The sequence below is a fragment of the Pinus tabuliformis genome, chromosome X (assembly GCF_031772625.1).
Source record: "Pinus tabuliformis cultivar Carrire ecotype Pingquan chromosome X, CPIR1, whole genome shotgun sequence".
In the NCBI taxonomy this organism is placed as follows: Eukaryota; Viridiplantae; Streptophyta; class Pinopsida; order Pinales; family Pinaceae; genus Pinus; species Pinus tabuliformis.
Genome location: NC_142308.1, coordinates 1,746,980,707 through 1,747,124,885, shown reverse-complemented (window position 1 = coordinate 1,747,124,885; position 144,179 = coordinate 1,746,980,707). Strand labels below are relative to the sequence as shown.

At 37.9% G+C, this 144,179-nt stretch overlaps 1 protein-coding gene across 1 annotated transcript; it reads left to right on the top strand.

Moving 5' to 3' along the window:
• Positions 1-38,805: 38,805 nt before the first annotated feature.
• LOC149146778 (uncharacterized) lies at positions 38,806-113,378 on the top strand. Its single transcript, XM_089452861.1, has 3 exons — positions 38,806-41,745; positions 112,800-113,018; positions 113,247-113,378. Exons 1-3 carry the CDS (start codon positions 38,806-38,808, stop codon positions 113,376-113,378), a joined length of 3,291 nt encoding a protein of 1,096 aa, XP_089308987.1.
• Positions 113,379-144,179: the final 30,801 nt, after the last annotated feature.

Sequence of the window (144,179 nt, the reverse complement as noted above, 5' to 3'; positions counted from 1 at the left end):
CCCTACAGTTTTACTCAAATTTTGAGTGGGAGCACTTGTTGAATGCAAAATTTTATTTATCGTCCATGGAGTACCCATGTTTCATACTTTTGATGGATCTTGCTACATGAAAAGTGAGAAACACATGAAAAACTTAATTTCAATCAAGTTTTTTTTAAAATATTTCTCACTTTCCGCGTAGCATGGTCCATTGAAAGTATGCAACATGTGTAGTCCTTAGACGGGGAATTAAATTTTGCATCCAATGAGTGATCTTGCTTGAAATTTGAGTAAAATCGTGGTGAGATAAGTTGAAAAAATAGTTTTTTCTTTTTTCCCTCTAAAATTAGATGATGTAATATAATCTTGTTTTATTATTTCCACTATTATTTTATAATATTCCATAGGAGGCCAATTTTAGACCTCAAAATTTCTCTAGTGATATTCAAGCAGAGAGCAGCAAGAGAATTAAGGTATGTTTTGAGCAGTAGTTGCAAAGGTACATAAGGGCAGAGGTATTCAAAGAACATAAACACTCATCAATTAGAGGCATTGAATCGTCTTCAGAGTGAAGTGCAGAAGCAGTGCCCCAAGTGTTGAGTTTAAGTGCAGAAGTAATAGAAATAGTGGTAGTAGTGGACAGTACCAGCAATGACAACAGTAACAACAGAGGAAACAATGGACTAGTAACAATAGGTGTAGTAGTGGACATTGGCATCAATAGAAGTAGTAGCAGGAGAGATAGAAGTGAAGTGTAGTGTAGCGGCAGAGACATCAGAAGTGGCAGTGGTGGCAGTAACATACATTATTTGATTATAAGGGAGGACGAGGACTCCTGCAAACTTAGTTTGCAAATATCTTCAGACTTTGTGAGTATTTTACTTAATGAAGATATTTTTTTCAAACAAATCTTCTCTGTGTTATGTTATGATGTGATGTTTTGTTTTAATCTTCTGAATAAGTAAAGAATCTAACCAATTGTATAAAAATAAGGGAAATACCAATTCAACCCCTCTCAATATTTCGAACAAGGAATAGACCAATGTTAGGTTTCACTTCGAAGTTCATGAGAATTAGTTCTTATCTTTCCAATGTTCATTTTCTTCTTAACATTGGTCAAGATAGAGGACAATTCTGGTTAGCAAGAGTGGGGTTGATCACCTCCTTATAATATCTTAGCTTCATTTTTCTCTTTAGCTTCTTATCATCCCACACCTTATCTTTAAATTTGGAAGTATTAAAATTTTTAATATTATTATTATTCTCCAAGATTATCTCCTTCTTTATCTCCCAATAATCAAACCAAAACTAAACATCTTTAATTACATTTAAAAACAATTTTGAATAACCTTTTAACTTCCATATTATAAAACTTCTTCATATACATCAAAATAATTTTTTCCAAATTATATATATATATATATATATATATATATATATATATATATATATATATATATATATTTATATATTAAACTTAATATTTTTATTAAAAAATATAATCTCACTTCTCCACTTTTTTTCTTTTTAACAATGTGGATTATTTATCCGTGTATATTCAATTATTTATTGTTATATTTTTCTTTGATTTATAAATTATTGTAACTTCTAATTGGTTGAAGTTATTTTATTGGCTTTTTATAAATATTATGTTGTATAATGGTTTCTTTATATTTCGTTTTATGAATGTCATTGAATTTGTTTTGAATTGAGCATGTGAGATGAATTTTAATGAATTTATTTTATAATAATTATTATTAATTAATAAATATATTGATAAATCATATATATATATATATATCTTTATTATTATTATTTTATAATAATATCATAAGTAGTAGAAGTAATTATTTTATTTTTATTTTTTTAAGTAAATTGATTAACTAAAAAAACATGTTATATGCAAAAATGTTATCTAAAATGATTTATGCTTTTTTCGACATGTGGTATTGTTAAGACATGTATCAAATTTATTTATAGATTAAGATTCTTTATGATAAAGTGGAAGTAAATCTTCATGGTTAATAATTTATTTCATAAATTTTTAAATGTATAAGTTTAACTTATATTAATTATTTTTTATAATTAATAATTTAATAAAGTTATAATTTAGTTATTGTTATTTATTTATTTATTTATTTATTTTACAGGAAGAAAGTGTTTTGATGTTTATTATGAATTGATGCCTATCAACATTTACTAAACATTTAATTTATATGGTTGAGTTAGTTTTATTTATATTTCTTTATACTTAAAATATGAAAGATAACATTATTTGACTATTTTGTTTTCACCTTTTTTTGTTTATTATAATGGTAATCTAACTAATAGACCAAATGGTTCTATTCCCACCACTTTTATTTTTTGTCAATTTTACCCTGATAAAGTTTTTGAAGGATCATAAGTTTAAGTTGCTTAACATGGAAAATTTTAGGGGCTAATATTTCCAGATGGGCTAATTTTCCATGCTTTTTCCCAAAAAAAGATTCACTAATTCCCATTTTTTAGAAAAAAAGATTTGCCTAAATTTTATAAGAAAAAAAATTACCTTAAAAATCACCAAAATTTTATAGAGACTATATAAAATCATTAGAATTTTGAATATTTTTATTAAAATATCACCAAACATTTTATAGTTTCATATTATAAGATTCGCCAACGTTTCTAATCTTTAATATAAATTTTCATCCTTAAAATTTTATGTTGTTTAATCTACAAATTCATTTATACATTAAAAATTGTATTTAAAACCATAAATCACAATCTCTCTTAAAACTTTATTTTTCTTTGAATTATAGCAAAAAAAATCATTTTGTCTATTACTTAATTTGGTTAGAGTACCCCTTTATTATATTTTTAATTTTAAATATTAACTTCTTGTAGTTTTAATTAATTTTATTTTACATTTTTAATATTTAATTATTCAAGAACTTTTCTTAATTTCATATTCTATTTTTATAACAATATCATTACTTCTTGTTTTTTAAATATATTTTATATTTTTAATTTATTAAAAAATAATTATAATTATACTACAATATCGTTTTTTCAATTTTTAAAGTCTTTATTTATTTATTTATTTTATATCTGACTTTTATAATAACATTATATTTTACAATTTTAAGATTATTAGAAATAAATTGATTATTATAATATATGTATAGATCCATCTTAACTCCTAATCTATCAAGCATAAAGAGGTATCATATAATTATAATTGTACTGCAATATCATTTTTTTTTCAATTTTTATACTATCATTTTCTATTTCACATCGTACTCTTATAATAACATAATTTAAAAAAAATGTATTTTACATTTTTAAGATTATTAAAAACAAATCGATTGTAATAATACCAATATAGATCAATCTTAATTCTGGATGAGGTATCAAATCTCTCAAGAAGCAAATATCTTTTTAAGTGAAAATATTGAAGAAATGTTTGCACTTCGAGATATTTGATTCCTCAAGGAAATGTTATGCTCTGTCGATCACCAACATAAGGCGGATCTACATTGGTTCTTAGTAATTTTATTTATATCCCTTTCATATGCCACCATCTAATTTGATTGCATGTTAATTTAGGTCATATTTTCCCAATCCTAATGTATGTATTTAGTTTACCATTAGCCTAATATTTTATTTAACTTGGTCCTACACTCATTCTCAAACAAAGCTTTATGTGTCCTTAATGACGGATGGAGCGTCAATCGAAAACGTCGTATATTTACAATAATGTATAAAAATAAATCTTAGAAGAAAAAATCAACACATTTTTCTACACACAGATATATATCATCAATATTATGCATATCATATTATATCACTAATACTATGCTTAATACATTCTATATATATGTTGAATTTTTATACGCTGAAATTAATTAAATTTAAATATGAAGTTATGAAATATAGTGGTTATGAATATAACTCATTCTTTTAATTTCTATGGTTAAATGGACCTTAATTTAATTTATAGTTATTTGTATTTTATATGTATTTCACACTTTTGTATTTAAAAATAATTTTATTTTTAATTATATCTTTAGTAATTAAATTTATTAAATTTTTATATGTTTATTAATTACATCTAATGATTTTTTATATGTTTATTAATTATATTTTCCAAAATGTTAGGGTTAAAAAAATGAGTCATTATTTTTTAAATTTAGTGATATAATTTTAGTTTATTTTTTAAACGAAACAGGTAGAGATTTGTATTATTAAAAAATATGGATTATAAGGCCAGAACCTTTACGTATTTCAATCTTCCTTACAGGTATGAAATTGAGCATGGAGGGTCAATCCAAATCCTCAAGCAAGTTACCCATGATACACAAATTTCAGCCTCTTTCCAACTAAAAATTTTCCAAAAAATACCCAACATCCAGACACATTTACATTCCATTATTCACTATTTTTCTTTTGATTTAGTCTGACTTCTTGTTTTTCTTAGAGAAATATTTGTTCATTTCTTCCCAACTTGAGTCTAACATGTGTCTTCTGCAAACTTCAACTGTTCATTCTTTGGAAAGTGCATGTTGATGTTCATGAAGTCTTCCTCATCCGCCTGATCTGCCCAAGACGTTGTGTTTCCAATATTATTTCTTGTGGTCTCTGGAGGGGATTCATTTTCCACGAGGGTTTGCTTCTTTTCCACTTTCGTTAAGTGATCCGGATTTAAACAGGAACACAACAAATTACAGAGATAACCATATACACAAAGATGCAGCAGAAATAATACTTCATTTCATTAATGGAAAATACTGAAATATGCTTACAACCAGAAATGGAAATAAACCAGCTAGGGCGATGGTAGCTTATCTCTGAGAAGAGATGTGATGGCTACATGCCTCTGAACTATGTTACAATGAGGCTCGAAGGCCTATTTATTGTTGAGAAACAATGGAAAACCCTTAACATTCCAAAACCTAACCCTAGGAGATGAAACGCCAAACTGTGGGCCCCGTTTGGGGTAAATTGGTACATCAACTTCCCGGGGTCGTAACTTTGGCATATGATCTCCGTTTGACGCATACAATAGCTCGCTAGAAATATCTATCCGAGCACTATCATTTACGGTACGGATTCCCCAAAAAACGTCGTTTAGGGCCTCAAAACGGCTCCGGTAGTTTAGGACCCGAAAAACTGCTAAAAATAGTAAGTTGTGCTAAAATAAAGGAAACTGAAAATGCTGAGAAAGACAATGGTGGGGGTCCAGGTGGACTTGGCAGGTGGCCACCAATATCCACCTGGAACATTCCTACCCCCTTAGGAAGCAATGGTCCCCATTGCGTTGAGCGCCTCCATGAGATGAGGAAACTTTTGCTGAACTTGTTCCCTGGTGAGCCACTTGCCCTGCTGAAGGAGTTGGCTTGCTTTGACAACTTGATACAGTTGGATATTCTGTTGGCGAGTGTTCTTGATCTGTGTGTCCATGATCCGATCAGTTGCAGCTTGTTCCATGCAATCTGGATTTAATTCTGTGGGTTTGAGCTGTTCTGCAATGTCGGATGTGTCTAGCAATGGTGGAAAGTATGGCCGAAGGCGATCCACATTGAACACTGGGTGCATGCCAAGGAATGGGGGAATGCTGAGCTCAAATGCATTGTCTCCCATAGCCTTAGTAATGGTGTAAGGACCATATCGGAGTGGTCTCAATTTCCGATGGGCTCTAGTAAGGCGTTCCTTTTGCAAATGCAACCAGACTTTGTCGCCCACCTGAAACTTGTGTGGCACCCGATGTTGATCATGTCGCTGCTTGTACTTGGCATTTGATTTCTTAAGAATTTCATGGACCTGCTGGCGAATATGTTGGATGCGCTCAATGAAGCTGGTGGCCTTATCTGTTTCGGACTGGACACGAGCTGAATTCATGTGAGTAGCTGCAAGTGGCATGGCCACATCAATGGGGCATAGTGGCTGGAATTCCAAACCCACCTGAAAAGGGCTATGGCCAGTGGAGCTGTGAAGAGCTCGGTTGTAGCTGTGCTGAACATAGGGGAGGCTCTCGTCCCATGTGCGTGGATGCTTTGAGTTATACATGCGCAGAATGTGCACAATCATCCTATTGACAACCTCTGTCTGGCCATTAGTTTGAGGATGGAAGGTTGTGGACTTCGTGAGTTTGGTGTCCAGCATTGACCAGAGAATGTGCTGAGAAACCGACTGTCCCGATCTGATATGATAGACTGTGGGATCCCAAAGTGCACCCACACTCGTTCAAAGAAGAGTTTAGCAGTGGCTTCTGCTGTGATATTCTTCTTGCAGGCCACCATAATGGCCATCTTCGAGAACCTGTCGACGACCACAAAAACACAGTCATTTCCATGCTTAGTGGAAGGAAGGCCTGACATGTAATCCATGGAGATGGATTCCCAAGGTCGACTAGGGGTAGGCAACGGGGTATAGAGGTCGTGCTTCTTAATGGTTGGTTTGGCAATGACACAGGCAGTACGTGATCGGATGTACTTCCCAACATCCTGTCGAAGATTCGGCCAATAGAAATAATTTTGCAGTACTGCCACTGTTTTCTCGACCGCGAAATGCCCAGCAGCCCGACTGTAATGTGCTTCCCAAATCATCTTGGCACGCTCGCTTGAAGGAACACAAAGGTGACCGAGGTGGCATAATAGGGCATCCTGGAGGTGAAAATCTGCAACATGCTGACCCTCCAAGAGTGTCTGGTATCTGTGGCCGAATTCTGGGTCGCTTTTGTAGAGAAGTGGCCAATCAGAAGTCTCGTGCCCACAAGAGTTGAGCACGGTGGTTAACGCCATGATCGGTGGTCGACTGAGGCAATCTGCAACATTATTGGTGCTACCCTTCTTATACTTGATATTCAAGTGGAACTATTGCAGGTATGTAGACCACTTCTGATGGCGATCATTCTGTAATTTCCCTTGGGTCTGTATGAACTGCAGGGGTCAGTGGTCTGTGTGGATGATCGTTTCCTTCTCAAAAATGTAATGCTTCCATTGTCAGCAGGCCTGTACAATGGAATACATCTCTTTATCATAAGTGGGGTACTTCCTGACTGTGTCTGAAAGTGTTTCACTATGATATGCCACTGGATGTCCATGTTGAGTAAGGACTGCCCCAATAGCATAGTCAGAGGCATCTGTCTCCACCTCAAATGGTTGTTGTAAATCTAGTAACGCAAGCACTGGTGCCGTGCAGAGGCGATCCTTCAACTCCATGAATGCCTTCTGTTGAGATTCAGACCAAAAGAATTTTGCTTTCGCCCCTCCCTTGGTGACTTGACTCAAGGGCCAAGAAATATGAGAAAACCCCAACACAAACCTGCGGTAGAAGTTGGCAAGACCTAGAAAGCTGCGAAGCTCTGTTAGAGTGGTTCGAGAGGGCCAATCCCGAATGACTTGGATCTTGGCTGGATCGACATGCACCCCCTGTTCATCAATGATGTATCCCAGATACTGAACCTGGGTCATGCCAAAAGTGCATTTCTCCAAATTGGCACATAGCTTGTGTTGCCGCAGTGTTTGGAGAACCTGTCGGCTGTGGTGGAGGTGCTCTTCCCAACTCTGGCTGAAGATCAGAATGTCATCCAAGTATACTACTACAAAGGAGTTGGTGAAAGGCCGCAAGATGTCATCCATTAGCCTCATAAAGGTTGCAGGAGCATTCGTCAATCCGAAAGGCATGACCAACCATTCGAAGAGGCCCTCCTTGGATTTGAAGGGAGTCTTCCACACATCAGAGGGTTCGATTGGTACCTGGTGATATCCTGACTTCAGATCGATCTTGCTGAAATATTTCGCCCCCTTTAGTTGGTCTAGGAGGTCATCAATCTGCGGGATCGGGTACCTATTACGGACAGTGATCTTGTTTAGCGCCCGATAGTCAATACAGAGTCTCCACGTCCCATCCTTCTTCTGTACCAACACGACAGGGCGATGAACTCGGACGGATGTGACCTTTCTGCAGGAGCTCCTGAATCTACCTCTTGATTTCATTGTTCTCCAGAACGGAGCGCCGATAAATTGGTCCATTGGGTAGCGGCGCACCTGGGGTCAGATCGATGGAGTGCTTGACTTGACAGTGCAGAGGAACCCCTGCCAGGGAGGTGAAGATGTCCTCGTACTCCTCCACAATCTTGTCCATCTGTAGTTGTCATGCAGAGGGACCCCGTCTGGAGGCCGCGGCCACTGTCTTCTTCTTTCCTTGAGGGTGTATCATCAGGAAAACAAATTTCCTGGTTTTGGAAATGATCTTACTGCATTGTTTTGCAGCAATCAAAGAGATGGCGGCAGGTGGTGCTACCTCTGGTATCCTAAACAACTTATTTCCCAATGTAATAATAACAACACGGGGCCTTGATTCATACACAACATGTTGCTTCCACAAGTATGGTTGTCCTAGTAATACATCACAAACTTCAAGGGGAGCTATGTCACACAATACCTCATCCGTGAAGGTCTTGATGTTGTATGGAAGGCGACACTGCTGGCTCACGCGAAGATCTCGTCCTTGGTGAAGCCACCCAATGGTGTATGGTTGTGGATGTGCTGTGGTCGGTAAGCCCAACCGCTTCACGACCTCTGCCGAAATGAGGTTCTTTTGACTCCCGCTATCAACAATGAACTGTATCGGGGAGCATTTACCCACATCTGGGAGTGGAAGAGACGCTCCTCCTCCTCTGGATCTTCGGGTTCATTTTTCTGGATTTTTGCGGTAGCAACAGTGGCGCTGGGATCCACATCAATGATCTGCTTCCCTTTTTCATACCCCTTATCGGGTTCTGAATCAGAGTCGGAACATGCATCTGATTCTGAAACCTTTAGCTCAGCCACCAGTGACTGCTTGGCCCGACACTCACTTGTGTTGTGAGTGGAGCTCTTATGGAACTCGCACCATTTTCCAGTGTCCTTTCTTAGCTTCGCGGCGTTGTTCTTTGCTTGCAGCGTTGGCTGGTTGTCTTGGGCTGTCCCGCCTTGGCTTTGTCCTTTGTTCTGTGGTTTAGGGGCACCTTTCCCCTGCTTTGGATTCGCAGATCCAAAGTCTCGCTTCTTTTGTTTAAACTTCTGCTTGACCTTGATGGCATATCGGTATGTTGCGCCGAGCGAGGGGATGTTTAGGAATTGTATTTCTTCGTGGATGTACTTGTGCAGGCAACCACGGTATTTGAGTATCAAATGTTGCTCTGAATCCTTGATACCCAACTTTGTACGAAGGGTATGGAAAAGATTGGTGAACTCCGTCACGTCTTGGTCCCTTCCCTGTCGCAGCGTGGTCCACTTTATGTATTCATCCTCATGGCTTTCGACAGGGTAGTACTGCTCTTTGATGGCATCCCAGAACGAATCCCAGGTGGGTGCGGCTGAAAATAGTGAGCCAGTACTTTCATCCTTCTGCTCGCAGTAGGTTTCCCACCAGTCCTTGACGTGGGGGGCTGCTTTGAGAAGCGAAAAAACAATCATTTCCCGACTCGAATATTCATGAACAGAAAAATAACCCTCTAGCAGATTTAACCATTTATCTACGGCATCTGCATCTATCTGACCCTCGAATATGGGGATTTCAAAATTAACTTGTACCCTAAAGGGTGTGGCGTTTCCAGAGTAGCTGCTGGAAGCCGATGCGTCGCTTCTGGGTATCCGCTGAAGGATCTGGGCAAAGCTATCCATCATCGCGTTCCGTTGTCGCTCGAGGGCTTCTTCGAGCAAGATTTTGATGGGATCTCCTGCCCCCTCGTCTTTCTTCTCGTCCGCCATGGGAGGCCATCGGGATTTGCGAGGCTGGTCTTGCAAAGGTTCAACCAGTTCAAGCCCTAACTCCTTATATCCCGACCTTGTTGGGGACATGCAAAGAAAAACAGAGAAAAAGCAGACCGCTCTGATACCACTGATCCGGATTTAAACAGGAACGCAACAAATTACAGAGATAACCATATACACAAAGATGTAGCGGAAATAATACTTCATTTCATTCATGGAAAATACTGAAATATGCTTACAACCAGAAATGGAAATAAACCAGCTAGGGCGATGGTAGCTTATCTCTAAGAAGAGATGTGATGGCTACATGCCTCTGAACTGTGTTACAATGAGGATCGAAGGCCTATTTATTGTTGAGAAACAATGGAAAACCCTTAACATTCCAAAACCTAACCCTAGGAGATGAAACACCAAACTGTCTGCCTCGTTTGGGGTAAATTGGTACATCAACTTCCCGGGGTCGTAACTTTGGCATATGATCTCCGTTTGACGCATACAATAGTTCGTTATAAAGATCTATCCGAGCACTATCAGTGTTGGAATAGGCAACATCGGTCCATTCCATGGACCCATGTTTCCCCCGGATTCCCCAAAAAACGTCGTTTAGGGCCTCAAAACGGCTCCGGTAGTTCAGGACCCGAAAAACTGCTAAAAATAGTAAGTTGTGCTACAATTAAGGAAACTAAAAATGCTGAGAAAGACAATGGTGGGGGTCCAGGTGGACTTGGCAGGTGGCCACCAATATCCACCTGGATCATTAAGTATGGAGAATCTTCACTGACATGCAATTTTTCCTGATTGATTTTTTTTGCCTATGATGCATTTTCTTTGGTAGTGTTAGTTTCTGGTTTATCTTTTGGTTCTTTCTTATGCTAGGACTCTTCCTCTTTGTATATCATATAATGATCACCCTTAGCTCCTTCCCACCAATTAGACCTTCATTATTTTTTCTGATATTTGTTTTTTGACACTTGGAGTAGTTTTTTATGACATGCCTCATTTTCATAACATGCTCTACACCAGAATGAAACATTTTCGTAGTCGAGCTTTTGGACCCATACATAATTTAGGGTCCTCAAATCGATCTAAGCGGGAAACCCCTTATTGAATTCTATCTCCACACAAATTCGAGCATAAGTAGTTTTATAATAATTTCTTGTATCTGGGTTGTGATAACAAAACTTATCAAGAGCATTCCCCATAGAGGATAATGATTGGATATTCCAAATATGCAAGGGTTGGTTTAGAAGCGTTACCCAAACTGGAGTTGTGGAGATTGATTTCATTACTGGATCAAAGGTGGGAGACCAAGGTTGCATGAAGGGACTGAAACTACCACAAAACCATAGTCTGGATTCACAAATGGCCTTCTTATCCTCAATATTGTCGAAAACAACAATGAAAACACCTCGAGCAATGGGATAAATATTTAGATCATTCGTTAAATGATATTTCATGTCTCAGAGATCCATTTATGCATATTTTTTAGTTGTGGCCAAAATCCATTAAATTTGCAAACCAAACCTTGCTCTAAAAAATCTTCTTGTAGCTAAAAGCTTCCTCATCCAAAGGAACATTGAGGTAAGGAACTTCTTTAACTACCATGAGGCTAGATCCATATTTCAGAATGGAACTATATGAAACTGAAGAAGTGCTTGCTTGTTCAACAACCATTCCTACAAAAGAAATTGTCTTCATCATTTAATAACCAAGATTCATCATTGATCAGATTATCGCAGAGATTTACAAAGAAATCCATGTTGTATAAGCATAGATCAACCAACTAGAGAAAATCCCTTGCCGCCACAAGGGTTTTTAGAGCTTTTCCCATCTCCTCCTTCAATGATATATTTTTATTAATAAAAATACAATTACAATATAATAAATTGCATTTAATTGATTTATTATTTTTTAATTTAGTCAACATTATGTTTTATTATTATTATTTTATCTAAAGCTTCATTTTATAGACAGTACAACATTTTTCTCATACTAAGCTGACATTAAATGTTTACACTTATTTATAAACATTATTACATTTCCCCCATATTGAACTATAAAGTGCCTCTCGACTTTGTTTTTATTATTTTAATAAGTGTTTTATTAAAGCTAGTGATTATTGTGTTTGTAAAAATTTTAAAGATAGAAACTTATTTAAAGTATATGGTGATGATGATTGTTAATGTCCACTAAGACCAATATGGTCTATCGAACTTTAAGAAAGTAAAATATTAATTGAGGTTTTTTTAACAATTTATTTTTATGATTGAAAAGAAGGGAGAGAAGTGTAGTGTTCCTAATTCACCATAGTTTTGTTGACTTAAAAAATCAAGAAGGTTAGCATTGTGGCAAATATTTTGAAAATTAGAACGGGTGTGAGTAAGAGCAAGTAAATCCAAGACGAAGTGTTTTTCATCTTCAACCCTCTTAGTATTTCAAAGGTGACAGACTCTTTTGTCCCAAGGAGTTTTGGGAATTAACCAACACCTAATTTCACTTTGAAGCTCGTGAGAATTAGTTCGTATCTTGGAAATGTTAATGTTCTTCTTAGCACTAGTAAAGATCGGAAGATAAGTCTAGTTTTCAAGATTGGGGTTGATCACCTTCTTATAATACCTTAACTTCAATTTTCCCTCTATCTCCTTAGCATCCCACAACTTATCCTTAAATTTAGAAGTAATAATATTTTTAATATTATCCTTATTTTGCAAGATGATCTCCTTATTTACCCCCAAATGGTCTAGCAAATACCGGGCATCCTTGTGCCAACCTTGCTTGAGTCAAAGGTGGGGGTTTTAGAAAAATTTAGAAGGAATTTTAGGAAGTCTCTTGGCTTTCATGTTGTATAGATTATTCATATACATAAGATACCTAGTCATAGCCATTTTGTCAATGGGGGAAAGGTTAGCTTCAATCAAGAGGATAAGGTAGGGAGTATTTCCTTTAAAATTGAGAATGTAGGTTATAAATTTATTTAGGATCAACTCAATCTTCCTTCACGTTTCTTTATATATACTACAACCCCAAACCTCACATCCATACAAAATAACAGGGGTGACTAGAGTCTCATACATGAACTTCTTTTTACTCCATGCCAAAAAATTTGTCGACAAACAATTGTTTTAAAGGCCATAATAAGCTTTTTAGCCACCAATAATCTTTTTCTCGATGCTAAAATTCTAGTTGAGCTAATGATGAATGTCAATTCCTAGATATTTGTATGAAGAAATGTCCTCCAAGTATTTATTGTCATAAATGAAGTCATTGTGGTTGATCTTTTTGTATTTTATTATCATGACTTTAGTCTTGTTAGTATTAACATTTTGATGCAGGAGCATGAGGCTTGAAGACAAAAGGCTTCGAATTTATTCCAAAAATACAAAAAAAGTTTACAAGCAAAGGAGTGGGATCCTTTAGCTATCAATTTACAAAGTTTTCTAGATAGGATTTGAGCTAGGATTTAGGGATTGAGTGAATAATTAATTCAAGCTGTTTAGATTCAGTTGAGATTCTCAAGGAGAATATCAACCAGATTAGATATCGTCTAATATTAGGCAGATTCAATCCATTGATTAAGGATCTGATTGTTAGAATGGAATGGTATTTATGCAAGTTTTAAATGACTGTAAAGGGATTTTGACTGATTTGACTTGATTAGGCGGAGTAAGATTAAGTTACAGAAACTATATCTATGTGTTTTTGTGTATAATTGGTCAATCTCGAAGGCATTGTATTCCTTCGAAATATCTCTGAGTTTTGTTGATTTCCTATTTGAATTTTGAATTAGAGTTTGTAAAATCTGTATTGCATCGCTAATCTTTCATTTTTCATGTTTTGAAATAATTTGGTTATGATTAAGAACATCAGAGAATATGGGTTGAGACAAGTTAAATGTAGCGGAGGTGTTAAGTTTGGCAGAACGGAAAAAAGAAAACTTGATAAAATAGTATTTACCCAAAGGAGTCTAGAATCATCTGATCTACATATCCAATAGATCTAACATTCATTGCGCATCAATAAGTTCGTGCGTTTAGTCAAGGAAGAAAGGCGGTTTTACCAGTGAAGCTGTTTATCGGGTGAAGAAAAAGTGGTAAGCGGTCTTTTGAAATTCCAAGTGATTCCATTTATCAACCGACACATAGCACTTGGGTGGAGAGAGAAAACCAGTTTATCGGGTGGATAAACACTAGGCAAAATCTCCGTCCGATATCGTTGTTAACAGTTGGATCAAATGTGCTTTGATCAACAGTGAAGGATCGCCGGTTAGTTTTGTTGATCAGGTAAACCAGCAACCGTTGGATTAAAAGGTAAGATCAATGGTGGAGAATTAACGTGATATCACTTGTGGAAAAGTGGACGCGAGAGGAATTAACCAAAAGTTTAAAATTCCTTTTGATTCCATGGCAATTGAAAGGTTATCATATTGTGACTAAATTTTAAGTAGTTCGGCTAATTTAGTAGAATAGCTAAGTTTGGAGGTAGATGACTGATACTCCAAAGGAAATCCAAGAAGAAGTTCCACCTGAACTTGCAGAAATTGTTTCTAGATTTGAACGATTGTCCATTACACCTACACCTAGGCCACCATTTGTGGTATCAGAGCAGCCTACTAACACTGAACAGGATCTCAAGGGTCAGAAAAATAAATCCAGCGTGGCTTTCAGAGTTGGAGGAAGAGATGGTGGTCGAAGAAGAGGAAGACTAGTTGCAAATGTTGAAGTGTTGGAAGCTATGCAACATATGCAAGCTAGATTGGAAGTAATGGAAATGGGAAGAGATGGAGATGCTGGAGATGTCAGTGAACCTGAAGTTGGAGTTGTAGAAGATGAGGAACCTACAGATGTAACTCCTGAAATGAGATTCTTTAAGTCAGTATTGAGATTTACATCCAAGCCTAGACTTGAAGTTTCAATCTACATAGGAAGCTTAAGCCCTGAGGAGTTGATAGACTGGATAAATGACATGGAGAAATTCTTCGATTATGAAGAAACAAAGAAGGAAAGAAAGTGAAGTTTGCTGTCACAAAACTGAAAGGACATGCAACACTTTGATGGGATGGAATGCAGGCAGAAAGAAGAAGACTTGGCAAACAACCAATTAAGAATTGGAATAGGATGGTGGCAAAACTAAAAAGTAAGTTTTTACCAAGTGATTATTAGCAAACATTATTTAGACAGATGTAGAATCTTAGACAGAGGTCTATGACAGTAAAGGAATACACAGAAGAATTCTACAAAGTGAGTATAAGAGTAGGACAAATCCAAGATACAGATGAGAAAGTTGCAAGATATGTGAATGGTCTTAGAATGGAGATCCAAGATGAGATAAGTGTATTGTCTCCTAAAATAGTAGAAGAGACTTATCAGATGGTATAGAAGGCTGAAGAAAAACTCATGAGGAAGCAGTCTGCCATAGAGGTACTTTCCGAGGAAGGGGAAGTCAAAGTGGTAGAGGAAGATCTACAACACCTAGAGATGGAGCTAGCAGCAGCTCAAGTCAGCATGCATCCACAGGAGGTGATGCAAGTGCCAGAGGAAGTTTTTCTAGAGGAAGAGGAGGCAGAGGTAGAGGAAGAGAAATCAGATGTTACAGATGTAACAAGCTAGGACATAGATCTTATGAGTGCCCAGAAAATATAGGAATGAATCAGAGGAATTAAATTCTTGCAAAAACTGAAGAGGAAAAAAGAAATGTATTAGAAGAAGAGAATGTACCAAAGAAAGGGGAATATTTGGTAGTCAAATTTTTTTTGTTAAAGCCAGCTAAGGAAATTGTTGAACCAGCATAGAGAAAAACCTTGTTCAGGACTATCTGTAAGGTTCAAGGGAAGTGTTTTCAGATGATAGTAGACAGTGGTAGTACAGATAATTTGGTCTCCATAGAAGTGGTGGAGAAGTTGAAATTGAAAACAAAGAAACAACCAACACATTACAAGGTGTCATGGATTCAAAAGGGATATCAGTTGGTAGTGAATGAGCAATGTGAAGTGGAAGTGCAGTTGGGAAAGTACAAAGACTGAATTCTGTGTGATGTGATGCCTATGGATGTGTGTCATATATTGTTAGGTAGACCTTGGCAATATGATAGAGAAGCTATGCATGATGGAAAGAAGAACACATAAAAATTTAGCAAAGATGGTGTCAATCATACATTGCTGCCAATAGAAGAAGAGGATACATCAAAGAAACCTGATCCAAAGACCCTTTTACTGAGTGGAAAAGAGTACTTGCAGCAGATGGAAGAAGATGAGGTAAGTTTTGCGTTGGTTTGCAAAACCAAGGTAATAATTACTTTCACAAAATTTTCTAATTTACCAATTGAAATTCAAGAGATGCTAGACAGTTATTGTGATATCATTGTAGATGATTTGCCTGATGAGTTACCACCCATTAGAAATATCAGTCATCACATAAATTTGATTCTAGGAGCAAATCTACTTAATAAATTAGCTTACAAGATGACTCCCACAGAGAATGAAGAGATCAAGAAACAGGTTCAGGAACTGTTAGACAAGGGACTAATTAGAGAGAGTTTGAGTCCTTGTGCAATGCCAATAGTGTTGAGCCCAAAGAAAGATAGAGGCTGGAGAATGTGCACTGATTCAAGAGAAATCAATAAGATAACAATCAAGTACAGATTTCCTTTACCTAGAATCGAAGATTTGATGGATTGCTTGAGTGGAGCTAGATATTTTACAAAGTTAGATTTAAAAAGTGGTTATCATCAAATTAGAATTAGAGAGGGAGATGAGTGGAAAACTACTTTTAAGACCAATGAAGGATTGTATGAATGGATGGTAATGCCTTTTGGATTGTTGAATGCCCCTAGTACATTTATGAGTCTCATGAATTAAGTTTTGAGAGAACTTATTGGTAAATTCATAATAGTATATCTGGATGATATATTAGTTTACAACAGATCAAAGGAGGAACATGTGAGACATCTGAATTATGTCTTACAAAGGCTACAACAAGAGAAGTTACTATTAAATTTAAAGACATGTTCATTCATGAAGGAGGAGTTGGTGTATTTGGGCTTTGTTATTTCTACTGAGGGGTTAAAGATGGATCCAGAAAAGATCAAGGCTATCATGGAGTGGCCTTCACCAAGAAGTGTCTTTGAGGTAAGAAGTTTTCATGGTCTTGCTAGTTTTTACAGGAAATTCATAAAGAATTTTAGTAAGATCAATGCTTCAATTATTGACGCAATAAAGAAGGACAAACAACCATTTAAATGGACTGATGAAGTAAAAAAGAACTTCCAGTTGTTGAAGAGAAAGATTACTGAGAAGCCTATTTTGATTTTACCTGATTTTAATAAACCTTTTCAACTGAAGTGTGATGCCAGTGGAGAAGCCATTAGAGCTGTTTTGAGACAGGAGGACGGGCCTGTAGCTTATTTTAGTGAAAATTTGAATGAGTCAAAGAAGAAATATTCTTCTTATGACAAGGAGTTTTATGTAGTGGTGCAATCTTTGAAGAAGTGGAGACATTACTTGATGTCCAAGGAGTTCATACTGTATTCAGATAACCATGCATTACAGTACATTATGCAACAACCAAAGCTTAACTAGAAGCATGCAAAATGGGTAGAGTACCTTCAAAGTTTTAATTTTGTGTTAAAACATATAACTGGTCAATCAAACAAAGTAGCAGATGCCTTAAGTAGAAAAAGCATTTTTGTTCAAGACAGTCAAATTCAAGTGTTAGGTTTTGATTTTCTTAAAGAGTTATATGAGAAAGATCTATATTTTAAAGAGGCATTTGAAGCTTGTAAAAACCTTGTTATGCTAGACAGAAGCAAGTGGTTGGACTATTTCCTGCAAGAGGGACTGTTGTTTAAAAGAAATCAACTGTGCATACCAAATTGTTCTATGAGAGCAAATTTGATTGAGGAGAAACATAGTGGTGGACTGGGAGGACATTTTGGTGCAGACAAGACTTATGAACAATTGAACCAGTTTTATTTTTGGCCAAAGATGAGAGCTAAAGTGGAAAAGTATGTGAAAAATTGTAAAGTCTGTCAGTATGCAAAGGGAAGGAGCCAAAACACAGGTTTGTATGTTCCATTACCTATTCCAGATAGGCCTTGGGATATGGTAAGTATGGACTTTGTTTTGGGTTTACCAAAAACTCAAAGGGGAAATGATTCAATCTATGTAGTAGTTGATAGATTTTCAAAAATGACACATTTTATTCCATGTTATAAAACCAGTGATGCTACTCACATTGCTAATCTGTTTTTTAAGGAGATCGTAAGATCACATGGGTTACCTAAGAGAATTGTTTCAGACAGAGACACCAGATTTGTTGGACATTTCTGGAGGACATTGTGGAAGAAGCTTGGAACTAATCTGAGTTTCAGTTCTGCTTATCATCCTCAGACTAATGGTCAAACTGAAGTTGTAAACAAAATCTTAGATAATCTTTTGAGAAGTCTTGTAGGTTAACATCCAAAATAGTGGGATCAAGTATTGGCACATGCAGCATATTCTTATAATGATTCTCCTAATAGGAGTACAGTGCAGAGTCCATTCCATATAGTTTATGGAATGCACCCAAGGGAGTGTTTGAATTGAGAGACTTGGGAAAAGATGAAATGAGAAGTGCTAAAGGAGAATATTTTGCTATAGAAGTTCAAGCAATACGTGAACATGTAAAACAACAATTACAGGATAGTAACATCAAATACAAGAGTAGAGCAGATTTGAAGAAGAGAGAAGTTAATTTTGAAGTTGGAGATTTGGTTTTAGCACACTTGAAGAAGGAAAGATTTCCAAAAAGGGAGTATAACAAGCTAAAGTTTAAGAAAATTGGACCATGCAGAGTCTTGAGGAAATTTTCTGCAAATGCATATGAAATTGAATTACCCCTTGATATTGGAATATCTCCAATTTTCAATGTTGCTGATTTGTATAGGTATGAAAGTGGAAATGCAGATGACACAGCAGAGGATCAAGAAGAACAAGAGATTGATTGGGTAAAACAGTTACCTATAGAAAAGGAATTGAAGCCAGAGATGATTTTTGACAAGAAATTGTTGAAGAAGACAAGAGGACAGGAGTATTTTCAGTATTTGGTTAAGTGGAAGGATCAACCAATCGCTGAAGCTACTTGGATGATAGATGCCATGCTATAGAAGTTGGGCAGTTTTGTAGAAGAGTTCATGGACAGGAGCCCATGAAGAGTTTTGTCCTCAGGAGTCTGATGCAGGAGCATGAGGCTTGAAGACAAAAGGCTTCAAATTTATTCCAAAAATACAAAAAAGTTTACAAGCAAAGGAGTGGGATCCTTTAGCTGTCAATTTACAAAGTTTTCTAGATAGGATTTGAGCTAGGATTTAGGGATTGAGTGATTTTATAATTAATTCAAGTTGTTTAGATTTAGTTGATATTCTCAAGGAGAATATCAAACAGAGTAGATATTATGTAATATTAGGCAGATTTGATCCATTGATTAAGGATCTGAATGTTAGAATTGAATGGTATTTATGTAAGTTTAAATGATTGTAAAGGGATTTTGACTGATTTGGCTTGATTAGGGGGAGTAAGATTAAGTTACAGAAACTGTATCTTTGTGTATTTGTGTATAATTTGTCAATCCCGGAGGCATTGTATTCCTTCGAAATATCTCTGAGTTCTGTTGATTTCCTATTTGACTTTTGAATTAGAGTTTGTAAATCTGTATTGCATTGGCAATCTTGCATTTTTCGTGTTTTGAAATAATTTGGTTATGATTAAAAACATTGGAGAATATGGTTTGAGACAAGTTAAATGTAGCGGAGGTGTTAAGTTTGGCAGAACAGAGAAAAGAAAACCTGGTAAAATCGTGTTAACTAAAAGGAGTCTAGAATCGTCCAATCTACATATCTAATAGATCTAATGGTCATTGCACATCAATAAGCTCATGCATTTAGTCAAGGAAGAAAGGCAGTTTTATCAATGAAGTTGTTTATCGGGTGAAGAAAAAGTGGTAAGAGATCTTTTGAAATTCCAAGTGATTCCATTTATCGACCGACACGTAGCACTCGGGTGGAGAGAGAAAACCACTTTATCAGGTGGATAAACATTGCGCAAGATCTCTGTCCGATATCACTATTAACTGTTGGATCAAATGTGCTTTGATCAATGGTGGAGGATCATTGGTTAGTTTTGTTGATCGGTGAGCCAACAACCGTCAAATTAAAAGGTAAGATCAATGGTGGAGAATTAACGTGATAGTGCTTGTGGAAAAGCAGACGCGAAAGGAATTAACCAAAATTTTAAAATTCCTTTTGATTCCGTGGCAATTGAAAGGTTATCATATTGCGGCTAAATTTTAAGCAGTTCGGATAATCTAGTAGAATAGCCAAGTTTGGAGGTAGATGACTGATACTCCAAAGGAAATCCAAGAAGAATTTCCACCTGAACTTGCAGAAATCATTTCTGGATTTGAACGATTGTCCATTACACCTGCACCCAGGCCACCACATTCATACCCATCTTGGAGCAGTAATTTGGAGAACTCTAAGATGTTTTTTGAGATCTTCATGGATCCTCGCTAAAAGAACGATAATGTCAGCATAAAGGAGAAGAGTAATGACCATACCAGTGAGCATGGGACTATCACATCCTACTGCTTCCAAACACTCTTTGAGCTTATCAATGTAAATGCTAAAAAGGGTAGGGGATAATGGGCATCCTTAATTAACTCTAATATTCCATGTAATTTATTTTGACCAACCCTCAGTGGTCCTAAGCTTGGAAATAAATTTTTTTGTATAGCCCAATCACAACATCCCTCAGCTAGAGAGGAACCATTATCTCTTCTAACCTCTTCCAAAGCTTATCCTGAGGAACAGTGTCTAAAGCTTTTCTAATTAACAATAGAAGATATTAGTCTTATTATTGCGATATTTCTCCACAATGATCCTAAGAGTAACAAGATGGTCTATATTTGAGTGATGTTACCTAAATTCAGCTTTCCCTTTAGCTCTTTTACCATGGCTCTTAAGCCAAAGGCTAATATTCTTATCCAAAATGAGCCCATATAGCTTGGCTAAAATGTGGTTGATCATAATGGTCCTCTAGTTAGAGGGAATATTTTTATCCCCAGTTTTAAAGATAAGCACAGTAAGGCTTTGCATCCAAGGCTTAGGGAAGCCTTATTTCACAAACATATTGAGGATTTTGTGTATATGATGGATGGGGACAAACCTTCCCATTTTGATAATTTCAACTTAGTAGCCTTAAATATCCCTAGCTTTCCCATTAGTGAGTTTCTTAATATTAAACTCAACATATTCCAAAGAGAATATATCCTCCTCTATAGAAGTGTTCAAGATGGTGCTCATGGCATTAGGGGAATCATATATTCCTAAGATAGATATCATATTTATTTAAGTACATTGAATTATTTTCTTTCATTTTACGAACAAGAATTTTCTTGATCCTCCAAAACTTTGTGGGTTGAACTTTAGAAAGGTGAAGAATATGCTCTGACCTCATGTTCATACAATGCCTTTTCTTTCTTTTCATAAGAGCCTTGTACATATTTATTTTTTCAAGATTTATGGTTTTGTTAGGATCATCTCTAATCACTTTCTTGGAAATTTTACAATCATTATGATACCAAGGGTTGGAAGTTAGAGAACTTGTTAATGGTAGTGGAAAGGGTTGTAGTAAAACTATGGTAGTTGTGATCAATGTTATCATTATATGTTAAGAAATCTAAATTCCTGTTTAAATCCTTTAAGAAGAGATCCATTTTATTTCTGTCAAAACGAATGTGCCTTTGACTCTCACACTTCTCTTCCATGTGGTTGATGTGAATGTCAAGGTTTAGAGTTAAGGTCAGAGGTCTATGATCACAATTAGGCTCATGGTTGTTAAGGAGGTCAAAATTTACAATACGGTTGAAAACATGGATACTAGATATCAGATAATCCACAACACTACTACCAAGCCCATGAGTAAATTTCCTGTGGCTAGAAGTTGGCCACTTATTGTCAACAATGGTGATCTATAAACCAGCGAGAAGATATCTTTACCAAAACATTGGGAATAATTATATTTTAATGTCAGAGACAAAAATTAGGCATTGTTAGCATTGATGAATTCAATAGTGAATATTAAGGAGGAGTCTTAAGAATAATCTCTCCTAATAACTAGTCTAGTCGGGTAGTTACTTGTTAGTCCAAGTCATTTTTAGAAAAATATTTTAGAGATTTTTAGTGTAGATGTTTTTAGAAAAATCATTTAAATCCTATATATCTCTAGAATCAAATTAATCTTAGATGAGTATGGAAAAATTATGATCTAAGCAAAATCTATTTAATGATGCGAAGGGCATGCAATTCCCCATGTGTGTGATTTCAATCAATTTCATTTCCTCTCTACCTCTTTGTAAATATTTGATATTCAACTTATTCTGCAAGGCTATAAAACCTAGGGAAAATTAAAATTATGATTATGTTTTTAGCAAAACTTTGCACGGTCCATCATGTCAATTACCTTGAGTGATAGCCACATTGTTAGGCAGTATTTAATAATGTTGCATGTAACACATAGATTGTTACATTCTAATCAACTTGTCTAGGAGGGTGACATTTTTTCCCAGATGACGATTTTCTCATTGAAATATAGTAATTTTTTTCAAAAAATCTAAAACCGTGAGCGTTTGAATTGTTTTCTTAATGGTGGAAATGGATTCAACACCCTCAAGAACCCCTGGAGCACCTAAATTTTTGAAACTTGACAATCGTAACACATATTTTCAAAAATTTCAACTGGATTTCATTAAAATGGTACTGGAAAAACCTTTGTTTTTTAGAGTAGCCTAATGATGCCACAATTTTTCCTAGAAAATAGTGGAAATTTTAGCAAGATTTTAACCAAAATCCGACATAAATTTTGGGAAATTTGGGTTACAACTATCAAGCTTCAGGATTTTGGGTGCCCCCGAGGTTTTTGATTGTGTTGAATCGATTTCCACCTTCAAAAAAATGTTTTAAATGCACCTATGGTTATATTTTTCAAAAGAAAAAATGGCCATATTCCGACGAAAAATTTCTTTCCAGGAAAAATTGTGCCCTCAATAGACAACGCCTTAATTTTTAGGAAAAATCGTTAAAATATAAAAAACTATATATTGTATACCATATGAAAATAAAAATTGAATATTTTTGTAAAAAATGCTTGAAAGTAAAAAATGAATATTTTTGTAGTCGTAAATGTTTATGATTATTGATAAAACATTATTCATTTTACTTATTAAGATTTCTTGAACATAAAATCCTTCATTTTTAAGGGGAAGGATCCCCTTTTGGTTATTCTGGTTACAAAACTATCATGACTGGAGGTAAATGTCATGAGTAAACTACCTGAAAAAGGAAATTGTAGAAGTTAAAAGAATGGGAAAACGTATAATGATAACAAGATGAACACCAAGGATGGTGTTATATTTAAGGGGGGAGTATGTAATATCCCTATAACTACATTCCTACATTCAACGCTCAAAATAATTATTAATTTATTATATGTTTAACAACAAGAAGTAGCTATGATTCAGTATGTTGTAACTACCGAAGAGTAACAATATCCTTTCGTTTCATTGTTTTCTTGGGGATTATGGATTGGGATCCTCCTTCTAGTTATGTTTCTCAGGAATACACATTTTGTGTTTTATCTTAAGCGGTCGAAGGCCCAAGAACGAGCAAGGCGTTCACCATTGTAGTTAATCGAACGAAACTATCGAAGAGTCACTATTAAAGGAATAACAGGCTTAAAACAATATTCAGGAATGGATGGGAGGAGAGTTGGAGATTGTAAAGATGGTGTAAACAAAGAATGTAGAAAGAGATTTAATAACCTAATCAACTCGCTTTCTTTCAGATATACCACTCTAAATTTGTGATGTGCTCCATAAAATTTCAACGCATGTTAATATGGTCGAGAATTTTATTTGAAGAAAGGGCCTATGTGATGACCCTTGTGATTTCTCATAGAATGGAAGTGCAAGTGAAGGTCACAATTTTCGGAAAAGAGTCATAGTGTTATTTGAGTGTTGGTAAGTAAAGGTTGTGGCAGGGGTCGAAATGATGATGTAGCCATAGAAAAGTGCGGCATTGAATAGAGGATATATAATGTAACCCTTGTTTCCATCATCATAGTGAAGGAGCTCATGTTAAAAAATATAAGTATTTTGATAATTTTATTGTAAATATTGAAGAGTTTATATGCACAAGAAAAGATATGATAAGCAAACTTTGTTAATTTTATTGAAAAGAAAAGTTGAAAGGGTATTGTGTGGAGGGAAGATAAGTCGACTTTATTATTTCTTGAAAGGTTACATATGAATTCCATGTTTGACATTGGGTTCAGTGCTCCTCATGTGTTTTGCAACATAGACTAACCACCTCTCGTGGATCTTAACTCTGGTGATAGTAGCGTAAACTAATGCCTATGGATTTTTTTCTAATGACAATTGTGATTCCAACAAGTGGTAACAGAGTGACAGGTCTCGAGTTTGAAACTCACCCGACTTGCATTGGGCGGGAGATTGTTGGACATTGGGTTCAACACTCCCATTGTGTTTCACAACATGGACTAATCGCCTCTCATGGATCCTAACTTTGGAAATTGTAGCAGAAACTAATGCCTACGGGTTTTGGTCTAACGACAATTGTGATTCCAACATTCCCATGCATCAAATGAAAATAATCAAGGTTATTTTCTTCAAAAGTTGCATATGAATCTTTTGCATACAAAGTTAAGAATCCATGCTCATTTTATTAAAAAAGAAATATGTATTGCATACATGAAAGATTAACTATTATGTCAGTTTTCCTGGAAAAGAACATGTGTTGGATATTGTTATCTCTTTTTCTAGCACCTGTAGCATGAGTGCTTAAGGAGATATAGAAATATTCCTAGAGACATCGTATGGGTTGATTGTAGACAAATGCCTAGGACATCTTAGATAGAGGAGTGCATGGAAGATTTTCAGTGAGGGGTTTTTGCTGCACTCCAATTTTCACGTTGTTTGGAAATATAATAAAGGGGGGTTTGGTTCAATAGTCATTCATCAAGGAGAGCTCAAGTAGATACATGGATCCAAATACAGGGGGTGAAACGGGCTAATCTCAAAGAGGAATGTCTTTTTATAATGGCCGACACACAATAATGAGCAGCTTAATATTGAAGTTGTAGTAAAGGTGAAGAGGAGGAGAGAAAGGAAGGAAATAGATGCATAGGGTTGTAAACAAGACAAAATCCTAAGAAACAATGTTCTGGTAGAAGGATGGAAAGAAGAAGAGATAAAATGATAGGAATTACGGAGTGCGAATTAAGGTTTCATGTTCTATAGCTCATGGATACACTTATCACTAATCAACATATGTAAATTTGTGCTCTTAAAGGTACATAAGTAAATATTTAAATAATATTTACATAACACAAGTACCGTTACTACTTAGCAACATACATATAACCATGAGAGAATGAGACCAACAACTTTATTACATTATTTCATTAGAAGAGAAACATACATGAAATGAGATTTAAAGAGGGGAAAAAATACTTCTTACAACCATGATTAGAATCACCAAAGAGTTTCATTAATCCTCAAAATGAGTCAAATAAACCAGTCCATTACATTTACCCATACATTGCTCGAGTCCCTCATGAACAGGAAATTAGAACCAAAGTAGAATCACAAAATTTGGACCACTGCAGGTGCAGAATTCTAGAACCTGTATTAAGTGTTTCTTCCCCCTATTTATAAGGATATGGGTAGCTTTGAATTAGTTACAAAATATCTCAACCAAGGGCCATTTGTCTGATATACTAGCTGTCTCAATGTGCGATAGCTCTACTGCCTAAAATGATTACCAAGGATTTGATTCCTTTCTTGAAAATACACAAAAATTACAAAATAAACATAAATAAGAAAAACTGAAAGACAACTGGGGAAAATATCCTTTTTTCGTTCCTATGAAGACCCTTGATCAGGCCACGTCTCTACCACAATGTGTCCCTCTAGCTGCTCGGTCGGTTCCCATTACTTTCGCATTAACTTCCTGACTTTACCAATATCTGGTGTTGGTAGCGATCAACTGTGGTGGCTTGTCACAGAGAAGAAGTGGAGATTGTCCTAAAATTCCTTCATTATATGACTGAATGGAGCTCCATGCTGAGGCATTAAGTCTTCCTGAGTCCCCATATCTCTATTAAATACCTCGGTTGTTGACCCATTACGTCTTTAAAGCCCTATACCGTGCTATCAGAATGTAACATGCCTCATAAAACAACCACAATGTAATATCGAGGATTATACCTGTCACAATATTTACACGCAATAAACTTTGTGAAACAGCAAACTCTGATCCCTTTAGGCCCCTTTTTCTTTGATCCCTTTCAGTAGTTCTTCATCATATGATTGGGCGCTTAGCCCTAAGGTGCTAGGGCCTTTAGACTCCTGTCTGGGGACTATTTTACTTTGTAAATGGTTAGGTCCCCCTGGTCCTTTAAGTTGTTTTAGACCATGCACTAGCACGAAATTGGATCCCCCTTATCGGAAGATCACAATTAGAGGTTTCACTATGGAGTGATGGGTTGTTTTTCCGATCACTAATTTCTGATCACCCTCTCTGCTAAGTCCTTGGATCTTTGGATATTTATGCGACCACGGGTCAAGTCCTATGTCGAAGCCCCTTTATCAGTAGATTGCAATCAGAGGTTTCACTATGGAGTGACGCATGTTTTTCCGATTGCCGATTTCCAATCACCCTCTGTGCTAAGCCCTTGGATCGTTGTCTCTTTTTATGACCATGGGCTAGCTCCCATATCAGACCCCCCCAATCGGAAGTTTGCTATCAACAAATTCCTTTTGATGCACAATATGTTGTTACTGGTGATTGCCCATTGGGACCACTTGGAATATTACAATTGGCACTTTCTAACCTGTGCCATTGAGATGACCTTTAAAAACTTGTGATCACTGATTTCAATCACCTCTTCTGCTTAGCCCTTGCTTCCTTTCTCTTCTTGTGACCATGGGCCAGCTCCCATATCAGAGCCCCCCAATCAGAGGTTCGTTATCGACGAATTCCTTTTGATGCATAATATGCTACTACCGTCGACTGTCGATTGTCGATTGGTGATGTCATAACTACCACATGTCGCTTCCTGAGAGGTTACACATGTCACCTAGATATGCCCCCATAGGACCTTGAAAGTTCCATATCAGCATGCCATGTGTCCTTCGTACCGCTGTGTCATGTTGATGCAAGCTGCCTCGTGTCCCTTATCAGAACCAACCATATGCTGCCAAGTGTCATGTATCAGAGCCAATCATGTGTAGCCACATTTCGTTTATCGGATCCAATGATGTTCAGCCATGTGCCCCTATCGAGAAGAGAGAAAAGGTCAGCCCTCTTCTTGTTCTCCACTAATTTCCTTTGTTAAACATATCAAGTATTTGCTAGTGCTTCAACACTAGAGGCTCAAATCCCAGCAATCTTAATCACAATTGGAACTTTGAAAGTGTAGGGACCAACCCTATATATATATATATATATATATATATATAGATATATATATATATATATATATATATATATATATATATATATATATATATATATATATATATATATATATATATATATATATATATATATATATATATATAATACAACCATAAGAGAAAAACATTGGGAATTCAAATCTATTCAGCATTATCTAACACATCCCTGAATTTCATTTCATTGAACATATCATAAAATTACATATATTTAACTAAAGCCATAAAGAAATCATACAAAATAATATTGTAACACATATGTACCGTTCACCAGAAGATGAGATTCCACTTGATTTTCCATTACTTGTCTTCCCTTGTTGTCGGTCACCTTCGAGTGTGAATGACGACGTACTTGATCCAAATGCAATGACCCACCATTGACCACCCAACCTACTCCTTGGGTACTCTTCTTCCCCGTGGACCCTTGAGCTGCAATGGGGTTGTACAATGGAGGAATGTAATAGCTGGTAGAGGGGAGCACTCCTTGGCTCAAGAGTCCCCTCTCTAAAGTCCTCTACCTCACCAAACTCACTATAGTTCGCAGTCACTACTCTGACATAGTCTCATTCATCCAACAATAGGGTCCCAAAAAGTCCCTTCTCCCATGGCTTGCCCCTTCTTTTATAGGAGTCCTCATAGGTGACACTTGGCATGTCATGCATAATTAATTATTTTTGATAATTCATTATTTTGATTATTCACCCACCCATGTGTCACTCTCTCATCAAGGGTCTCCAAAATTATTTACTTAAATTTAATTTAAAACTAATATTTTCCTCACCTCAACAAGATTCCTATTTCTTCTCCTAGTTGCCTCTTGATCCCCCCTTTTTACTCCTTAATTTGTGTTCATTACTATAGTCAATTGATAAGTCAAGATTTGATCCCCTATCTACTCCCTAATTTAACTCAAGTTATCTCTTAGATGGATATTCTTTTGTTGGTTGTTGCCATATGGAAGTTCTCTAAATTTCTCTAAAATTTAATTTATTAATCCTATTTTAATTCACCATCCTCTTCTCTTAATTAGGTTTAACTAATTTAAGATTAAGGTTAGGGTAGAGTTTTTAAGGTAAAATATTTTATTTCTTCCTATGATTCCCTTAACCCAAGTTTTATTCTTGATTTAATTGACTTAGTTCTACTCATCATTTACCATTTGATGTGAGTTAACATGGTTTTCATATCTTGATTATATTTATTAATTTATTTATTTTTATTGATTCCCAGGGTGCCAAGTTTTTGGTCGTGCCCTTCGAGAACTTCCCTTGAAGTTCCAAGGGTGCCACGCCTAATAGTTTATTTGTAAAGCCAAGGGTGCCAAGTTGGTTGTGCCCTTCAAGAAATTCCTTTGAAGCTCCAAGGGTTCCGTGCCACTTGCCCTTCAAGCATTCAGTGGCTACGAGGGGAAAGTATAGGTGAAACGACAAATACCACTATTATCTCTTATGTTGCTAGCTATAGTGAGACTAATGGTGTTGGGGATCAAGGAATCCGCCTTGATGCAAGCCCCCTGGTAAAATCCTCATGAGCAACCCAAATTTGGGACCTGTCCTCATGACATCGTGATGTTCAAGGACAAGGTGTTTCAACCTTTCCAACCCAAGTCATGGCAGTAGTGTTAGTGGGTGAGATCAGGGACACTGTCCCACCCCTCCCATGCAGTTCCATCCAATTTGTACAACCCTATCACCCATATGTGAGTCATTCGGCCAAGCAACTAATCTGTGCATGCAACCACTAACATCTTATCAGAATATAGATAAACATATATAGCAGGTTTCAAAATTGACTTTGAATTTCAAAGATAAAATAATATAATTTTTTCATGCAGTTGTCGTCAACTCGTTATATGCGAGTGCCTCTGGTGGTTTCCTACCATACTCAATAATCATCAGTAACAAGGTTTCTCAATGTTCTTCATTGTCATAATAGCCTCATTAACATCACCTAGTCGTTCGCATCATTGTTCATTGTGAACCAGAACTAATGCAAGTAGATAATATAGGGGACACCTCCGTCATGGCTGTCATCATCAAAACATCAATGGAATCATACATATCCATCAAGCTATAAATATCGTAACATTAATAGAAATATGTCTATCCATCAAATTTATCATCATCATGATTTTAATAGAGAGCATACATATCCTTTACTACCATCATCATCATAAATTCAATAGAGACCAAACTTAACCATTTATGCTCCAACAATCATAATATCAATAGAGAACATGCCTAACCATTAATGTTACAATCATCATAATACCAATAGATAACATACATAACCATTAATGCTATCTTCATCATAATATCAATGGAGAACATACATAAACATCACAACCATTAATATCTCGACCACTAATAATAGAGTCATGTGCCCGGATCCTCAACCTGAGGTCCTCAAAGAATAATGTGTGGGCCTTAGGGCTAAATAAATTTTAGTGTCATATCACTGTCAGTCAACTAGAGCGGGCACTACAGAAAGGGTGTCATCTATTTTATTGTCGATTGCGTTGTGTCAATCTCCTATTGCTCTGACGCCTTGGACCTCCGATATGCAAGATTGTCGATGTGTGACCCCGACGATACTTCAGGACCCCTTGATCATAGATATATATTGTGCCTTAGACCTCTAATCTTTGATTGCTGATATCGGTGATTGTTGATCGCTGGTTTTCTCTGACCTCCCCTGCGACTGATTTAGAAAAATCCGATTTGCGGGATCCAGGATTATACTTAAGCATTTTCCTTGGTTTTCTGGGTTTCAAGAGTAACTTTCAATCTACTCTAACTTTTGGTTTCAGAGTCCATTTGAATAGTTCCATATACTGTTAGAAAGCTAATTCCAAGGATTATCCATAGGAGGGGGTCTGATTTAGCTTTGAGTGCTTCAATGGCTTGAAAGATGGCTGAAATTTTCCTTTTCTTTTGTACCTTGGTGAGATGAAAACAAATTTTGTAGTGTGTGACAGCAGATACATAGAAATATTAGCTATTATGTTAGTTTTCTTGGAAAAAAGCAAGTGTTTATATGAGAAAAATTAATATCTATTGTAATAATTTTCTTGAGAAAGAATATGTGTTTATATATATATAGAAATAATAGCTATTGTGTTAGCTTATTTTTGGATAAAGAATATGTGCATATATGCACAAAGATAATAGTTAGGTTCTTTTGGAAAAGATTATGTGTTTACATGTACAAAGATAACAGTTGTTAGTTTCTTTTGGAAAAAGATTATGTGTTTACATGTACAAAGATAATAACTATTAAACTAGTTTCTTTTGGGAAAAGAATATGTATTTTCATGCACAAGTATGGGTAGTGGCGGGGTTTTTTTTCTTTTCGAAACGAATGTGTTTTTATATGAAGAAAATAATAGTATTTGTGGTGTTAATCCTATGGAAATATTTCTCTCTTCTTGTAGGAAGAGATGGTGATAACCATGAAGGTTATTTTGATTATTATTGTGTTCTTGTGAGCAGAAGTAGAATATAATTATCTCCCTTTGATACATGTGAAGTATGGGTAAATGAGCATGCCTTGGTAATCTTTATGTATTTTTCTTTATGCATGTGAGATTTGGATGGATATACATGTGTCATAACCATACACATGTAAAGATAAATAGACATGTTTTGGTAGTTATGTGTTTTTAATTAATATATGTGTGTTGTTAATAAAAGAGGCATGTCTCAATACTTTGTATACCTTTTATTTATGCACGTGAAAAGAAGTTTGAAACATAACTAGTTAGATTTATTATTGGTTTGATAAATATTTTATATATTCATGATGTCAGAGTTTGTTGACGGTAGTAATTGCAGGAAAGGATTGTGATTTATGCGAAGGATGCATTATATTTAACATTATGGAATGCATTGAACTAATGGTACATGTAAATTGAGGGAATTTCAATTGTAGGATAATCTACTGTGGGGAACCACCAGGCCACAAGACACAGTGTTTGAGGAATTGTGGGGTAAATGATATCATGATTAATGCAATGACCTCTAGCTTGTTATGATTGAATTAATATGATATTTCTTTGTAAAATCTTTAACAATGGTGAAGAGATGTACTCCCTTATAACCATTGAGTGAGGGGCAAACACCCTCATGAAACATTTAGTAAAATAAATGTTTGTTGGTTTTTACCTTCACAGTTTTTAGGGTATATCAGTGTCTATTGATGTGTTTCCCATTGTGCCATTCTAATGATATTGTTTACTTACACGATATTGGCACTTAGATCTCAAATATGTGATTAACTAGCCTAATTAAATGAAAAATGAAAATGATGCAAGGTTACAAGAGGGAGCTTTATGTTAATATGCTACATCAATGGTTATTACATTGTGTGACTTGTTATTCCATTTCTAAAGTTACTCTATGTAATTGCGATGATTTTATCTAATGGTCAGCTAAGGAATATGGAATAAGTGATTCATAATGTTACATGTTAGAAAATTCCATAAAAAAAATATAATTCTATGTATTTGTACATGACGTTTACCGAGGGATGTTACATACACTCATTATTCTCAAACAAAGATTTATGTGTCCTTAATGATGGATGGAGTGTCGATCAGAAACATTATACGTTTACCATAATCTATAAAAAAATTCCTATAAGAAAAATTCAATACATTTTTTTTACATGTTTTATAATTTAATTATTTAATGTGACATGCATAGTATTAGTGATATAATTTGATATGCATAATATTGGTGATATGTGTGTGTGTATAACACACACATAACTTGGTCCTACACTCATTATTCTCAAACAAAGCTTTATGTCTCCTTAAAGATGGATGGAGTGTCCATCTAAAACGTCATATGTTTACCATAATCTCTACAGTTTTTCCTAGAAGAAAAATTCAACACATTTTTCTTTGACATGTTCTATAAATTTTATAACTTAATTATTTAATCTGATATGCATAGTATTAGTGATGTGTGTGTGTGTGTAACACACACACACACATGGATATATATCACCAATACTATGCACATCACATTATATCACTAATACTATGCATAATATATTCTATTTATATATTAAATGTTCATATGCTTATTAATTAAATTTAAATATGAAGTTATGCAATATAGTGATTATGAATATAACTCATTATTTTAATTGATATAGTTAAGCATATCTTCATAGCTATTATTTATATTTTATATGTATTTCACACTTTTATATTTAAAAATATTTTTATTTGTAGCTATATCCTTATTAATTAAATTTATTAAATTTGTATATGTTTATTAATTAATTTTAATAAGTTTTTATATCTTTATTAATTATATGTTCCAAAATGTTAGGGTTAAAAATATGAGTCATTGTTATTTAAATTTAGTGATATATATATATATATATATATATATATATATATATATATATATATATATATATATATATATATATATTTTTTTATTTTTATTTTTAAATGAAATAGGAAGAGATTTGTATTATTAAAAAATATGGATTATAAGGCCATAACCTTTATTTCAACATTTCTTGCAGGTCTGAAACTGAGCACGGAGGCTTAACCCAAATCCTCAAGTGAGTTCCCCATGAGACAAAAATTTCAGTTGCTTTCCAACTAAAATTTTTCCAAAAAACCCCCAATATCCAAACACATTTACATTCCACTATTCACTATTTTTCTTTTGATTTAGTCTAACGTTTTGCTTTTCTTGCAGAAATATTTTTTCCTTTCTTCCCAACTTGAGTCCAACTTGTGTTTTCTACAAAATTTGATGGGTCATTCTTTGGCAAGTGCATGTTGTTGTTCTTGAAGTCTTCCTCATCCGCCTGATCTGCCCAAGAAGTTTCCTTTCCAACATTATTCCTTGTGGTTTTTAGAGGGGATCTGTTTCCCACGAGGGATTGTTGCTTTTCCACTTTCCCTGAGTCTAGAGAATCTTCACTGGCATGTGATTTTTCCTGATTGAATTTTTTTTCCTCTGATGCATTTTCTTTGGTAGTATCACTTACCAGTTTGTCTTTTGGTTCTTTCTTATCCTCATACTCTTCCTCTTTATATAACGTATAGTGATCACCCTAAGCTCCTTCCCACCAATTTGAGCTTCGGTATTTTTTTTTCGATCTTTGTTGTTTTGACGTTTGGGTCATTTTTTATGACATGCTTTGTTTCATATCATGATCTACACTAGAATGAAACATTTTCATAGTCAAGCTTTTGAACCCACACATAATTTGGGGTCATCAAAATAATCTAAGCGAGAAAGCCCTTATTGAATTCCATGACCAAACAAATTCAAGCATAAGTAGTTTTATGATAATTTCTTATATCTAGCCTACGACAACAAAACTTACCAAGATCATTCCCCATAGAGGATAAATATTGGAGATTCCAAAGAGGCAAGGGTAGGTTCATAAGCCTTACCCAAACGACAGTCATGGAGATTGATGTCATTACTGGATTAAAGGTGGGAGACCAGGGCTGCATGAAGAGACTGACACTACCACAAAACCATGGCCCACGTTAGGAAAATTGCCTTCTTGTCCTCAATATTGTCGAAAAAAAAAAGAAAAAACCCTGAACCATGGGATAAATATTCATATAATCCATTAAACGAGGTTTCCATGTCTTAAAGATCCATTTATACAGATCTGCGGGCTGCCGCCAAAATCCATTAAACTTTCAAACCAAACCTTGCTCTAAAAAAAACTCACTATTGAAAGCTTCCTCATCCAAAGGAACATTGAGGAAAGAAACTTCTTGAACTACTAGGAGGTCAGATGCATATCTTAGAATGGAACTATATGAAATCGAAGAAGTGCTTGCTTGTCTGGAACCATTCCTGCAAAAGAAATTTTTTTACATCGTTGAATCACTAAGATTCGCCACTGATGAGATTGTCGCAGATATCCACAAAGAAATCCATGCAATCTAAGCATAAATCAACCAGTTAGGGAACAAACCTAGCCACCGCAAGAGTTTTCAAAGCTCCACCCATCTCCTCCTTTAGTGATATATTTTTATTAATAAAAATAAAATAACAATATAATAAATTGCATTGGATTGATTTATTATTTTTATTATTTTTTAATTGAGTCAGCATTATGTTTTATTATTATTATTTTATTTCAAGCTTCATTTTATAGATGCAACATATGTCTCATACTACATTGACATTTAAATGTTTACACTTATTACAAACACTATTACACATCCCCCACACTGGATTATAAAGCACCTCTTGACTTTCTTTTTATTATTTTAATAAGTGTTTTATTAAAGCTAGCGATTATGGTGTTTGTAAAACTTTTAATGATAGAAAATTATTTAAAGTATATGATGATTATGATTAACATCCACGAAGACCAATATGCCATATCAGACCTTAATAAAGTAAAAGATTAATTGAGATTCTTTAACATTTTATTTTGATGATCGAAAAGAAGGGAGAGAAATGTTCCTAGATCACCGTAGTTTTATTTACTTAATAAGTCAGAAAGGTTGGTAGTGTGGAATTTTTGTTTGAATATTAGAACAGACGTGAGTAAGAGTAGGGAAATCCAAGAGGAAGTGCTTTTCATATTCAACCCTCTTAGTATTGCAAAGGTGACATACTCTTCTGTCCCAAGGAGTTTTGGGAACTGACCAATGCCTAATTTCACTTTAAAGTTCGTGAGAATTAGTTCTTATCTTGGAAAAGTTCATTTTCTTCTTAGCAATGATCAAGATAGGACTATAAGGCTGATTTTTGAGATTGGGGTTGATCACCTCCTTATAATACCTTAGCTTTTTTTTTCCCTCTAAACCCTTATCGTCCCACAACTTATCCTTAAATTTGGAAGTAATAATATTTTTAATATTATCCTTATTGTACAAGATGATCTCCTCATTTACCCCCCAATGGTCTAGCCAACACTGGGCATCCTTATGCCAACCTCGCTTAAGCTGGAGGTGGACGTTTTGGCTAGAGTTAGAAGAAATTTTAGGAAACTTCTTGACTTCCATGTTGTATAGCTTATTCTTATACATGAGATACCTAGTCATATGCTTTCAATGGGGGGAAGGATAGCTTCAATCAAGAGGATATGGTAGGGAGTATTTCCTTTAAACTTAAGGTTGTAGGTTATAAATTGCTTTTGGATCAGCTCAATACTCCTCCATGATTATTTAGATATATTGCAACCCCAATCCTCACATCCATATAAAATAACAGGGGTGACAAGTCTCAAAGAGGAACTTCTTTTTACTCCAAGTCCAAATATCTGTCGACTTACAATTGTTTTCAAGCCCACGATAAGTTTTTTTGCCTCCGGTGGATTATGAGATAGGCTCCTTGATAAGCTCAGATTTTCTAGGGGGCAACCATGGCGGAACCCTAGGGTTTTCAGGTTTTGACAGAACTGCGACACTACAACAGCGAGCGATTATGGTGGAGGCAGCACGGGTACTCTTGCAGCTCTGACCGCGGTCTTTTTTATGCTTCATTTTTTATTGGTCCCTGCTCTCTACAGTCGAGCCGGTCGGTGGTTTCCTTTTGTTTTATTTGTGTGACAGTGCCCGTGGGTTTTGGACACACCTCCGGTTCTAAGACTGTTTATCCCCGTTAACACTGCCCGCTCCCCCTGGTCACACGGCGGACATGCTTGCAACCGGCTAAAATGGTGGAAGAGGACCTCGTGGACTACGAGGAGGACCCCATGCTGGAACAGGAAATATGGGCGCACAACTCCACATCGGTCGAGGGCCCCTTGCAGGATAAGCTGGATCGGTCGACAGCTGCCAAACAGACGAAGACACACTCGCCTATCTCTGGGAAGCGCCAGCACCCTGCGGTCAATGTAGCGGACCTTCTGGGCTTGGAATGTCCCCCCCTTTCCCCGGCTACTCTGAACCTCCTTGGCTCCTGCTTACAGGCCTCCCCTACTTTCGACTCCCCCTTGCCTTACCATCCGCAGCATCCCCCTCCTCCTCCCCCGCAGCTCCCACTGCCTATGTACCCTCCCTCCATCTCCCTGGCTCAGGCTGGCCCGTCAAACCTCTCGCGACCGGCGCATGCTTTTTCTCACCCGGGTGAGTGCAGTCTCAATCCCCTCTCCCCGATTCGATCTGGTTGTTTCAGCACACCTATCCATAACCCTAGACCCTCTATTTTGGTGCAGCACAGCTCTTCAGAACCGTGCAGGAACCTTCTGAAAGAATACCCAACGGGACGACGCTCGGAAAAAATGAAAAGGGGCCGGTGTCTCAGAGCGGTCGACACTGATATCAACCTGACCTTTGGAGAGGACGTCCAAATGGCAGACGCAATGGATACAGCGAGAAAAGTTCTGGTAGGCCGTGTTCGAGGTAGAAACTACTCGGTGGAGAGATTGCACCATTGGACTGTGGAGATATGGGGTTCCTTGCTGAAAGAACTCCCTGTAATTCGGGTGCTGGCCAGAGGATGGTTCACCCTCCGCTTTCATAGGGAGGAGTACACGGAATGGATTTTGTCACGTTACTGGCACATTGAGCTCGCACCTGTTCTGTTGAAACGTTGGGATCCTCTCTTCGATCCTGAACGCGAGCAACTCGGCATTGGACCCATCTGGGTCAGACTTCCCGGACTACCTATGCAGTTTTGGACTCCACAGGTTTTCAAACGAATCGGAGATGCCCTGGGGACTTACCTGGAACATGACAAGTCTTTTGAAAAAATGGGAATCATGACAATGGCAAGGATTTTGGTTCACCTTGACACCAGGGTTGGGCTGGAGGAAAAAATCACTCTCCACAGGAGGCACTTCTCTCGCAAACAACTTCTGGACTATGAAGGAGTCTCGTTTCGCTGTAGGAGGTGCCACAAAGTGGGTCACCTATTCAAGGATTGCCCTCTAAATTCTTCGGTGACCACGGAAAACTCAAAGGGGATGAAGCAACAGGCCTCTGTAGAGCAGAACAAGGGTGAACAGGAACATGGAGGGGCACCAGCTGAAACCGCGGCGGAGACTGCAAAGAAGACTGGGAGCCGGCGAAAAGCTCCACCATCTCCTCCCAGAACTCGCTCCAAATCTGCAGCGGAAGCTACTCCTCTGCCGGGTAATGAGTCTATCCCCATATCCGCTGCTCTTTTTTCAGATGTTATGTTAAATGTATTGCATACATCTCTGCATTCCCCCTCATCTGCATTTTGCACTATTCCTTCCATCCCCTGTTCTTTATCAGTGCCCCCACCCACTTTTTCCACCACTCCCACCTCCCACAGGGATTTCTCCACACCCCCTTCTCACAATTCCACCTCTTCTAGGCCGGATCCCCATCCCTACAACCTCCACTCCAGACTTCGATCTAAAAACACGCATCTTGGATTGGGCCGATCCCCAGGAAAGACCAAGCTCCATAAACCTGCCAGAGGGCGCCCATCAAAGATCAAATCTGCCATCAAGTCTGCGGTGGTGGATGTTGCAAGGGGCCGACAGCATACCATTGAGAGGGCGCTTAGAGCATTGGAGCCCACTGCCCATGGTCCCTCATGATTTGGCTCTCCTACAATTGCCGGGGACTAGCCAACCCCAAAAAGAAATTGGCTCTCAAAAGATTGTTAAAGGATACATTCTGTGACATACTCTTCCTTCAAGAAACTCTTGGCTCTTCTGAAGATACTATCCGAACCCTTCACACTATCCTGCCGGGCTGGACTTTTCAGGGTATGGATGCCATAGGCAGATCTGGTGGACTCGCAATTGGCATCAACCCTAAAACAGTTAAGCATATATCCACCTGGGGGGCATGGGTTTCATGGGCATGGACATTTTCGTAGGGGAGCTGGGACTTCAATTAAAAGTGATTAACATATATGCTCCTAATCGGAACAGAATGGATTTTTGGCACCATTTGTTGGATCATGATCTTGTCACAAGCTCCACCATCATAGGGGGGATCTAAATTTTTCATTGGGCATGGAAGAATCCTGGGGACACCAAGCTCAAATCGATCCTATTTCCGATCAGATGTGTACTCTACTGGATACCTGCAATTTAGTTGATGTTCCCATGAATAAGAAGCTGCCCACCTGGCACAATAGGCGGACTGGGGAGGCTGCCCTGGGCTGAAGATTGGATCGGTTCTTGATTCATGAAAACCTCATCCGTTACCTCCCCCTGTATCGACAATGGGTGGGAACTGGGGGCTCTTCTGATCATCTACCCATTTTTCTACAAATTACTGGACCATCAAGAAAGCCGCGCTCCCCCTTCAAATTCTTTGTTGGGCATCTAAAAGATCCTGACTACATCAACATGGTGACTGAGTTCTGGAGAGCTCAACCCCCCCTGAGGGAACAGAGGTCGGCTGCGGACTTCTGTTTTTGGCTAAATAAACTCAGGTCAATGACAGAGGAGTGGTCTAAGAGGAAGAAGATGAGAGATGATCAGAAACTTGCTGATATTGAATTACAGATTGCACAGTTATTGGATGATCAGGGGCTAGGTTTCTTAACAGAGGAGACTAAAATGAATCTAGTCACGTTGGAGAAAATAAAAATAAGATGCTACTGGAAAAGGAAGAACAATGGAGATTGAAAAGTAGAGCCACCTGGCTCCAAGCGGGTGATGGTAATACGAAATTCTTCCACAACTTTGCAAATGGAAGAAAGGCCACTAATACTATCTGGCAGATGCCCTGTGAGTCTGGGGGTTGGGCCTCTACTCACCCACAATTAGCCAGATTGGGGATTACACATTTCAAGAGGCAATTCACTGCACCGACAGTCATCAACCTCCCGGATATCATCAATTTAGCTGGCCACTTTCCAAGGTTTGTGGATCAGGAAGAGGCAGAAGACTTAAATCAACCGGTCACTCTGGAAGAATTGGAAGGAACTCTCAAGTGGTTCAAAAAGGATAAGAGTCCTGGCCCTGATGGCTGGCCAGTGGAGTTCTATTTGGCATTTCTGGAGCTTCTGGGAGGGGATCTTCTTGCAGTCATCGAAGAAAGCAGAACATCGGGACACATCCACCCCCTCATTAACTTCACTTACTTGGCCTTGATCCCTAAGACTGATTCGCCTTCCTCTTTTAATGACTTTAGGCCTATATCCCTTTGCAACTGTCTGTACAAAATCATCTCTAAAATCATCGCCAACCGCATCAAGCCCATACTATCCAATCATATCTCTCAGGAGCAATTTGCCTTCCTCCACCATAGACATATTCAGGATGCCATTGGTACTGCCCAGGAAGCCCTCCACTCCATCAAACTCAGAAATCTCAAGGGACTCACTCTTAAAATTGATCTGGCAAAGGCCTTTGACAAAGTAAATTGGTTATACATCAAGATGATTATTACTCATTTGGGGTTTCCCCCAGCACTCATCAGCTGGATCATGGGATGCATCTCCTCTGTCTCTTTTGCTATTCTCATAAATGGTTCGGCATCGCCCTCCTTCAATATTGATAGGGGGATCAGGCAGGGATGCCCTTTATCACCACTTCTTTTCTTACTAGTCATGGAAGGACTGAGCAGACTTATAGCTACAGAAAAAAGAAGGGGGGGCCTTCAAGGCCTAAAAATCATGGAACAATTCTACCTGACACATCTACTTTTTGTAGATGACATATTGATCTTCCTGAATGGCAGTGTCCGGGACTTGACTACTTTGAATGAGATTCTAAACCTTTTCTGCAGAGCCACGGGAATGGAGATCAACAGAGAAAAATCCACCATCTCTCTATCTGATTGCACCCTACAGGAATCTCAGTTGGCCTCTCAATATTTTCCCTTTCAGGCTATTGATTTGATGGGGGGATTAAAATATTTGGGCTTCAGACTAAAACCAGATGGTTACAAGATTGCAAACTGGACCTGGCTCATTACAAAAGTGGAGAAGAGAATTGGCTGTTGGTGTCACAAGTTCCTGTCTAGGGCAGGCAGACTTGTCCTTATCAAAACAGTCCTTGAAGCCACCCCGGTGTACTGGATGTCACTCGCCTGGATCCCTAGAGGAATACTTCACAGAATTCAACAAATCTGTTGTAGATTCCTCTGGAATGGTAGTAAGGAGGGCAGGCCGTTTGCCTGGGTAAAATGGACAAGAATTGCTACACCGAAGCAGTGGGGAGGCTGGGGACTTAAACTTCTTCCGGCTTTTGCTCAAGCCTTGGCAGCCAAACAGAGTTGGCTCCTCCTCAAACAAAACAGCCTCTGGGCTGAGGTTATTCAACATAAATACATCTGGCCATTGACTATCATAGACTGGATCAGAAGCCCATCTTGGCACAGGAAAGGCATATTGGTGATTTGGAGAGCCATTCTAAATTCAATTTCTATCATTAAGGATGGCTTAATATGGAAGATTGGCAATGGAGCTTCTATCCGTATTGGCATTGATCCTTGGATTGGATGTGGTAACTCACATTTACTACCTGATGGACTGATCCAGCTCCTAAACAACAGAGGTATCAAGTATCTGGGACAGATTGGGGATCAACATAATACCACTTTCCATACTCAAGCATGGCTGACTGATCTGCACTGGCACATTCCAGATGAATGGAGTAGAATTTGGCATCTCTACCTACAGGCTCTCACAGAAACTCATGTTAGATTACGAAATGCTGAAGATGAACTCATCTGGGCTCACTCAAAAACGGGGCAATACACACCGAAACAGGGGTATAACATAATCATAGCAGACAAGAAGCCGGAGATCATAAGAAGCTGGTGGATTAGCCTATGGAAATTACAAGCTCCTCCATGCACCAGGTTGTTGATGTGGAATATTTTAGAAGATAAGATTCCCACGGGCTCCTATCTGAAAAGGCGGGCTTTCATGGGGCCTACCCGATGTGTACTCTGCCTCCAAGAAGAAGAAACAACCCAGCATCTTTTTCTCACCTGCACTACCACCAGAAGCATATGGACTCAAGTCCTTATATCTCTTAATATGACTAGAAACTGGCAGGGGGTTGATATAATTTCGGCTTGGGAGAACTGGTGGAGTACATCAGCTATCACCAAATCAAGAAACCTGCCTCTCCTCGTATCATGGTATATTTGGCTCAAAAGAAATAAAAATATTTTTGATGATACTCTGGTAAACTGGAATCTCCTCCCCCCACAGATTTGTGCTGCATACGAAGAGCTTCCAAATGATGACAGCCAAAAGAGACCAAGGATTATACATCAGGAACAGATCAACAAAGCTATCTCGTGGGCCTACTATGACGGGGCTGCCCAACAACACGGCTGTGGGTGCGGCATCTGCCTCTACCTTTCTGAAACACATTTCTACCAGATATGCTTGGGACTGGGACCTGGCACTAACAACCATGCTGAATTGATAACACTCTGCCACCTGCTATACTTTGCTATCCTGAAACAATGCAGAAATATACAAATTTTTGGCGATTCAAAGATAGTGACTGATTGGTTTAACAATACAGCTATTTGCACTGCATACTCTCTGAGATCTATATTGGAAGAAATTGTTTTTTTCAAAACTTTCTTTGATCAGATTTCTGTTTCTCACATCTACAGGGAAAGAAATGAAACTGCTGACAGGCTATCAAAAGAAGCGACGCATCGTCCTCTAGGGGAATGGATGATCGCAGAACATTCTCCGGCAGGGATCTATCATTATTTCCACAGACCATACATAGAAGAGGGACTACTGAGGGGCAATAGCCTCTAATTTACAGCTATATGAATCTGAACCTTTTTAGTTTTTGCTTTGTACAAAAACGAACAGCTTATGATTGACAACCCCTGCGTGGGTTATTTTTTGTTTTTATACATAGCAGATATATGCATCAAAACAGTACACCCTCTAGGTTTCCTGTATTTATTTTTTGATTTTTGACAGTGGACTTCATAGCCACGTTTACAGCATATGCCTTCGGGCATCCACAACATGTAATTTCTATTTTATGAAATTATGAATTTTCTTTCCCCGGGAAAAAAAGTTTTTTTGCCTCCAATAATCATTTTCTCAATGTTAAAATTCTAGTTGAGCTCATGATGGATGCCAATTCCTAGATATTTGTATGAAGAAACTTTCTCCAAGTATTTACTATCATAAATGAAATCGTCATAGTTGATCCTTAGGATTTAATTATCATGACTTTAGTCTTGTCAGTATTAACATTCATACCCATCTTGCAGTAGTAATCTGGAGAATTCTAATTTGTTTTTCAAGATTTTCATGGATCCTAGCTAAAAGAATGATAACGGTAGCATAAGGAAAAGAGTAATGATTGTTGGCATTATGATACAAGTATGACATAGGTTTTGTCCTTGATGGCAACTCACTCAGATGACAGATCATAGTGCAACAGGTCAACAACAAAGAATTAATCATCAAACTACAAAGAATGAAGAAAGAGAGGTATACGCAGGTTCACCTTGAGGAAAGAGCGTATGCACGTGGATTAACAGACCAAAAGGAGCGTATAATGTACACATGCACTTTCATAGAAGGGAAAGTGCATACATGTTGGAAAACTAAGTTTTGGACCGTGGTATTTGGTCCATGGTATTCTGGTCCATGGTATTGGTCCATGGTATTTGGTCCGTGGTATTGACCCCCGGTATTGGGTCCAAGGTATCGGTCCTACATGGTTTTGGACCATGGTATTGAGAGAAGCCTAAACCTATATAAGGAGAAGAAGATCATTAGGCCAAAGGGCGTGTGCAAGTACTGAATATCTGATGAAGTGTGAGATCCAGTATGCAGGTTATGGGTTGGTGATGCTTTTCTTGATCTGAGCTAAAGATGCACCTATGCGGTTGATGATGGATCGAGATCTTAAGGCTTGGGATGTATTATATGTGGTTTGATCATGGATAGACTAGATCTGAATTACTGACGCATATTTTATTGTATAACTGTTATGACTTGGGTGTGACTGATGTCTAGCATAGCTGCAAAGTTATAAGTAAATATTTGCAGATATGTATGTAGGTTAGCTCTGGTAAAAGCATGTATACACGTTGTTTCGGCTCATCAGAGTCGCGTATGTAGTATGAAGTATGATATTTGAAGTTGCAGTTGGATCTGGTTATTGTTGCAGAGTTTTGAGTTCTGCTTTGTGTTCTGGTGAGTGTGTTTTGATGACTGGGCTTCAGTGATTCAGTGATTGGCTGATTGATGATTGAATGTTTGATGATTGGTCGATGCAATAGTTGTGTTGCAGTGGTGATTGATTTTGAGCTTCAATGTTGTTGATGGGTCCAGTATGAAAATTGGATGAAACGTGGCCTTCAGATTATGGTGTTGTGCTTTAGGAGTATCCAGTATGAAAATTTATGAAACGTGGTCCCTAGAGGAAGAGAGAAGGTCATAGCCTTCTGTAGGTAGGCGCCTACGTACTGGTAAACATATCGGCTAGTACAAGAGCTAGGGGGTTGGAGCTCCCTTCCAGTAGCAACTGGAAGATGAATGAAGGTTGGAGCCTTCAATAGGCCGGCACCTACGTACTAGTAAACATATCAACTAGTACAAGAGCTAGGGGGTTTTAGCTCCCTTCCAGTAGAAGTTGGAGAACGAGAGAAGGTTGTAGCCTTCTACAGGTGGGTGCCTGTGTACTGGTATGATTCTGTGCCAGTATAAGATTGTAAACAGGTTTTTCTAATATTAAAGGAAGACAGCAGCAGGTGGTTTTTGTTCCACATTGGGTTTCCACCATATATCATGGTGTTCATGTATGTTTCTTATGTGTGATGATCTATTTTGTTTTACTGCACCAGGTTACTGTTTATATGTTTAATGAAGTTCGGATGCACTGATAAAAGATCAACATATGATGAATTAACTAAATCATAAGTTTACTGGATATACGCTAATTGCATTAAACACAGTTGCGAGTACACGCGGGTCGATCCTTAACTGAAGTAATGTATATGAATCTGATTATGGAAATAAGAAAGTTATTGATTGGCTAATACTGATTCACCTCCCCCCCCCCCCCTCAATATTATTTCCAACAATTGGTATCGAAGCAGGTCCTTTGGTAGAAGCTTGATCGCTTGAAGGAGATCCGTAGAACAATGGGAAAGAAAGCGCGTCAGAAGAGGAAGATAGCTCAAAGGAACAGTGACAGCCTGTTGTTAGGTGGAAGCAAGTATTTAGATTCTGAATCACCTCAGATTGAAGATGAACCAACAAATGAAGCATCAGATAAAATCATAGATCAACAAGATCTATTTAACAAAAGGGAGAGTGCCCTCAAAGAAGAAGTTATTAGTTTAAAAGCTCAGCTGGAGTGTGCCTTCAGAGTACGTCAAATGCTGCAGGAGCAGAATGAAGAATAAGAAAATGAGATTCTCAAACTAAGGCAACAAGTGGAAGAAGGAAGAAAGTCTGAAGAAATCTTGAAGACGCAATATCTGGAAAAGGAAGAACAACATCAGGTTGAGGTAAATATCTTGAAAGGTAAATTAGAAGAAAAGTATAAACTATTATGATTTCAAGATAGTACTAAGATTTTAGATGATATTCTTAGTAGTCAAAGGTCACCTGCTATCAAAACTGGTCTTGGTTTTTATGAATCTGTTGAAGGTGAATCTAGCTCACAAGGTGAGGCAAGGAACTCTAATGCAAAATCCGAAATGTTCAACAAGGAGATGAGAGGTCAACCTCATCAACAACCAAGTAAATAAAGTCTTCAAAGAAAATCTTTTTCTCCTAACTGTGGAAGTGATAGACGGTTATTTCCTCTAATAAATAATGTTGAATGTTATGTATGTCATAATCTTGGGCATGTTGCAGCAAGATGCAGAATTACAATGGTTCAAGACCGTCACACAGAAAGAGCATCACATTCTAGGTACTTTAAGGGGTATTGTTTTTATTGCAATATGTTTGGTCACAAAGCTATTGACTACTACAGAAGGAATATGAAATATGTAAGATGTTATACATGTAACAAGCTTGGACATATAGCAAAGGAATGCATGAGAAGATTTTGGGCACCATACCAAAAGGAGAAAACATCATCACAGTTGAAGATATGGAAGAAAAAGGAAGTATGGTCAGAAAGATGTGGCATAGCAGAGTATACAGACATGACAGACTCAGAGGGAGCTAAAAGTGTGGAACCTCAGTGTTCTAAATCTCATACGCAAGTTTCATAAAGACAAGTCGTGTGTATATGCGAGTTCAAAGCTACATAGTTACGATATGTTGGTTTGAGGAAAAGAAGTGGGACAGATTCAGGAAAAAGGGTCTGATATGGTTCAGTCAATTATTTGCTCTATTTGATGATGGTTACAGTTTGCTGATGATGTGTGGAAATGTGTTGTTATTTAGAAGTGCTTGATGTATATCTGATTGATGATGATGCCTTGATACTTCTTGCTGATATATGCATGATCAGATTTGATAGTGAACAGATGGAACAGGTTCAGGGGGAGCATATGCTTCAAATAATGCATTGTTAACATTATGGTTAGAAGTCTTTGGTGACGATGCTTATGTGGCTAAATGAGACATCTTGCTACTTATTTTTGGTTGGTCAAGAGAATGGTATTGCAGGTTATGGGTCCGGATGCTGTTGACAGATGCTTATGGTGCAGATCATATATGGTGTATGATAGTCGCTGATGACTATCATGGTCTTGTTTAGCTTGTTGGTCTTTGTTATAAAAGTCATGTATATCATTTTTTGTAAAGGTCATGCAAAGACCTAATTTGTACCCCCACTATGCATAGGAAGGATGATGTAATAATTTCTATTTTCAGTCATGTATAAACATTTGGTATATGCGCACTTGGTTGGGTGGATGAGTCAAAATGGTGTATCCCCACTTGGTTGGGAGATTGATGTATGTATGAGTCATAGGAAGGTCATACTCACTTAGTTGAGTTGTAGAGTCATGTTATTCTTTTGAAAAATATTTTTGCAGACTCTACATGAGCTCAGGGGGAGCATGGATCGATTGGTACATCTTGGCATGTATAAAGGGAGAGCTTGATAAGAGATTTCAACATGTAATCAGGGGGAGAATGGACAGCAGAATGTATATCAAGGGAGAGAATATCTTGGTCCGCCCTTTGCCCTTGATGTCAAAGGGGTAGAGTGACTTGGTGTGGTTGTTGCCATCAAGTCCAAAGGGGGAGATCCGGATTCAAACAGGAACGCAACAAATTACAGAGATAACCATATACACAAAGATGCAGCGGAAATAATACTTCATTTCATTAATGGAAAATACTGAAATATGCTTACAACCAGAAATGGAAATAGACCAGCTAGGGCGATGGCAGCTTATCCCTGAGAAGAGATGTGATGGCTACATGCCTCTGAACTGTGTTACAATGAGGCTCAAAGGCCTATTTATTGTTGAGAAACAATGGAAAAACCCTTAACATTCGAAAACCTAACCCTAGGAGATGAAACGCCAAACTGTGGGCCCCGTTTGGGGTAAATTGGTAAATCAACTTCCCGGGGTCGTAAAGTTGGCATATGATCTTCGTTTGACGCATAAAATAGCTCGTTAGAAAGATCTATCCGAGTACTACCATTGTTGGAATTCTCAACATCGGTGCATTCAATGGACCCATGTTGCCCCCGGATTCCCCAAAAAACGTCGTTTAGGGCCTCAAAACGGCTCTGGAAGTTCAAGACCCGAAAAACTGCTAAAAATAGTAAATTGTGCTATAATTAAGGAAACTGAAAATGCTGAGAAAGACAATGGTGGGGGTCCAGGTGGACTTGGCAGGTGGCCACCAATATCCACCTGGATCATTCCTCCCCCCTTAGGAAGCAATGGTCCCCATTGCGTTGAGCTCCTCCATGAGATGAGGAAACTTTTGCTGAACTTGTTCCCTGGTGAGCCACTTGCCCTGCTGAAGGAGTTGGCCTGCTTTGACAACTCGATACAGTTGGATATTCTGTTGGCGAGTGTTCTTGATCTGTGTGTCCATGATCCGATCAGTTGCAGCTTGTTCCATGCAATCTGGATTTAATTCTGTGGGTTTGAGCTGTTCTGCAATGTCGGATGTGTCTAGCAATGGTGGAAAGTATGGCCGAAGGCGGTCCACATTGAACACTGGGTGCAGGCCAAGGAATGGGGGAATGCTGAGCTCAAATGCATTGTCTCCCATAGCCTTAGTAATGGTGTAAGGACCATATCGGAGTGGTCTCAATTTCCGATAGGCTCCAGTAAGGCGTTCCTTTTGCAAATGCAACCAGACTTTGTCGCCCACCTGAAACTTGTGTGGCACCCGATGTTGATCATGTCGCTGCTTGTACTTGGCATTTGATTTCTCAAGAATGTCATGGACCTGCTGGCGAATATGTTGGATGCGCTCAATGAAGCTGGTGGCCTTATCTGTTTCGGACTAGACATGAGCTGAATTCATGTGAGTGCTATGGCCAGTGGAGCTGTGAAGTGCTCGGTTGTAGCTGTGCTGAACATAGGGGAGGCTCTCGTCCCATGTGCGTGGATGCTTTGAGTTATACATGCGCAGAATGTGCACAATCATCCTATTGACAACCTCTGTCTGGCCATCAGTTTGAGGATGGAAGGCTGTGGACTTCGTGAGTTTGGTGTCCAGCATTGACCAGAGACTGGACCAAAATGTGCTGAGAAACCGACTGTCCCGATCTGAGATGATAGACTGTGGGATCCCAAAGTGCACCCACACTCGTTCAAAGAAGAGTTTAGCAGTGGCTTCTGCTGTGATATTCTTCTTGCAGGCCACCATAATGGCCATCTTTGAGAACCTGTCGACGACCACAAAAACACAGTCATTTCCATGCTTAGTGGAAGGAAGGCCTGACATGTAATCCATGGAGATGGATTCCCAAGGTCGACTAGGGGTAGGCAACGGGGTATAGAGGCCGTGCTTCTTAATGGTCGGTTTGGCAATGGCACAGGCAGTACATGATCTGATGTACTTCCCAACATCCTGTCGAAGATTCGGCCAATAGAAATAATTTTGCAGTACTGCCACTGTTTTCTCGACCCCGAAATGCCCAGCAGCCCGACTGTAGTGTGCTTCCCAAATCATCTTGGCACGCTCGCTTGAAGGAACACAAAGGTGACCGAGGTGGCATAATAGGGCATCCTGGAGGTGAAAATCTGCAACACGCCGACCCTCCAAGAGTGTCTGGTATGTGTGGCCGAATTCTGGGTCGCTTTTGTAGAGAAGTGGCCAATCAGAAGTCTCGTGCCCACAAGAGTTGAGCACGGTGGTTAGCGCCATGATCGGTGGTCGACTGAGGCAATCTGCAACATTATTGGTGCTGCCTTTTTATACTTGATATTCAAGTGAAACTGTTGCAGGTATGTAGACCACTTCTGATGGCGATCATTCTGCAATTTCCCTTGGGTCTGTATGAACTGCAGGGGTCGGTGGTCTGTGTGGATGACCGTTTCCTTCCCCAAAATGTAATGCTTCCATTGTCGGCAGGCCTGTACAATGGAATACATCTCTTTATCATAAGTGGGGTACTTCCGGACTGTGTCTGAAAGTGTTTCACTGTGATATGCCACTGGATGTCCATGTTGAGTAAGGACTGCCCCAATAGCATAGTCAGAGGCATCTGTCTCGACCTCAAATGGTTGTTGTAAATCTGGTAACGCGAGCACTGGTGCCGTGCAGAGGCGATCCTTCAACTCCATGAATGCCTTCTGTTGAGATTCAGACCAAAAGAATTTTGCTTTCGCCCCTCCCTTGGTGACTTGACTCAAGGGCCAAGAAATATGAGAAAACCCCAACACAAACCTGCGGTAGAAGTTGGCAAGACCTAGAAAGCTGCGGAGCTCTGTTAGAGTGGTTGGAGAGGGCCAATCCCGAATGACTTGGATCTTGGCTGGATCGACATGCACCCCCTGTTCATCAATGATGTATCCCAGATACTGAACCTAGGTCATGCCAAAAGTGCATTTCTCCAAATTGGCACATAGCTTGTGTTGCCGCAGTGTTTGGAGAACCTGTCGGATGTGGTGGAGGTGCTCTTCCCAACTCTGGCTGAAGATCAGAATGTCATCCAAGTATACTACTACAAAGGAGTTGGTGAATGGCCGCAAGATGTCATCCATTAGCCTCATAAAGGTTGCAGGAGCATTCGTCAATCCGAAAGGCATGACCAACCATTCGAAGAGGCCCTCCTTGGATTTGAAGGCAGTCTTCCACACATCAGAGGGTTCGATTGGTACCTGGTGATATCCTGACTTCAGATCGATCTTGCTGAAATATTTCGCCCCCTTTAGTTGGTCTAGGAGGTCATCAATCCGCGGGATCGGGTACCTATTACGGACAGTGATCTTGTTCAGCGCCCGATAGTCAATACAGAGTCTCCACGTCCCATCCTTCTTCTGTACCAACACGATCGGGCTCCCACAGGGCGATGAACTCGGACGGATGTGACCTTTCTGCAGGAGCTCCTGAATCTGCCTCTTGATTTCATTGTTCTCCAGAACGGAGCGCCGATAAATTGGTCCATTGGGTAGCGGCGCACCTGGGGTCAGATCGATGGAGTGCTTGACTTGACAGTGCAGAGGAACCCCTGCCGGGGAGGTGAAGATGTCCTCGTACTCCTCCACAATCTTGTCCATCTGTAGTTGTCGTGCAGAGGGACCCCGTTTGGAGGCCGCGGCCACTGTCTTCTTCTTTCCTTGAGGGCGTATCATCAGGAAAACAAATTTCCTGGTTTTGGAAATGATCTTACTGCATTGTTTTGCAGTAATCAAAGAGATGGCGGCAGGTGGTGCTACCTCTGGTATCCTGAACAACTTATTTCCCAATGTAATAATAACAGCACGGGGCCTTGATTCATACACAGCATGTCGCTTCCACAAGTATGGTTGTCCTAGTAATACATCACAAACTTCAAGGGGAGCAATGTCACACAATACCTCATCCGTGAAGGGCTTGATGTTGTATGGAAGGCGACACTGCTGGCTCACGCGAAGATCTCGTCCTTGGTGAAGCCACCCAATGGTGTATGGTTGTGGATGTGCTGTGGTCGGTAAGCCCAACCGCTTCACGACCTCTGCCGAAATGAGGTTCTTTTGACTCCCGCTATCAACAATGAACTGTATCGGGGAGCCCTTTACCCACATCTGGGAGTGGAAGAGACGCTCCTCCTCCTCTGGATCTTCGGGTTCATTTTTCTGGATCTTTGCGGTAGCAACAGTGGCGCTGGGATCCGCATCAATGATCTGCTTCCCTTTTTCATACCCCTTATCGGGTTCTGACTCAGAGTCGGAACATGCATCTGATTCTGAAACCTTTAGCTCAGCCACCAGTGACTGCTTGGCCCGACACTCACTTGTGTTGTGAGTGGAGCTCTTATGGAACTCGCACCATTTTCCAGTGTCCTTTCTCGGCTTCGCGGCGCTGTTCTTTGCTTGCAGCTTCGGCTGGTTGTCTTGGGCTGTCCCGCCTTGGCTTTGTCCTTTGTTCTGTGGTTTAGGGGCACCTTTCCCCTGCTTTGGATTCGCAGATCCAAAGTCTCGCTTCTTTTGTTTAAACTTCTGCTCGACCTTGACGGCATATCGGTATGCTGCGCCGAGCGAGGGGATGTTTAGGAATTGTATTTCTTCCTGGATGTACTTGTGCAGGCAGCCACGGTATTTGAGTATCAAATGTTGCTCCGAATCCTTGATACCCAACTTTGTGCGAAGGGTATGGAAAAGATTGGTGAACTCCGGCACGTCTTGGTCCCTTCCCTGCCGCAGCGTGGTCCACTTTATGTATTCATCCTCATAGCTTCCGACAGGGTAGTACTGCTCCTTGATGGCATCCCGGAACGAATCCCAGGTGGGTGCGGCTGAAAATAGTGAGCCAGTACTTTCATCCTTCTGCTCGCAGTAGGTTTCCCACCAGTCCTTGACGTGGGGGGCTGCTTTGAGAAGAGCAAAAACAATCTTTTCCCGACTCGAAAATTCATGAACAGAAAAATAACCCTCTAGCAGATTTAACCATTTATCTACGGCATCTGCGTCTATCTGACCCTCGAATATGGGGATTTCAAAATTAACTTGTACCTTAAAGGGTGTGGCGTTTCCAGAGTAGCTACTGGAAGCCGATGCTTCGCTTCTGGGTAGCCGCTGAAGGATCTGGGCAAAGCTATCCATCATCGCGTTCCGTTGTCGCTCGAGGGCTTCTTCGAGCAAGATTTCGATTGGATCTCCTGCCCCCTCGTCTTTCTTCTCGGAACGCAACAAATTACAGAGATAACCATATACACAAAGATGCAGCGGAAATAATACTTCATTTCATTAATGGAAAATACTGAAATATGCTTACAACCAGAAATGGAAATAAACCAGCTAGGGCGATGGTAGCTTATCTCTGAGAAGAGATGTGATGGCTACATGCCTCTGAACTGTGTTACAATGAGGCTCGAAGGCCTATTTATTGTTGAGAAACAATGGAAAAACCCTTAACATTCCAAAACCTAACCCTAGGAGATGAAACGCCAAACTGTGGGCCCCGTTTTGGGTAAATTGGTACATCAACTTCCCGGGGTCGTAACTTTGGCATATGATCTCCGTTTGACGCGTACAATAGCTCGTTAGAAAGATCTATCCGAGTACTACCATTGTTGGAACGGGCAACATCAGTCCATTCCATGGACCCATGTTGCCCCCGGATTCCCCAAAAAACGTCGTTTAGGGCCTCAAAACGGCTCCGGAAGTTCAGGACCCGAAAAACTGCTAAAAATAGTAAATTGTGCTACAATTAAGGAAACTGAAAATGCTGAGAAAGACAATGGTGGGGGTCCAGGTGGACTTGGCAGGTGGCCACCAATATCCACCTGGATCATTCCTCCCCCTTAGGAAGCAATGGTCCCCATTGCGTTGAGCTCCTCCATGAGATGAGGAAACTTTGCTGAACTTGTTCCCTGGTGAGCCACTTGCCCTGCTGAAGGAGTTGGCCTGCTTTGACAACTCGATACAGTTGGATATTCTGTTGGCGAGTGTTCTTGATCTGTGTGTCCATGATCCGATCAGTTGCAGCTTGTTCCATGCAATCTGGATTTAATTCTGTGGGTTTGAGCTGTTCTGCAATGTCGGATGTGTCTAGCAATGGTGGAAAGTATGGCCGAAGGCGGTCCACATTGAACACTGGGTGCAGGCCAAGGAATGGGGGAATGCTGAGCTCAAATGCATTGTCTCCCATAGCCTTAGTAATGGTGTAAGGACCATATCGGAGTGGTCTCAATTTCCGATAGGCTCCAGTAAGGCGTTCCTTTTGCAAATGCAACCAGACTTTGTCGCCCACCTGAAACTTGTGTGGCACCCGATGTTGATCATGTCGCTGCTTGTACTTGGCATTTGATTTCTCAAGAATGTCATGGACCTGCTGGCGAATATGTTGGATGCGCTCAATGAAGCTGGTGGCCTTATCTGTTTCGGACTGGACATGAGCTGAATTCATGTGAGTAGCTGCAAGTGGCATGGCCACATCAATGGGGCATAGTGGCTGGAATCCCAAACCCACCTGAAAAGGGCTATGGCCAGTGGAGCTGTGAAGAGCTCGGTTGTAGCTGTGCTGAACATAGGGGAGGCTCTCGTCCCATGTGCGTGGATGCTTTGAGTTATACATGCGCAGAATGTGCACAATCATCCTATTGACAACCTCTGTCTGGCCATCAGTTTGAGGATGGAAGGCTGTGGACTTCGTGAGTTTGGTGTCCAGCATTGACCAGAGACTGGACCAAAATGTGCTGAGAAACCGACTGTCCCGATCTGAGATGATAGACTGTGGGATCCCAAAGTGCACCCACACTCGTTCAAAGAAGAGTTTAGCAGTGGCTTCTGCTGTGATATTCTTCTTGCAGGCCATCATAATGGCCATCTTTGAGAACCTGTCGACGACCACAAAAACACAGTCATTTCCATGCTTAGTGGAAGGAAGGCCTGACATGTAATCCATGGAGATGGATTCCCAAGGTCGACTAGGGGTAGGCAACGGGGTATAGAGGCCTTGCTTCTTAATGGTCGGTTTGGCAATGGCACAGGCAGTACATGATCGGATGTACTTCCCAACATCCTGTCGAAGATTCGGCCAATAGAAATAATTTTGCAGTACTGCCACTGTTTTCTCGACCCCGAAATGCCCAGCAGCCCGACTGTAGTGTGCTTCCCAAATCATCTTGGCACGCTCGCTTGAAGGAACACAAAGGTGACCGAGGTGGCATAATAGGGCATCCTGGAGGTGAAAATCTGCAACACACCGACCCTCCAAGAGTGTCTGGTATGTGTGGCCGAATTCTGGGTCGCTTTTGTAGAGAAGTGGCCAATCAGAAGTCTCGTGCCCACAAGAGTTGAGCACGGTGGTTAGCGCCATGATCGGTGGTCGACTGAGGCAATCTGCAACATTATTGGTGCTGCCCTTTTTATACTTGATATTCAAGTGAAACTGTTGCAGGTATGTAGACCACTTCTGATGGCGATCATTCTGCAATTTCCCTTGGGTCTGTATGAACTGCAAGGGTCGGTGGTCTGTGTGGATGACCGTTTCCTTCCCCAAAATGTAATGCTTCCATTGTCGGCAGGCCTGTACAATGGAATACATCTCTTTATCATAAGTGGGGTACTTCCGGACTGTGTCTGAAAGTGTTTCACTGTGATATGCCACTGGATGTCCATGTTGAGTAAGGACTGCCCCAATAGCATAGTCAGAGGCATCTGTCTCGACCTCAAATGGTTGTTGTAAATCTGGTAACGCGAGCACTGGTGCCGTGCAGAGGCGATCCTTCAACTCCCTGAATGCCTTCTGTTGAGATTCAGACCAAAAGAATTTTGCTTTCGCCCCTCCCTTGGTGACTTGACTCAAGGGCCAAGAAATATGAGAAAACCCCAACACAAACCTGCGGTAGAAGTTGGCAAGACCTAGAAAGCTGCGGAGCTCTGTTAGAGTGGTTGGAGAGGGCCAATCCCGAATGACTTGGATCTTGGCTGGATCGACATGCACCCCCTGTTCATCAATGATGTATCCCAGATACTGAACCTGGGTCATGCCAAAAGTGCATTTCTCCAAATTGGCACATAGCTTGTGTTGCCGCAGTGTTTGGAGAACCTGTCGGATGTGGTGGAGGTGCTCTTCCCAACTCTGGCTGAAGATCAGAATGTCATCCAAGTATACTACTACAAAGGAGTTGGTGAATGGCCGCAAGATGTCATCCATTAGCCTCATAAAGGTTGCAGGAGCATTCGTCAATCCGAAAGGCATGACCAACCATTCGAAGAGGCCCTCCTTGGATTTGAAGGCAGTCTTCCACACATCAGAGGGTTCGATTGGTACCTGGTGATATCCTGACTTCAGATCGATCTTGCTGAAATATTTCGCCCCCTTTAGTTGGTCTAGGAGGTCATCAATCCGCGGGATCGGGTACCTATTACGGACAGTGATCTTGTTCAGCGCCCGATAGTCAATACAGAGTCTCCACGTCCCATCCTTCTTCTGTACCAACACGATCGGGCTCCCACAGGGCGATGAACTCGGACGGATGTGACCTTTCTGCAGGAGCTCCTGAATCTGCCTCTTGATTTCATTGTTCTCCAGAACGGAGCGCCGATAAATTGGTCCATTGGGTAGCGGCGCACCTGGGGTCAGATCGATGGAGTGCTTGACTTGACAGTGCAGAGGAACCCCTGCCGGGGAGGTGAAGATGTCCTCGTACTCCTCCACAATCTTGTCCATCTGTAGTTGTCGTGCAGAGGGACCCCGTTTGGAGGCCGCGGCCACTGTCTTCTTCTTTCCTTGAGGGCGTATCATCAGGAAAACAAATTTCCTGGTTTTGGAAATGATCTTACTGCATTGTTTTGCAGTAATCAAAGAGATGGCGGCAGGTGGTGCTACCTCTGGTATCCTGAACAACTTATTTCCCAATGTAATAATAACAGCACGGGGCCTTGATTCATACACAGCATGTCGCTTCCACAAGTATGGTTGTCCTAGTAATACATCACAAACTTCAAGGGGAGCAATGTCACACAATACCTCATCCGTGAAGGGCTTGATGTTGTATGGAAGGCGACACTGCTGGCTCACGCGAAGATCTCGTCCTTGGTGAAGCCACCCAATGGTGTATGGTTGTGGATGTGCTGTGGTCGGTAAGCCCAACCGCTTCACGACCTCTGCCGAAATGAGGTTCTTTTGACTCCCGCTATCAACAATGAACTGTATCGGGGAGCCCTTTACCCACATCTGGGAGTGGAAGAGACGCTCCTCCTCCTCTGGATCTTCGGGTTCATTTTTCTGGATCTTTGCGGTAGCAACAGTGGCGCTGGGATCCGCATCAATGATCTGCTTCCCTTTTTCATACCCCTTATCGGGTTCTGACTCAGAGTCGGAACATGCATCTGATTCTGAAACCTTTAGCTCAGCCACCAGTGACTGCTTGGCCCGACACTCACTTGTGTTGTGAGTGGAGCTCTTATGGAACTCGCACCATTTTCCAGTGTCCTTTCTCGGCTTCGCGGCGCTGTTCTTTGCTTGCAGCTTCGGCTGGTTGTCTTGGGCTGTCCCGCCTTGGCTTTGTCCTTTGTTCTGTGGTTTAGGGGCACCTTTCCCCTGCTTTGGATTCGCAGATCCAAAGTCTCGCTTCTTTTGTTTAAACTTCTGCTCGACCTTGACGGCATATCGGTATGCTGCGCCGAGCGAGGGGATGTTTAGGAATTGTATTTCTTCCTGGATGTACTTGTGCAGGCAGCCACGGTATTTGAGTATCAAATGTTGCTCCAAATCCTTGATACCCAACTTTGTGCGAAGGGTATGGAAAAGATTGGTGAACTCCGGCACGTCTTGGTCCCTTCCCTGCCGCAGCGTGGTCCACTTTATGTATTCATCCTCATAGCTTCCGACAGGGTAGTACTGCTCCTTGATGGCATCCCGGAACGAATCCCAGGTGGGTGCGGCTGAAAATAGTGAGCCAGTACTTTCATCCTTCTGCTCGCAGTAGGTTTCCCACCAGTCCTTGACGTGGGGGGCTGCTTTGAGGAGAGCAAAAACAATCTTTTCCCGACTCGAAAATTCATGAACAGAAAAATAACCCTCTAGCAGATTTAACCATTTATCTATGGCATCTGCGTCTATCTGACCCTCGAATATGGGGATTTCAAAATTAACTTGTACCTTAAAGGGTGTGGCATTTCCAGAGTAGCTGCTGGAAGCCGATGCGTCGCTTCTGGGTAGCCGCTGAAGGATCTGGGCAAAGCTGTCCATCATCGCGTTCCGTTGTCGCTCGAGGGCTTCTTCGAGCAAGATTTTGATGGGATCTCCTGCCCCCTCGTCTTTCTTCTCGTCCGCCATGGGAGGCCGTCGGGATTTGCGAGGCTGGTCTTGCAAAGGTTCAACCAGTTCAAGCCCTAACTCCTTATATCCCGACCTTGTTGGGGACATGCAAAGAAAAACAGAGAAAAAGCAGACCGCTCTGATACCACTGATCCGGATTTAAACAGGAACGCAACAAATTACAGAGATAACCATATACACAAAGATGCAGCGGAAATAATACTTCATTTCATTAATGGAAAATACTGAAATATGCTTACAACCAGAAATGGAAATAAACCAGCTAGGGCGATGGTAGCTTATCCCTGAGAAGAGATGTGATGGCTACATGCCTTTGAACTGTGTTACAATGAGGCTCGAAGGCCTATTTATTGTTGAGAAACAATGGAAAAACCCTTAACATTCCAAAACCTAACCCTAGGAGATGAAACGCCAAACTGTGGGCCCCGTTTGGGGTAAATTGGTACATCAACTTCCCGGGGTCGTAACTTTGGCATATGATCTCCGTTTGACGCATACAATAGTTCGTTAGAAAGATCTATCCAAGTACTACCATTGTTGGAACGAGCAACATCGGTCCATTCCATGGACCCATGTTGCCCCCGGATTCCCCAAAAAACGTCGTTTAGGGCCTCAAAACGGCTTCGGAAGTTCAGGACCTGAAAAACTGCTAAAAATAGTAAATTGTGCTATAATTAAGGAAACTGAAAATGCTGAGAAAGACAATGGTGGGGGTCCAGGTGGACTTGGCAGGTGGCCACCAATATCCACCTGGATCAGTTGTCCTTGATGGAAACTCACTCAAATGATAGATCACAGTGCAGCAGGTCAACATCAAAGAATTAATGATCAGACTACAAAGAATGAAGAAAGAGAGGTATACACAAGTTCACCTTGAGGAAAGAGCGTATGCACGTGGGTTAACAAAGCAAAAAGAGCGTATAATGTACACACGCACTTTCACAGAAGGGAAAGTGCATACATGTTGGAAAACTAAGTTTTTGACTGTGGTATTTGGTCCATGGTATTCTGGTCCATGTCCAAAGTATCAGGCATACGTGGTTTTGGACCATGGTATTGAAAGAAGCCTAAACCTATATAAGGATAAGAAGATCATTAGGCCAAAGGACGTGTGCAAGTATTGAATATCTGATGAAGTGTGAGATCTAGTATGCAAGTTATGGGTTGGTGATGCTTTGCTTGATCTGAGCTAAGGATGCACCTATGCGGTTGATGATGGATCGGGATCTTAAGGCTTGGGATGTATTATAATTATGTGGTTTGATCATGGATAGACTAGATCTGAATTACTGACACATATTTTATTGTATAACTGTTATGATCTGGTTATGACTGATGTTTGGCATAGCTACAAAGTTATGAGTAAATATTTGCAGATCTGTATGCGGATTAGCTCTGGTAAAAGCGTGTATACACGTTGGTTTGTCTTATCAGAGTCACGTATACAGTATGAAGTATGATATTTGAATTTGCAGTTGGATCTGGTTATTGTTGCAGAGTTTTGTGTTCTTCTCTGTGTTCTAGTGACTGTGTTTTGATGATTGGGCTTCAGTGATTCAATGATTGGGTGATTGATGATTGAATGTTTGATGATTGGTTGATGCAATAGTTGTGTTGTAGTGGTGATTGATTTTGAGCTTCAATGTTGTTGATGGGTCCAGCATGAAAATTGGATGAAACGTGGCCTTCAAATTATGGTGTTGTGCTTCAAGAGTATCTAGTATGAAAAATTATGAAATGTGGTCCTTGGAGGAAGAGAGAAGGTCGTAGCCTTCTGTAGGCTAGCGCCTACGTAGTAGTAAACATATCGGCCAGTACAAGAGCCAGGGGGTTGGAGCTTCCTTCTAGTAGCAGCAGGAAAATGAGTGAAGTTTGGAGCCTTCAGTAGGCCGACGTCTACGTACTAGTAAACATATCAGCTAGTACAAGAGCTAAGGGGTTGTAGCTCCCTTCCAGTAGAAGCTAGAGAACGAGAGAAGGTTATAGCCTTCTGCAAGTGGGTGCCGGCGTACTGGTATGAGTCTGCGCTAGTACAAGATTGTAAACAGGTTTTTCTAATATTAAAGGAAGACAGCAGCAGTGGTTTTTGTCCTGAATTGGGTTTCCACCTTATATCATGGTGTTCATGTGTGTTTCTTATGTGTGATGATCTGTTCTGTTTTAATGCACCTGGTTACTATTTATATGTTTAATGAAGTTCTGATGCACTGATAAAAGATCAACATATGATGAATTAACTGAATCATAAGTTTACTGGATATACGCTAATTGCATTAAACACAGTTGCGTGTACATGCATGTTCCCTTAACTGAAGTAGCGTATATGAATCTTATTATGGAAATTAAAAAGTTATTGATTTTCTAATACTGATTCACCCTCCCCCCCCCCTCTCAGTATTATTTCCAACAATTGGTATCAGAGTAGGTCCTTTGGTAGAAGCTTGATCGCTTGAAGGAGATCAGAACAATAGGAAAGAAAGTGTGTTAGAAGAGGAAGACAACTCAAAGGAACAGTGACAGCCTGCTGTTAGGTGGAAGCAAGTATCCAGATTCTGAATCACCTCAAATTGAAGATGAACCAACAAATGAAGCATCAGATAAAATCATAGATCAACAAGATCTATTTAACAAAAGGGAGAGTTCCCTCAAAGAAGAAGTTAACAGTTTAAAATCTTAGTTGGAGTGTGCCTTCAAAGTACGTCAAATGCTGCAGGAGTAGAATGAAGAACAAGAAAATGAGATTCTCAAACTAAGGCAACAAGTGGAAGAAGGAAGAAATTTTGAAGAAATCTTGAAGAAGAAATATCTGGAAAAGGAAGAACAACATCAAGTTGAGGTAAATATCTTGAAAGGTAAATTAGAAGAAAATTATAAACTATTACGATTTTAAGACAATACTAAGATTTTGGATGATATTCTTAGTAGTCAAAGGTCACTCGCTATCAAAAATGGTCTTGGTTTTTATGAATCTGTTGAAGATGAATCTAGCTCACAAGGTGAGGAAAGGAACTCTAATGAAAAATCAGAAATGTTCAACAAGGAGATGAGAGGTCAACCTCATCAGCAATCAAGGAAAGAAAGTCTTCAAAGAAAATCTTTTGCTCCTATATGTGGAAGTGATAGACGGTTATTTCCTCTGATAAATAATGTTGAATGTTATGTATGTCATAATCTTGGACATGTTGCAGCAAGATGTAGAAGTAGAATGGTTCAAGACCGTCACACAGAAAGAGCATCACATTCTAGGTACTTTAAGGGGTATTGTTTTTCTTGCAATATGTTTGGTCACAAAGCTGTTGACTGCTACAAAAGGAATATGAAATATGTAAGATGTTATACATGTAACAAGCTTGGACATATAGCAAAAGAATGTAGGAGAAGATTTTGGGCACCATACCAAAAGGACAAAACATCGTCACAGTTGAAGATATGGAAGAAAAAGGAAGTACAGTCAGAAAGATGTGGCATAGCAGAGTATACAGACATGACAGACTCAGAGGGAGTTGAGAGTGTGGAACCTCAGTGTTCTAATTCTCATATGCAAGTTTCATAAAGACAAGTCGCGTGTATACGTGAGTTTGAAGCTGCACAGTCGCGTATATGTTGGTTTGAGGAAAAGCAGTGGGAAAGACTCAGGAAAAAGGGTCTGATATGGTTCAGTCAATTATTTGCTCTGTTTGATGATGGTTACAATCTGCTGATGATGTGTGGAAATGTGTTGTTATTTAGAAGTGCTTGATGTATATCTGATTGATGATGATGCCTTGATACTTCCTGCTGATATATGCATGATCAGATCCGACAATGAACAGATGGAACAGGTTCAGAGGGATCATATGCTTCGAATAATGCATTGTTGGAATTATGGTTAGAAGTCTTTGGTGACGATGCTTATGTGGCTAAAGGATACATCTTGCTACTTATTATTGGTTGGTCAAGAGAATGGTATTGCAGGTTACAGTTCCAGATGCTGTTGACAAATGCTTATGGTGCAGATCACATATGGTGTATGATAGTTGTTTATGACTATGATGGTGTTGTTTAGATTGTTGATATTTATTATAAAAGTCACGTATATCATTTGGTGTAAAGGTCATGCAAAGACCTAATTTGTACCCCCACTATGCATAGGAAGGATGATGTAATAATTTCTATTTTCAGTCATGTATAAACATTTGGTATATGCCCACTTGGTTGGGTGGATGAGTCAAAATGGTGTATCCCCACTTGGTTGAGAGATTGATGTATGTATGAGTCATAGGAAGGTCATACTCACTTAGTTGAGTTGTAGAGTCATGTTATTCTTTTGAAAAATATTTTTGCAGACTCTGCATGTGCTCAGGGGGAGCATGGACGGATTGGTACATCTTGGCATGTATAAAGGGAGAGCTCGATAAGATATTTCAGCATGTACTCAAGGGGAGTATGGACAACAGAATGTATATCAAGGGAGAGAATATCTTGGTCTGCCCTTTGCCCTTGATGTCAAAGGGGGAGAGTGACTTGGTGTGGTTTTTGCCATCAAGTCCAAAGGGGGAGATTTTTGGCATTATGATACAAGTATGATACAGGTGTTGTCCTTGATGGCAACTCACTCAGATGAGAGATCATAGTGCAGTAGGTCAACAACAAAGAATTAATGATCAGACTACAAAGAATGAAGAAAGAGAGGTATACGCAGGTTCACCTTGAAGAAAGAGCGTATGCACGCTGGTTAACAGACCAAAAATAGCATATAACATACACACACACTTTCACAAAAGGGAAAGCGCATACATGTTGGAAAACTAAGTTTTGGACTGTGGTATTTGGTCCATGGTATTTGGTCCGAGGTATTGACCCCAGGTATTGGGTCCAAGGTATCGGTCCTATGTTGCTTTGGACCATGGTATTGAGAGAAGCCTAAACCTATATAAGGAGAAGAAGATCATTAGGCCAAAGGGCATGTGCAAGTATATAATATCTGATGAAGTGTGAGATCTAGTATGCAAGTTATGGGTTGGTGATGCTTTGCTTGATCTGAGCTAAGGATGCACCTATGCGGTTGATGATGGATCGGGATCTTAAGGCTTGGGATGTATTATAATTATGTGGTTTGATCATGGATAGACTAGATCTGAATTACTGACGCATATTTTATTGTATAACTGTTATGATCTGGGTATGACTGATGTCTGGCATAGCTGCAAAGTTATGAGTAAATATTTGCAGATCTGCACGCGGGTTAGCTCTGGCAAAAACCCGTATACATGCTAGTTCGGCTCATCAGAGTCGTGTATATAGTACGAAGTATGATATTTGAAGTTGCAGTTGGATCTGCTTATTGTTGCAGAATTTTGTGTTCTGCTCTGTGTTCCAGTGACTGTGTTTTGATGACTGGGCTTCAGTGATTCAGTGATTGGGTGATTGATGATTGGTTGATGCAATAGTTGTATTGCAGTGGTGATTGATTTTAAGCTTTAATGTTGTTGATAGGTACAGTATGAAAATTGGATGAAACATTGCCTTCAGATTATGGTGTTGTTCTTTAGGAGTATCTAGTATGAAAATTTATGAAACGTGGTCCCTAGAGGAAGAGAGAAGGTCGTAGCCTTCTGTAGGTTGGCGCCTACGTACTAGTAAACATATCGGCTAGTACAAGAGCCAGGGGGTTGGAGCTCCCTTCCAGTAGTAGCTAGAAAATGAGTGAAGGTTGGAGCCTTCAGTAGGCCGGTGCCTACATACTAGTAAACATATCTGCTAGTACAAGAGCTAGGGGGTTGTAGCTCCCTTCCAGTAGAAGTTGGAGAACGAGAGAAGGTTGTAGCCATATGCGGGTGGATGCCTGCGTATTTGTATGAGTCTGCACCAGTACAAGATTGTAAACAGGTTTTTCTAATAGTAAAGGAAGACAACAGCAAGTGGTTTTTGTCTCGCATTGGGTTTCCACCTTATATCATGGTGTTCATGTGTGTTTCTTATGTGTGATGACCTATTCTGTTTTACTGCACCTGGTTATTGTTTATATGTTTAATGAAGTTCTGATGCACTGATAAAAGATGATGAATTAACTGAATCATAAGTTTACTGGATATATGCTAGTTGCATTAAACACAGTTGCATGTACATGGAGGTTCCCTTAACTGAAGTAGTGTATATGAATTTGATTACGGAAATGAAAAAGTTATTGATTTGCTAATACTGATTCACCTCCCCCCGAGTATTATTTCCAACAATGACAATACCAGGACTGTCACATCATGTAGCTTTCAAACTCTCTTCGAGCTTATCAATGTAAATTCCAATAAGGGTAGGGGATAAGGGATACGGGGCATCATTTCTTAACTCTGATATTACATGTAATTTATTTTGACTAACCCTCATTGGTCCTAAGCATGGAAATAACATTTTCGTATAACTTAATCACAACAATGCATGATGAACCATTATATTTTCTAACCTCTTCCAAATCTTATCCCGAGAAATGGTGTCGAAATATTTTATGAAGTCAACAAAACAATAGAAAAGATCAATCTTATTATTGCAACATTCCTCCACAATGATCCTAAGAGTAACAAGATGTTCAATAGTTGAGGGATGTTGCTTAAATCAAGCTCGCCCTTTAGCTCTTTTACCATGGCTCTTAAGCCAAAGGTTAATCTTTTTTTCCAAAATGAGCCCATATAGCTTGACTAAAATGTGGCTAAGCATAATGGTCCTATAGTTAGAAGAAATATTTTTATCGCCAATTTTAAAGATAAGCACAGTAAAGCTTTGCATCCAAGGCTTAGGAAAGCCTTGTTTCGCTACTAGATTGAGGATTTTGTGTATATGATGGAGGAGGACAAACCTTCTCGTTTTGAAATTTTCAACTGAGTATCCCTATATTTCCCATTATCGAGTTGCTTAATCCGGAACTCAACATCTTCCAAAGAGAAGATATATGTAACGAACAAAGTTTGTTAACGCTCTGATACCAATGTAGCAAACAAAGTTCATATGCTCAAAGGAATGCTATGCTTTGATACCAAATTTTATGAACAAAGTTTATGTGCGCAGCAAAATACTTAAAAGATTTGAAATATGTAAATATCCATTATAGGACAAGCAATATATTTATATAGAAAAATGTAGAAGGTATGAGATGATTATGTCATGTCCTTAGAGACATGCCTCTTCTATACTAATCACTAATTAATTAATCATTAACACAATTATATATATATATATAGATATATAGATATAGATATATATATAGATATATATATATATATATATATATATATATATATATATATATATATATATATATATATATATATATATATATATATATATATATAACAATATCCTCCTCTATAGAAGTGTTAAAGATGGTGCCCATGGCATTAGGGGAATCTTAGATTCTTAAGATAGATATCACAGTTATTTAAGGGGATCAAATTATTTTCTTTTGTTTTACGAACAAGAATTTTCCTGATCCTCAAAAACTTTATGAGCTCAACATTAGAAAGGTGAAGAAGATGCTCTTACCTCCTGTTCATACATGATATTTTCTTTATTTTAAAGAGGCTTGTACATATTTATTTTTTCAAGTTTTACAATTTAGTTAGGAGCATCTTTAATCGCTTTCCTGGAAATTTTACAATCATTATCATATCAAGGGTTGGAAGTTTTATTATTCTTTTTAAAGGACACCTCAGTAGAGAACTTGTTAATGGTAATAGAAAGAGTTGTAGTAAAATTGTGTAGTTGTGATCAATGTTATCATTATAGGTTAAGAAAAATAAATCCTTTAAGAAGAGATCCATTTTACTTCTGTCAAAATGAATGTGCCTTTGACTCTCACACCTCTCTTGCATGTGGTTGATGTGAATGTCAAGTTTTAGAGTTAAGGTTAGAGGTTTGTGGTCAAAATCAGGCTCATGGTCATTAAGGAGGTCAAACTTTACAATATGGTTGAAAACATGGATATCATATTGGATAACCAACAACACTACTATCAAGCCCATGAATACAAGTCATTTGGGTGGAGGTTGGCCATTTATTGCCAACAATGGTGATTTATAAAACAACCGTGCAGATATCGTTACCAAACCATTGGGAAGAATTATACTTTTATGCCATAGACAACAATTAAGCATTGTTAGCGTTGATGAATGCAATAGTGTAGATTAAGGGGGGCTCTTAAAAGTTATCTCTCCTAATAACTAATCTAGTTGGGTAGTTACTTGTTAGTCAGAGTTATTTTTAGAAAAAAAAAATTGAGAGTGTTAGTGTAATATTTATTTATTTATTTATTTTTATGTAAATACTATATATCTGTAGAATCAATTAATCTTAGAAGATTATGGAAAAATTTTGATCTAAATAAAATCTTAATGATGAAAAGATAATGCAATGCCCCATGTGTGTGTTTTCAATAGATTTCATTTCTTCTTTACCTCTTTTTAAATATTTCATATTCAACTTATGTGTGTTTTCTATCGATTTCATTTCCTCTCCACCTCTTTGTAAATATTTCATATTCAACTTGTGTGTGTTTTCTATCAATTTCATTTCCTCTCTACCTCTATGTAAATATTTCATACTCAACTTAATATTTCATATAGCTTGAGGCAAATTAGAATTATGATTAATTTTTAGTAGAAATTTGTAAATATTTCATATTCAACTTATTTTGCAAGGGTGTAAAGTTTAAGGAAAATTATAATTGTGATTAAGTTTTAAGAAAATTTGCACCGTCCATCAGCTTAGTTACCTTGAGTGGCAGCAGTATCCAATAATGTTGCAGGTACATATAGACTGTTACATTCTAATGGACTTGTCTAGGCAGGTATAGACTGTTACATTCTAATGGACTTGTTCATATAGCTTAAGGAAAATTAGAATTGTGATTAATTTTTAGTAGAAATTTGTAAATATTTCATATTCAACTTATTTTGCGAGGCTGTAAAGTTTAAGGCAAATTAGAATTGTGATTAAGTTTTTAGTAAATTTACGTGGTCCATCATTTTAGTTACCTTGAGTGGCAGCCACATTACTAGGCAGTATTGAATAATGTTGCAGGTACATATAGATTGTTACATTCTAATGGACATGTCTGGGCAGGTGACAATTTTTCTTGGACGACTATTTTCTCATCGAGGTACATATAGACTATTACATTCTAATGGACTTGTCTGGGCAGGTGATAAATTTTCTTGGAAGACTATTTTCTCATCCAAATCTAGCCATTTTTTCCCAAATCACCTTAGTTATCTTGAGTGGCAGTGACATTGCTAGGTAGTATTGAATAATGTTGCAGGTGACAAATTTTCTTGGAAGACTATTTTCTCATCCAAATCTAGCCATTTTTCCCAAATCATCTTAGTTATCTTGAGTGACAGCGACATTGCTAGGCAGTATTGAATAATGTTGTAGGTAACATATAGAAAGTTACATTCTAATGGAATTGTCTGAGAGGACTATATTCTCATCAAAATCTAGTCATTTTTTTTCAAAAAAACAGCAATCATTCAGGTTTGAATAGTTTTTTAATAGTAGAAATAGATTCAATACCTCACTAACCTCAAAAACACTTAAAGTTCTAAAATTTAACAACCTTAACATGGATTTTCAAAATTACCTATCAAATTTCATAAAAATGGTGCCAAAAAAGCCCAATAACTTTCTTCGCGAAATCGTTAAAATCTAAACAACTATATACTGTGTATACCATAATAGCATTAAATGATGCGTAACCACTTAAATATGGCTAGCAGCTGTTTTAAAAGGCCCTTTCATGTAGTACCCTAGGAGTAATAAACCGTCCTTTTACTCTCTATTGACATCCATATTCATTTGATTACTTACGTCATTAATCCTCTCCCCACTTTTGCCAAAAGTAATTGAAATTATCACGGGTACTTAGATCATCAATAACCCACTCCGCTCCCTCAGAATAATAATAATAATAGGTACACCATTACTCTCCTTATTGTGGCGTCTTCATTTCCATCAGCCATGACGGTGGGGAAGAATAAAGTAACACCCAAGAGTCCCATGACCAGTAACATAGTACACGCCAAAACAATGCCGGTTTTGTGGCGTTATTCCCTCAAAGAATAGCTGTACCCAATAAGGTTATGATTTCATTAAAAAAAAAAAAACATAATGGAAACTCTGTTATCTTATTAATTTTTTGGAAAATTTAAGTCACAGTTGTCAAGCTTTAAGCTTTAATATTTCGGGTGTTATAATGTTCTCTATTCTCTATAATACTGAATTTATTTTAGGCCATTTAAAAAAACTATTGAAACTATTATTGTGAATATTATATTAATTAATATAAAATTCATAATAATATTTAATTGACTAAGTTATTTTCCAAAAAAAATATTCATTGATACATATAAATCATTAGCTTTCTTTCATTAAATCTTCTCAAAATATTAAAAAATTCCCTAATAATAAACTAATTTTGAAGTGGAAAACATTGAATTCAAAAAACTAATTAACAAGTCATTCCACACACTTTCAGTATACTCCACCCTTTAAGATTTCATTATTTAAAAACTATTCAAACAATCCCATGTTAAATTTCTTGGAAACAATTTCAATGAATTTCACTGTAGATGGGAAATTGTTACCTCAATACGCCCAAAGAATAAAGATTTTTTTTCTCCCCATCAACAGTTCTCGGCTCGCTGTATATAAATGGAGAGACCACTACCTCATCTCATTTCGTCCCATACTATTTTGTGACGATCTTTGAAGAGGAGGGGGCAGTTCAATAAATTCAATGGAAATGTGGGCTTTGGAAAACTGATGATGCAGGCTACTGTGAGAAGGAAGCCACATGCACCCACTTTTCGGACTTACTTCTCATCAGGGTAAGCACATTTGTTATTTTGAAAATAATAAATTGTTTTTTTGCATATAAATAGTTTTTAGATGCCGATCTCTTATCACACAAACAAGAAAATCTTATGCACCAATTAGTAGCGAAATGTTTAACTTAGTTGTAATGTTAAAAAAAATCTTATGCACCAATTAGTAGTGAAATGTTTAACTTGGCTATAATGTTAAAAATTAAATTAATATGGTTTTTAATATATCTTATTCTGATACAAAGCATACAATTTCAATATTTCTCATCTCATTTTTTTCAAAAGTGGGTTGCATGTATGGGCTTCAGTGGATGATAACAAAATAGTATGTACACCTGAGAAAGAGAGAGAGGAGCCATGGTGGGTTCCCCATCCAAAAAAATGGCATTTTCTATCGAGAGGGCCACCACAAATGGATTGAGGACATGAATAATTACAGGTATCTACATGAAGAAGAGCAAAGTTACTGGTTTCGATCATTGGAGGACATTCAAAAACCACCCCAAGATATTGATCCCAATACTTATATCACCTATGACTAACTTTAATTTCATTAATTGCACCAAGTGAAGATCTTATACAGTGTCTGCTATGGCCATCTGTTATGTGATATATATCTAAGGAAAATAATGCTATTAATTCGGATTCGGTGGCTTCATCTACATTTATTGTTATTGTTTGTCTTTAGGTCTTGGTCATGATCAAAGTGAGTAGCTAAGGCTGGCTCTGTATATATATATATATGGGCTATATTTAGGACATACTTAGTCTGGATGAGTTTTGTGAAAGTGAACCTTTCTGTCGTGTATCGTATCAATGAATTAATTTATAATCAATATTAAGATTTAAAATTGAACCTTTCCTGCAAGGTGTATCATATCAATGAATGTATTTATAATAAATATCAAGATTTTGAATTCATGAATTTAAAATGATCTCTTATGACCTTTGCCACTTAAAAATTAATTAAACCAAAAATTAGGATTGAAAGTATTTATCTGGATACATCACAATTTATTATCACTTATTATTTGAGCTGATACTTTGAATAAGTGAGTTTTCGAATTAATGAGTATAATTTATTATCATTGTAAAGATGAGTCACACTTATTGCTTTGAAATGCTGACTCAAATAATAAGTGGTGATGGATCCAAAAGAATTAATTCAAAGCTATCTATATCACAAAAGCTTAAACTTAGAAAGAAACTAAAATGGTCCTTCTACACAAAAAAATAGAAAGACAAATCAAAAGAAGGATGCAGCTCTCCCTCACCCACGAGACTATTCCACAACACTATTGCATTCACCAAGCCAACAAACCATTACATATATAGAATTAGATTATTGTTGGACAACTTCCTAGGATATAGGAATTGCCAACTAACAAAATCTAAATAAAGCAAACAATTCTAACAACATATAACAAGAGCTAATTATGGGACAATAGAGGTTTCTCCACTATTCCAACACTCTCCCTTAATGGAGAAATATGTTTTCTACCAAACCTAATTGATTCCTACATAATTCAATTTTTCGTTTACAAGAGGCTTTGTAAATATGTCAGCCACATTTTCATTAGTATTACAATAGACTAAATCAATTTCATTTTAATGCAATCTCTAGAGTATTGTCGAAAATTGCCACAATAATGACATTTAATATCGACCTTTGGAGATGTCATACCTGGTTGTGGTTTTGAAAACGGTGGCTTACCAAATGATGGTTTTCCTCCTTTATTACCTTCCTGAGAAATATCGAGGACAAACACAATACACTTTTATTGATCAAATGAGGTTACATATAAATACAAGATGGGTTTTCTAAATACATACAAACTAGCTTGGACTTGTTAAGAGAATATCTCAACCTCACACTAATATAGGACTACTAGTTTGAGGAAGTCCCTCAACCAACCAACTAGCCTAGACAAAATCCTAGATAACAGGAACATACTCACATTGATACAAGTGAGAATTATATGTTCTAACACTCCTCCTTAATGACTACTTGTCTCAATCTCAATAAGAACAAAGTCTACATCTAACACAACATGGTGTTTACAAATTAGATTATAGCATTGACTTCCATATAAAGAAACAACCATCCATTGAAATGCATGGGTGTCCAATCACTACAATCGTCAGTCTACTAGGATGTCTCTTCATGTACATGGTTCATTCAACAAACATGTCTTTATACATGTACTTCCCCCTTCATCATCATCATGAAACCATGCTTAAGGTTTTCTCTACTGACCCTCACTCATGCTTTAGGGTATTCTCAACTGACACTACCTCAAGTGGTCTCTGTGTGACCACAAACCTACACTACAATGGGGGTATGAATTAAGTACAATTACAATATCCATGAAATCAAACATAACTTTGTAGACTTGTTTACATACATATGATCATGAGTTTGTTATTTATTCAACACACATTTACTTGCATTTGTCCACCATTCAATATCAGGGATTGGTCCAACCTATGTCATTATAGTGCCTCCAAATGCATTGTCATGAGTTGTTCTTATCTTCCCTTAGGCTTTCTTCACAACGGGCATTCCTATTTTCTCTCTTGTACCTGATTACAATTGATTATTGATGTCTATATAAAAAGAAACCCATCTACCAAGGTACATGGGCACCAACTGTTGTATTCTCTAGTTCTCTAGGAATCCTTTTCGCCTACATGATTCATCAATCATGTTAAACTCTACGACTTAATCCCTTGCATTCTGGCTTCATCTCAAATTTCACCCCCTTTAATTTAAGACTAGCTTCCTCAATTACACATCAAAGTTAGACACAAGTACTCTACACCTGCCACTCTCTAGGTCCTACCTAGTGGTTAATTCCACAACACTACATGTCTGTCTCAACAGGGCTTACAACACACCTCGAAAATCAACTTGAACCAATACTTAGGGGTGTTGGGTACAACAGATCATGCACCCCTTACAACTCATATAAATCATTACAACAATTTCAATTTAAGTACAACACACATATAAATATTAACAATGTTCCTTTATGCCAATCATTTGCCCAAAAATATAAACCAATTTATACTTGGTCACAATGTCTAACTTTATACTACTCCTTTACCTCTTTCCTCTTTCTATAAAATTGTTCATATCCTCTTCATCTACTAATTACCTTGGATTTCCATATTCACACCTATATGATTTGTTAGAATAACCCATAACAACAAAATCACTACACCTCATATTAACTTGGCTATATGATTTGTTAGAATAACCAATTCCAACCACATCACTCCAACTCATATTAACTTGGCTTCATAATCCAATAAAATTATCTTCATAATCCAAAACACTTACCATAATTCCATAAACACACGAGCCAGTCACTTTATAAAATCACTCATAAATTATGAACTTATATTATTTTGCCATAATCATTAAAGAGGTTAACATAAGAGTGACTCGTGTACTTAATTATGGTGACACACTTGAAAAGCACCACATTGATGGCCCATATACTAAAGTATATGCACAGTATATTGTGGGACACCACATCGAATATATCATAAAGCACTCTTATGCCATTAAAACACGTACCTTCTTGTAAATTGCTCTCTTTTGATTTATTTATTTTTAATATCTCCCACGTGGAACACACCTTTGATTCGTCCTTCGATTATTTTTTTCTTTCCACGGTGAACACCACCGTGCATGTGAAATAAAACAATTTCCGAGTATGGTTGCATTGCGAGGTATTTAGTTTGGTGGGTGTGATTAAGTCCAACACTCCTCCTTATTCACAACTATTCACATTGACAATTTCCAAACAATTTCTTAGTGCAAACTGCTCTTACGACCTGAAATGTTGCAAAAGAATTTCTCTATTGTTAGTTAGCTTTCTAATGAAATGATAGTTACTGTCATTGTGTTTACTTTTTTTGGTGAAAAATAGAATTACATAATTGTTGTCATAATAAATTGTTGTTTCTTTTTATTCATGTCATAAATATTTCAACATTCTTTTTATCAAAATTGTTTGACATGTTGCCCTTGTTGTGCCTTTGTTATTGTGGCATATTCAAATTTAGCTATCAATAGTGACACTATTGGTTGTTATATTCAAATCCAGCTATCAATAGTGACACTATTGATTGTTTCTTGGAAGTCCATTAAATGGCTCCCAAACCCATATGGAAAACATATCCTAATTGTTAGAATAAGGAATTATTGAGGGTGGATGAATCAGTAATAGTGAGGTTCTTAAAACTTTAAGTACACATCCTTAATTCTTTTCACTACTATCAACTACTTGAGAGAGCATTAATACAACAATATAGATACGGAATTCACATTTTCACACCATTCATCAAATGAGCAGCACACACATTGACACAAGTATTTTTTACATGGAAACCCAAAGGGGGAAAACCACCAATTTATTTGTTGTTATGATGTAATTTAAGCACCCACTTAATAACATCAAATTGTTTGTGAGCACCCATTCAAAGGAGACTCCAACCCCCTTAAGATAGCAAGCCACTACTTACCAAGAGGCACCAACCTCTTATGAATGCAGGCCACTACCTACTCTAACCACTATTCTACTTTTCATGTATTTTTCAAACTGAAAATATAGGCTAATACATATACACGGAAATATAGATCTGATCTACTACAATACCAACTCCTTTCCTTCAGATCTGCAATTCTACTTTTATTTGCACTCTCTACTTGTCAACTAGGTCTAGTCACTACCCTCTGCTACATTGAATCTCAGTTAAACACTTGGCCCAGTCACCCTCTCCTTTACACACTCACAGCGTTGCACACTTCAGTTCACAACTACCTCTGCAACGCTAGGAACGATGTTTTCTTTGTTGTCATCCACATAGTGTCTGCAAGCGTACTTTTGCATGGCTCTCCATGTTGTTGTTCCATCGTGGTGCAAGGCCATTGCAATGATATTAAATGAAGAATGGGATCTAGGCACTTCTCTATGATAACACTTAATTCTTGGTTTTATTAAGTACTGCAGGGAGGCTCTCCATGCATCTTAAATTACCACATAGATCAGATTGTACTCTACGCATGACTCCCCTGTACTATGATGAGTTCTTTCTACAAAACGCCATCAAACCCCTTAAATGTTGGTATGGTGTCCCTGGGATTTTTTTCTTCATTTAATTTTTTCTCACAAACAAGAAAGCTCCAACATGTTTGACTCTCCTTCAATATAGGCTCCATTGATTTACTCCTGCATGTCGTGGTCCTTGATGCATTGACTTCACGTTTCTTTACAGTCACCATTACTCCAGCGACACCAACCTCTCTGTGCACATTTACTTGGCTATCTCGGGATTCTGCTTATTCAAGTGTGGTTGTGGCCAATTATGGGATACATGCCAAATATGGAGAACTTCTCTCCAAATCTGCTGACTCATCCAACATACCTAAACACTTTGTTATAGGCCTAAGGGCCTTTGCAGCGCTTTTTAATTTCTAAAATAAATTACCGCCAAAACTGTCGAATTTGGCCTTAGCCCCATTTGCTTTGGCTCCTATTGATTTTCCACCATAGGACCAGATCTTGTGACTCGCGGTTGGCACTTAGGCGCTAAGCCCTTCAGGTTCCTACCTAAGGCCTATTCCCTGTATAAATACCCTACTCCCCTAGTTATCTAGATTACATGACCAAATGCCATCTCCAATGCCCAAATCTCCTAAAAACGTTATGGGATTCGGGATTTTAGAGGTATGTCCCACCTTAATACATCGTGTTATGTGTTGGCAAAAACTGTCTCCTGTGGTTCGGTTAGCTAACGATCTCTAGTCACATAGCAATACAACCACTGGCCCCACTTCATATGCATATGTCACCTGAGATGGATCTTGGATGCCCATATCCCTGTAACTATTATTAATAACATTTCTCAAGATCTTACGAGCTCATGAGGTTCCAGGGTTGGCCCACTTGTGTGCTCTACTGCCAATGCCTGCTTACGCTCCTCTTTCCTTAAGGTTTTGGGCTCTGCCCTCTCTCCACTTGTCGGCCTCCTGTACCCTACACTAGCCTTTGCCTGTCGGTCCCACTGGAATGCCTCGCTCTTCATTAAAATTTATTCCGGGCAATTTTCTGTTACAAGTTTTGTTAGTTGACGATATATCAATTTTTGTTCTCTGTTGGTCTGGCTCCTTGTCATCTAGTAATCCATTTTAAATAAACATTTGATATTCTAGGGTTTCAACCTTCCGTGCTCTGCTCTACTACCCGAGCTCCATGCCATCCTCTGAGATTCCGACCTTCCGGGTTTCTGGGTTTCCGAGCCTTCCGGGATTCCTGCTTCGCCAACTAAATGTAATCTCATATCCATTTTAAAAAAGCTTTTGGGCTTCCGGGGACTACTCCCAGGGACTTCAATTCCTAACTTTAATTGCCTCTATCTTTTTATCCAGGAGGCCATTTTCATATTTATTTATATCATTGGAAAGCTCTTTTAGTGCACTTTCTAGCTGAGTATGTCTGGTGTAGTCTTTGAGCTCATTTTCTTACTGAAAAATGGCTTCAAATTATCTGCTATTCTTTGCACCTTAACCCTTCTTCTTGTGCCAAGAACATACTCTTCCGAGACATTTTTCAGGGTTCCACAAGTCGTTGGAAAGATCTTTCCAAGAACTTTCAAACTATGACACTTTTAGGAGTAAGAAAGTTGATCTCTTGAGACTTAATCCTCTCCAAAGTTTGGGGCTCCCCAACCATCACAGCCATATTTCTATGGCTTCTCCACTAAGCCTTCTACTGTGATGATTCTCTACAAAACACTGCAGCAACCATATGACTCCCCTTGAGCAGCATGCTCCTCAGTGTCAATAATTGTTTCCTTTATCCTTATTTCCAATCCAGTTGACATCAATGCCAACATACCATATGCCACCAACCATTCAGTCAATGCCAACTATCCAACAATCTCCCTCTTCGGTATTGATGGCAACACTCTAAGCTCCCCCTGAGACCAGACATGGTTTTATCCATTGTTGTTCTTCTCCCCCTTTATCATCAATGGAAAAGTATTCTCCTAAAACTCCCCCTAAAACACTGCAACCTACCCTTTAGTTAATCCCACAGGCTGAGTAGCTACCAAGACTCATTATAATAGAGTCATTTGGGAGGAGGAATGGTATCTCCTATCTATTGGTGAAGACGCTCAAAGGTATCTCTTGTAAGTGGCTTAGTAAATATGTCTACAAGTTGCACTTTAGTGGCCACATATTCAAGTCAAACAACACTACTTGCAACATGTTCTCTTAAGAAACGAAACTTGATAGGAGTGTGCTTGGTCTTTGAATGCATGACGGGATTTTTAGATATGTTGATGTTGCTAGTGTTGTTGTCACACATGATTGGAATTGGATCAATCAAATCTACCTTAATGTCCTTCAAGGTCTGCTTCATCCAGAATTTGTGAGCAACAAGTGGCAGCTACAATATACTTTTCTTTAGTAGTTGATAAAAAAATGGAATATTGTTTCTTGCTAACCGAGGACACTAAGAAGTTTCCCAAGAAGAATGTTGCATTGTAGGTTCTCTTCTTGTCATCAATATTGGCTACCCAATCAGCATTGGTATAGGCCTTCAACTTAAAATCTCCACTTTTAGCATATCATAGTCCATATCTGATGTCCCTTGGAGGTATTTGAAAATCCTTTTGACAACAATGACATGACTTTCACGGGGGCAGGCTTGAAATCTGGCCACAAGAGCCACTGCTTGCATGATGTCTGGTATAGACATTGTGAGATACAACAGACTTCCTATCATTGACATATAGTCAGTCTGATTTACCAGTAGCGTCTCATCTTCTTTGCATAGCTTACAACCAATAACCATGTGAGTACTAACTAGCTTGTAATCTTCTAGTCCAAATTTCTTCAGCATTTCTCACAATACTTGGATTGGGAGATGAAGATTTCATCCTTTTTTTAGTAGATTTGTAGCCCTAAGAAAAAGGATAGTTCTCCTATCATGGACATCTTAAATTCTATTTCTATATAGTTTGCAAATTGATGTCCTAATCGTTCCAGATTTTTGCCAAAGATTATGTCATCTACATACACTACCACAATCAATAGGTGATCATCTTTAGATTTTATATACATAGTGTTATCTGTAGTGCCTCTCTTAAATCCTTGTTCCTAAAGATATTTATCCAATCTGGGATATCAGGCTCTAGGGGCCTGTTTGAGCTCATATAAGGCCATTTTCAATTTGTAAACACAAATTCCCTTTTTTGTGAGTATGAACCCTTTTGCTTGCTCAATGTATACTTCTTCCATATATCCATTGAGGAAGGTTGAATTCACATCCATCTAATATACCTTGATGTTTTTATGAATGGAAAAGGCAAGAAAAATTCTGATAGATTCTAGTCTAGCTATTGGTGCGAAGTTTTCCTCAAAATGCATCCCCTCTATCTAAGCATACCCTTTGCAGACTAGTCAAGCCTTGTTCCTGATTACTTGACCTTGATTGTTTAGCTTATTTTTGAAAATCCATTTTGTGCCTATGACATTTTTCTCTTTGGGCCTTGGAACAATCTCCCAAGTGTCATTCTTTTCAATTTTGTCAAGTTCTTTATTCATATCTCTCACCCAATACTTGTCCTCACTTGCCTGACTGAGATTATTAAGCTCAACCTGAGATAGCATAGAAAGATTTGCACAACTTGGACTGCCAACAAATTTCTTCTTGGTTTGAACACCAAGTCTTTGATCTCCAATAATTTGACTCTCAGGATGTTGTTTCTGTACATACCTGGACAGTGTTTTGGGCCTTAGAGTTGTGTTCATTTCTATGTCTTTGTTATCTAACTCTATTTCTTCATGGTCTGAGGACCTGATGGTTGAACTATCTTCTCCATATGAGTTCATGTTTCCTTTTGAGGACTCATTTTGGTACTATTTCATCTACTACTACATCAATGTAGTCCTCGAACATCTTTGTCATTTTTTTGTAGCACTTGTATCCTTTACTTCAAGCATAGTATCTAAGAAATATACCCTCATCGATGCATGAATCAAAATTTTTAGGATTTTTTATCATTCCTTTTGATAAAGCATTTTCTTCTAAATACATTTTAGTGTTTCACTAATGCAGGTCTCCCTTTATATAACTCATAGGGAGAGTTATCACTATTAGGCATGAGTTGTGTTATATTTGAGAGGTACACTACTACTTGTGTTTCTTCTCCCCAAAAGGTGTGAGGTACTTCTACTTCATCCATCATATCTCTTCCCATCTCTTGGATTTTTTTTGTTCTTTCTCTTAGCTACTCCATTTTGTTGTGGAGTTCTGGCCATAGAATATTACCTCCTTATGCCATGCTCTTCACAGAATTATTCGAACTCTCTCGAGGTGTATTCTCCTCCTCTATCTAATCTTAAACATTTGATATTTAGATATATCTCATTTTCTACCTCAGCTTTAAACTTCTTAAAATGTTTGAGCGCTTCTTATTTCTCTTTTAAGAGCACAATTGGACCTGGTAAAATCATCAATTAGCAACATAAAATACCTCTCTCCTCTTGGGATTTTTTCTTTGGTTGGGCCACAAATATCTATGTGAATTAACTCCAGTGGTCTAGATGAAGATAATTCCTTTGTCTTGAAATGAGTCCTAGTTTACTTGCCAAATTGACAAGACTTTCATATTGAATTATCAGGCCTTGATAGTTTTTGCAATCCTCTCACAGCTCTTAGCTTGCTAATTTTTATCAGACTGTCAAAGTTCATATGGCCAAGTATCCTATGCCATAGCTGGGTTTGATTAGTCTTTCCCAAGTAGTAGCTCACTCTGGAGTCATCAATCACATATACATTATTGTGAGTTATGACTTCCTTTCACACCAGCTTTCCATTTTCTTCATTTCAGATCTCATAGTCCTTGGATCGAAAGGTCACATTGTAGCCATTATCGCACATATGGCTCACACTACATACAACACATTTTGGGATTTAGTCTTTTCATCAAGGCTGACTATGCCCTTACCCTTAATTATTGTTGGTCCATTGTTGCCGAAGGTGACATTGTTCCCTTTGTCCTTTTCTTTTAGTGACAAGGATTTTCTTTTATCCCCAGTCATATGCTTGGAATATCCAGTGTCCACATACCATATGTTTTCTTGATCACATGCTGATAGAGCAAGTCTCCATTCCATGTTATTTCCAAACTTGTTTTTCCAGTTCTTCTTATCCTTCTGAAATGCTAGTTGCCAAGCCTTTTGGAATTGAGATGGATACTCAAATCTAATTCTGCATTCACTTGCCTTGTGCCCAAAATTATCACATTTGAAGCACTCAAAATCATCCATTAGGGGAGAGAAGAGATTTCTATCTTTGAGAGGATATTTTTGAGATCTATAATTTTGATACTAATTGTATCTAAAATTTTCATCTCCTTCAACTTTGACTCTTCTACAATCAACAACTTTATGTCCAAATATATGAAATTTATAACAATGACCATAAAATAAATGAGAGTACCTGAAGTTAGACAGTTCATGAGTTTGTGCATGAAGGTACCTATATTGTCTTGTTGATTGATTTATTCTTCGTTGGTATGATTCCTTTAGGAAGTTCGAATTATTATTATTCTAGTGACAGATTCCTGACTGGCTTACTACATTTCTGTCTTCATTTATTATTTCTTGATGCACCTTTGCATAGCTCTGAGGTTCCTCAAATCCTGTGGACTTGAAGTTCATCTTACTTGTAGAAGATTCTGGTGGTCTAGAGTATCCCAGGTCTGTTATTGTTTTCTAGAGACCTTTGCCTATTGAGAATCTGATCTAGTTTTCTTGTTCTTTCTACAAAATTTTCATTTATACCCTTCTCGGTCTCCAATCTCTCAAGATCCATTCTTAGAGAGACAAACTCTACCTTGAGACTCTAATAGTTTTCTTCCCATTCATGGATCAAATCATTAAGAACTTCTTATTTTCATTTAAATTCTTCTAATTTGACTTCCAGGGACAAAATTTTGTCTTTGCATGTTTTTGAGATCATTTCCTTCTTTACTTTGAACAACTTCTACTTTAGATGCATGTCTTCTTCTTCTAGTTTCTCATAGGTTCCTTGTTTTTATTCTAGTAGAAGAGATATACTATCTTTTCTTTTAATGGCTTCTTGAAGTTTTTCTTTTTGATAAACAAATTTCTGATTGTCTAAGTTATACATACCTTCTTCAGCACACTGCAGCTATTGTTTTAGTTGTTTGCTCTTTCTCATGTCCTTCTTTAATGCATCAAGAGCACTAATGAGTTCCCCTTCAAATTCCACTACTCCTACTTCTTATTCTTCCTCTTCAGAGTCTGTGATATTTTGTTTCTTGGAGTCTACTCCAAATGCCATGAGTAAATACTCATTTGAATCATCCTCTAAGGAGTTTTCATTATCTGACTCGAGTGTTGAGCTACCCTCTTTGGAGTAGATCCCCTTTTCTTAGAGAGCTTCTTCTTCTGATATTTTTGAGTTTTTCTTTTAAAGTTTTGATCATCTTCCTTTACTATCATTTCTTTGTAAGAGAACTTGGCAAAAAATGTCCAACTCTTCCACAACCAAATCATGTTCAAGGGTAGCTTCCCTTTATACTTTCTTGAGCCACGCTTTAGTTTCCTGGAAAATTGAGCCAACTCCTGATTAGACTCATAGCTGGAGCAATCTTGATGATCTTTGTGCTCCTTATTCTTCTTGGACACCTTGAACGATGCCTCCTTTGGTTCATGCTTCTCTTTTCCTACCCTCATCTCATAGATTGTGAGAGTATCAAGCAGTTGATCCATTGTGAAATTATTTAGATCAAACATCTCTTCAATGGCAAATAATTTGGCATTAAATCTCATAGGTAAAAAACTTAAGACCTTTTGAACAATTATATCTTCTTTGACAACTTCATCGAGTCCTCTAATCATATTGGTTACATCATCAACTCTAAGGAAGTATTATGCTATGCTTTCTTCTTCACTCATTTTTAAGCTTTCAAACCTCATTTTGAAGGTTTGAAGTTTGGCCTGTTTGAATTTATCATCTCCTTCATGACTCTGATTGAGCTTGACCAATACTTCCCTAGCAGAATTACAATGCATAACTTTTACGAGTTTGGATTGGCTAAGCCCAAAGAGAATGGAATTCTTGGCTTTAGGATTATTTCCACACAACTTTTCACCATCTACATCAGTGGGAGGGACATCAGGCACAACATATTATACCAGTATAGAGCTCCAAACATCTACTCCTATGGATATAAGATAGGCTTCCATCCTAACTTTCCAAAAGGCATAGTTTGTCCCATCAAAGACTGGTATCTTGCTTGAGTAAGCATCCCGACTCTCTTGCTTAGACATAATTCCTTATGGATCTACCTTCCAATGGTTAAATTGTTCCTGAAGGAACTTGGCTCTGATACCAATTGCTAGAATAAGGAATTAATGAGAGGGGGGGTGAATCAGTAATAGTGAGGTTCTTAAAAATTTAAGTACAAATATTTAATTATTTTCACTACTGTCAACTACTTGAGAGAGCATTCATACAACAATATAAATGAACTGGCAGATACCCACCATTCATCAAATGAGAAACACACATATTGACATAGGTATTTTTTACGTGGAAACCTAAAGGGAGAAAACCACCAATTTGTTTGTTATTATGATGTAATATAAGCACTCATTTAATTACATCAATTTGTTTGCGAGCACCCACTTAGAGGACGATCCAACCCCCTTCAGATAGAAATCCACTACTTGCCAAGAGGCACCAACCTCTTATGAATGCAGGCCACTGCCTGCTCTAGTCATTGTTCTACTTTTCATACAATTTTCTAATCTAAATGGAAATTGGTATCCACCCATGGTATTCGTTGACCCATGGTATTTATCCACTCATGGAATATACCCATGTTATTGTAAGTGGCATCCACCCATGGTATTCATCCACCCAAGCTATTCATCCACCCATGGAATTTACCCATTGTATTGTAAGTAGCATCCACCCGTGGTATTGTAAGTGAGATCCACCCATGGTATCTACCCACGCATGGAATTTATATGTGGTATTATAGCTAAAAAATGACTATAAGTAACAAGTCACATTTTGTAAAAGGACAAATTGTCCACCACAAAGTAGTCTTTACAATTATTATATGTTTTAATAAAAAAAAGTTTCTTTGTGGTTTTGTTTACTGTGTGTTTTCTCTTTTATTTTTGGCATTTCAATTTTTTAGACCTTGGGGGCTTCCTCCCCAAGGTTCATTTCAATTTTTTAGATCTTTTGGGCCTCCCCCCAAGATCTAGATCATTTTCAAACTGAAAATAGAGGCTATACATATACATAGAAATATAGATCTAATCTACTGCAGTACCAACTCCTTTTCTTTAGCTATGCAATTCTCCTTTGATCTGTGCTTTGTGCTTCTCAACCAACTCTGGTCACTACCCTATGGTACATTGTATCTTAGTTAAACACTTGGCCCAATCTCCCTCTCATTTACACACTCACAACATTGCACACTTCAGCTGACAACAATTTTGTGTTCCCCCACTTTGCTCAATTCTTCTCCATTATTTTGTTCCTCTGTAGTGTTAGGAATGATGATGTCTCTGTTGTCATCCACACAGTGCCTATAAGCGTACTTATGCATGACTCTCCATGTTGTTGTTCTAGCACAGTGCAAAACCACTGTAACATATTAAATGAAGAATTGGATTTGGGCACTTCTCCATGCTAACGCTTAATTCTAAATTTTACTGAGTACTTTAGGGAGGTTCTCCATGCTTCTTAAATTCCCACAGAGATCAGATTGCATTCTAGGCATGTCTCTCATGTACTGTGATGAGTTCTTTCTACAACACCCCATCAGAACCCTTAAATGTGGGTATGGTTTCCCTAGGCTTCTGTTCTTCATTTAATACTTTTTCATGTGCAAGAAATCTCCAACATGGTTGAATCTACTTCAAGATATGCTCCATTGATTTACTTCTATGTGTCCTGGTCCTTGCTACCTTGACTTAGCGTTTCTTTACAGTTACCATTACTCTAATGACACCAGCCTCTCTGTGCACATTTACTTGCCTATCCTGGGCTTCTACTTATTTAGCTATGGTTATGGCCAATTATGACATAGCTACCTAATATGGAGAAATTATCTCCAAAGATGTTGACCCATCCATCATACCTAAGCACTTTTTTATAGGCCTAAGGGCCTTAGTAGCCCTTTTTAATTTCTAAAAGAAATTACTACCAAAACTGTCAAATTTGGCCTCTAGCCCCTTTTGCTTTGGCTCCTATTGACTTTCCACCATAGGACCAAATCCTGTGACTGGTGGTAGAGCACTTAGATGCTAAGCCCTTCAAGCTCCTATCGAAGGCCTATTTCCCTTTGTAAATTCTCTACACCCCTGGTTCTCCAGATTACATGACCAAACGCTGACTCCAATGCCCAAATCTCTCGATCTTGACACTTTTTCAAAATGCAAGTATTAAAAAGTTATGGGATCCAAGATTTCCAAGTTATGGCCCCACCTTAATACATCGTGTTATGTGTTGGAAAAAACTCCATATCCTGTAGTTTTGTTAGCTAATGATCCCTGGTCACATATCAACACAACCACTGGCCCCACTTCATATGCATATTCCACCTAAGTTAGATCCCAATTTCCCGTATCCCCGTAACTCATATTAATAACATTTCTGAAGATCTTACAAGCTTGTGGGGTTTTGAGCTTGGCCCACTTGTGTGCTCTTGTAGTATACCTAGGGGGATAATATGGAGTATAGAGGGAGGTACCTAAGGTAATAATATGATAATATAATAAATAAATGGGTCATAGTTAATAAATAAAGTGGTTAACCCACATTATGTAAGGGATCACAAGTAGTTAGGGAATAATGTGATAAGCCCGTTATAATGGATGTATGATACTGAGATACCCATGGTATTATATGTATGAAGCCTATATAGAGGCTATATACTTTCCATTAGGACATATCAAGGATTATTGTATTGATAAGCATATGGCTTGTGGAGTGATCTCCTTCCTTAAGAAGTAGTTGTATTGTGTTACCCTACCTCAAGGGTTTTTATGAAGATGTCAATAAATAAGCACTTTAATTCTAGAAATCTATTGTATTGGTTCTTGAGTTTATTTTATCAAAGAATTTATTATATTTTCAGGTCATATCTATTTGAAGTGGGACCAAAGCACTTTCTTGGGCAGAGTGGGTGACTTTTTGTTCTTTTTTGCAAGAACTTATTAGGCGGCGAGTTTGCAGATCAAATATGAAAATCTGGTGATAAATTGACAAAAACAAATCACAAATCTGAGTTCCTTGTGAAAAAACACCCCAATTCAAAATAAAATCATTCGAATCAGAGTTTGGATGAGGGAGATATCACTAATTTAAAATTAGTTATTTTTCAAAAAACTTTTTTTCTGATGGAAATTTGTGGACGGCGGCTCTGCAGTTATTTTTTGCAGTTTTTTGTGAAAAAAACACAAAACTAATTGCATATCTAAACTCGTCTTGAAAAATCACCCAATTTCAAAAAACAATCAGTCGAATTGGAGTCTGGATGAGGGAGATATCATTGATTTAAAATCAACTCGTTTTTCAGAAATTATTGTGACGGTCGGACAATTGCAACGTGGATCTAAGTTTCCGGAATTCCTAGATCCTAATTTCAATCACATGGGAAGATGAAGAATGGTCATTTCATTTCCGAAAACAAGTTATAATAAGGATTCTGCGCTATATTGACCGAGTTATGCCCATTTTAAATTTTCGCCAAATTAAGTGATTTTCTTCAAAACCCTTACTTTATTTTAAGGGTTCCAACGAGATGATTTTTACAAGACGTGATGATGGTCCTACTATTGAAGAATTTATTCAATATCACAAGTCTCAATACCAATGTTTTTGGACATCCATCCTAAAGCTTGATATGAAATATGAGTTTGCTAGATGGTGGTTCTCACTTGATAGTTCAATGAGGAAACTTCTAGGTGAAGAACTTGAAAAAATCCTTTTGGAAAAATGGTCTCATACTAGAAAGAAGGACAATAAGAAACATAAAGGGTTATTTTCTATTGATATCTCCACGGTGACAAGTTCATGGAAGTATTCAAAAAGAGAAGATCATTGTTTTTATTCACCCTAGTTGCAAATAGAATCTAATCAATCTTAATTTGGCCAAACGCTTGCAAGTTCCAGCACAACATATTGCAAGCACATAGGTTGATGGGGAGCCTATTCAAATATTTAAGGACTTGAAGGTGACCATGGATAAATATGTATTACATGTTGACTTTTATGCTTTAGACATGGATGAGGCATATATTGTCTTGGTTTATTCTTGGATGGAATCAATGGGCACCATCAATATGAATGTTCAAAAGAAATTCCTGAAGCTATAATATAAAAAGAAGAAAATTACTCTGCAATATATTTCCATTAGAAACCAGGCAGAGACTATGGAGGTAGAAGCAAAAAGTTCTAACGACACTGACACATTAGATGATGAACCTTTGATGGTAGACAACCAAACACAAACATCAAACCAGGTACCAGAAAAAGCACCAAACACCACTCAGGCAACTATAGTCGAGGAATTAACGAAAGATATACCATCAATTAAAGCTTCAACATATTACCACCTACATCACCCAGCAAGACAACAACCAATAAAGTGGAAACAAATTAGCAACAAGGAAAAAACCCTCTGGACAACACACATCAAGGTGTGAGGATCCACCCACAACACATCAACACAGAGGAACCACTAAAACCATCTTCCATCTCAAGCGATGAAGGCACTGGCTAGATCGAGTGTTCACCTTTCTCTGGGATGGCTAGATGCACGTGCATGGTACCAGTGGACTACTCTTTTTAGTAGATATTATTATTTGTGTTCTTCTCATGTTTCAGGGATGAAATATGCTTAATGCGGGTGGAATGTAGTATACCTAAGGGGGATAATATGGGGTATAGAGAGAGATTGCCAATGGAATAATATGATAATATAAAAAATAAATGGGCTATAGTTATTAAATAAAGGGGTTAACCCACATTATGTAAGGGACCACAAATAGTTAGGGAATAATGTGATAAGTCCATTGTAATGGATGTATGGTATTGAGAGACCCATAGTAATTACCCATGGTATTGTATGTATGAAGCCTATATAGAGGCTACAGAATCTCCATTGGGACATGTCAAGGATTATTGTATTAACAAACATATGACTTGTGAAGTGATCTCCTCCCTTAAGGATTAGTTGTATGGTGTTACCCTACCTCAAGGGTTTTACTAAATATATCAATACAAAAGCATTTTCATTCCAACAATCTCTTGTATTGGCTCTTGGCTTTATTTTATCAATGAATTTATTATATTTACAGGCTAGATTTATTACATCTTTACTGCCAATGCAAGCTTATGCTCCTATTTCTTTAAGGTTTCGAGCTTGGACATCTCTCCACTTGTTGGCCTCTTGTACCCTACACTGACATTTGCCTATAAGTCCCACTAAAATGCCCGACTCTTCATTACAAATGCTTCTGGGATATCTTTTGTTACGGGTTCTGTTAGTTTATGGTTTGTCAATTGTTGTCCCGTATTGGTCTGGCTCATTGCCATCCCGTAACCCCTTTTAAATAAACATCTGTGATTTCGGGGTTCCAACCTTCCAGGCTCTACTCCGCTACCCTGACTCCATGTCATCCTCTAGGATTCCGACCTTTCAGGCTTCCAGGTTTCTGGGCCTTCTAGGGTTACAAGCTTCCTACTTCCCTGACTCACTCTAATCTCGTAGCATTTTTAAATAATCTTTTGAGCTTCCGGGGACTACTCCTAAGGACATAAGGTCATAACTTTGATTGCCTCTATCTTGTGATCTAGGAGGCTGTAGTACCCACTCTAGTTTCTTGACCCTAATATGACATTATCTTAGATACTTTAGTCTTTGAGGAATCCAGAAATGTGACTCTATTATTAGTGAATGTGATGGTTATGTATGTTCTCTATTGATATTATGATTACAATATAATTAATGGTTATGTGTACTCTCTATTAATATCATGATGGTGATAGTAGTAAAGGATAGATATGTTTTCTATTGATGTTATGATGATGATAGCTTTGATCTATATGTATGGTTCCATTAATGCTAGGATGATGCTAGCCATGATGGATGTGTCCCCCATGTTAGCTACTTACATTAGTTCTGGTTCACAATGAACAATGATGTGAATGACCAGGTGATGGTAATAATGCTATTATGACAATAACTAACACTAAGAAACCTCGTTACTGATTATTATTTAGTATGGTAGGAAATCACTAGAGGCACTCGCATAGGACGAGTTGACGATGCCTGGTTTGATGAAAATTTATATTATTTTATCTTTGGAATTCTAAGTCGATTTTGAAACCTACTATATATGTTTATCTATATTCTAATGATATGTTAATGGTTGCAGGACAGATTAGTTTCTTGGCTGAATGACTCACATATGGGTGATGGGGTTGTACAAGTGGATGGAACTACATGGGAGGGGTGGGACAGTGTCCCTGATCTCACCCACTAGCACTCCCACCGTGACTTGGGCTAGAAAGGTTGAAACACCTTTGCCTTGAAGATCACGATGTCATGAGGGCAGGTCCCAAAGTTGGTTCGCTCATGAGGATTTTACTGGGGGGCGCGCATCAAGGTGGATTCCTTGATCCCTGACACCATTAGTCTCACTATAGCAGGAAACATAAGAGATGATAGTGGTCTATGTCGTTGCACCTATACTTTCCCCTTGTAGTCACTGAATGCTTGAAGGGCAAGTGGTGTGGCACCCTTGGAACTTCGAGGGAAGTTTTTGAAGGGCACGACCAAACTTGGCACCCTTGACATCACAAATAAACTATTAGGCGTGGCACCCTTGGAACTTCGAGGGAAGTTCTTGAAGGGCACAACCAAACTTGGCACCCTTGGAATCATTAAAAATAAATAAATTAATAAATATAATCAAGAAATAAAAACTAGGTAAATTTACATCAAGGGTAAATGATGTTAGAAACCAAGGTAATTAAAGCAAAAAAATAAAACTTGGGTTAAGAGGATCATAAGAAGAAATAAAATAGGATACCTTAAAAACTCTACCCTTTCCATGTTGGTAAATAGTAGATAGATTATGTAGTTTAATTAGGTAAAAGGGGAAAGAGAGGCATAATTGTAAGGATAAATATTAATCCTAAAATGGTTAAACCTAATTAAGAGAAGAGGAGGGTGAATTAAAATAAGATTAATAAATTAAATTCTAGAGAAATGTAGAGAACCTCCATATGGCAACAACCAACATAAGAATATCCATCTAAGAGATAACTTGAGTTAAGGGAGTAGATAGGGGATCAAATCTTGACTCATTAATTGACTTTGGTAATGAACACAAATTAAGGAGTAAAAAGGGGGATCAAGAAGCAACTAGGAGAAGAAATAGGAATCTTGTTGAGGTGAGGAAAATGTTAGCTTTAAATTAAAATTTAGGTAAATAATTTTGGAGACCCTTGATGAGAGAGCGACACATGGGTGGGTGAATAATCAAAATATTGAATTATAAAAAAAATAATTAATTATGCATGACATGCCAAGTGTCACCTATGAGGACTCCTATAAAAGAAGGGGCAAGCCATGGGAGAAGGGACTTTTTTTGGGGGAACCCTATGGTTGGATGGATGAGACTATGTCAGAGCAATGATTACAAAACTATAGTGAGTTTGGTGAGGTAGAGGATTTTAGAGAGGGGACTCTTGAGCCAAGGAGTGCTCTCCTCTACCAGCTATTGCATTCCTCCATTGTACAACCCCATTGTAGCTCTGGGGTTCGCAGGGAAAAAGAGTACCCAAGGAGTAGGCTGGGAGGTTAACTGGTGGGTCATCGCATTCAGATCAAGTACGTTGTCATTCACTCTCGGAGGTGACCGGCAACAAGGGAATACAAGTAACAACAAATCAAGTGGAGTCTCGTCTTCTGGTGAACGGTACATATGTGTTAAAATATTATTTTGTATGTTTGCTTTATGTTCTTAGTTAAATGTATGTAAATATTATGATATGTTTCCTGAAATGAATTTCAGGAATGTGTTAGACAGTGCTGAATAAATTTGAAATTCCCAATGTTTTGTTTTTCTCTTCTTGTTGAATATATATATATATACATATAGTATAGAACTAGTCCTTACACTTGGTATAGAATTGATCCTCACACTTGGTATCAGAGCTATGTTGAACCCTTGAGACCTATGGGCCTACCAAAACCAACCAACGATTAAGACTCAGGTCGGCGCCAGAGCTACTAAATTTTTGTCCAACGAAAACGTCGACCGTCAAAACCGTGTGCCTGACTAGCCGTGGCTAAAGCTTACCCCACGTTTACGGTAAGTTGGCTGCCTGTTCATACACAGGCATCTCCAATTCTGCCGAACTTTTCATGCGCACCAATTGGAAGGATATCAGTTCTACAGGGAATTCGATAGGGAAATAGAAGGGAACAGGTTCCATTCCTTAAAATTAATATCTTATTCTTTCTGAATTCAATCTCCTTATGCTTTATGTGGGACTGAATGTGAAAGCACCCGTTGATCTTGATCCAGTTGATGAAGCAAATAAACCACTGACTTACTACTAAATAAATTGTTCTCCTCTCGCTGTCGTTACTAGAAAATGGGATGAATATCAGTTTGATACTGATACCAATTTATCTTTAAACGAATGAATGCAGGTTTTAGGCGTCTTTCAGTGGCAGCATTTTTTATTAATTCCATGGAAGATTATTTTGGATATTGGATATCTGTATCCAATCCATCGTTGGCCATTTCCATTTTCCTCTCTGTCGCCCAAACTTCCAATTGTGTTGAAATTTTGTCCAAGTAACACCACAATTACATGTCCTGTGCTAAGTGCTACAAAGTGCACCGACTCTGATACACTCACCTTGGCCTGTAAGCCCAACTCTGCTAAAGCGCCATTCAGTAGTTTTAGCATACAACAATCCCTCAAGCGTAAAGTCATGTACCTGCAAAGTATAGGAGTTGAATACACAACATTGTTAGACTCTGCGGCAATTGAATCTACGAGTTTACACAACATACAGAGCGTTGTGTTCTATCTACAGCACATGGGCTTGACGAAGAGGGATGTGCAGAGGATATTTTTCATGTGTCGTGAGGTCATGACTTCGAATTCGAAAGACGACTTGAGGCCGATATTCATTTTTCTGCTAAGATATGTGATGGTTGCGGCCTCGGACATACCTAGCTTTATCAGCAGCTGTCCCAAGTTATTGAGATGCAGAGTGAAGGATCAGCTTCGACCCACTTTCTACTACCTGGTAACAAGACTAGGGTTTAAGGATCTGCATTTGCCCACTTGTCAAAATTCATTCCTCCTGGATTCTAGTGTTGAAGGGAAGCTCATTCCAAAGCTTGAATATATACAGAGAATGGGGTTTTCATATAAGGAAGCAGTCAAAATTGGAACCCGGTTTCCTGCATTATTTGTACCTGATTAAACAACGATGGGGAAAACTACAAAGGCAAAAGCATAGAAGGCAGTTGATCATCCCTAGCAGCATGAGTGGTAGAGTTCCCAGATGCATGGGAAAGCCCAAAGTGTCTACCGACTAAACCGCATGCGGCATGCCAGACGCTTTAGTCAAGGCCTATGGTGCCTATATGTACAAATATCTCCGTCGAAATTATCAGGGGTGTTGAAGTTGATACTTGGCATACAATTTTTTTTATTACGAAAATCGAAACCTAGATTTCAAATTCAAAGCCTGAATTGCGTGTTGACCAAAGTTGGAAGAACACTTGCAAACTAGGCGTTTTCCTTCATCTCTTTATCTGTCATAAATGCACCTTAACTCAAATGACATCTTGTACGTTTCTGTCACAATTTCTTCCTGATGTAGAACCATCTCATATGAGAGAACATTTGTGGGATGATCTCTGTAGATATCACTGCAAAGGTCACAATAATTGGGCATTCGATTTTTGTTTACAAACACTGGGCATTGCATTAAATCTACACCCCTTTAGAAAGATGCGTACATGTCATTCGACATTCTAATGCACAACTGGCGTTCGATATTGCTTGTAAAGTGGCACCTAGGCACATATGGTTTCTCTTCCTTCTTGGGAATTTCACACTCTTTTCTGTTCTCTAGCTACTGTAGATCGAACTTGTTGTGAATGTGTTCAAAATGAGTCAAGTTGCTACCCTTTTATAATGGATTCGGCCTCCCTAATAAAGCTGTCTTGTCCAGGTTGAGGCCGACTTGGTGGAGGAGGCCTAAAAGACCTTATTTACATAAAAATAAATTTCTTCTTTGATAGATAAAGCCCAAGAAGCTTCTTTTACATATTGACAAGGACAAAACTCTTGATACAAACCCTAGAAGCCTAAATGGAGGCTTTGACCTAAGAATCATTGACCTAAGCATGAAACCCATGCTTTAATAAGTCAATTTCTTTTATAATAGAATTCCTTTTTCTTTCTTTTGATAAATACATTATATCATGACTCGAATACAATTATGAAGACCGACACTAGTTACATTTTTCAATAGGAAGCACATTCCAAGAATTTAAAAAGGAAATGGGAGCTAAAAATAATGAAGTGCTTGCAAGATTTGTTGCAGGATCTGAGTAATAAAATGGTCAAATTAGAGAAAAATTTACAAAATCAGCAAGTTGTTCCTGCAAATTAATGACCATTTCAGCCTAGATAGCCCCCTCGAGGAAAGCTTTTTCAAATTGAAAAGAATCCTGAGGAGCTTAGAGTTCCTGTGCCCATGTATGGGAACAATTTTATGGGTTATTCTTCTTCTTGCAACTACTGTAAAGCATGCGAATTGCTGCATAGTGAAGAGAGTTGTGCAACTTTTGCACAAATAACACACTTATTTGCCCCAAATCATCCAAAAGAATTCCCCGAACAACCAAAAGATTCATTGAATACATTATCCATGACTTATCCAAGTTTCAAATGGTAAAGGGTGAGTCAACAATTTTTCCTTTAAATCCTAAACATTTTGATGCATGCAGGAGTAATATGTCACCTACCAGTATGGCTCTACTTGGAAGCCAAATGGCTATGTCAACTGTTGATAAAGTACAATCTAAAGTTGTAGCCATGGTTGTTGAGATCACCAAAACCCTAGGAAAGGCAAGGCACCGAACAATCAACAAATAAAGCCTCATGTACCAAAGGATACTCAACAAGTCATTGCTCAGATCCAACAAGATCTTGTGATCCTCCGTAGTTCAAATTTTTGCCTCAGAAGTGAATTAGCAAAGACGAAGATTAAAGGAAAGATTTTTCAGAAAAAATCACGTGAGACTTTTTTGGTTGACGCGTTTTGAACCATCCAGTGTGCTTCATCATCAAGATAAGATGGAGAAGCAGATCTAACATATGTTTAAATAGAGAGAGCACAATATAGAGACGATGAACCACTTATCTTGACGATGAACCATACTTCTCTATTTAAATGTATGTTAGATCTTCTTCTCCATCTTATCCTGACTATGAACCACACTTGATGGTTCGAAACACGTCGACCAAAAAAGTCTCATGTGACTTTTTCTGAAAAAATCTTTCCTTTATACACATTATGGATCACAAAAGCCTCAATTCAGAAATATGAAGATTCCTGTACCACTCATAGAATTGATCCACATGCCTAGACAAAAAGAAGGCATCAATAAATTCTTGGGTTTAAGTGGTTCTATCGATCCATCAAATGATAATCCACAAGTATATCTTGGTATGAATAAATTGATAAGCCCCCACCTTTTTACATTTCCTTACTTGTTAATGGCTTGTTACTTCACAATTGCATGTTAGATTTGGAAGCCTTGACGAATGTCATGACTCTCGAGGTGATGAAAGAATTAGGACTAACAATTTCTAAGCCATATAGGAATGTACAGATTGTGGATTCACATGAAGTGTAGGTATGTTGGGTCATTAAAGACCTTGAAGTATAGATACTAGAATATCCAAATAAGATCTTAACCATGGATGTTGTTGTGATTGATTGTCCTACAAAATGGGGTATATTATTATCTAGGATGTGGGAAACTAATGCAAGAGGTAGCATTCAAATGGACTAGTCATATGCTGACATCCCTGTTGCCCTAAACTACACGGTAAGATTGTTTCGTGAAAAGATGATGCATAATGTTGAAAACCCACAACAACTAGATAATGAATCTTTGTATCCTGAGGTATCCAAGCTTGAGTTGGGAACATATGTGGTGATGGATGACCATGATGAATCAATTATACCCCATGAAATTGTTGATGAGAAATTGACAAATAATTTGTTGAGTATGCTTTTTGACAGTGCAGTGTCCAAATCAAGAGCAGGGGCAGGGTTGTTTTCACATCCCCAATAGGTATTATTTCTCCATTTTTGTTTCGTTTAGAATTTGATTGTATTAACAATGTAGTCGAGTACGAGGCTTTATTGTTGGGTCTTGAATCTGCATGAAAGATGGGCATCAAACTATTAAAAGTGAAAGGGGATTATGAACTTGTGATAAAACAAGTAAAGAATTTAGGTGAAACAAGGAATCCTAGACTCAAAAGATATAGGGAAGCCATTTGGGATGGAATTGGTTGTTTTCAGGCATTTGGCATTATTGTTGTCCCACGAAGCTTGAACAAGTTGGCAGATTCCATGGCGTCATCTGCAACATCTTTTCAACCATGTGTATCCATCCCTTATATTGGATACTTGGTTGAGGTAATTTTTAGACCTTCTATTCCTAACAATATTGGTTGTTGGCAAGTTTTCAAAAATGAGAGGCATATTTTCAATTTTCTTAATTCTATTGATGATTTTTCTTGCCACTTAGTTGACAATGTGAAGGAAGATTCTAAAATTTTTGATCCCTTTAGAAAGGTTATTTGATAAATTTGACGTTTTTGTAGGGACTAACAAATCTGCTTTGAATGAATAGGTAGGCGATTTGGTCTTGTTGTGGGATAAAAGAAATGTAAAACCTAGAGACCATGGCAAGTTTTACAATTTGTGGTTGGGACCATACCTCATTAATGCAACACAGGTCCCAACACCCTTTATCTTTCCAACTTGGATGGCATAAGAGAGGAGCTGCCAATTAATGGACAAAAACTTAAATTATACTTTCCATGATTATTTAAAAAAAAATCATAATAAATAAGAAATAAAAAAAGGGTTTCTGTTGGGTATTGAATCATTTCAGTTTGTTGTTTTTTAATTTTAGATTCTCGTTTTGTCATTTATTTCAAATCCTTTTATTATTACATTCATCTATTTTCATTGAGAATCACAGTTGGTTGTATTGCAGAACTTCAAGTATCATTTAGCCCTTTATCTTCCTTGATTTTGTCTCCATTTTCAGCTAATGACATTGCCCAGAGTTGAAATTTTCCAATTTGATATCACATGACAACTTCCTCTTGTGTTGCAAAGTCACCTATGGTCAAGCTTAGATGAGGCTAATCTTCCATATAGTTTGCTCATTTGATCTTAGTAGGCATGGGTAGTGTTAAAGAGACTATAGTAAGTGTCTTCAGTCATTTTATGGTATAGTCTCTTTATTCATTCACTTTTGAGTCAGTTGTCCTTGGTTATGTGCCTCATCCAACCTTAGAGATATGACATCACATACTTGTACTTACATGATTTTATGCTTCATGTCGTGGAAGAGGTTTTCATCATTGCTTCTCTCTTCGTAGATCATTCCATATAGACTCTGACGCATCATCTGGGGATTGATCTAGAAGCTAGAGTACCTTGATCATCGTAGCCTTATTTGCGATCATCTCATATCTAATAGGGTTGAGCATTATTGGGCCCTTATTGGATGATCTACATTAAGGGTTCAACCTCAGATCATTTTTTCATACCGATGAGTTGTACTCGTACCTTAGAACCCATTAGCCTTATTGGTGGGTTCCTTTGTGTCTAGCAGATGTTTTCATCACTGGAACATGACTAGATGACTTTCTCCCAGTTGTCATCTTCAGCTCATTTCCTAGTGGGAGGAGTGTACTGTCGAGATGCATTGCAGGTTGCAGATGGGTAGGCATGGTCATTATGATATTTTCAGTTGAGAAACATAGATACCATGTAGTTGACTTCATAGCCCAGTGGATAGACAATTATTGACAGGTCATTTCTCATTGACCAATGGCACAGTTTCAAAATATAGAGATTTAGTGGTTCTCGACATCCCATAAGGAGACATCGTCCCCTCGAGTCTTTAGTGTTAACCCCAATAGCACTTCTTACTATTGAAGGGTTACAGTCCACTGAGACTCAATCACACTAGTCTATTTCTAGATGCTTCATGGCATAATAATCAATCAGAGGACCTTATATTTTCAGTTTTGTCATATTTTAGAAAACTGCTATTTTAGGAAGCTCTTCTTTTTCGATATTCATACCATCAGGGGCCCACATATCAAATTTGACTACTTCTTGATCTTGGTGAAAAGTGCGTCTAATGGGACTGTTTTCACCCAGATCTAGAATGACACTTTTTTCCTTAGCTTTTGTGATTTTTTGTTATTATGGCGCATTATGTCATTTTGGCCAAAAGTTGTACTTTCGTTCTTTTTTTCTTTTGGTGAAGATTTCCTTTTTAGGCATGTATATAATTAGTAAGCTTATATATTTGGTAGGTGTAGGTGTTGGTCATGGTTCCTAGCTAGCAACTGAGGGGTGGTCTGAGCTTCCTTTTCATGGAAAAGTGAGAAGTTGAGTAGCATTTTTGCCATTGGCTTTTGTCTTAAATCTACACTTGGCGTCAATATAAATCATATCTTTGTATAATTTTTTCAAGGATTATGACTTCAAAGTTGAAGTCATAAGTTGTGAAATAATTAAATTTTTATTTAATTAATTAATCACATGGAAAAGGATTCAAATAGTTTTAATGAGAGAATGGGAGCTTTTACTAAATGTCTTCCTGAGTAAAGCTAGAGGAAAAGCGAGATATTTCCAATTCAATGAGGAGATGTGAAAAACAAATTTTGTTGATGTTTCCACTCAAGAAGTGAAGCAAATAAAGTAGATTTTGTTTATGTTTCTACTCAAGAAGTGGAGCAAAGAAAGCAAATTTTGTGTTTTTGCCAAAATAATTGAAAGTGAAAAAGGAAGAAAGGTTGGTTGTACTTACAAAGCTTTTGGCATTTTCAAATTTTCCTTGCTTTGAGCCATTGGATCAACTAGTTTAAGGGAGGAAATGTTTCTTCCATATATGCATATTAGAGCACCAGTACAAGGGTTGGACAATTTTTATTAGATGCTTTGGTAGCAGCGTAGATTTCACTTTCCTGTGTTCTAGTCTCTCAGACGACTACCTACACAACAAGCGAAGGAACTCACATTAATTTGTCACTTAATATTCATTATGGTGCAACCAACTTCTTGGGTAATTTGTGATTTTATTCAATTATGTTTGATTCTAACTCTTTGAATGTATTGGAGGCCATTGAATGATTTTTTATGCAGTGTGATGGTATATTGAAGTGCACTTGTTTTGAATTATTTCACTCGAGGCGCACATTTGTTTCTTGCATCACTTTCAATTTCGTTGCTACTATTACTTTCAAAAATCTAATTTCAACCATTACAAATTTCATTTTAAATAATTACTTCACTTTTGGTTGCTTATCAGCAAGTCAAAAGTGAAGCTTTGTTGTATGCTAATCAAATTGAAGTTTTATGCAGGAATATTAAGTGGATAATAGCATACATCATTTAGGGACACCCCCCAGAGACTTGAAAACACCAATCTGAACGGAGAGACTTTCAATCATGATAGGGTTGATTGTCTAAAAGTGTCATGCAGGTTTGTCAATACATATTTGCATGATAACAAGAGGCTAGGATTTGCAGGGTCATAAGAGCAGAGGAGTGACAAGGGCTATAGCTCTCTGATATATCAAAATTGTTTTTTACCACTATCCAAGTTGTAGAGGCTAGGGTTTATAGGGTCGTAAGAATAGAAGAGTGACAAGGGCTTTAACACTTTGATATGTTGAAGGGTTTCCCAAGATATTATTGGGTTGAGTTTTTCATGAAGATAACTAAACAGGATAAACTGTACCTTTAATCGTACTACTTGATTCTGACATGTATGAGTGATTTCCCTGAGTGTTGTTCTTGGTGTGCTATAGCTACAAGATTGCTTGAAAGTTTATGTAATAATGGTTTTAGGTGTGCCCAGGGGGTATTCAATATATCCAAGGGTATATGGGAGATCAAATCCACAGACAGATTCTATCTAACGCAATACTAGTGAGCTACCAATAAAGGTGTACAAGGGCATCCAATCAAGTGACCTCACTTGTATTCCTTGTATGTATATTTCACAACTTTTACCTGCTAAATGATAGTTCTCTATGGTTTAAGATGGCTAAACACCTCTCTGGCCTTAAAATAAAAATTGTCTAAAATTTGGGCACATGCTAGCACAAGAACATGCTCTAATTCCACTGGTGGTGTTTCTTGATAGCGGAAACATAATAATTAGAGAGGCATAGACAAAAATATAAATGTGGAAAGCAAATAAATAGAACCGAAGTATTGAAACAACAAAAATAGGCAAACCTTTATGGATATTCTGAATAAAAAGCAATGCTCATTTACCTTTTTTAAAGGCAACCCCAATTGAGCAGAGCTCCAATACAATATCAAAATACTTTCATACCCAATTACATAGTTTCTACTATTTAGTACTCTAAATAGTTTCTAACAAGGCCAAAACCCTAACCACCCTGTGGCCCTTCATTAACAAGGCTACAACAACCAATTAATCGACCTTCTTTAATGAGGCCACCTTACATTTATTGATTCCACACTTGAATTAACCAGTGGGTCTTATCTAGTAGAGATGGCCATGATACATTAAGTGACAACCTATCACCTAACTATGGGAATTAGGGTGGGACCCCAACACTTCGTTTGGAAGTACCTTCTTGGTGGTTTTCTCCTTGTAGGTAAGAAAGGCAATCATTTTCTCCTAAGGATGAAGGAAAATTTTCTTCATTTTGTCTCAAATAGATTCAAAAGAAATAGGAATCATTGTCTTTTCATAATTGAGACTTTTGCCATCTTCCTTGATTAAGAAAATATACCTTCTAAAAAATGAGATTGCAATTAGAAGGGAGATTTCCTTCCAAGCTTATGCTATGGGCTATGGCATCTTAACATCTGGAACAATTTTCCCCAGGAAAGGCTCTTGCAATCTCAATATAGAGATGCCTTTTTTGTGTACAATGCAATTTCAATTCCTTTGTATTCACGAATCTTGATGAATGCTATTTGTCTAATGTGAAGTGACAGATAGTGTATGTCATAGTGAAATCTGAAACTTGGAATGCTTACGTCCAACTTATCACTAATTTCTTCCATAAACTTGGCTGGATTTTAATTTTTTCCAATTGCATTGTGTTTTTAAGCAATTTCCATTGTGTCTTTATTGTTCTTTCTGCTGTGGCAACTTAATAACTGGAACATTGTTCCCATGGAACAACTCTTGACAACTCAACCGAGAGGTGCCCCTTTAGTGGTCCAATGTAATGTTATTTTTATTTTCTGAAAATGTTTCATACGTTATTCGGAGGACAATTAAGTACATCGAGCTTCTAGCTGGTTACAACAATCAGACAACAGGGGTGCCGAGAAAGTCCTTGTCTACAAAATCTAGAAACGCTGACATATGAACCTGGGCCCTAGCAGAGACGGACTCAACATCACAACAGAATGCATTGAGGTTCTCTCTTAGGAGTAAAGCCAACTCTTGCTTAAAGTTTCTCAAATTGCCTAAAGGTAAAATGGTGAGGATCCTCATTGAATGTAACTTTACAACAATATTTCAACACAAGGAAAATTGGCAACTGTCCATAACCATCCAAGTGTCCCTGAGGAGGAGCCCCAACCATGAGAGTGGTTCTACAAAAGGGGAATGAAATTCAACTCGAAAACATGTCCAGAAAACTCTGGCAGTTTGACATTTCCAAAACATATGTTGACCTATCTCATCCTTACAGCACTAGGCAAATGCCAAATCAATAATGCCAACTTTGTACAGCCTACTCTTGACAACCAATCCTTGATGAAGCAACAACCAACCCCCAAACTTTATCTTTGAAAGGAGTATGAACCTTCCAAATGGTTTGACAGCTCCTCATCCATTGCACCACTGGATCTCTAAGCTCCCATCTTTTATTTAAGTGGGTACCAAGGTCAGATGAGTGCCTAATTAGCCCATAATGATCCTTAGTCTTATAGATATACATAGGATTCCCACTCCTCCATTGCCAATCCCTCGATAGGGAGACTTTCCCATGCATTTGTATTTTATATAAAAAACTTTCTGGAATCATACAATGAAGACCATCTAAAACAATGCTGTTGGCACCAGATAGCTTCTGAGTGTGGTTTGGAGTCCTCCATGTGTGCCGATCCTGGGTGTCATCGTTGCACATGTTTTTCCAGGGAAATGTTCAAACAAGCCTTTCCTAGTCAACCTTTTACCTACGTAATTTGGTGAGCATCCAACCTGGTCCCCTGAAGACTGGAACGTTCAGATTGGCTGGGATGTTAGATCCCAAACATCACAAGGTTCCTCAAACTGCCATGAAAGAAATCTGGAGACTGTCTGCTGTGCCTCCCATTCTCTTGTGATCAGAACGAAACTTGAGATTGAATGAAACCGTGTCTCCCATGCCTTTGCATTATCGATGATGTCCCATGTCTGAAAAGGACCTTCAATCCCTCCCATACGCTGAGCCTCACTGGATTTGGTGACGCACTAAAACCAGCCAAGGGGCAACCCATTCCACTGCCTGTTTCTTCCATTTTCTGGCAAGGGCTACCCCTTGGGCTTTAAACTTGGGAAGGCCGAAACATTCTTGATCTCAGGGTAAGGTACATATGTCCCATACCACAAAAGAAAGCTCCGATTTACCCCCCTGCTTGCCCTAGAGAAATCTTCTGAGAGCACAATCTAAAGCTTTATCGGCTGCTTGAGAAGGGAAGAGACATGAGGAGTAATACAAGCGTCGTATTGCTAAGATTATGCCCATAACTATAAGTCTCCCAGCAAATGGTAAGTTGAGAGTGGACGAAGCGTGAAGCTTCTTTTCGAATTTGCTCATGAGCCACCTCCATTGATCTGCAAGAGAAATCTGAATGCCAAAGCGATCCCCAACTACTGAATGATCGCCCCAGGTCTTATCCACTTCCATTTCTAATCCAGCCAGTGTGGGAGGTTCTCCTGCCCAATGAAAAAATCCTCAATTTTCTTCTCACTAACAACTGCCCAGCAGCTTCCACAAAAGTATCCAAACATAACATATAACAATGCAAGATCAGTGAACACTGTCTGTCTAATATGAAGTTTCAATACTTGAAGAAAATGTCATATATTGTACATCATAGCCAAAACTGAAACTTGCAATGCATGCTTCCAACTTTTGACTGAATTCTTCGATAAACTTCGCTGAATTTTGATTTTTTCAATTTCTTAGTGTTTTTATGCCATTTCCTTTCAGTCGTTTCCTTTTCTTTTCTGGGGTTCCTAGCGTTGCCTGATCGAGATCTCTCTGTAGTTGTTGGATACCATTCTTTTTTCTGAATGTTTTGCCTGCTTTCATGCAACTATATTCACTCTACTGCCTACAGTAAAATATTTAGCCCTTTAAACTGTAAAATTTTGATCTATATCTGATCAAATATAATGCCCAAATTAGATCTGCAGAAGTACAGATTGTTAAATGCTGCAATTGATGTTCAGAACTAGTATTTTCTCTCTTGAAAACCCGGCAGGTCACTCCCACAGCTGAAATGTAATCCCATACACCAATCTCAAGTGCAAGTTATTGACAGAGTTTCTCGGATCCATGATTTTCTGTTGAAAGTCTTGAAGTTACATATATCTTGTCTTTAAAATAAAGACAGATGGAGACGAACATTGATGGCTACCGAAATTACGTAACTAAGTAAATGTGATGACCACTAATTGAGTAATACCATGTACATTATAATATGATCATGATACCACATTGACTCTATCAAACTAAAGACGTGGATGTATATATTGAAAACTGCTTTCTTGTTGCCATGGCTATGAGGTTGTTTTTAACTGGGGCGACATAGTCGACAGCACATTTTTGCAGCTTGTGTGAATATTCATAGTAGTGCCATTGATTTATTATTGGAAAGATTGTCTGCTCTTCTGTCGTTAGTACTTTGAACTTTGAAGTATTTCAAGAGGACATTGTTAATTGAACAGTGTGTGGCATCTATGTTTGTATTCTTGAGAGAAGTTTTCTCCTGCAACTGTGTTTTGTCAGAAAATTGTGCATGAAGATTTGGACTTTGGGAACTAACTTTGGCAGCTGCTTTCCATGTTTATACTAATGATATACTGCATTATATAGATCAATTTTTTCTTTTTCCGACCTTAGAGATGGGAAATTGTGCTTACTGGACAGGAACACATTTCATTTTTTAGATATTGATTGGACAAACTGTATTTGCCTGTTTTGTTAGTGGGTGTGATTCATAAGTGCCGCAGCTTTTGGTTGAGTTAAATTCTTGTAAAATCAAAATACTTTATTACATAACTTTATACCAACATTTGATCTCTCAAATCATGGTGAAGTTCTCTATATTGTAAACCTCTTTGTATAAACAAGCGCACAGTTTTTTCTTGAATCATGGTCACAGACGCAATTTGATGGACTATACTTTTACATTATTCAATTGCTGAGTCCTCCCAAACAAATTATATGATGTATGCTACTTGACAAGTGTTTTTCTCTTTGTGCAGGGGTGTTTTTTGATACATATGGTGAGTATTATGAAGATATGAAGGAGTTCCATGAGTTTCTCCCAAAACTACTAAAGCCTGGAGGCATTTACTCTTTTTTCAATGGCCTTTGTGGAGATAATGCATTTTTTCATGTAGTTTACTGTCAATTAGTTGCACTTGAGCTTGCACATCTAGGTTACACCACCCAGTTTATCCTCTTACCGGTAAAAGATTGCTTGGATGAAAATGTATGGAAGGGTGTCAAGCAAAAATACTGGCAATTAGATACTTATTACTTGCCCGTCTGTCAATCATCTTCTGAAGATGAATCCAAATGATTTGATCTGCATTTCTGATTGCATGTCTTTTTGTAGCCAGTCTCTGTTTAAAATTATTGGTTATTATTATTCAGTTTAATTTCCATTATAAACTTAGAGTGGGAACAAGTTGTCTTTCAATGTTTGTTTTGCACATACATGTCAACTAAAGGATTGAAATAAACAACCATGAATGACAATTTTTGTTTAGGTATAACTCGAATGGGAAATTGAGGATGTTCCATGGATGTCTCTAATACCATTGGGACACCCAACTATCTACTGATTCTTCCCAGAATGTCCAGGCAACCCCTCTCAAAAGTGGTGTCTAAGAATTGCTGTTTTAGTTAAAAAAGAAAAAGAAACTACCCAGTGCCCCATTCGAAGACGATTGATGATTTTGAGGCTGAAATTGAAGGAATTCATCTATGCATGTTGGTAATATCTGAAGGTACTCATTTGTGTATATTGACTTAAAACATAATGCATGATAACAAGCCCCATGTTAGGTAATTTAATTGTGCTTTAAATTATTTTATATTAAATTGTCAATCCAGGTACGTAGATTTGTGAAGTATACACATAATATATGCTAGGGGTTTAGCTTTCAATTCTAATAGAAATACATTGCAATGAAAGAAAGTTTTACTTTATAAAAACAAATAAAATGACATGAAATGAAATACTAATCTAGAAAAACATACACATCTAATCTATGAAAGCATGCAAACCGTCTATGAAAGCATGAAATCTTAAGCTATGAAACAGGTAAATTTAATCTATTAAAACATGAAAATATCTAATCTATAAAACCGAATAAATTTATTCTATGAAAACTTGTAAATTTATTCTAGAAAACATTTGAAATCTATTTTTATGAAATCAAACTCTTAGTCTATGAAAACAAATAACTCTAATCACAAATGAAAATGCTTTAGAATTTAAATCTTTTTGTATTTTTATATTTATCAAGCGCTTAATTGCAATATGGAAAAAAATGAAGTGACAATTATAAATCTGAAAAGAAAGTATATATAACACGTAAATAAATCAAATCTTAATTGATCATTGTAATGTAAATTATTTCTTAATTAAAAAGATTAGAGAATTGTGGTGACTTTAGAAACTAAATTGTTTAGGTTCAAAATAAACAATTTCTTTCTTAATTTGATGGATAGTTCAAGTTCTTTTTTCTATTGTCACATTTGCTGGCCGCAACACGAAATCTGGGAAAATACATTTGAAAGATCCACAAATATCTTCAAAATCGTGCACTATTTTGAAGAAATTCTTGTGCCACCTAAAGTGGCTCATTCTGCACAAAACCCATGTTTTAGTTTTTCGAGAGTTATTTTAATTTGCCCATAAATTGCATCAGAAGTTGTCTGCTTGAAAATTGTTGCGAATCTAAATCACCATCTTTGATCAAGTGTTGAAAGTTCACAATTGCAACACTAAGCAAAGTGCTACTGCTAATTTGCAAAAAAACTAATTTAAAACATAAGAAAATTAATATAAACTACATTAATTATAAAACTACATCATACAACAAAACAAGAATATAAACTATAAACTAAATAATACAAGAATTTAGCAAATGTGTGTTATTCCATCATAGTTTGAAATTATGTTTCAAGAGTTTTTCCTTTTGAATGGGGAAAACACTCGTATTTATACAAAAATTAAGATAACTATAGAATTTATCAAATGTGTGTTATTCCATCATAGTTTGAAATTATGTTTCAAGAGTTTTTCCTTTTGAATGGGGAAAACACTCGTATTTATACAAAAATTAAGATAACTATTTAATAAATGTAGATCCACAATTTTTTCATAGATCCATATATCTATCTTAGATTCACAAATATTTCATGTAGTTACAACCATGTGTTAACTTCTAGCAGGTAATATCTCTTCATATCCTCTCACAAATCTTTAACATATTTCATAGTAGACACTTACAAAAATTTCCATGATTCTTCTCCATGAAATGTGTTTGATCAATGATCTCAAATCTTCTTCAAGTTTTAAAGAGTTTGAAGAGGAAATTCAAATTTGAGACTTAAAGGCCAAATATGACTTTTGTTGGAATCTTCATATATGCCTACAAACATCACAAAATTCATCCAATTTTTAAATAGAAGTGAAAACATATTTTTTTAATATTTAATTATAAATTCACTCAAAACATTAAAATAAATGCTTTGTAGAATAATAAGTCTAAATCCATATATAATCATAAAATTGGTCTTAATGTAAAGTTATAGGATAGTGGAATATGGTTAAAAGTGAATGAAAAGAGAATGAAAAAGATGACATTTTGGATACTCAACACCCCATATCACACAACCAAACATGGATTGCTAGTATCACATGCAGGATAAATAATGTTGTATAAACATATTTTCAAAAAGAAAGATTTCAGTAGCTAGCATAAATTGAAAACACTGAATATATTAACATATTGATATATGTTTGTCTTTATTATATTTTGTGTTAAGAGGGGCAAAAATTTAGACAATAGTAAAAAACTGTTGCTAGACAAAACTTTACCCAACCATATAAAAATGTTGATATAACCTTCTAGCTAGGATTCCTTTTGGTTGTATAGTTTTTCCATAAAGGGGTGAAAGTTAAAACTCTATCCAACAGTAATATAATAACAAACTACCCAATGCATGATTCAAAGATAATATTCTGAGTGGAAATTGAAGAAATTCATTTATGCCTGTTGGGATTATTTGAAGTAATTTATTTTTAGTAGTACATGATACCAACATGTCCTTGGGCACATTTTTTCTTTTTTAAAGAAACAATTATTGATTTTTCTATTAAATCGATTTGGTTTGCTTTTACATCTCTGAGTAATTCTTCTTCCTTTAAACTTAGAAGTGCCTAAAAAGGATTAGATTTTCTAATTCTATGACTAGATACTTATATTGTAAGTTGGCTTAACTTATATGTTTGCGAAAAAAACTCCTAATATGACTTGGTATTTGCATAACCTAAAAAGAAGCTAAAAAAGAAACTATCCATCATTATCCACTTTAGAAGTAGGGATGCATACAATCTTAACATTGCCTTATCTGTGGGAGGGAAGAAATATTCTCATTCACTGCCTCAACTGCCTCCTCCTGTTGTGTGGTTACCTTTCCCTAATGCTTATCGCTTTCTACATTCGCTTCCAATATAACTCTAGATGCAACAGTTCCAATTGAAGGCGATGTGATTCCCAACATTAAACTTAATCTCTCAACAACCACTTGTAATCTGTCCAACTTCGACTGCATCAACCTAATTCTTTGGTTCAAAAGTGTTAAATGTGCTCGAGATTCGACCAACACCATTTCCCCTTGTTCAGAAAGCAAAGACATAATGAAATTGACTGATGTCACCAGCTGAGCCAAGCGACTGAGAATTTCATCTTTCTCAGCAGTGGTTTGGTGCTCCATGCATACCTTTGCACTCGTGACCTTGCCTCCTTTAACAAATATGATATGCCAAACCAATATTCTTGGGGGAACAATACACCACCACCTTTGTTTATAAACATGCAAGCCAAACTCGAGTCCATTGGTTACTGTGACATTTCCCATATGTTAATTAATCCCTTGCAATGGCTAGACAAGACATACCATCAATGAGTTATTGGCTCTATAATTTGTGACCTTCTCCATTAAGATCGAGCAACTTGAGCGTGTATGTCACATCTCATGAATGCAAGAGTGAGTGCACTAGATCCCCATGAATTTAATAACAAGCTGATTTAGAGACCACCTGTCCCTGTTGTGACACCTATTGCAAGGAGAGGCCAAGTGGGAGAACGATTCCATCCTTCAAATAAATGAGAGGGCCACCAAAGAATGTATGGAACAATAATCATGCTCGACATTCCTTGGTGGATTATGACATATTTGTGTCGGAAAATCGACCGTTCCCATCCACACTTATTTTTAATTATTAATCCTGAGATTTGAATTGAGAATGGGAATTTCATGGAATGGGTTTAAAGACTATGTTGTTGCCATTCTAGACCAACACTCCTTGTTTAAAGGAGACACCCTTGTTTGCGAAAGAGTCTGCCTCCAAATTTAGATGTCTTTTTACATGAAAAAATTCAATTTTCTCAAACTTTTAATTTGCAATTTGAGTTTATTTAGGGTGGGGGAATGATTTTGAGCAAGATCCTCTTTAATCTTACAAACTTGTTGTATGATGACCATCAAAACTCCAAAAACCAATAATTGCTAAATATTTCTAGATATTTCCAAGTCTAATCCATACCACAAATCTAAGAAGTTTGCTTGGTTGTTAGATTAAATCTTCAAACCCTAGGCATATTGAATCTATTTTTCTTCATCGACGTGAAAACCAACCCCTCATGCTCCTGCCTCCCCAGGGCATTGGGCACAATTTTATTAATAAGGAAAATGATATTATATAACTGATGTGAGCGCTACAAACTAATTCAAACTCGCATGAGGGGAAAATAGTATAAACCAGTGTAGATCCATCTTAACTCCGAATCTACCAAGCACCGAGAGGGATCAAATTGTTTGAGATGCAAATGACTTTTAAAGTTTCAAGAGATTTGATCCCTCTCAGTACTTGGCTGATCTGGAGTTAAGATGGATCTAGAATGATTTAATTATTAATTATAATCAATTATAATTATAATTGTAAATATAGTTATTAACTTTATGTTTTTTTATTTAATTTTAATTTTATTTTATTTCAAGCAAGTCAAAATGTTAAACAAGACACTACAAAATCCCTAAGGGTTAGTTCAGTTGGTCGAGTTCCCGTTGTTAAGTATTTCTCCAATTGGGAGGTCATGGGGTGAAATCTCCTCGACGCCCTTGGGGTTAGGTCTTGCTTGTTTAGCCGACGAGTAGATCCCTTCAGGTTGTAAGCTTGGTAGTGCCTTCCTTTTCATTACTTTAAAATAAAATTACAACAAGATAACAGTTAGTTAAGTGGTCAGAACTTGCCCATAGGGAAACCAAGTTAACCAACCACCTAACAACATTATAGGCCAACTAGTAGCAAAAGATAAGGAGTTTGTCACACCAGACTAGATATGCCTGCAAGTCTAGACTATATCTAAAATCTATAGTGCCTTCAACGATAATTACAACATATTGAAATGTAAAAGCTAGACGCATACTATTATTCAAAAAAACAGAGAGAGATCAGCAAGAAAACTAGTCAGCGCCCTCAGCTGAAACTGACTCGACCGGAGCCAGATCCTTCACATTCGAGTGGGGAGTTTTGTCGAAGTACAGATGCACGGGATATGGTCTTCAATTCTCTTGAGGCGACCATCCTGATTCTGCAATTGGAAGTTGAGTTTCTAGAACTCCTTATGGTAGTCCGTGATGCTTTGGACTGCCGCTGCCATGTTTATCACAACCTGCTCCAGTGCCTTGCCCAAAAGGCTCTTCATCGACCAATATAAAAACAAAGTTTTTTATTTTATATTGTTTTTTAAATTTAATTAACTTTTTATTTAATTTAATTTTGACTGAGTCAAAATGTTTAATAGGACATGACAACATCTATACCATACTGGGATGGAGAGTGTCTCTCAGTGGAATAAGCTCTTCATCTATGTCTCTTAAGCTAAATTTAATATAGACATCTTATAACATATCATGGGTTGAAAGGTATTGTTCTCCATCACTGTGGCAAAAGAAAAATTTGAACTTTCAATTTGTATTTTTTCCTCAATAAGTGACCAAGTTGGCTTTCCAAGCCATCGTGTCGACCTCCCCAAAGAGATACCCATTCACATCACTTGAAGAAGGCTATAAGTAGTCCATTTGATCTCCTTCCAAGATCACTTTGGATTATGCTCATATCTCTATTCTAAGCGAAGAAGAAAATGAGTATAAAGGCCGAAAATAGAATGAAGAAATACACTTTATTTACCCTAGCTCTAATAGACAAAGGAGGTTGAGTTCTATATAAGTTTTAGTGGTATACTTTCGGTGGTATAGTGCGATGAGGCCATGTTGCAGGCTGAATTTCAGCCCTCTTGTAGACCTGAAGCAAACCTTGTTGTAGAGATCCTGTGGACAGATTTGAGGATACTTGTCTTGGAATTTGTGGAGGGTTGGCTTTGTTCTTGGTGGATGGTCATCTTGCTTCTATAATGGTTAGTTTTTCTATAACTTTGATGTCTCTTGTTGCATTGATTTTATAAGGAAGGATTGTTGGGATTCCCCCCCATGTGGGTTTTCCCAGGGTAAACTTTTGTGTTCTTTGTGTGGTTGTCTATTCATGATCCTAATATCATATATTGTTGATGTTTTTTGTATTATTGCTTAATGATGGAATAATTAGTAATAAATAAGGATGTGGAAAAGTGGAAATCATTAGAAGTAATTATCTGTATAGAAGACACCATAAAAATCAACAATATGAAGATGACAAGTGTTTATGTTCAATAATTCTATAATGCATTTTTCTTCTAATTATTAATCCTAAGATAAGACCAAGTTTAGAAGTACTTTAGGATCATCATTGCTAACATTCCCTCATTTGATTCAAAAGTACATTTGAACAAATGCCAAGTTGAATTCTAAACTTAATAAATTTTATTTTTCCTAGGGGTTTCGTGAAAATGTCTGATGTCTGATCTTCAAAAGGACAATACTTTAGTTTGATGATGTCCTTTGTGAAGAATGTTTTGTAAATATACTTGATGTCAACATGCAATGTTTTGGAATGAAAAACTAAATTTTTAGGAAGTTTTATTTCTAATTGACTATCAATCAATAAAAAATTGGCTTCTGATTGAAAAACTTCAAGATCCTTTAACACGCTATATAATTAGACTATCAAATGTCGCTTTCCATGCTCAAATATATTATGATTTTCATGAAGAATCTGCAACTATAGTTTGCTTCTTGCAACTCCATGAAATTACCGTTGATCGCATGCATTAAATAATATGATGTCAATGCCCTATCATTGATATTTTTGAGAAAATTAACCTCTAAATATTGAGTAAGTGCAATTTTTTTTCTTCTTATATATAAGGCCATGATCTTTTGTACCTTGAATGTATCTAAGAGCCCTTTTAGTTACATTCCCGTGGTTGTCTCTTGGTTCTTGTATGAATCTTGAAACAATATGTTATGAACCATGCATACAGGGCTTAATAGAATACTACTTGTTTTTGGCAAATCTGGACAAGTAATTGTCAAGTAAATTGAGCTACCAATTGACTATCTACAGTTAATACTCTTATCAATTTCCCCCTTAAATTTTGAAAGTTCTAAATTTTGCTCATTTGAGGTAAGAACAAACTTGAAATCTCCCATGGTAAGTTTTTTCGATAGTTAAGATGCATTCTTGCATCGAAAAATAAAAACATTATTAGGTTTTTGCAACAAATCAATTAGAAAATAATAGTGAAGTAGTCCCAAAGTTGGTGATTTTAAATCTATCCGGTAGTTCCTGCTTAACTTGTGCAATATTATTATCATTATTCCTAGAGTTAATCAAGTCATCAGCATATTACTTACTAACATTACCATGTTTTTACCTTGTAGACACATGTACAAGGTATCATCAAATTTAATTATTTGAAAACCCACTTATGAAGGTATTTATCCATTTTTGTATACCAAACTTTAGGAGCTTGCTTTAAACCATACCATGCTTTACTAAATTTGCAAACTTTACGTCCCTATAATATTAGTGTATTCCCCCTATTGTTATTGTTGTGCCCATGTATCCCCCATGTTGTTATCGTTGTGCCCCATAGAAACCCACTACCGTTATTGTTGTGCCCTTACATTATTATTGTTATGTAGACTCTGATTATATTGTGACCCCTTAGAATCCTATATATACCAAGGAGGTCTTATCATTTGAATCATCCAAGAATTGTTCATTTATGTAATGTAAATGAGGTTTCCCCCTCGAAGAGGATATTTTTTAAGTCATTGATCTATCTATTTTTGTATACCAAACTTTAGGAGCTTTCTTTAAACCATACAATGCTTTAATAAATTTGCAAACTTTATGTTCTTTTCCTTCGAGTTCAAAATATGAAGGTGGAGTCATGTAGGACTTCTTCTCACAAATCACCATTGAGAAAGACACTTTTTACACCCATCTGATTTAACTTCCATCCATTTTGAGTTGCTAAAGCAATGACCATCCCTATAATATTCCACTTTGTTGTAGTTTCTTCGTAAACAATTCCTTCTTTCTGAGTCAAACCCTTAGCAACTAATGTTTCTTTATATCTATCAATCATTCTATTTGAATTGTATTTAATTATGTAAAGTCATCTGCATATCAATCATTCCTTTGACTTGTATTTAATTATGTAAACCCATTTGCATCCAACATATTTCACATTTGAAGGACAATCAACAAGCTTCCAATTGTTAATTTTAATCATAGAGTTGGATTCATCAACCATAGCCTTTTGTCATTCTTCATGTTATACATTTTTAAAAGTGGAAGGCTCAATAAAAGCATTGAAAATTAAGGCAAAATCTTTTTGCATTTTGGTGGAACTCCTTGTATTTGTTTTGTTTTATTCATTTGATTTTACATCTTTGAAAAGTTGAGTGGGCCACTTAGGCATTCTATTCTCATCTTGAATTGAATTGTGTTCTTAATTTTCACATGAAGAAGAACCATCATGTGATTTTTTTTTATTCTTCATCATTTCTATTTTTCGGCGAAGTCCAAACGATTCCAAACCAATGTTCTTTACTTGTTTATTTTTCACCTTTTTTTTCTTCTTATCCACTTTTTAGTATCATTGATCAATAAGCTTCTCAATCTTAACAACTTTATTTTCTGTTTCATCAAAGATAAATCTCAACCTACAACAAACTTACAATTAGATAAGCCTTTGATATCCCTTCTCATAGGAATATCCAATCATCATACACTTCATATTATGAGACTCCAGCTTAGTTCTCTTTCCTTTAGGAACTAAAGCATAGCATACCAAACCAAAGACGTGAAGATGCTCAACTCTTGGTTTAAAATTAGGCTAAGCTTTTAATAGTGTGATGCTAGTTTACAAGTATGTACTATGGACACATTTAAAAAAAATAATGATTCACTTATAGCTTACATGCATGTACTTGTTTTTCAAAGGTGACTATTCAATGCATATGCATAAATTAAAAAGAGTGAATATATAGTGTTATAACTCATTTATCTTATTCCTATCTTATAATTTCTATTTTTGTCTCTATTTAAATATTTAATTCTTGATATCTTTTTTAATATATATTTTTGTTTTCTTAATTCATTAGGGGATACCTCTCAATCCCTACAAACTTGTGCAATAGGAATCTTAGAGGAGTGATGAGTAGTTCTCAATGAATGCACTCCCTAATTCAATGAAGATGTTCTTCACTGATGCAATCTTCCTAAATATAAGATAAATAAGATAATTATTTTGAGTGAAGTTTTTGTCCCTAAAACTCATTGCAACATAAATTTTAGGGGAGTGATGTCTCCTTTTGAATAGATAAAATCTTTAATTCAGTGTATGCAAGCTTCATGGGTGTAGTTCTCATGCAAGAGAAGGAAGATAATTATTTTAGGTGAACTACTGGTCCCCAAAATTCACTACAACATAGATTATAGGGGAGTGTGGAGTATTTATATAATGCACTCTTCAATTCAGTGTACATATGCTTCATTATTGCAATTCTCCTTAATATGAGAAATAAGAGAATAACTACCCCTCTTTTAGCAAGGGTGCCCCAATTTTATTGACAAAGGACCATGCCATTTGTAAAGCTCAAATGTGTGAAATTTATGGTTCTGTAGGCCATGTGGGATGGTGTGTGAAAATGTATCCTATTTCCCCTTGGGTGGATGGTCATGACCGGTCTTCTTAGTTCATCTTCACGGTGCTTGGTTTTATGGCTTTGTAATTGTCTCATGGTGAGTGGTAACTCCATACCTCCGGATGGACATTCTTATGTCCTAGGTTAGTATCTAAGCATCATGGAAGTCGATTTATTAGGAAAAATGGCTTAAAGGAAAATGTGTATTAGTCCTATAAAGGTGATTACTCTATGTAACAGTGGAAACACCCATCTTATCATTGTCTTAATGTGCCTATTTTTTGTTTCCCACATGGGTCATTTCTCTTATGTATGCACACCTCTTTGGCCATGGCCATCATGTTGATTTGTGTAGATTGGGAGGTATTCCAAGCCCTAGGGTTTAGGGTATGGAGGGCAAAGCATCACAAGGGCAGCTTGTGGGCTTGGAACCCAAGTGTGGGGTTTTGGAACCCATCGTGTTTTGGGGAAAAACCATGATAGATTCAAAACATGTGATGGATGAGGATGATAGTGCTCGGAAAGATGATTCCAACGCATCAAAAATTGTCCATATCTGAGTTGTCATTAGAGAGATATGAATTTTTGAAGTTGACTAGTAATTATTGGTTGTCAAGTAGGCCGATTTGAGAGCCAATGGACGTGTCACTTCAAATGTGAAGTTGAGACTTCATATGTGTATAAATATGAAGTGATATGGAGTCATTTGGACAATCCAATATTGTGCAACACATACCTTAGAAAGAGAACTCGTTGGTGGGTTAAGGTCTGTGTAGGGGTCTGTTTTTTAGGACAAATGTGTTGGTGGGAGGGCCGAAGTCCTGTTCTTGTAGGCCACAGCCAAGGCAGGGACAAAAAGTTAGTTTGGAGGCTATTTGGTGGGTGGACAGTTCTCATAAGAGGCAGCCACAAATCTGTCTATACACCTGTAGGATGCTGTAGTCTTTTAGGAGGATAAGTCTGTGTTTAAGGGCTTGAATATGCCCTAAAATAATAGCGTGAAGGGGCAACCTCCCATTGAAGAAAAAACACATTTCATAAGGGAAATTTAGGGCTAGATTTGAGGATGGTTAAGGACTGTGTTGTGTGCCCTAACCAGTCCCATAAATTGTAGTAGTGTAGGAGTCACAAACAACAATGTTTTGGTATGTGTTGGGTCAAAAGAGTTGACCAATATTGGATCAATTTATCTAGCAGCATGTTGGAGCCAATTGGAAGACATTCCGGGGGGGAATGTGTCTTCCTAGGTGTAGATTCAACAGTGAAGTATTGGGTGTCATAGAGCTGGTTGGAGGGTAGCGAGTTGGCTAACCAAAGTAGCCCTATATGAGCTATCTTGAAGGACAAAAGTAGCTGAAGGTTGGGTGAAGATTGATACTGAAGAGCAACACTTTGATGGATGAAAGTTGTTTCTAGCCTGGAAGATTGAATATCAGGAATTAGGCCTACCTAGAGAGCAGTTGATGAGCCCATTTTCATTGTAGCAAATGTGACTTGCAACAGTGATAGGAGGCAACCCTCTTGGAGTCTTGATGTGTAAATGCCTTGATGGACTAAGGCACTACTAGTGAGTAGTGTGGAAGCCAAGGACCGACATGACAACTTACAACAAAGAAGCTACAGTGAATATTGTCATTGTATCTTGTATACCATAGACTATTTTATTATTCATAATTTGGTTTAATATAACAAAGAATGGGATTGTACATATTGTACAATTTTGTTTAAAACTGTGCATATTGTGCATATGTGATTTACTGCTTTATATTTCCACTGTGCAAAGTAGTTTATGGTTGATATTCTTGGCTTGGTAGTGTTAGTGATTTTAAGACTTTAACCTAGACCCAAGGTCATGGAAATTAAACATGGTATCAGAGCGTGTCTGAGCTACTTTGGAAGTAAGTAAACCAGAGTTGTGTGCAGTGAAGTACAACGTGAGAGGGAGTTGGTCACATTGTGAGTGAAGGGTTCACTACAATGTTGAAGTCGCAGGAAGGTATCTATTATGAGGACAAGTTGGAGGGGTTGTTCAACTATATTCCATGGAAGGAAAGTATCAAGTTGATCTTACAAGTCAACAGGATATGGGATTTTATCGAGAAAGAGATCAAGAAGCCAACCGACCCTAAGGAGATGGAAATATGGGAAGATTTGGATTCGATGGTGAGACTGATCATCCTAGATGGTTTGAGGGATGCCCTAATACCTCATTTGTCCTGGAAGAACACTGCACATGAGATGTGGGTATCTCTTCAGAATTTGTTCTAGAATAAGAATGAGAACTGCGTATTGGTATTGGAGGATAAGTTGAAGTCCACCAAGATGATAAAGCGTGACCTCATATCTGACGAGATTGTATCAGGTCAAAGATGAGCTTGCTGCCATCGGTGTGACTGTCTCAGATGGAGATATGATAAGGATTGCCTTGAAAGGGTTCACCGAGGAATGGAATCCCTTCATCAATGGAATCATTGCTAGGGAGAAGTTGCCAGACTGGGATAGGTTGTGGCATGACTTTGTTCAGGAAGAGTTGCGAGACGAGGATCTTCAGCCGAAGAAGAAAGCTTCAGATGATGACATGGCACTTGCATCATGAATGAAGGGTAAGCACAAGGACTTGAGTAAAGTCAAGTGTTTCAATTGTGGCGAGATGGGTCATTTTTCATCGAGATGTCCAATGAAGAAGAAGGGAAATGATGAGAAGAAGAAAGGAAAGCAAGCCTCTAGTGTTGCTGCTTCAACAGAGATGGACGATCTCTCCAAGAGATTGTAAGAGGAGGAATTTGCTATGATTTCTCATTTCTAGCAGAGTACTATCACTAAGGATGGATGGTACATGGACAGTGGTGCAACGAAGCATATGACAGGATCACAGGATGGTTTTGAGACTCTAGATGGATGGGACTCAAAGTTGCACATGGTGTTGGGAGACAAGAGCTAGTTGGAGATCCGGGGATTAGGTGTGGTGCCATTCAGGATGGAGACAGGACGCATGATGCGGGTCCAGGATGTACTGTTTGTACCAGGACTCAGATATAATGTGCTCTCCATCTCAATGATGGAGAAGAAGGGGTTTGAGGTCTTGTTCCAGGATGGAAATGCAAGACTTAGGCTCAAAGGCTCTAAGTTCGATGGGATTGTACTCAGAGTTAGAGAGCATGGTCTCTACATGTTGATGGCCAAGCTTGTTGATCATGGAAAGAAACAGGTAGAGTTGGTACATGTTCCGGAGAAGCAAGAGCAGGTGCAAGTGCAGATGCAGGCTTCAGAGGAGAAGGTACAAGTTCCCAAGAAGGAGGTACACTTTCCTGAGAAGGTCCAGGTTCTAGAGACTCAGAAGGAGTCTAGTTTGAGAGGTAGCTTGCAAATTTAGAGGGAGACTCTGCAACCCAAGAAGAGCACGTTGTCAGTGGTGAGCAAGGGTGCTCCTACAACTGCCAAGAAGGAATCATGGAAAGAGTGGAAGATGTTACATGATAAGAAGAAGAAGCAGGTTGCTTCCAACAATGACAATGACACTTCCGAGAAGGGCGTAGTTCATTGTACATGGATTGCTGCGATTGTGAGCACCAAGAGTTGGGAAAGTGTTGCGAGCAACGATGATGATGATGAGATACTTCCTAGTTGTGGAACCTATTGTAGCATTTTTTGGTTTTGATAAGATAGAACATTTCAAAAATGTTAAGTTAGGATATGGACATATCATAGTGAATAAAATGCTAGTGAAAAAATATATTTTTGATGATAATGTCCATATCAAAGAAAATGTTAGGTTAGCTGCTCTAAAAAATCAAGGCAAAAGAAAATGTTAGGTAGAAAGAAAACAAATAAACTCTGAAAGTGAGCAAGTCTAAATGCCACTACTCTGTTTCTACAAAATAATGGATGTGTGCAGCTTGTTTTAAATTCCACAACCCATGATAGTCAAACTATTTAATCTTGACTGCTTCATGCTTTAAATTTGATGTTATAGTTAGAGAATAAAGATCTGGCCAAATTGTTTAATCTTGGCAGATCAATAGTTAGGTAAAGAATAATAAGGTGCTCATCAGTTTAATCTAAGCCCTTGGAAGTTATAAGGGTAGATTTAGATAGTTTGTTTTTGTTAAATAAGAAGAAAGGATAAGGGTTTGCTAGCTTAAATGCACCCACTAAGTGAAGAAAAAATGATAGGATAAGCAAAGGGTAAGTAGAGAAAGGTTGCAGAAGTTTAATGGTTGATTGGACAAAATGAATATTTATCATGTTTCTATGCTCATGATGCAATTACACAAGGAAAATGAAGGTTTACAAAGTCAATTAATTAACTTCCTTATTCATTTCACCCTTTTAATTTACTAATTTCACCTTTATACATCCATATTCATTCATTCCCATAAAAACACCCTTTCTTATGGTTAAAAACTTTTTACCTAGGAAAAGTAAAAAACCATGAGAAATCCCCTTTTACATGTAAAATCCCTTTTTACATAAAAACCCATAAAAATATCTTTTACCCTAAGTATAAATGCTTATATGAAAAGTCAAATCATTCATTAAAAAGCATTATACTTAGTTGCATTTTCCTTTTCCACTCATATTTCATTTTAAAACTAATTTATGTATTAAATCCTTGAAAAAAATCCCTTTCCCGTATTATTAACTCCTTTTATTAAATATTTGAAAACCCTTAGTTTTATTAAAAAACTATGTATTTCATATAAATATCGCATCGGCGGGATCACAAGTCCTTCATATAAATAACCCTCCCCGCATTGCGAACTCCGATTGCGATATACAATGGGAAGTCCAGACTCGACATCATTATATATCATAATATATTGCATTTCGCATCTGCCCTCCATCGCAGTCCTACTTATAGCATAACCCTCCATGTATTGCGATCCCCGACTGCGATATGGAAGCCCGGACCCGACGCATATATATATTACATATTACCGCCATATCGCATCTGGCCTCATCGCACATCCCGTCCGACGTATATACCTCCCACCACTATGATTTCTGATATCCGATGTAAGCCCGGACCCGACCGGATATATGTTGCAGTTTACCGCCATATCGCATCCACCCCTTATCGCATTCCTTTGCGATAGGCCTACCCCTGCCTAAATCCAATTGCGATATCCGATTTGAACCCGGACCCGATATCATTATCCGCCAGAGTTAATACAAATTCAAGTCCGCCCATATGCGTTTTGTGAAGGTTTTCTATGTTAAATCGTTTTTTCGATTTAAACGAACAAATGACCCGAAACTCCATTTAAACCACTAATCACTGTTTTAACCCATAATTTAGATATTCCTGCCATGATTAATCCCTCCATACTCTTTCCACCACTGTTCACCTTCGCCCGATAGTTCAAGGGTTAATTGTTTTTCCCTTTTAATGCATAAAAAGGCCATTTTTTCTCTGTTTTGCCTGTTTTACACAGCGCAACCTCCATTATGCCTCTACGGCCATTAAAGCCATTGTTTACCCTCTGATATGCGCCAGACTCCTTTCGATAGCCTTTCAAGCTCATCAGAGCCATTGAAGACCTTCAGTCACCTGAGTTTTTCTTAACAGTTTATGTGTTTTGCAGGTAAGAAGACTGTTGTTCTAGGTTTATAAAAATAAGCCTACATAACAGTTGGAAGACAAAATGAGCGATTTACTATGAAAAACACAGTAAAAATCTCAAATGCGCAATAAAGTAGAAAGGAGCATAGTAAAGGTCACTCAGCTAGATTAAAGGATATTTGTAGATTTCAAACAATATCAGATAAAAGGTTAAATGAAAACAATTGGCCAGCATGAAGAATGTGAACAACCAAGTAGCTTAAAGGGCGAAAATATCCTACAAAAAGCTAGCACAACCTGAATAAAGGGGACAACAAGAAGCAGTTCAAACAGCTGCCCCTATCTTCTTGCCATGAAGATATTTCTTTTCCTAAAAACCTTAATCTATCTCAGGATCTTTTCTTGAATTTCATTATTGTATAAATAACTCTTTTCTAGAGTTGTAAATGGTTTGGAGTTGAAGATTCATAGTTCATTGCTTATAAAGTCTTGACTATTAGTTCTACTTTGAACCTGGAAGCCACCTTTGAAAGAAGATTTTGTAGACACTTGAAGTACTCAGTCTTTCTGGAACCTTAATATAAAGCAGAGGATTCTGAATCTGGTTTTACACAGTTTTGTGTTATCCTGTAAGTTTTTCCAGTTTTCAATCATTATGTTATTTCTTCATATGCTTATGACTTATAGAGATATCTAGGTAGGAACAATTAGAGTTTCAATTGATTCCTATAAGATCCTGAAGTGATCATCTATTAAGAGATTGGATTAATGCAACTGTCTGTGTAGCTAATCCCCTCTAATCAATAAATCACCAGCATCTTGTGTAAGCTTAAGTATACTGCCTTGAATCTTTTGAACGTAGTTCAGAAGGTTTTCCTACTTATGATTGTTCTGTTTTACAGTCTGGAAACTATGATAATCATATTTTTTGTTGTCTTCTACTCACCACTATTTTGATCTATATCACTGTGTAAAGTCTTATAGCAGCCCTCTACTGAGATATTAATATACCCCAAAGGATTAATTACTTCAATTCTACATCTGTCTTCATTCATTGGTCTTCCAAAACTAAAACCAAAAACCCCCAAAATAATTATTTTAGATGCTTTGGCATTGGTAGCTTGACCTACTACTATCTCAGAGGTACCACATTAGACTAGCGCTGTTGCCGGGGATTCTAATTTCATTAAAGTTTCCCTTGGGACAACGATATTCATTCATTCTTTTCCTTTAAAGGTGATTAAAGGTTTAGAAAGGTTAAAATCGTTCACCTTGACAACTCCACACTCCCAAGCTGGAACCTTATAAACATACCAGATCTTGTTTAGAAGCTGACATAGTTAAACCTCTGTTAGATCCTGAAAGGCTTCTGAGAAAAGCCAGTTCTAAAAGGGGACACCACCAATCATCTTCTTATTACTCTTCAGTCCTACAATATAAAGAAGTAGAATCATTTGACCCCTATAGTAATATCCCATATGATCCTGATTACTCCCATTATCACCTAGGGTTTCTAAACTTCTAAACAGAGGAGTTGATTTTAAGTCAACATACCTTATTCATTCATTAGAATCTCATCCAATACCCATACTACCTCTAGGATCACCTAAAACTAAATCTAAGTTGGGTGTTAATCTACCAGAATATAAACCCACAGATTTCATATCCCCTACCACCTATCATTTTCCTTCCATTTTTGACCGACCTGAAGCTTCTTCTTCCAAACAATATGAGGAGACCTTTTCTATATATTCCAATCCTCTCTTTGAAACAAAAGAAGGTATTCCTTTATAGGTCCCAAAGCTAGTTCTTAAGACTCCTTTGAAGTCTTTCAGGAGATCTCCTCCTCCTTCACCTCCAACTAGTTTATCTACCCCTAAATCACCATCTTCTTTCTCTACTTCTTCTTCATCCTCTACATCCACAAAACACCTCATACTCCACTTGGACAACCTCATACACCTCAAGCATCTCATATACCTCAAGCACCTCATACACCACCTGTTGTCATGGCTTTCCGACCTATTGTACATGCTAGATATGTTGCCTTAGTCTTACTTAATAACCTTGAGGCATTCCCAGCTAGGTATTTAAAATACCTTCCCAAGTACAATGGAGAAACTGGTTCCTCAACTGAGGACCATCTTCAAGATTTACTAGATTTTGCAGACAATACGAATATTGAGCAAGAGAATGTTTATATGAGATTGTTTGTACAATCACTTGAAGGAAATGTGAGGATTTGGTTTAGGCAGTTACTAGTAGCTACCATTAGAAATTGGGAAGAGCTTACAACCATATTTAAAAATCAGTGGGGTGTCAAAAAGGATCCTCTTTACTTCCTCGTAGAATTTGAAGATCTTAAAAGGAACTTCGGTGAACCAGTTTCAGATTTCATCAATAGATTCAACAAACTCTATCACAAAATACCTACTGATTGTAAGCCTCCTGTAGCAGCACCTAAGTCTAGATTTTCTAAAGCTTTCAATCATGACTTTGTTGTTATGCTACGTGAGAGAAATTCAAGAAATCTTGAAGATACGCAAACAAATGCTATAGAAGTAGAAGCAAATAAGGAAGCCTCAAATTCTTTAAAACTTAAGGAAGAAAAGCCCCAAAGAAAACTCAAATCTGTTCAAGAAGCCTCTAGTTCCTCTAAGACTAGATCAGAAGACTCAAAAATAGATGAAATAACATCTCTTCTTAGAAACATATCAAATAGGATTTCAAAGATAGAGACCCAACCTAAGACATACAACAAACAGTTGCTAGACCTCAAAACCAAAATCAAAGTCAGCATAAAAGAAACCAACCACTACAAATTCTTCAGAGACCTACCAATGATCAACAGGTTCCTACTCCTCTATTAATAGATGACCAAAAACCTAACGATAATTGTTAAGTTATGGTATGTTCTATGCTTATAGCAATTTAATTATCTTTCTTATTATTATCCACAGATTTGCCATCACATGTACATAAAGTAAAGTGCAGATAGAACATTAAACGATCGACAGAAAATAAGCTAAGACAAGAGACACAAGATGTGGTGGCTAGCCAAGGAAAAACCCCAATAAGGGGAAACCCTTTGATCAAATCTTCTTTTATCTTCAGTAATTCAGCAGAGAGAAATAGTACAGAAATCTGATTTACATTAGCAGCAACAAACCCTAGATTAGCCCTCAACTAGGGTAGACAATATCTTGCAAACCGACCTTCGGATTGACTTGCTTCCACCACCAAAAAATGTGGCTTTCATAGGAGAGTTAGATCCACCTACAGTGTAGTTCATAGAGAGAGAAAGATGGTCAACACTGGTCAAAATTCTCATCTGCAGTTGCATCCCTAAATCTACATCCTTCCTTCCACACATGTGAGAGAAGAGTCCCTTTTTGTGTAGTAGGAGAAGAGCCTCTTTTCTGCACAGGAGAGAGAGAGTGATGTGATGAGATGAGTGTGTCAAAATGAGGAAAGGACCTCCTGTATTTATACACAATTGTTGATGATTGAATAGATGCGACTGTTGGGCTTTTGAGCCTACATGGGTTGCTAGTTGGCTTGATAATTATTCCATAATCAAAATAAAATCATATCTCCATAAATACTTATTGGAATCGGATGATATTGAGATCAATCCTACACCTCTTGATGATAGGAATCTAATAAAAATATTATCAGCCATGAATAAGATGACCCACATGGAGTTTAGCCCTAATTGCCAATTTTAACAATAATACTATGACAATTACTAAAGATATTAATAGTATGGATTCTTCTTCCAATCAAACAACCATTGTTCCTCTCTCACAAAAGAATCAGGTTCAAGAGGACTAGGAAGCTGCACAGGTATCTAAATATCATGCTTTTTCTGAATTTTTAATTGCAGAATTAAATAAGAGGTATGATCTTAGACCTAGATCTAGTCCTGGGAGACCTCCAAAGGAAACTCCAATAATTGAACCACATACCAAAACTGTTGAAGCTCAAACAACTCTTATTCAGCCATTAAATCAGCCAGTTGATACTTCCCAAGATGGTAAAAACATTTTGACTCCATTTAATGTTGAAAAAGAATTGGAGAGGGTTAAGATCCCAATTCCATTGTCAGAACTTTCTAAAAACCTTAGTTATAAAAGTCAAGTCACTAAATGGATTCAAAATACCTCGGTTGATGCTGAAGGTGATGTCATAAGTCTACAAGATGAAAAACCAGCAGCAGTCTTTGGCCCTAGTTCAAACATGATATATGAGATAGTGCCTCCTTTCTATGTAACTCTTAAAACAAATGACTCCATGTTATACAATTGTATGCTTGATTCAGGAGCATCACACAACCTTATGCCAAAATCCATCATGGACCATTTGAAAATCGATATCACTAAATCCTACCATGACCTATACACGTTTGATTCCAAAAGGGTGCCCTGTTTAGGACTGATTAAGGATCTAGTGGTTACCCTTGCCCAAATTCCAGTAAAGAGTGTAGTACTTGATATTATTGTCACAAATATCCCTCCCAAGTTTGGAATGCTCCTTTCTAGGTCATGTTGTGCCAAACTAGGGGGAACTCTATAGATGGAAATGTCATATGCTACTATTCCTGTTTATGGAGGAGAGCAGTTGAGATTATATAGAGAGGTAAGATTTTCACATACTATTTGTAAGACTGACCAGCTAAGGAACCATCCAATTTATGTAATAGATCAAGACTTTGGTTGTTTTCAGTGTTGGGTGTTGGCTAGTTGAATTGTTTATTGATTAAACATTCAAGTACCACATTAATTGTCAACCTGGGAAAGTCTTTTTATTCCAAAGGCTACCGCGTACTGTATGTACTTAATTCTAAAAGCATTAAAAAGATGTAGTATACGTGATTCTTACGCTAAGTTATCAGTACAGATAAAATGGAAGCAGTTAATTAAGATTACAAATCTGAAAAGTAAAATGATGGATGCTCTGCTGGCAGAGGATCAGGACCCTATCCTCCAAGTGAGGATGTTCAGCACCTGCCCCTGTAACCAGATTGCTAATGCACACTGCACTCTAGTTCACAGGTGACATATCCTTGCACACTTCAAGCAATTAATGAAACAGAGTACTAGCAAAACGGAAATACCAGAGGTAATGCTACAGAATCCAAACAGAGTATCAGTAGAAAGAAACTATCACACACTTACACACTTAACAGAAAAGTAAATGGGTGAATCTTGTGAGGAAGGTGGGCCCAGTCCCTCTCACAAGATTCCCGAGAACACAAAGGCTAGATTAAGTGCTCAGAACAATCTTCTATTCATCTGCCAAAAGATTCAAGTACAATAAAGTTCAGACTTGTTGATGTCTCTCAAAATCTCCTTTACAGATTACACATTAACCCCTTTCTAATGTAGATGTCTCCTCTTTATAGAGGAGACATCTATTACAATAGATTATTACAGTTCATTCAGTTAACCCATTTTATCAAAAATAAGAATTACAGACTGTTGTTACAACAGTATAACAACATATTCTTTCTTATGTTCTGGCTGTTACGCAGCTGGTAACTGTCTTCGACCCTCTTCTCGGGATCTTCGCATTCCTTTGCCGTTTCCCCATGCTGTTCCTGATTTAAGAAATGGTAACTGTGTTCTACCCGCTTTAGATAGCTGCAGATCGTGCCGCGTCAGCGTTCTTCAGATAGTTTCCGGTTGTTATTTCCAACTGTTGCAAAATAGCCTGCTTTAGATGGTTTGCTATTGCTGACTGTAGCAACTGCGTAGTTGCTGCTTCTGGTGTTGCAGCAACTGCGTAGTTGTTGTTTCTGGTGTTGCAGCAACTGCGTAGTTGCTGTTTCTGGTGTTACAGCAACTATAAATTATAATTCCTGCAGGCTTAAGACAATTACTTGACAATTTAATCAGCTTTTCCAAGATAAATATAAAGATACTCACAAATATGCAATGAACAATTAAACATATAGATATGCGGAAAGTTACTTCGTACCTTGGGGTGATTAAGTCATTATGTAGTCAAAGCTTACAACTTATGACTGAAAAGGATAATATTATGGAAAAAATATAAGGTCAAAATAGGTCAATTTTGAGTCCTAACATCCCCCCCAACTGAATAGATTGCATGTCCCCATGCAATGCCTACTCTGAGTCTGAGTCGGAGTACTGGGATGAACAATGTAGATTACTGAGACAATAGTTATAGGAAGTGGCATCAAATTTGTTTCTGAATCCACAGGCAGTCTGTATTTGCCTCCATGCTGCTGCTTCTTCCCTGCTGGACAATCCAAACTGTCCTTTATATTGTTCACCAGACAGCCATAAAAGTGGAAATCTAAATCTGTAACCCATCCAATTTTCAGCACAGTGCTGCATGCAATTAACATAATGAGGTACCCTTGAGAGTGCCACCTGCAAATTAGGTGGATTATAAGGGTGATATTCCTGCCTCTCTTTGGGGCAGTTTTCCCAAAACAGTTTGTTTGTCTTGACAGCCAAGGATGCCTTAGTCTTTACATAATGCTGACAGTATTTCAAGACCATTGCTTGCAGTTGCTTAACATGGTTCTTCATTTCAGGATCACTTACCATTCTCAGGTGTTGTGCAATAAAGGTGGTTGCGTTCTGCGGTTCAGCTCTAATCCACAGAAGACAATTCTGTTCATTATGCTGAGCTGAAGCAAAGGCGTTCTGCCATGTAAGTTGATTAGCTAAAAAGGAGATAAAGGCTCGCAGTTGTATGTCGCCGACTACAGGTATCATATTCATATTTCTTTCTTCGGACATGGCTTCATTATGGAGATAGAGCTCGCATAACAAGTGTTGATCATTTTTAGGTGCCTATGCAAAGGTTTGCATAAACTGCTCTGACGTTACTACCTGATGAGGTCTACCTTCTTTGACAGCCTTTATCTGCAAAAATGTGAGTCTTTCCCTCAAAAATGTTGCATAATTAAAAGAGGGTTTCCTTGTAGCAAGTAGTCTTTGGAACAATTCAAACATCTGGGTCAATCTGGCTTTGAGTTCCTTGATTTCCTTATACTGGGCTCTACACTGCTCAAGTGCTTCCCAGTTCTTGTATGCATGACTAAACCAGATCCCTTTTTGCTGTTGGAATGCCTTGCCTTGCGACTGCTCATATTCCCTCCACCATTGTCCCTTAACTGCTTGAAAACTATCTGTTTCTGTGCATACATCAGTAACAGAGGGAAGCTCTGTCTGTGTAAAGGCATCCACAAGGATAACTTGCTCTGTAGGAATAGTTTGGGATGATCCAACATCTTTTTCTTCATTTCTGGCTAATGTCTCTTCTTCCTGTTGTACTGATTCATTTTGTTCCATGGTGATCTGGGTGGGCCGGGGTGAGTCTGTGCCTTTTTCCTCATTTCCTTCTTCTTCTTCTTTTTCCTGATTTTCTTCTTCTTCTTTTTCCTGATTTTCTTCTTCTTCTTCTTTTTCCTGATTTTCTTCTTCTTTTTCTGCTTCCTTGGCAATTTGAATAGAGCTGGGTGAGTCCAATTTTTCTTCATTTCCTCCTGAAACTATTTCTTTTTCCTCCATAACAGTTTGGGTAGGCCGGGGTGAGTCTATACCTTTTTCCTGATTTTCTTCTATTTCTTCCTCTCGTTCCATGACACTTTGAGTGGGCCGGGGTGAGTCTGTGTTTTCTTCTGCATTTCCTGATTCTTGTGCAACTACTTCTTCCATAGCAATTTGGGTAGGCCGGGGTGAATATGTATTCTCCTCTTTCTCATTCCTTGTTTCTTCCTGCATAATTCCTAGGGAACTTGCTGGTTCTTGTGTGTCAGCAAGCTCTTCTGCTTGTTCTTGCGCAATCTCTGGAGAACTTACTGGTTCTTGTGTGTCAGTAAGTTCTTCTGTTCGGACCTGTGCAGTTTCTGAGGAACTTACTGGTTCTTGTGTGTCAGTAAGTTCTTCAGTTTGGTCTTGTGCAGTTTTTGGGGAACTTACTGGTTCTTGTGTGTCAGTAAGTTCTTCAGTTTGGTCCTGCATCTTCTCTAAAGAGCCTGTTGGTTCTTGTGTGACAACAGGTTCTTCTGTCTGCACTTTTTCTGGAGAGCCTGTTGGTTCTTGTGTGACAACAGGTTCTTTTATTTCAGAGGATTGCGGCATTTCCGTCTGTGTAACAGCAGGCTCTTTTGTTTCATCTACAACATCAGATGCTTCCTTCATTGGCTCTGCCACTACCTTATATCCTGCCTAAGTATATATTTCACCACAATTGGTACACACATATTCATTATCTTTACTCTTCTCTGCTGCAGACGCTACCCGTGCTAAAACATGCAGGCTGAATTCATTCTGATATGCTTCCTTAACCCTTATTATTTCCTCCTGATAGTCCTGAATCTGAGATTTCAGGAACTCAATTTCTTCCTGCAGGGCAGGTATGGTAGGCTGGTCCTGAGGAGCAGTAGATTCCAATGGAGGCAGAGGTTGTGTTTCATCATTTTGATCAGTATTCCCCACAGGTGGTTCTTTTGTGTCACCTGGGGTAGTGGCTGTTTCTTGTGTTGCAGCCACTTGGTCACTATTACCTTGGGTGTCGGCAGCTGGTTCTTGTGTGTCAGCTGCCTTAAAGTATGATGTCACGAAGCTATGAACGCTCTGCATCTCAGCTTCCAAGGGTGAGGGAGAGGAGTTTTGAGGACTGGTGGGAGTGCGGATCCTTATAGTGATGGGCGGTGAACTGGGGGAATTGGGAGATTTAGCTGCTACTGATGACCGAGTTCTTCGCTTTGGTAGAGAAGCAGGGAATTCATGCGTTTTTCTCTTTAGGCTAGCTTTCTTTAGGATGGGGACAGTAGCCAGAGTAGCAGGTGCCTTAGCTGAAACCCTAGTTCTTCTTCTTTTCGATGGGGTTTTCTTTTCCTGCTGCCTTTTTCGTTTAAACAGGGTAATAGGGATATTGTCATCGGAGTCATCAGTAGAAATACCAAGTATGGGAATGGAAGGATTGGTTCCTTTGGGAGATGGGGTTGTTTTTGTGGCATTCTTAGCAACTTGCAGGGGTGTTTGCTAGATTTGTTCAGGAATGTGCTCTGCTTGCTAACGGTTTTCCAGAGGGATTTGTTCAGGCATATCCTCCGTTTGCTGAGGAAGTTCTTCATCTTGCTGAGGTGTGTCCTCAGCTTGGTGAAGAATTTCCTCTTCTTGGTGAGGAATTTCATGTTCCGGCTGTGGAATTTTTGCCTCCTGATGGGGATTAATGGGGGGTGGAGGGTTATTTAGAGCGAGGGCTCTATTAATTAGCAATTGGGCTAAGCGGTGGTGTTTTATGGAAAGAAGTGGATGCTTCGCTTTCACAACATAACGTGACATATTTTGAAGACAACCCAATAGATAATATGGCATGTTTATTAACTGACCATTTCTCAAATGATTTAACAGGACGAAGTCGTGCTGGTAAATTACCTGGTAACGGCCTTCGCACGTCAGATATTGCTTGACAAATTCAGCGACTTTCGGCCACGGTTGAGGTAATGACCGAAGTGCTACGCCTCTGCCTTTGGGCTCTACCTGCTCGCCTCGTCGGAGAAAATCCTGCTGTGCATTAAGAATCAGGTGCTTTCTGCTGAACCACCGTGTGCCATTAGCTGGTAGCCCGGTAACTTCGGCTATGATTTCCTCCGTGACTGGAACTTGAACTCCCTGGACGACCGAGAATCCTTCTGTTAAATTTCATGCAAATTGAAGGACTTGCTGCTCGTCAAAGTCCAGAAGTCTCCTGAAGTACTCTATCCATCCTGCTTGCAAGAAGATTTGATAAATCTCCGGAAAGAGTTCCAGGACTGCTGTCGTGCCAGGTTCATGTGTAATGAGGGTTCCTCCCATAGCTGTTGCTTCAGTAACTTTCAGAGTTCAGAGCCGAGCTTCCAATTTCAGTTCAGAGTAGAACGTCGCAAATGGTAACATGCCGTGATAGGGTGGCTTTTACATATTACCGGGAGAGTTAAGGGTGGCGGTAGTTAGCGTAGTATGTCATTATGGGAATTGCTTTGGTAATCCCCCCCTCCTACGTGTCAATGATATGATTGGAAGTACAATGATTTGATAGTCCTATCAACTTCTCCGCATTATCTATTATTTAATGTCCATACATAATCATGCGTACCTTCGTATTTTACCTTTTTGATTGCTGCGTCAAAAAGTCTTGTCTTGTCTTGTGCTGGATCATAATGATTACCGCGGATCTACAAGCATGGGAATACCGGTGATTTGTAATGATAATGACGGGAAGTGATAGTAGGGTGCTGTAATCATCACAAGAAGTGGTATATTTTATCAAAATTTGTTCCTTGGGGCTGAAGTGGTAAGACTGGCGTTTTCGTACATGAAGGAATTTGCTGGGAAAGATATTCCGTGATCGGGAAGTGATGTTGTAGCACTGGGATTGGTGTTGCAGCAACGGAAAATTACTGTTGTGGCAACAGGGAATGATTTTAGACGTTTGTAAAAACGGGAAATGTGCTGGGGCACTAGGAATGGTGTTGCAGCAACAGAGAATGGTGTTGCAGCAACGGGAGTGGTGTTGCAGCAACGGGAAATGGTGTTACAGCAACAGGAAATTGTATTGCAGTAATAGGGAATGGTGTTGCAGCCACGGGAGTGGTGTTGCAGCAACAGGGAAATGGTGTTGCAGCAACAGGGAAATGGTGTTGCAGCAATAGGAGTTCCGAGTCCGCAAAGTAATTCCTTTGAAACTTTTGTTCTCAGCTACTTCCCAGGTTAAAATCTGCAAAATACTGAAATGTAATATCACAATCCTTGGCAGGATTTATTAGTTTCTTAAAAAAAAGAATATCTAACCTAAAAAATTACATAAATAATAGAAAGTCAAGTGCTTTGAGGGTCAGCAAGTTCCCCTGGAAAAGAATACTGTTTTATTGCCATGCAAGTGGCTTTAAAATCTTCTTTGGAAACCGGCCGCTGATATAACCGAAGTCGGTAGCCATTCACTAACAGTGGTGTTCTACTCCCATCAATTGTTAAAAGTCTAACTGTTCCATTTGGAAATTCCCTTGGAAATTCTCGAAACGGGAATCATAAAGTAGAGCCCAGTTACCTTTCTGAAACTGCTTTTGCTTGATGGTTCTGTCATGCCATCTGCTTCTTTGCTGTTGTATCATAGTTGTTTGATGGATGGCATCCAGTCTTTTCTCATCCAATTCCTGAAGTTGCTGCAACCTGGCTGTCTGTGCATCAGTTAAATCAAGGTTAACAGCTAAGGCAGTTCTTAAGGTTTTAATCTCAAACTCTACAGGGAAAATAGCATTCTTTCCAAAAACTAATTCATAGGGTGAAAAGCCTGTTGTATTTCTCCAAGTGGTTCTATAGGCCCATAGAGCCTCAGGCAACCTCTGAAACCAGTCCCTTCTATTCTCCTTTATCGTTTTTGTTAAGATGGCTTCTATGACCTTGTTGGTACTTTCCACCTGCCCATTTGCTTGGGGGTGGTATGGTGTAGTCATTTTGTGCTTGATATGATATTTTTGGAGCGTAGTTTTGAAGCCATGAGAATTAAAAGGAGGTCCTCCATCAGTGACTAGTTCTCTGGGTAGTCCGAATCTAACAAAGATTTCTTCAAATAAGAATGTTAGTACCGCTTCTTCATTAGCTTTAATGAGTGCTTTGGCCTCTACCCATTTAGTCATAATCCGTGCATACTAATATATAGACTCTCTGATTAGATGGAGGATTAATGGGACCTATGAAATATAATGCCCATTTCTCAAAAGGTTCAAGAGTTACCTGGGGATTAAGTGGCATTTCATCCCTATGGTTAGGCTGGCCCATTCTTTGACAGCTGTCACAAGCCTTCACATATTTTCTGGCATCTTTAAAAAGTGATGGCCAATAATAACCCATTCTAAGTACCTTGTGTGTTGTTCTTTTGTCTGCAAAATTTCCTCCACAAGGGCCATCGTGACAAGCTTTTAGTATATCATAAATCTCGTCTTCACCAATGCATCTCCGGATTTCTTGATCTATTCCTGTGTGGAACAGACACCCGCTTATCCAGCTGTACCTAGCACTTTGCTGGATGATCTTTCTTCTTTCCCTGTGTGATAGGTGTGATGGTAATTTTCCTGCAACTAGATAATTGGCAATGTCTGCATACCAAGGTGAGTGAGCAGATACTGCAAATAAATACTCATCAGGAAAAGAATCATCTACTGGAGCATTTTCATCAGTTTTTAAACAAGAAAGGAAATAAGCAACTACATTTTCTTTACCTGGCCTATCTACAATTGTGATGTCAATTTCTTGCAATAGTAATAACCATCTGGTGACTCGGGCATTTGTAACTGATTTATTCATTAAATACTTAATGGTCGAGTGATCAGTATGCATAAAGGTAGTGTAGCCAGTAATATAATGTCTAAATTTGTTGATAGCATAAATAACTGCTAGAAATTCCTTCTCAGTAACTGTGTAATTTAGCTCAGCTGGTGTCATGTTCTTGCTAATAAAATAGATGGGATAGGGGAGACTGTTTTCTTCCTGACCCAGGACAGCTCCAATTGCCGTGTCTGAGGCATCAGAGGAGATATGAAAGGGTAATGCCCAATCAGGTCCTCTCAAAATGGGAGCTGCGGACAACTGATGTTTAAGTTTATTGAATGCATTTTCACAATCATCAGTCCATTTAAATTCAACATTTTTCGTTAACAACACAAATAGAGGAGAAGCTATTTTGGAAAAATCCTTAATGAATCTTCTATAATATCCGGCATGTCCTAGAAAGCTTCTTACATCAGTTTGTGTTTTAGGGATAGGGAGGTTTTGAATTACCTGTATTTTAGCTGGATCGACTTGAATTCCTAAAAATGAAACAAAGTGACCTAATACTATACCTTGATTCATCATCATATGGCACTTTTCAGTGCTTAAGGCAAGGTGTGCTTCTATATACCGCTTAAGTACTTTTTCAAGATTTTGCAGTGCATCCTCAAAAGTCACTCCATAAGGAGTAAAGTCATCCATGAATATTTCCAATGAGTCGTTTAACATATCAAAAAAGATCCCTATCACTGCTCTTTGAAATGTTGCTGGAGCGTTACACAGCCCAAATGGAAGTACTCTGTAAGCAAAGGTCCCCCATGGGCTAGTAAATGTGGTTTTGTCCTGGTCCTGGGGTGAAATCTTAATCTGATTATACCCGCTAAACCCATCCAAGAATGAAAAGAATTTTTTACCTGCTAAGTTATCCAATACCTGATCAATAAATGGTAAAGGGAAATGATCTTTTTGGGTGGCTTTATTCAATGCTATGTAATCCACACATACTCTCCATTTCCCATTTTTCTTGGGTACAATTACAAGTGGGGAGACCCACTCACTATCAGATATGGGATATATAAATCCTGCATTCAAGAGTTTTTGAAGTTCCTCCTTCACAATTTCTCTAAGGTTAGGTTCATCCTTCGCTGGGGTTGACAGACTGGCCGGGATCCCTCTTTAATATAGATACGGTGAGTGCATAATTGAGGGGAGATCCCTTTCATGTCTGTGTAGTCCCATGCAAATGCCTCTTTATTTTCTTGGAGTAACTTTATTAATTGTTGTTTTTCATTATCAGTCAAGTCAGGATTTATATTTAATGTTTTGCTAGGTTCAATTTCAATTGTTGTACTTTTGGAAGGGCTTCCTACTGCTGTCTGAAATAAGTTTTCATCTTTCATGTTCTGCTGGGATTCAGATTCTAAGATTGCAGTGAAGTGATTATATGTTTCAGGGCTGACCGAAGAGGGTTCAGAAATAAAGCTGCTGATTAATTCATCTTCGGTGGAGTCCTTAAAAGTCAAAGCTTGTCCAATAGTTAATATAGGTTGGGTCTCTTCATCCTCATAGTCTACCCATACAGAATTGTCATTATTAATCATGGGTGTAGCATGAGGATAGAGGGTAAGCTGTTTAGTTTCCTGCCCATTAGAGATGGTCATTAATCCTGATCTACAGCTGATGAAAGCATCTGCTGTAGCCAGCCAAGGTCTCCCTAGAATCAACGGATGACCCCCCAACTTTGTTTTAGCTTGTAACACCACAAAGTCAACCGGGTAATTCCAGGATTCTACAGAGATTATAAGGTCTTCAATGATCCCTTCAGGTTTAATTGTAGAACGGGTTGCCAAATCTAAGATAGTTGGAGTTTCCCTGATAAAGTTTTTTAACTGGAGCAATTGTGTTGTTTCGAGTGTCATAATATTTATTGCAGCTCCTAAATCTACTAGGACTTTAGAGATAAAGGTTTTTCCAACCTGGACTGTTACTGTAGGGTGACCAGGGTCGCCATACTTTACAGGATAATCTTTTTCGGTCATTAAGGCAGTTAATTCTCCCATCACATGAACTGTGAGGGGATCCTTAGCCTTTCTTCTGGGTTTTTTAATACAAATGTCTCTAATAGTTCTAGCATAAATAGGAACATCTCTTAATGCTTGCAATAATGGGATTTTAACATACAAGTTCTGTAGCTCTCCTAAAAGGTTAAAGGTAGGTTGCTCAGGTGTTTTAGTGAGAGCCAGTCGTTCAGGGAATGGTGGATCTATTGTTTGATCATTATTATTAGGCGCTAATTCTGCTGTTTCAGCATTATTGTTAGTTGGTTTCTCTTTTCTAGCTTCTTCTTTATCAGAGTCAGTAATATCATCTATAATGGGTTCAACAATTCTCCCTGAGCGAAGATGAATATCATTACATTGCAGGGGAGAAACAGACTGATTTTGAATGTCAATAACTTGCAGGGCTTTATTATTATTTGGATTGGGGTTAGGTTGCACAGGCAGCTGTGGTCTCATTGCCTGGTTATTTGGAGGAGTATTGGATGGTAAGGAAAGAGACTGTTGTTGTTGAGGAAATGGTATCTATTGGGCTGCCCAGTTTGGATTCCATTGATTAAAATACAGTTGCTGGGGAGCCCAAGGATTCCATATAGTAGGATCAGGAAAAGGAAGATTTGGTTGCTGCATAAGTGGAAAATTCATTGTATTAAAGGGCGGGTACTGCATTTGGTTCATGGGTGGGTAATTTGTTTGAAAAGGAGAATTATTATTCCAGCGACTGAATGCTGTGTTAGAGCTCATACCTTGTCTTTGTGGCCATTGCCTCCTCTGTGTCATTAGATACACTACTTCAGCCTCTTCTTCGGTTGACTGCAGTGCTGCTTTGATTCCAGGTAGAGAGGGGCATTGCTGTGTTTCATGGTCCTTCTCGCAGATTGTGCAGATAGATATCTTATCCAGTGGGCATTCCCTGAGTGGGTGTTTTCCTTTGCATTTGGAACAGAAAATGGCTAAAGCAGCTTCTGCTTCCGCCTGTTTCTTCTTAACCTACAGAGCATCAATTTGTGAAGCAAAAGAACTTAGCATCTAAGTTTTAAATTCTTCCAATAAGTTACCTATTTCAGCTCTTGTTGCTCCTCCACTGGCTGACTTCTGAACTCTTGAATACACATTATCCCTGCTCTTTGATCTGCTCCCTGCTCCTCTTGAGCATCTCATGTAGAGATTGATGATTTCATCAAATGATTCCTTGGAAATGTCCCCTTTTCCCAACATGTTCAACATGTCCAAGCAGTCATCTCTTACCCGTTTCAGCAATATGGTTTTCAGAATATCTTTGCTCATATTGGGGTGGTCAGACCTCTGCAGATTATACTGTAGTCTTTCCACAAAATCTTCTAAGCTCTCGTCCTCCTTATGAACCATTTTAAACAATTATTCCTTCCTTTCTCTTGTTCGGCAGTAGTCTTGATATTTGGCCAGAAATCCCTCTTTCATCTGGTCCCAGGTGGTGATTGCCTGAGCTCCTAAGCTCATAAACCACCTCAACGCATTCCCTTTTAGTGTTGCTGGAAAGAGTTTTAGTTTCTGATTAGGACTTATATAATCATAACTTCTACATAGTATGTCGAATTCAAAGAGTAATTCATCTGGGTCTTCAGAGGATAACCCATGGAAGTTGGGTAATGCCAGGAGTGGAATGTTCTTCATAGGGGTCGTTCCTCTCGGGAGATCCCCAATTGGGAATCCCAGGGTAGAAAGTGAGTTCTCCCCCCTTCCTTCTGTTCTGTTATCCTCCATTGGTCTTTTTCCTTAATCGCTTACTTTATCTTCTGTGTCTTCTGTTTCTTCAAGTTCTTCTACCGGTTCCTCAGTGTATTCTGGTACTTCCAGCTTCCTTTCAGGTCCCAGTACTTCCTCCGTCTGTCGGTCCGTTTGTGAGGAGTATTGGATCTGAGGTCTCCGGGAACTCGTCCTCTGTGATGTTTCGGCCTTTGAGATGATCTCGTCAATATAAGTTTTTCTTCCTCCCTTGCTACCTGTGAAATTAGGTTTCTTACGTCCTCTCATGCACCTGTTATTTTCACAAAGAAATCATTAATGCTTTCAGAAATCTTTAGTTGCCTTCCCCAGCAACGGCGCCAAAATGTTGGCTAGTTGAATTGTTTATTGATTAAACATTCAAGTACCACATTAATTGTCAACCTGGGAAAGTCTTTTTATTCCAAAGGCTACCGCGTACTGTATGTACTTAATTCTAAAATCATTAAAAAGATGTAGTATACGTGATTCTTACGCTAAGTTATCAGTACAGATAAAATGGAAGCAGTTAATTAAGATTACAAATCTGAAAAGTAAAATGATGGATGCTCTGCTGGTAGAGGATCAGGACCCTATCCTCTAGGTGAGGATGTTCAACACCTGCCCCTGTAACCAGATTGCTAATGCACACTGCACTCTAGTTCACCGGTGACATATCCTTGCACACTTCAAGCAATTAATGAAACAGAGTACTAGAAAAATGGAAATACCAGAGGTAATGCTACAGAATCCAAACAGAGTATCAGCAGAAAGAAACTATCACACACTTACACACTTAACAGAAAAGTAAATGGGTGAATCTTGTGAGGAAGGTGGGCCCAGTCCCTCTCACAAGATTCCCCAGAACACAAAGGCTAGATTAAGTGCTTAGAACAATCTTCTATTCATCTGCCAAAAGATTCAAGTACAATAAAGTTCAGACTTGCTGATGTCTCTCAAAATCTCCTTTACAGATTACACATTAACCCCTTTCTAATGTAGATGTCTCCTCTTTATAGAGGAGACATCTATTACAATAGAATATTACAGTTCATTCAGTTAACCCATTTTATCAAAAATAAGAATTACAGACCGCTGTTACAATAGTATAACAACATATTCTTTCTTATGTTCTGGTTGTTACGCAGCTGGTAACTGTCTTCGACCGTCTTCTCGGGATCTTCGCATTCCTTTGCCGTTTCCCCATGTTGTTCTTGATTTAAGCAATGGTAATTGTGTTCTACCTGCTTTAGATAGCTGCAGATCGTGCTGCGTCAGCGTTCTTCAGATAGTTGCCGGTTGTTATTTCCAGCTGTTGCAAAATAGCCTGCTTTAGATGGTTTACTGTTGCTGACTGTAGCAACGACGTAGTTGCTGCTTCTGGTGTTGCAGCAACTGCATAGTTGTTGTTTCTGGTGTTGCAGCAACTGCGTAGTTGCTGTTTCTGGTGTTACAACAACTATAAATTATAATTCCTGCAGGCTTAAGACAATTACTTGACTTTAATCAGCTTTTCCAAGATAAATATAAAGATACTCACGAATATGCAATGAACAATTAAACATATAGATATGCGGAAAGTTACTTCGTACCTTGGGGTGATTAAGTCATTATGTAGTCAAAGCTTACAACTTATGACTGAAAAGGATAATATTATGGCAAAAATATAAGGTCAAAATAGGTCAATTCTGAGTCCTAACATTGGGTTGTGTTATATTCCTTCCACGACTAGCCCACGTAGTTAACCAGGGGGTTAGAGGGGGGGCGGAGCACCACCTTCGTTGCACTGATTATGTAGTGAGGGGGGGTCACTGGGGGTTTAAGGTGTACCCGTAACCCCACTTTATGGGGTCCAGGGCAGTGCCCCAGAAAATTTTGGTTTTGGACCCTATGTTAGGTTGGGTGGACCCACCTATGGTTTTGTACATGATTTTCGCACATGTTTTTTTGGACGCGATGGTTTTCGGTCCATGGTATTGGATGCTTCAGCTTGTATAAATATGTATTATAACATTGAAAGGAACATAATGAAAAATCAAGCTGGTAGTCCCAATTTTGGGATCCAGGGGAAAATCTTTATGTATATGTGTTTTATGTGTTATGCTCTCGCATTGTTTATTTTCTTTGTTTTAGAATTCGTATGCAGGTAATTTCTATATGGGGTTAAAACCTACATTCAGCTCACTTCAAGCCAACATAAAACTCAGGTTAAGATTGAAGAAGTAGTTGAAAGTCCTAAACCAAACCAAACTGATTTTTGGAAATTGTTCTTTGATGGCTCTTGCACAAAATATGGGGCAGGAGCTGGAGTTGTTTTAATTTCACTTGAAAAGGAAAATATAACCCAATCATGTAAATTAGATTTTGAAGTTACTAATAATTTTGTTGAATATGAAGCTTTCCTTATAGGATTGCAGTTAGTCAAAAGCCTAAAAGTTCATAACTTAAGTGTTTTTACCAATTCTGAACTTATTGTTAAGCAAGTAAAGAATGTTTGGCAGACCAAGCACCCTAGACTTAGGTCCTACAGAAATGATGTATGGGATTCGGTGGAAAACTTATTTGATGATTTTAATTTGACTCACATTCCTAGAGATTACAACGTTCACGCAGATGCCTTAGCTGTCTTTGCTAGCACTTTTAAAATTTCTGATCATACTTATGTACTCTATCAGATACAAGTCAAATATAGGCCATCTATCCCAGATAATCTGAAACATTGGCAAATATTTGAAGATGATGAACAACTTAAATCATTTCTGCAGGTAGTAGATGATTTCTCATTTTTGCAAATTGATGAAGATAGTGCTGAAATAAATGAAAACACAGAAGGAAATGATACTTCAGATTTTAAAACCCATATTACTAATCACGACGTTATCCAATTATCTAATAATTTTATTCCAAAGGGACTCATTCCTTTAGAAAAATTATTTGATCAAAATGATGTTTTCCAAAACCCGCAGTCTATTTCTTCAGAAGATGACGTGGAAGAGATTAACGTTGGAATTGTTGAAGATATTAAAAACATCAAATTGTGCGCATCTATGGACTCAGAAATCAAAGCTCAGTATTTTAAATTACTGCAAAATTATAAGGATGTTTTTGCTTGGACTTACACTAATTTGAAAACCTATGATACATCGTTAATACAGCACAAGATTCCTCTGAAGCCAGAAGCAAAACCGTATCAACAGAAGCTTAGAAGAATAAATCCAACTCTTCTGCCAACTGTAGAAAGAGAAATTAAGAAAATGTTAGATGCCAAAATCATCCTCCCTCTTAGATATTCTAATTGGGTTGCAAATCTGGTTCCTGTTAGAAAGAAAAATGGAGAAATAAGACTCTGCGTGGATTTCAGAAATCTGAACAAGGCATCATTAAAAGATAATTGTCCTTTACCAAAAATGGACCAGTTATTGCAAATGGTTTCAAGAGAACAAAGAATTTCTATGCTTGATGGTTTTTCATGTTATAATCAGGTGAACATTGATACAATAGACAGAGAGAAAACAACTTTTACTACACCCTGGGGTACATTCATGTATGCAAGGATGCCATTTGGCTTAACAAATGCTGGAGCAATGTTTCAGAGAGCTATGGACATCGCTTTTATGGGTCAGGTAAATAAATTTGTGGTTATTTATCTTGATGACATAACTGTTTTTTCTAAATCTGATCAGAAACATTTAAAGCACTTGATGAAAGTTTTTGACAGGTGTAGAAAATTTGGAATATCACTGAACCCAAAGAAGTCCTTGTTTGCTGTTAAAGAAGGAAAATTGCTGGGCCATATAATTTCGAAGGAGGGAGTAGTAATTGATCCCAAATGAGTATATGCCATAGAAACATTGACCTTGCCTAGAAACAAAAAGGAGATTCAAGCTTTTTTGGGCAAGATTAATTTTCTAAGGAGATTTATTCCAAATTATGCAGAGATAGTGAAGGATATAATAGACATGCTCCGAAAGGATCATGAAGTCAAATGGACTCCTTCTAGGCATGCATTTGAACAAATAAAAAGGGCTATCTCCAAAGCTCGCACCTTAGCCAGCCCTGATTATACTAAGCCATTTAGTATTTTCTCTCTTGCCTCTGAAACAACCCTTGCTGTTGTTTTATTACAAAAAAATGAAGATTCCCATGACCAACCCATAGCCTTTTTCAACAAGGTTTTGGGAGATGTTGAGCTGAAATATGACATCATTGAGAAGCAAGCCTATGCCCTTATTCAAGCTCTGAAATCATTCAGTATGTATTTCTTACACTCACCTATTATTGCTTATGTCCCAAATAGTGTTGTCAAAATTATCTTAACCCAACCAGACACCGATGGGAAAGGAGGTAGATGGATCACTCAAATTCTGGAATTTGATCTGACTATCAAGACTACCAAGCTAGTAAAAGGTAAAGGATTAGCTAAGCTTCTAGCTGAATCCAACTGCAAAGTATTTGGAATCAATTATGTCTTGGAAATACAAGGGAAGAATACACAAGAACCTTCTGTCCTTGCAAAAGCGGAGAATCGACAAGAACCTTCCCTTCATCCTAGAAGAGAGAATCCACAAGAACCTCTACCTTCAGAGCAGATCAGTCCTATACACATTTATGAAAAATATTTGTTGTCAAACTAGTAACAATATATTGTAAATTTCTTGATCAATTTTGAGTATCCAGCATCGTTCTCTAAAACCCAGTGTAAAGCTCTTAAGTTAAAATCAGTTAAGTACTGCATTATTAATGGAAATTTATATTGGAAAGATCCACTCAACATTTTGTTATTATGTTTAACAGAATCTGAAACTAAAGGAATCATTGATCAGTTTCATACAGGATTTTGTGGGGGACATTATGCATGGAGAGCTACAACATACAAGATTCTGAGGGGAGGATTTTATTGGCCCACATTGTTTTTACAAGTAGGGGCAAAGGTAAGAGGTTGTGTTCCTTGCCAAATGTTTGCTGGAAAACATAAATTAGCAGCTCTTCCACTCGTTCCATCAATAGTTTCAGCTCCTTTTTCTCAATGGGGATTAGATTTTATTAGAGAGATTCACCCCAATTCAAGTAATCATCATATATGGATCCTCACTGCAATAGATTACTTTACTAAATGGGTGGAAGCAATTCTAGTCAGAAATGCTATTGATGCAATAGTAATTAAGTTTATTGAGGAGAATATCTTAGCTAGATTTGGTTGCCCAACTAAAATTGTCACTGATAATGCAACAACTTTTTCTAGTGTTAAAATGATTGACTTTTGCCAGAAATATCAGATTCTGTTACATCATTCAACTCCATACTATCCTCAAGGTACTGGCCTTGCAGAATCATCAAACAAAAGCTTGGTAAAGGTAATAAAAAAGACTCTAGTTGATCATAAGAAGAGATGGGATTCACATTTGATTTATGCAATATGGGAAAACAGAATCTCCAAAGAGCTCAACTGGTAAATCTCCATTTCAATTAGTCTACGAGAAAGATGCAATATTCCCTACCAATTTGGCTTTCCTTGTTTTAAAATTTCTACAGGACGTAACAGATGAACCTGATGATTTTTTTAGAAGAATAAATCAAATTATTGAACTTAATGAGACTAGAGATGAAGTTCAATCCAAATTGCAGAAATATCAGAATAAGATGAAGGTTTTGTTTGATAGAAGTGCCAGGGAAAGGGACTTTAAGGAAGGTGATCTAGTTCTAAGATGGGATGCCAGGACAGAAGAGAAAGGAAAGCATGGCAAATTCGACAATCTATGGTTTGGACCTTTAGCAATTGTTGAAGTGAAGCGTAACTACACTTTAGTGTTGCAAAATATTGAGGGGCTATATTCCACTGATCTTGTAAATGGAAGGTTTCTCAAACATTATATTCAGTACTAAGAAGTTGAAATAGTTTTCATTGTAAATACTCCAGTTTTCTTTTCCTTTCCAAGATGTCAGTGTGATATTTTTTACAGCAAGGACTCCATAGCCCGAGGAGAAGGCACATGGATCTGCAGGTTCTCTGCATTCTACAAGAGAAAGCAGTCCCCAGATGGAGCCAATGTTGTAGCATTTTTTGGTTTTGATTAGATAGAACATTTCAAAAATGTTAAGTTAGGATATGGACATAACATAGTGAATAAAATGCTAGTGAAAAAATATATTTTTGATGATAATGTCCATATCAAAGAAAATGTTAGGTTAGCTGCTCTAAAAAATCAAGGCAAAATAAAATGTTAGGTAGAAAGAAAGCAAATAAACTCTGAAAGTGAGCAAGTCTAAATGCCACTACTCTGTTTCTACAAAATAATGGATATGTGCAGCTTGTTTTAAATGCCACAGCCCATGACAGTCAAACTATTTAATCTTGACTGCTTCATGCTTTAAATTTGATGTTATATTTAGAGAATAAAGATTTGACCAAACTGTTTAATCTTGGCAGATCAGTAGTTAGGTAGAGAATAATAGGGTGCTCATCAGTTTAATCAGAGCCCTTGGAAGTTATAAGGGTAGATTTAGATAGTTTGTTTTTGTTAAATAAGAAGAAAGAATAAGGGTTTGCTAGCTTAGATTCACCCACTAAGTGAATAAAAAATGATAGGATAAGTAAAGGGTAAGTACAGAAAGGTTGCAGAAGTTTAATGGTTGATTGGATAAAATGAATATTTATCATGTTTCTATGCTCATGATGCAATTACACAAGGCAAATAAAGGTTTACAAAGTCAATTAATTAACTTCCCTATTCATTTCACCCTTTTACTTTACTAATTTCCCCTTTATACATTCATATTCATTCATTCCCATAAAAACCCCTTTTCCTATGGTTAAAACCCTTTTTACCTAGGAAAAGTAAAAAAACCATGAAAAATCCCTTTTTACATGTAAAATCCTTTTTTACATAAAAAACCCATAAAAATATCTTTTACCCCAAGTATAAATGCTTATATGAAAAGTCAAATCATTCATTAAAAAGCATTATACTTAGTTGCATTTCCCTTTTCCACTCATATTTCATTTTAAAACTAATTTATGTATTAAATCCTTGAAAAAAATTCCCTTTCCTGTATTATTAACTCCTTTTATTAAATATCCGAAAACCCTTAATTTTATAAAAAACTATGTATTTCATATAAATATCGCATCAGCGGGATCACAAGTCCTTCGTATAAATAACCCTCCCCACATTGCGAACTCCGATTGCAATATACAATGGGAAGTCAGGACCCGACATCATTATATATCATAATATATTGCATTTCGCATTTGCCCTCCATTACAGTCCCACTTAGAGCATAACCCTCCATGTATTGCGATCCCCGACTGCGATATGGAAGCCAAGACCCGACACTTATATATATTACATATTACCGCCATATAGCATCCAGCCTCATTGCGCATCCCGTCCGACATATATACCTCCCACCACTGCGATTTCCGATATCCGATGTAAGCCCGGACTCGATACCATTATCCGCCAGAGTTAATACAAATTCAAGTCCGCCCATATGCATTTTGTGAAGGTTTTCTGTGTTAAATCGTTTTTTCGATTTAAATGAACAAATGACCCGAAACTCCATTTAAACCGCTAATCACTGTTTTAACCCATAATTAAGATATTCCCGCCATGATTAATCCCTCCGTACTCTTTCCACCACTGTTCACCTTCGCCCGATAGTTCAAAGGTTAACTGTTTTTCCCTTTTAACGAATAAAAACACTATTTTTGCTTTGTTTTGCCTGTTTTACACAACGCAACCTCTATTATGCCTCTGTGGCCATTAAAGCCATTGTTTACCCTCTGATATGCCCCAGACTCCTTCCGATAGCCTTTCAAGCTCAGCAGAGCCATTGAAGACCTTCAGTCACCTTAGTTTTTCTTAACAGTTTATGTGTTTTGCAGGAAAGAAGACTGTTGTTCTAGGATTATAAAAATAAGCCTGCATAATAGTTAGAAGACAAAATAAGCGATTTATTGTGAAAAGCACAGTAAAAACCTCAAATGCGCAGTAAAGTAGAAAGGAGCACAGTAAAGGTCACTCAACTAAATTAAAGGATATTTACATAGTTCAAACAATATCAGATAAAAGGTTAAATGAAAACAATCGGCCAGCGTGAAGAATGTGAACAACCAAGCAGCTTAAAGGGTGAAAATATCCTACAAAAAGCCAGCACAACGTGAATAAAGGGGACAACAAGAAGCAGTTCAAACAGTCGCCCCTATCTTCTTGTCATGAAGATATTTCTTTTCCTAAAAATCTTAATTTGTTTTAGGATATTTTCCTGAATTTCATTATTGTATAAATAACTCTTTTCTAGAGTTGTAAATGGTTCAGAGTTGAAGACTCATAGTTCACTGCTTATAAAGTCTTGACTGTTAGTTCTACTTTGAACCTGGAAACCACCTTTGAAAGAAGATTTTGTAGACACTTGAAGTACTCAGTCTTTCTGGAACCTTAATACAAAGCAGAGGATTCTGAATATGGTTTTACACAGTTTTGTGTTATCCTGTAAGTTTTTCTAGTTTTAAATCATTATGTTATTTTTTCATATGCTTATGACTTATAGTGATATCTAGGTAGGAACAACTAGAGTTTCAATTGATTCCTATAAGCTTCTGAAGTGATCATCGATTAAGAGATTGGATTAATGAAACTGTCTGTGTAGCTAATCCCCTCTAAATAATAAATCACAAGCATCATGTGTAAGCTTAAGTATACTGCCTTAAATCTTTTGAACGTAGTTCAGAAGGTTTTCCTACTTATGATTGTTCTGTTTTACAGTCTGGAAACTGTGATAATCATATTTTTTACTGTCTTCTACTCACCACTATTTTGATCTATATCACTGTGTAAAGTCTTATAGCAGCCCCCTGCTGAGATATTAATATACCCCAAAGGATTAATTACTTCAATTCTACATCTGTCTTCATTCATTAGTCTTCCAAAACTAAAACCAAAAACCCCCAAAACAATTATTGTAGATGCTCTGGCATGGGTAGCTTGACCTACTACTATCTCAGAGGTACCACAGAACCCAAGGGCAGCTTGTGGGCATGGAACCCAAGTGTGGGGTTTTATCACCCATCGTGTTTTGTGGAAAAACCATGATGGATTCACTACATGTGATGGATGAGGATGATATTTCTCGAAAATATGATTCCAACGTATTGAAAATCGTCTGAATCCGAGTTGTCTTTAGAGAGATATGAATTTTTGAAGTTGACTAGTAATTATTGGTTGTCAAATAGGCCGACTTAAGAGCCAAAAGATGTGTCACTTCAAATGTGACGTTGAACCTTCATATGTGTATAAATATGAAGTGATATGGAGTCATTTGGACAATCCAATCTTATGCAACACATACCTTAGAAAGAGAACTCGATGGAGAGAAGAATTTTGTGCCCTGGCCACAGTAAAAGAGGATCTGAAACAATGTGGGTTAAGGTTTGTTCAGGGGTCCATTTTTGGGAAAAAGCTACTGGTGGGAGGGTCAAAACCCTGTTCTTATAGGCCGCAGTGAAGGCATAGACATCGAGTTAGTTTGGAGGCTGTTTTGTGGGTGGCCAGTCCTCATAAGACGCTGCCACAGGTCTGTCTATACACTCGTAGGATGCCACAATATTTTAGGAGGATAAGTATGTGTTTAAGGGCTTGAATCTGCCCTAAAAGAGCAGCATGGAGGGGCATCCTCCCATTGAAGGACAACCACATTTCATAAGGGAAATTCTGGGCCAAATTTGAGGACGGTTAAGGACTATGTTGTGTGCCCTAACCAGTCCCGTAAATTACCGTAAATTACAACAGTGCAGGAGTCACAAACAACAATGTTTTGGTATGTGTTGGGTCAAAGGAGTTGACTAGTTTTGGATCAATTTATCTAGCAGCCTATTGGAGCCAATTGGAAGACATTCCAGGGAGGGAAGGTATCTTCCTAGGTGCAGATTCAATAGTGAAGTATTGGGTGTCATAGATCTGGTTGGAGGGCAACGAGTTGGCTACCCAAAGTAGCCCTAGACGAGCTATATTGAAGGAAGAAGAGCAACTGAAGGTTGGCTGAAGACCGGTGCTGAAGTGCAACACTTTGATGGATGGAAGTTGTTGCTAGCTTGGCAGATTGAAGATTTAGAATTAGGCCTACCTAGAGAGCAGTTGATGAGCCTGTGTTCATTGTAGAAGACGTGACTTGCAGTAGTGATAGGGGGCAGCCCTCTTCGAGTCTCGAGGTGTAGATACCTTGATGGACTAAGGCACTACTAGTGAGCAGTACGGAAGCAAAGGACCGACATTATAAGATACGACAAGGAAGCTGCAGCGAAGATTATCATTGTATCTTGTATACCATAGAATCTTGTATTATTCAGAATTTGGTTTAACATAATGAAGATTGGGATTGTACATATTATACAATTTTGTTTAAAACTGTGTATATTGTGCATATGTTATTTACTGCTTTATATTTCCACTGTACAAAGTAGTTTATGGTTGAGATTCTTGGTTTGGTAGCGTCAGTGATTTTAAGACTCTAACCTAGACCCAAGGTCGTGGAAATTCAACACATCATTCTTCGTGGTAGTCTCACAATTCACAATGATTTTGTGATCTACGAGGCGTTGTTTCATTTTCTCCAAGGCAAGGTGGAAGGTCCATTGCACTCTCTAAGGAAATACAAGTCATCTCCAAGTTAAAGCACTCAAAATTCTCTGCTCAAAGTTCCTTTTCAAGTATGTTTTCATCAATAAAGGGGGGGGAACTTCTCTTAGGGCAGCTGTGAGGGTTAAATGAGGCAATTGAACACCTATCATGAGAAAATTGAATATCACATTAAGTAAAGGTCCCTTTGATAGTCCAAGATAAAGATAATCAAGCAAGTAAAGCCTTAAATCACTAAAACACACATGTATTGGAAAAACTCAAAGAGTTGTCCACCTTTTCCTAGCCATTGAGATGTCAAAGGTTAAATTAAGGGAATGGTGAGCATATTTAGGAGATCATTGGGCATATTTAGAAAATCTAACACATTATGAAACATTCCATAATCAAGATCCATTGTCCCTTCTCTATACTCTCATAGGTGTGTTGTATTCCATTAACATAGGAGGTCTAGAACAAGGTACCATGGAAGAAAAATAATTTTTTGATGCAATCATATGATTAGAGGCACCCAAGTCTACGATCCATTTGTTAGGTTATGAAGTAATAAAAATCAAAACGTGACCCTTCCCTTGAACCTTTGGTTGATTTAATTCAAACTTCTTCTTGATATTGTTTGGTATGAAATCTTCTAGGTTGTGTTTCTGAAATACTTTTGCCACAAGATCAATGGTCTTCACCATGCAAGAAATTTTTGGATGAGACTGTGTATTATAGTATCTAGACTTTGTTCTCTCCTTTTTAAGACTTTTCTCCCTTTGGATTTGAAGTATCCTTACTAGATTCAATGTTTTATCCATCTGTGTGATCAAAGATCCATTCTATTTTTCTTGTTATTCTTACTGTTATCCTTCATTTTAAGCACAGGGGATTTGGAGGAATTTAGATCCCCCATATGAATGAGCTTACTCTACTCTTGAATCAATGATTCCATAAAGCTATTCAAAGGAGGAATCTTCCAATCTTTACCCATGGATATTTTAGTAGTGTAAAAAGGAGAAACAAATATGGAATACTCGAGTCCTAAATCTGAAAGAACTAAAAGAATAAGTTTCTTTTCCTTTCTATCAATGCCACAAAATTTTAGCTATTGAAGAAAAAGTCTTGAACTTGGAGAAGAAGGCCTGTAGGGTCTTGAAATTTCTTGGGTTCAAAGATATAAGTTCATTCTCCAACTGATTTCCTCTCAATTCATCTATCTTTTCAAATAAATACCCCAACTTGGTCCATACTTCATTAGGAGTTGAGCAGAAAAACATAGAATCTGATAGGCATCATCCATTGTGTTGAAGTTCATTTCCTTCTCTACAAATAAATTGAGTTCACTTTCCATCTCCATAGTGACTCTATAAATCCCCTTACTTCATAGTAGAAGTAGGATCTTTGGCTTCCACTCAAAGTAGCTGATGGATTTTAAGAACAAGCACAAAAATCTAGATGTGTAAAAAATAT

What these genes read in the sequence shown, in the direction of transcription:
- LOC149146778 (XM_089452861.1), top strand. Translation starts at nt 38,806, where the DNA reads ATGCTACTGGAAAAGGAAGAACAATGGAGATTGAAAAGTAGAGCCACC. An exon ending in GATCTATATTGGAAGAAATT is followed by an intron (nt 41,746 to 112,799) that starts GTTTTTTTCAAA and finishes AGATTGTATCAG; the next exon opens with GTCAAAGATGAGCTTGCTGC. An exon ending in AAGCTTCAGATGATGACATG is followed by an intron (nt 113,019 to 113,246) that starts GCACTTGCATCA and finishes CATTTCTAGCAG; the next exon opens with AGTACTATCACTAAGGATGG.